The 144,179-nt window shown below is 43.4% G+C and overlaps 1 protein-coding gene across 1 annotated transcript; it reads left to right on the forward strand.

The window, feature by feature from the left end:
* The first annotated feature begins 25,767 nt into the window (after window positions 1-25,767).
* On the forward strand, window positions 25,768-68,623 carry TNFSF11 (TNF superfamily member 11). The gene is made up of 5 exons (XM_069601249.1): window positions 25,768-26,141; window positions 33,282-33,449; window positions 59,799-59,844; window positions 59,925-60,023; window positions 67,076-68,623. The coding sequence occupies exons 1-5, from the start codon at window positions 25,926-25,928 to the stop codon at window positions 67,495-67,497; spliced, it is 951 nt and encodes a 316-aa protein (XP_069457350.1). The 5' UTR covers window positions 25,768-25,925; the 3' UTR covers window positions 67,498-68,623.
* Window positions 68,624-144,179: the final 75,556 nt, after the last annotated feature.

Here is a 144,179-nt window from a genome sequence, read left to right on the forward strand (position 1 = left end):
ACCCAGCACAGCCAAAAAGAAATAAAATTATTTAAGAAAAGAAAGGAAGTGAGACAAAGACAGATAAGATAGGAAATCACTTATATGTGGAATCTAACGATACAAAGGAGCTTGTTTACAAAACAGAAATGGACTCAGACATAGAAAATGAACTGATGGTCACCAAAGGGGAAAGTGGGAAGCCAAATTAGAAGTTTGCAATTATACTCACTACTATATATAAACAACAAGGACTTACTACATAACACACAGGACTACTCTCGATATCTTACATTAACCTATAAGGAAAAAGAGTCTGAAATAGATACATGTGTGCATGCGTGTGTGTGTGTAACTTAATCATGCTCCTGTGCACCTAAAATGAACACGACATTGTAAATCAACTATCAGCTCAGTTCAATCGCTCAGTCATGTCCAACTCTTTGTGACCCCATGAATCGCAGCATGCCAGGCCTCCCTGTCCATCACCAACTCCGGGAGTCAACCCAAACTCATGTCCATCGAGTCGGTGATGCCATCCAGCCATCTCATCCTCTGTCATCCCTTTCTCCTCCTGCCCTAAATCCCTCCCAGCATCAGAGTCTTTTCCAATGAGTCAACTCTTCGCATCAGGTGGCCAAAGTATTGGAGTTTCAGCTTCAGCATCAGTCCTTCCAATGAACACCCAGGACTGATCTCCTTCAGAATGGACTGGTTGGATCTCCTTGCAGTCCAAGGGACTCTCGAGTCTTCTCCAACACCGCAGTTCAAAAGCATCAACTATAGCTTAATGGAAAAAAAGAGAAGGAAGGTGTTTGAAAAAAAAAAGAAGGAAGCAACTAACTGGATGCCCAGGATATAAAGAATTGTAAACGTATAGTTCCATTGTGGAGCTGAAGTGTGGACATGAAGTTAAGTACCTAGTTGGGAACAGGATATTTGCATAATAACAATGTTGAGGCTTGTACTTTCTGCCTACTCAGAGTCTTGCTGATGGTCTCTGCCACTTAAGCTTCTTATTTCTGTCACTTACATTGCTTCAGCTTCCTTCTCTTTTCTAGTTCCCAGTCTACATCAAGGCACTGAAGACACAGACTCCCTCTCACACAAGAAATTCCATGGCTATTCTTTTAAGATCTCACATTTTTTATTGCATGACCTAGTGGTAGTTATTACACTATTTTTGAGTCTGAATCACTCATTGTGAATTTGCAGGGTGATATCATTTAGATCATTAATCTCTCTGTGTTCATTTTTTCACATTTGCACCTTGAGAAAGTTATTATTTACCCCATAGTATGGGTCTAGAAGGTTTCCCTGGTGGCTCAGATGGTAAAGAAACTGCCTGCAGTGCAGGAGACCAGGGTTTGATTCCTGGGTTTGGAAGATCTCCTGGATAATGGCTACCCACTCCAGTATTCTTGCCTGGAGAATCCCATGGACAGAGGAGCCTGTGGGCTACAGTCCATGGGGTCACAAAGGGTTGGACAGGACTGAGCAACTAGGCACACACATGTAGGTCTAGAGGAAGAAATACAAGGAGATATAAAGAGGATGAAGCAAATCTGAAGCAAGTCATGTTTCTATTCCCAAAGGAAATCCAAATAACTTTTCAATCGCTACCATATTTCTTTGAATCTGCTTCCCTTAATTTTTAGCTGAGCAGTATTTCTGTATCATTAAGAAAAAAGAGGGCTTCCCTGCTAGCTCAGCTGGTAAAGAATTCACCTGCAATGCAGGAGACTCTGATTCGATTCCTGAGGGAAGATCCCCTGGAGAAGGGATAGGCTACCCACTCCAGTATTCTTGGGCTTCCCTGGTGGATCAGATGGTAAAGAATCTGCCTGCAATACGGGAGACCTGGATTCGATCCCTGGGTTGGGAAGGTCCCCTGGAGGCGGGCATGGCAACCCACTCAGTATTCTTATGTGAAGAAGCCCCATGGAGAGAGGAGCCTGGTGGGCTACAGTCCAGGGGTCATAAAGAGTCAGACAGTACTGAGCAACTAAGCACAGCACAGAAAGAAAGAGCAAGAAATGTTGTCAATTGAACTATGACACATGTTTTCTTAAAAGGTCAATTTTAAGATATGTAACAATGTTGGAGATGTTAAAGTGTGAAAAAAATTGACAAAACATGCATGTTCGGCTTATACCATTAGAGCCAGTGGTATGCCATGACCAACCCAAGCTACATTTCAAAGATTATAAGGTAGGCGCTATCGACTACGTCTGTTTTTATTTTAGAAGCCTTTTTCTTTTTTTTACTACAATTATTGTCATATGAATCCTGAAAGAACTGAAAGCACAGAAATTCTGAGAGCTGTTTTCATGGGCAGTGGATGGACACTGTCTAATGCTCAGTATTTGACTTACATTACAGTTTTATTCAGCTTCTATGACCCATTTATTTATTTTAAATCCAACATTCTTTCTCTGAGAATCTCTTTTAAAATAATAGCCACTCTTTGGTGCCTCCCACAAATAACCATCCTTGCACGCTTGCTGCTGACTCGGCACTGGCAGCTAAACACAGTCTGTTTCCCAGGGCTGTGTCGGCTCTCCCATCCAGCAGGGGGACGCTGAGACAGCCTGGGCCACAGCACTGTGACTCCACTTGGCCTCGGTGCTACAAGCTCATCAATCAGACTGCTGCATGGAAAAAGTATTGGGAGGTTTGTACTTTCCAAGAGAAAAATCTAAATGTATCACCTCATACTTTTTTCATTTTATAATACCAATCTTTGCTCAGTGAAGAATATACATATTCAAAGCGCGAAAGGTGACGAGCCATTGTGACCATCTTCATAGTGAACTGTGATACAATTTTGATGGTCTGCTTACATGTCAATCAGTCCAATGTTTCTTTGAAAGCAAGGCAAGAGTAACCAAGACAGATGGGAGGGGTTAGAGAACATTCTATATTCCTTTGTTAACATGTGCAACACTAGCTATGATTTTCTAAGTTCTTACTATGTGCCAAGCACTGCTGAAAGGAAATTAATAAGCTCTGGTGACTTATTTCTTGTAACATGTATAAGAGGTAGGTGATTCTATAAGGGACATCTCACAAAGAAAGAAACTGAATGTTGTATATCGATTTGCATCCCTTCAAAATTCATATGTTGAAGTCCAGACCCACAGTAGGACCATATTTAGAGACAGTCTTTAAAGAGGTACAGTACAGTGCATGCATTCCAATCCCAAATTCCAACCCCAAAGAAAGGTAAGGCTAAAAAATATTTAAACTACCACACAATTGCACTCATCTCACACGTTAGGAAAGTAATGCTCAAAATTCTCCAAGCCAGGCTTCAACATTTTGTGAACTGTGAACTTCCAGATGTTCAAGCTGGATTTAGAAAAGGCAGAGGAACCAGAGATCAAATTGCCAACATCTGCTGGATCATGGAAAAAGCAAGAGAGTTCAGAAAAAAATCTACTTCTGCTCTATAGACTATGCCAAAGCCTTTGACTGTGTGGATGACAATAAACTGGAAAATTCTGAAAGAGATGAGAATACCAGACCACCTGACCTGCCTCTTGAGAAACCTGCATGCAGGTCAGGAAGCAACAGTTAGAACTGGACATGGAACAACAGACTGGTTCCAAATAGGAAAAGGAGTACATCAAGGCTGTATATTGTCACCTTGCTTATTTAACTTCTATGCAGAGTACATCATGAGAAACGCTGAACTGGAAGAAACACAAGCTGGAATCAAGATTGCCAGGAGAAATATCAATAACCTCAGATATGCAGATGGCACCACCTTTATGGCAGAAAGTGAAGAAGACCCAAAGAGCCTCTTGATGAAAGTGAAAGAGGAGAGTGAAAAAGTTGGCTTAAAACTCAACATTCAGAAAACTAAGATCATGGCATCCGGTCCCATCAATTCATGGGAAATAGATGTGGAAACAGTGGCTGACTTTATTTTTCTGGGCTCCAAAATCACTGCAGATGGTGACTGCAGCCATGAAATTAAAAGACACTTACTCCTTGGAAGGAAAGTTATAACCAACATAGACAGCATACTGAAAAGCAGAGACATTACTTTGTCACCAAAGGTCCCTCTGGTCAATGCTATAGTTTTTCCAGTTGTCATGTGTGGATGTGACAGTTCGACTATAAAGAAAGCTGAGCACCGAAGAACTGATGCTTTTGAACTGTGGTGTTGGAGAAGACTCTTGAGAGTCTCTTGGACTGCAAGGAGATCTAACCAGTCCATTCTGAAGGAGATCAGTCCTGGGTGTTCATTGAAAGGACTGATGCTGAAGCTGAAACTCCAATACTTTGGCCACCTGATGTGAAGAACTGACTCATTGGAAAAGACCCTGATGATGGGAAAGATTGAAGGTGGGAGGGGAAAGGGACGACAGAGGATGAGATGGCTGGGTGGCATCACTGATTTGATAGACATGAGTTTGAGCAAGCTCTGGGAGTTGGTGATAGACAGGGAAGCCTGGTGTGCTGCAGTCTATGGGGTTGCAGAGTCGGATACGACTGAGTGACTCAACTGAACTGAACACAATAGGGCATGCATGTCCAACTTTTCAACCCCGTGGGCTGTAGCCGGCCAGGTTCTTCTGTCTGTTGGATTTCTCAAGCAAGAATACTGGAGTGGGTTGCCATTTCCTTCTCCAGGGAATTTTCCAAACCCAGGGATGAAACCCATGTCTTCTGCATTGCAGGCAGATTCTTGACCAACTGTTTCATCTGGGAAGAGGTAATCAAGTTAAAATGGGACCTCTAAGGGTGATGCCTAGTCCAATAAACTGGTGTCCTCATGAGAAGGAAATTCGGGCTCAGAGACAGGCATGAAGGGAGAGCCCCAACTTGAAGACAGCCATGTACAAGCCAGGGAGAGAGGCCTGAAATAGACCCTTCACTCACAACCCTCAGAAGGAACCAACCCTGCAGACACCTTGATTCCAGAGTTTCAGCCTTTCAAACCATGAAACAATACATTTCTGTTGTTTAAGCCACATTCGTGATACTTTGTTATGGCAGCCCTAGCAAACTAGTCAAACCAAACTAATGGAGGTAATGCAATTTGCCAAAGATGGCCCAGAGAATGGAGTCTGTAGCTCACACTTACATTTCTGTTCCCGAGTCCTGGGCTCCCCTTAACACCACTCCCTCCAGCCTCTACTGGGGAGAGTGGACTCTCTTCCCTGGGCTTCATGCTCTGCAAAAACGGATGAGCCCATCGGTGAGAGGCTGGTGGTTCCTGTAAAACGTTTCATGTCACACAGCCATTATTGACCTGCCATGCCATACTACTGGTGAAATACTGGTTACATTATTACTCCCCAGGGAAAAATGAGAGCCAAACTGATCCCATCCATCTGTCCTACAGTCTGACAGTTGGCCCCAAAACACTCTTCAGGGACACTCTTGTCCAAGTCATCTCCTGAGTCTGATAGTTAGGGTCTGCAACTCAGGGACACTGCCTGAAGATATACCAAATCTCAAAGTTCTGATCGGGTCATTCAACTGGATGAAACCCAGATGACCATCTACTGCCAGGCTGTGTGGAATAAAATCGCTAATCTTCCAGCTCATATAGGCATTACCCTGGCCTATGTTTCCAGACCTCATTAGAGCACTGACCCCCTTCCTCCCTACATGTAGGCATGTGAAGGTGTGTGTACACACAGAGAGACACATCTGGGCCCACAGTCGCGCTGGCCCAGCCCCTTCATCCAGGACCATCCATGCAGACTGTCACACCTGGGCTCTCAATCCAGGTACCTCCTTGATCTGAAATTTCCTTCTTTTCCTTTGTTCATCTGTTGACACTCTGCTCATGACTTGCAAAGTCCAGTTCAAACCTCACATTTGCCAAAGACATTTCTTCTATCCCTTCAAACACAATTATTTCCCCTCTAATTCAAAGTCCCAGGCCTATTTCCCAGTCTGTCTTCAAATGGGGATAATTATGAGTCTGTAATCCCATGAAATCTTAGGGGAGAGAGACTTTGTTGTTGTTGTTTTTTTCTGTGTCCACAATACCTAGAAAGGACGTCTTTACACAGTAGGTTCTCAATTAGTTTTTGCTGGATTTACTGTAGTCTCCTAGGTTATCTCCATAAGACTTCTAAACTAGCTCCAAAAACTTCACCAACCTTCAGGAACAAAAAGCAAAACCCTGGAGTCTTGCCCTTGGCTTTCATTTTAAACAGAGCCAGCTCACAAGGGTAGAGAAACTCTTTCTCGTGTTTTTCCTGGAAGACAAAGTATGGGCCTGTGATCACTAAGTATGCCTTGCGGTCTCAAGTTCATTGTCTACCAACTCACAACATTTTCTTTTGTTCCTAGACTTAACTACTTCGAACTCCAGGAGTTGGTAGTACAATGCACCCAACGATTCCTTCCATTTAAGTCAGGTGACAAAATGACAACTCAGGTAATGTGGTGGCCCCAAACAGAAATGACATCCAGTGTCAGAGTGGGGGCTGCATATGGTCAAAGGCTATGTCATTTCTCTAGGTCGCTTTCTTCTTAAGAAATGAGAAGAGAGCACAAAATAAATCTCTTTCCCAGCTCACAGGCCTCATTGAGGCTGACTGTCCAGTTCAAAATCACACCAATTACAACTGCAACAATTTCATGAGCAGCGTGACCAAAAACGAAGGCTCTTTTTCCTGCAACATGTTGCTTTTGAACTTGACGGCAAGTATTCAGTTCTCAATGGCGCTTGTGCGTGCTCAGTTGCTCAGTCGTGTTGGACTCTTGGTGACGCCATTGACTGTAGCCCACCAGGCTCCTCTGTCCATAGGGATTCTCCAGGCAAGAATACCGAAGTGGGTTGCCGTGCCCTCCTCCAGGGGATCTTCTTGACCCAGGGATCGAACCTAAGTCTCCTGTGTCTTCTGCTTCGGCAGGCTGATTCTTCACCACTGCACCACCTGGGAAGCTCTCAGCGGTAGCTGGGTATAATTGTTAATTGCATGGGAACAAATCCTGGTGGTAGCGCTAACTAAATCTTAGGGATCTTTGACTTTCTGGGCCTCAGTTTCATTATCTGTAAAGTGGAGGCAGAGGACTGTTTTAAAGGAAAGTATGACGGCCTATTAACTGAGTCAATAAAGAGAAAGTACACTGACTAGTAGCCAGAACATAGTCAGTGTTGGGTTTAATGGTCACTGTTATGATTTCAAAATGTTCCCTTCACCAGAGACAGGAAGCAGCAGAGAATATTACTGGCTTCTGTTATGGATGCCATCTCAAACTTCTTTCCTTCTGCTTTTTTTTTTTTTTTTCCCTTTCCAGAATATCTTGGAAATTGTAAGCAAGTGATGCATGTGTATTTAGTTTCACATACAACCTCATTGTTACTTCCTGGCGTGCTCCCAAGGTATCTTACAAGTTATCAGTCTCACCAGGACAGAGTGTGTTTTCTGACCACTTCCCCTTTGCAATTAAGGACTCTGACCACTCGCTTACGCAGACGGAGACCAGCATCCGTAACCCCAAAGGAGGTCAGAAACCCCCAGCTCTTGCCACCGAGGGGGCTAGCTGAGAACCCGACATTGTGTGTTTCAGGGCTGTGGCCACGACCGTGACCGTAGGAACTGGGAACACCCACCAACACCCTGCTTTCCCCAGCCCCACTTCCTTCGCTCCAGTGCCATTAAGTATGGTTGCAGGGCCTCCGTGAATGTTTTGAGTGGAGTTAGGTTTCTGGTGTTTATTATTGAATTGCTAAAGATTTGGAGAGAAGACAAACAGACAGACGAACCAGCAAAGCAAGAGACAGAAGACACCCTTGACGGACACGCACTAAGTGCCTATCTGGGGTCCGTGACGGTCTGGGCTCTCACCAGAGCTCCAGGGTTTTGTCGGTGGCTCTGCAAATAAAACCTGCCCTAGATACACGCAGAGGAGGCTCTATTTGCCTAGGAAACCTGCCGCTCTGGCCCTGCAGATAGCAGGTCATAGTCTGAGAGGTGGTGAGTTTTCCTGTTTACCTTCCACCTTCACAGAAGTATTGAATGCAGGGCCTGGGGAAGGTCTGGGAGGGCCAGCTCTCCTCTTTTCCAGACTGGGGTTTCGATTAAATCCCAGCCGTTGCCTCTTTGCTCTCTGTATCGCCTCTACTCAACAGCATGTTGAACACAGAGAAGTTAAACTCACAGAGAATTCTCTTCTCAGGATGTGGGAGGGCTTGAGAGTCGGGCTGGTCAGGCTGGCAGCTGAAAGGCCAGGCTGCACTGTGTCGTCCACAGGCTCTCCCAGCTGAGCAGGAAGGCTTCCCCATCTGACTTCTTGGCGCCTCTTACACAAACTCCCTCAGCCACAGAAACTAAATCCACGTAGGTGGAGGCTGTGTCTATGCTCTTTGCCATTTGCAATCCCAGTGTCTACCACATATATGCCTGATGCATATCAGATTCTTTGTGCATGCTTGTTGAATAATAAATGAATGTCTATTTTTTAACTTTTTATTTCATATTGGAATATAGTTGATTGACAATGTGGTGATAGTTTCAGGTGTCCAGCAAAGTGATTCAGTTATACATGTACATGTATCTATTCTTTTTCAAAATCTTTTCCTGTTTAGGTTGTCACATAATATTGAGCCGAGTTCCCTGTGCTATACACTAAGTCCTTGTTGGTTATCCACTTTAAATATGGAGGTGTGTACATGTCAATCCCCAATTCTCTAACTGTCCCTTCCCCTCTGGTAAGCATAAGTTCTTCTCTAAGTCTGTGAGTCTCTTTCTGTAAATTCATTTGTATCATTTATTTTTAGATTCTACTTAAAAGTGATATTGAATGCAATATCATGCAATATTTCTCTCTGTCTGACTTACTTCACTCAGTATGACAATATCTAGGTCCATTCATGTTGAATAAATGTCTACTAATAGACACAATTGGCCATCTGCTGTGAAGAACTGACTCATTGGAAAAGACCCTGATGCTGGAAAAGATTGAGGGCAGGAGGAGAAGGGGACGACAGAGGATGAGATGGTTGGATGGCATTACCTACTCAATGGACATGAGTTTGGGTAAACTCTGGGAGTTGGTGATGGACAGAGAGGCCTGGCGTGCTGCGGTTCATAGGGTTGCAAAGAGTTGGACACGACTGAGTGACTGAACTGAACTGAACTGAATAGACACAAACACACCAATCGATATAGTCTAGACTTAAAATATCCAGTCCCGCTGTCTTCATTTGTACATTTATATACAATCATGCTAGATTTTTCATTTAGTCGGTATAGTCAGGGTGTCTATTTTATCTTTTTTATTGTTGAAATGGGGATGGCAAACTTCCAAGGGCTGGGGAGAGAATATGTTTGAGAGAATCTCATGATTTCTTGGGAGAATGGACTCCAAAGGCTTTCCAACATAGTTGAAAAGTCTTGAAGTGTGCAGGCTTCTGCGTCTAAGAGAGACTATATATTCCTTGGGAGTCTAGAATCTTATCACTTCTTTGAGAGGGGATTAATGTTTAAAGAAACTGAAGTCACTGGATCTGGTGGGGGGAAGCTGAATGGCACACTGTAAGATTATGAAAGATCATGCTCTTTGAAAATAATGTTGGCTGCAAGAGTATAAATTATAGCCTAGAGAGTCTTAAAATTTTATCTTTTCATCTAAGAATTCTCTAGGAATATAGCCTAAAGATATAATATGGAAATCAGCAAAAGATCCATACCTAGTAAAGTTCATGACATCATGACATATGAGAGCCAAAAGCTGGAAACAATTTTAAAGTCCAGCAAGGGGCAATGGCTATGTAAATTACAGGGTGTAATCATTAAAGTGGATGATAGAGCACTTCTTTGTGGTCATGGATAATTTCTGTCCCTAAAGAACAAACTACTCAATTCATAATTTAAAAAAAAAAAAAGGAAAGTGATATACTTAACACGTATTCCATCTCTGGAACACTGCTTCTTCCTACTCTGACCCTAACCCCAGGACTTTAGGGATTAGGTGGATTTTAGACATAGGATGAGTCTGTTTGATGCACAAATAATCTGTAATTTAAAATCAAAAGCTTAAGGATTTATTTTTGGTGTCACCAAATAGCTGTGGATGTTAAACATGACAGCCAAAAAGAACAGGGTCCAACTTTTACTTATCATAGTAACATTTATTTATGAAGAGTATTTATTTGGGCTTCCCAAGTATCCCAAGGGCTTCCCTGGTAGCTCAGATAGTAAAGAATCGGCCTGAAATGCCGGAGACCTGGGTTTGATCCCTGGGTTGAGAAGATCCCCTGGGGAAGGAAATGGCAACCCATTCCAGTATTCTTGTCCGGAAAATTCCTTGGACGGATGAGCCTGGCGGGCTACAGTTCATGGAGTCTCAAAGAGTGGGACACAACTTAGAAACTAACACTTTCACTTTCAAGAGGCTCAGTGGTAAAGAATCTGCCTGCCAACACAGGAGACGCAGAAGACATGGGTTCAAATCCCTGCATTAGGAAGGTCAGCTGGAAAAGGAAATGGCAACCCACTCCAGTATTCTTGCCTGGGAAATCCCATGGACAGAGGAGCCTGGTGGGTTACAGTCAGTCCATGGGGTTGTAGAGTTGGATATGATTAAGCAATCAAGCATGCATGTATTTATTTGTGAAAAGGAATACTTAAAATAATATCAAGACAAAACAAGACACACATATGCACATACAATGCAGTCTAAATAATATAAACATATTGATATGAATATACAGATAGTCACACGCCAAATTATTTACATGAGTTTCACCAGTGAGATATGATGAGTGATTACTTTCTCCTTAATATTTTAATATATTTTTTCATATAGGGGCATATACCTTTTTAAATTAAAAATTTATAATGAAAGTATTAAAATGACAGTGTGCTGGATTGGGATAACTACCAAGGAGAACATATTGATGGAAAATGCTTTTAAATACTTGAAATGAGATCCTTGGGTAAAATGCGTGGCTACTTGCCCCCGAAAGTTATGGAAAAAGGATGCCTACTTTTCTCCCTGAAAGTTTAGTGAATCTGAAGTGTGGGCAGTCTAGGTCACTGATACCTCTTGTGTCTTAAATATCTGTTAAATTTAAGCATGCAATGATCATGTTTTTTCTCTTGACCACAGTTTTTCTGGCAAGTGCTTTACTACTGACATGGCTTGAAAATTTATCCCAAGGACATAGCTGTTTGTAAGTTCTCTGTTGTTTACCACTTCTCTCCATTCAAGTCCCCTTTCAGTATAAAGCCCTGTTAGCCGAAGCATTGATGCTTTTGAACTGTGGTGTTGGAGAAGACTCTTGAGAGTCCCTTGGACTGCAAGGAGATCCAACCAGTCCATTCTAAAGGAGATCAGTCCTGGGTGTTCTTTGGAAGGACTGATGCTAAAGCTGAAACTCCAGTACTTTGGCCACCTCATTCATTGGAAAAGACTCTGATGCTGGGAGGGATTTCGGGTAGGAGGAGAAGGGGACGACAGAGGATGAGATGGCTGGATGGCATCACTGACTCGATGGACATGAGTTTGGGTGAACTCCGGGAGTTGGTGATGGACAGGGAGGCCTGGCGTGCTGCAGTTCATGGGGTTGCAAAGAGCTGGACACGACTGAGCGACTGAACTGAACTGAACTGATAGATGGTGGAACCCTTGAAGGCTGAGTTCATCTACTTCTTCCAAGGCTTCCTATGCATTGTGCAGTGCGAGGTGCTAATGGATTAGATGACAGCTTAGATAACAAAGCCAGAAACTGCTTAAGCTGAATGGTTCTTTTTACCTTGCAATTGGCTATGATCTCTACTCTCAAACCCTGAGGTCCAGCTTTCTCAGGGATATAGACCCAGACTAGGATAGGTAGGCATCAGAAGAGGACCGGAGAATCTCCTAAGGTTTTCAGTTGCCTTTGAGGTTCTCAAAATATGGCCAGCTCTCTTTGTGACCCTGTGGACTGTAACCCACCAAGCTCCTCTGTCCATGGGATTCTCCAGGCAAGAATACTGGAGTGGGTAGCCATGCCCTCCTCCAGGGGGTCTTCCTGGCCAGGGATGGAACCTGGGTCTCCCACACTGCAGGCAGATTCTTTACCATCTGAACCACCAGGGAAGTCCAATATGGCATCACTAAATAACAAATGGAATCACAAACTTGGGCAAGAAAATGCATATTTCCTGAATAAAGTTAAAGGCAATATCATTCATTTCATTAATACTTTCGATTATTTGGAGGCAGGACATGGAAGAGGGTGTGTTATGGAGCAGGAGTTTTATTCCCATGGATCCTGACAAAATACCACTTGGACCGGAAGCAGCCCGTCTCAGTCTTCATTTTCCTAAAGCCAACTTTGGGAGAATTGGCCTGGATGCTGGGGACCCCTCAGAGCTTCCCTGGCCTCTCCGGGGACAGTCTGGATCCTGAAGATGCTTCCTAATTTATTCCAGGCAATGGGAAAAGAGGGAGCCAAGGGAGAGAAGAAGCAAATGAATTGTTGTCACTGATTTGCGACATTTTGGGTAAAGGTTTCCAGGGGAGGAAAAACAGCTCCCATCTTGGGCAGAGGAGTGCCTTTGTGTTTTTTCTGGCTGTGTGTTCATGGTAGTAAAAGGAAGATGGCGGTAAAGAGGTCATATCCCTCCCAAGAAGTCTACGGCCCTATACAGAGATGGAGCTAGAAGACGTCTGTGATCATTTACTGGGGCTGCGTAGCAAGGTACCATGGACTAGGGGCTTAACCAACAGAAATCCATTTTCTCACAGTTACAGAGGCTAGAAGTCTGAGATCAAGGTGTCAGGAGGGTTGGTTCCTCCCGAGGGCAGTGAGGGAAGGATCTGTTTCAGGCCTCCGGCTTTGGCTTCACACCATCTGCCCCTTGTATGTATTTGTATCCAAATTGCCTCATTTTATAAGGACCCCAGTTACATTAGATTAGGGCCCACCCTAATAATTTCATTTTAACTTAATTACCTCTCTTCAGACCTGATCTCTAAACATGAGCACATTTTGAAGTACTGGGGCTTAGAGCTTCAAAAAATACGAATTTTAATTTGGTTTCTGTGGCATTCTCTTCCATTCTAAGTAAGGTGCTTTTATGTATAAGAGACTCTTGGAAAATACCCTGATTCTGGGAAAGATTGAGGGCAGGAGGAGAAGGGGGCGACAGAGGATGAGATGGTTGTATGGCATCACCGACTTGATGGACATGAGTTTGAACAAATTCCAAGAGGTGGTGAAGGACAGGGAGGTCTGGTATACTACAATCTATGGGGTCGCAAAGAGTGGGACACAACTCAGAGTGACTGAACAACAACTTGTAAATTTGCTAGGGTAGATGCACAGTGCCCTAGAAATATTGATTTCTTTTTTTAATGAAAACATCTTTATTTATCCCAAGACATAAGAGTTGTCCAAATTGAATAAAATTACTGCTCTAATCTCAAAAAAATATAAATTTGGGAGGATATACAATTCGAGCCATAACAAAGCCTGTTCATTTCCGGCTGTGGTAGACTCTGGCTGAGGAGTATTTCCCAGTCTTTAGAGTCTATAGGTCTGGGGTTCTCCACTCTTTATACTAGTGGGAGAGGGGTGGAGAAAACCAACCAGCAAGCACATTGCATGCAAAACTTCACTCTTACAACAGGGCACTGCGTGAACCACCCACTCAACCCCAGCCTAGACGGGGACCTGCTCTCCTTCTAAATGGAGCAGTTGCAGAAAAAGCAAAGTTCTATGGTGAATCCAAAATAGTCTGAAACTATGAAGCTGGGCAGTTTGGCTGTGTGGTGGAGCCCATTAATTATAGAGTGTCCTGATCCTGTTTATTTGTCTAAACTCTTCTCGGTGTGGCAGAACCGCCCCACTTAGGCGTTAAGCAACAAGAAAGTGAGAGCCCGTGTAGCGATAGTCGTCCGCCTGTGGCTGCAGGTCTTGGAGGGGAGGAGTGGGAAGGCACGCCACATCTCACTGGGCTGGGGCCCTGGGTGACAGAAGTGCAAGGGTCCCCTGGAGAGAGACGTTCCTGAGGGCCGTGGTGGGTTGCCCGGAGTGGTCGCCAAGACCAGCTGCCATCTTGTTTATCATCAGTCAAATGCTTTGTGAGCAAAAGCGATGGGTTCTGAGCCAGGGGGTTGGGTGACGAGGTGAAAGGAACACAAATCCTTTCCTAAAATGCCTTTTGTCCCTGTCCCAGACTGCGGTAAAAGAGAGCAAGGACCAGCTGGCCAGACTTGTTTGTTTAAGCTGTTGACTAATCTCTGAGTTCATGGGCTGAGTTGGTTCATGAAGTTCTTGAACTTTTATTATCCTTGGACTTTTGGTGCAGTAAAAATGAAATAAGAAACTGGTGCTTTTGTTTAAAAGAAACGTATGGGATGGAGTGAATGAGATGCTTGAATTCAGAGACTCAAGGGAGTCAAAGAAAATTTGCGTGATGTTTTTTGACAGCTACCCTGTGTCAGGCACTGTGCTAGCCTATGGAACTGGAGTCAAGTTGAATTTTCTTCTCAACTCCATCAAGAACTCTACTCATGTGGGCTGGCTCTAGAGTTATTTGGTCATAGTGATCCTGAGTTTCTGTGAAATGATGTTTTAAATGCAAAATACTAAGAAGCATTTCTAAGTCAGTGTTAAAGAAAAGTGAATATAGACCTGTACTTTCCAATATGGTAGCCACCTATCTCAGTGGCTGCTGAGGGCTGAGGAAACTAATTTCCTCAGTTGCACTAGCCACACTTCAAATGCTCCCTAGCTATGCTTGCCTAATGGCTACCGGATTGGATGACACAAATCAAGAAATTTGCATCCTGGTAGAATGCTCTGTTGGGCAGCACTGGTGTAGACAATAAAGAAATACAGATTCATATGGAATATTTATCACTTCAAAACATTTTGCCAACTGCAGCCTATGACATCTGGAAAGGCCAGGTAAGATTTTACATTTATATCTCAAGACTGGAAACAACTTTAAAGGTGACCTAGATCATCTGCCTAGCTGATGATGAACCCATTCTGCAACAATCCTCTGTCTATTTTGGGCTTGAAAATTCTGAGAATAGACAGTTGCTTTACAAGGCATTGGATTTTGTTCTGTGAATTTCCCCTAGTCCAAAATGGCTGGTATAATTCAGTACAAGGCCCTTAGCAATGTTATTTTTTTTCTTTGAAAGTATTAAGTCCATATTCGTCTTAATATCTTTTATAGATGCCTCACACAATTTCATTACAGTAGTGTACAGGAAGAAAAAATGTCAAATGCAAATACAAATGCCAATAATAAAATGAGATTATGCATCAACAAGGACCTACTATATAGCACATGGAAATATGTTCAATGTTATGTGGCAGCCTGGATGGGAGGGGAGTTTGGGGGAGAATGGATACATGTGTATGCATGGCTGATCCTTTCCCTGTTCACCTGACACTATGACAACATTATTTGTTAATTGGCTATTCTCCTATAAAAAGTTTTTTTTTTTTTTTAATGAGGTTATGCAGTCATCTGCTCTGTGTCCTATGGTATGCTTACAACAACTTAAAATTAGGTTTGGACATACTAACGTGAACGACCAAACAGATGACTTACTACTAATACTGATCTTACACATTTCTCAATGATTTTCTTTCTCAAAAATATTTCACCATTGAAAAATGAAGGAATTTTCCAGATAAAAAGTTAATAAGTTGTCTTTTTACAGCTCCCACATCATCAGAATGAAAAACTCAAGCTTGATGGAAATATTTCCATAGAATGTCTAAGCTTAATTAAGCAAGGCATACTGACACAGCCAGCTTTCCATGAGGGTCTTGCCCTCAGCCCTGGAGTTCTGGCCCTGGCCCTCACACCCCCGAAGCTCACTGGCTGTGCAGCTCCGCAGCCACTCTGCTGTGCAATCCTCACTTGTTCAGTCATTCTTCCAACTCTTCCCCAGCTCTCACCAATCATTTCTAACTGCGGTGGGCTGTCCTGTGCTACAGGCAGATTTTCTTGTTTCAATGCTTCTGTTTCTTTTCACATGCACAGAATTTATGTTTGAAGATAAGAACCTGAAACAACGATTCTTCTAAATTTCCTAATTACCGCCGCTAAATACAGGGCATAGGCTTTGGGACAGCTTTTTCTTCATGCCTGTCCTCTTACTTCCAGTCCTGACTGATGATGACAGACCATCTCCCTGGCTGATAAATGATGCTGCAAAGCACTCACAGGAATAATATCAAAAGGAGAAGAGGAGGGGGAGGGCAGGAGGGATGATGGGGAGGGCAGGAGGAAAGAAGAAGAAGAAGAATGAGAAAAACAGCAACAGGCATGGCACCACTCACTTGCAGGAGGCAGAAACCTCTGGATATCTTTGACTTGGTCCCTATTCCCCACTGTCCACAGCCAGCCAGGCACCAAATCCAATGCATTCCATTTCCTAAATGGCTCGGGAACCCATCACTTCTCTCTACTGCTTTTGCCGTCACCTGTGTACCAGGTGGGCGATCAGAGGGGAGCCCATCGGAAGATGGTATTAAATGGACTCCATCCACGCAGATATAGAGAACACACTTATGGACAAAGGCAGGGGAGAGGAGAGAAAGGGTGAGGTGAATGGAGAGAGCAGCATGGATGCATCTGCACCACCGTATGTAAACAGCCAGCCAGTGGGAATTTGCTGCATGACTCAGGGAACTCACACTGGAGCCTGTAACAACCTAGAGGGGTGGGAATGAATGGGAGGTGGGAGGGAGACTCAAGAGGGAGAGGACATATGTACACCTATGGTTAATTCATGTTGATGTATGACAGAAATCAAACTGATATTATAAAACCCTCATCAATCAATTAAAAATAAATAAATATCTTTTAAAAGTAAAGTTAAAAAATAGCATTAAAACATTAAATAAATAAAAGGACTCTATCTGAAAAAGGGCTTTTAGCCAGAGACAGACTGTGGTCAGAAGACAACGGGATGTACTCATTAGTTGTAGAAACTGAGGGGGAGAATTATAAATATTTAGCCAGAGGAGGGGGAACAACGGAGGCAGTGAAAGGGGGATAATGCACTTTTTTTTTTCTTTTTGCATTTATTAGGTTTCTGTTCTTTCAATGCAACTGTGACACCTGTCTTAGAATGTAAGCTCTATGGGGACAACATCATACCTCCTATGCCCACCACAGTGCCAGACTCATCGCTGGTGTTCAGTAAGCGCTTGTTGCAAGAATAATTATCAGCATGAACAAAAAATGCAGGGGTTTGAAATACATAGCACAGTGTATAGGGAAATTATAACTTATCCTTTATGTTCTAAAACTAGAACTTTAGGTACAAGGCAGAGAGTGATGGGAGATGAGGCTAAAGGTACAAGTGGGAAAAAGATGAAGGCGTTTGTAAAGAGCTCGGATTTTATCTGAAGTGATCATAGGCCACTGACCAGTTTCAGATGGGAGAATGACACAGGCAGCTGCACATGGTGATTAGATTCTTCTGGAAACAGGCTTAAGGAGCAGCAGGTTGGTGGCAAAGGGACAGCAGGGAAGCCAGTTTAGTACGAGAGGCAAGAAATGACGAAAGGCTGATTCAGAGACAAATAATTTTGGGAAGATGGCAGCATCAGCAAATACCTTTGTCACCCTCTGACCCTCAAGGAAACAGATAATATGCAGGAGGTTTACCTGAAATTTCACAACCCGAGGACTCAGTAGAGAAGCAGAAAAGCATGGGCTAATTTCTGGACGAAATTACTTATGGCAATGTGTAGATCTAAGAATTAATAGATTCTATAAAATCTTAAAAAAAGAATCCCATAGCTCACTGAGAGACACTGGCCAGGTGATACCCATGCATCCTGAAACACTAGGAATTACTTGAATCTCATCAGCCTTTCCTAAGTCAGCCTCCTGGTGAGAAAACACCTTAAAAAAAAAAAAAAAAAACTGGGCCATAATTGCTTGCCAATGTTGTGTTGGTTTCTGCTGTACAACAAAGGGAATCAGCCGTATGTATACAGATATCCCCTCCCCCTTGAACCTCCCTTCCGACCTGGCCCGTTTCAGCCCTTCAGGTCAGCACAGAGCACCGAGCTGAGCTCCCTGAGCTGTACAGCTGCCCTTTCATCCCCGCTTCCTGTGCCTGTCCACCATTGCCTAAGACGCCTCCAATAACCGATACACACGGGCCTCAGAAACTGAGAGAGAAGCCAGCCCAAGTAAACAAAAGAACTGCCTTGCAGAGTAGAGATGAATGTAAAAATGGTTGTAAGGAGAATTCTTAAAGAGACACAGGAAAGTGTTGCAAAAGATCAATCGGAGACGGAGAAAAGACGTCTTAAAATAAAATTTGATTCTGAATTTAAAAATCCAACAAATGACCTGAAGAATAGAATTGAAACAGCTGAAAAATGAAAACAAAGACCTAGACGATCAAATGAAAGTACATATTCATGATGAGAAGTAAAAATAAAACAAAAGAATATTACAAGTTAAATTATCATGAGATCATTACAAGCGATCATGAGAGATTCACCTGAGAGACCCAATATAGTGAAAACAGGATTTCCAAAGGGGAGGAAAGGAGAAAAAATAATTACTTTCTGAGCAAAACTGAAGAGGGGAAAGATTCAGAAAACATTTAGGAGATAAATACAGTAAGGTTCTTCACTATCATTAATCCCATTTGATGATGTTTTCAGAAACAGCTACAATCCCTTTGATTAATTCTCGTATTTCCCAAAACTTTAGTTAAGAAGTCTAATACTTCAGATGATTTCATCTTAAGAATAAGTCTGAGATGATGTTAATTAGTTAAAAACCTATCAAACACAAACGACAAGTTCCCATTGCACAGCACAGGGAAATGTATTCAATATCCTGTGAGAAATCTTAATGGAAAAGAATATGAAAAAGAACAGATAGATAGATAGATAGATAGATCTCAGTCACTTTGTTATAGAGAAGAAAGTAACACATTATAAATCAACTATACTTCAACAAAAACTTGTTTTAAAAAGCCCTATCAAACACTTGCTTCCTAAAGAGCTGGAGGTAAAATTTCTATAGATAGTTCCAGCATTGTGCATCAAGCTGACACACCGCTGCAGGCAGGTATACTTCCTTCGTACACGGTCAAGATTTTTTTTCACCTCCACTTTACCATTCAAGATTCTCTAGAGTCTCATAATTTACCATTAGAAATGTACTCGTGGACTTTCCTGGTGGCGCAGCGCATGGGAATTCACCTGCCGATGCAGGGGACACGGGTTTGATCCCTGGTCGGGGAAGATTCCACCTGCTGAGAGAAAACTAAGCCAAGTCAGCCATAACTACTGAACGCTGCACACTCGAGAGCCGGTGCTCAGCAGACAAGAGGAGCCACTGCAATGAGAACCCTGTGCACCGCAAGCAGAGAGTAGGGCCGCTCCTCGCAGTTAGAGAAAGCCCACGCACAGCAGCGAGAGACCCAGTGCAGCCAAAAAAAAAAAAAAAAGAAAAGAAAAAAAGAAAAGAAATGCACTCCTTTAGGGATATAGCAGTAAGTTTCATGACTGAATGCAAACATTAGAGCTTAATTCAACCGCCTTTCTACACATATCAATGTTAACTTGTTACAGTTTATTAGTTCATTTGTTATCACAAGGGAACGTGATGCGAACAGATTGCTTATAAAGGGTAATGGAAATGATAGGTTAGATTTTTAGGGAGGTCAGACCCAGACAGGGGATTTCAATGGGTCCTCAGAGAACCATTGAAACAGCTTGGACCTGAGATCAGAAGAGTCAGGGATGCTCAGGGGAGAAGAAGAGCTCGTCCAAAATAAAACTCACCATTTCTTTTTGCCCCAATCAACCTAACACCTAATTTTTCTCTTGTGTTCTCTTTCTTTAAGATTCACAGTGACTTGGGAATTCCCTGGTGACCCAGCAGTTACGATTCTGGACTTTTACTGCCTTGGCCCAGGTTCAATCCCTGGTCTGCACATTACAACAAAAAAAAAGAGAAAAGATTCACAATGTTTGACTTCATCACTAAAACTTTTTATATGCTTTATATTCTGGGTTTAGGGCACATCCACCCTGCTACCCCAGCCAATACTCCTGCAAGCCACCTTCCATGTTCAGTCATCAAGTTCTATTTTCTGTCTTACATATTTAAAAAATGTCTCCATGACCTTTGATCAAGTGTTTGCCATATCTAACAGAACTAGGCTGTACTGTGTACAAAGTGCCAAGGTGTGCCTCCATCCAACAGATTAGTGGTTCTCTAAGTGTCCTCAGATTAGTGGTCCTCAGATTTCTGAGGTCTCCGAGACCTTTTGAAGGGCTCCTCAAGATCTAAGCTATCTTTATAGTATTGCTAAGATCATAATTTGCTTTTCTACTCGGTAGGCATTTGCATTGATGGGTAAGATGATGGTACCATAGCATAAATCAGTACAGTTGATGTGAAAGTGGCTTAGCAATCATGTGTTCTTCACTGCTACACACTTCAGAGTTGTTGTTGTTGTTTTTTTTTTGACTTAAGTTTCACTTAAGAATATCCTTGATGGAGTAAAAACTATTATTTTTACTGTCCTAATACTTGAATACATACCCTTTTTATATTACATGGAACAAAATGGGATGTATGCCGTTAAGCACTTCTGCTACATAACTAAGTATGACTGTCGTGAGAAAAAGCACTCAAGTGATTGGTTCGAGTTGCCAGATGAATTAATGGCAAACATTATGCTTTTCAGACTTGGGTATCTGGCAGATATTGTCTGAAAAATGAATAAAGTGAGCCTGTCAATCTAAGAAAAGCAATTGGCAGTATTTTTTGCCAAGATAATGCAAGCTTTCAAGGACAAATTAGAATTTCAAAAAACTCCTATTTGCCTCTCTGAACTTAACAGCTTCCCAATACTAAAGACTTTTCTGATAAAATCAGTGGTGATATTAGTGAATGCAGGTTTTTTTATATTGTATAATGAAATAGGTCAATAATTAGAAAATCTGTGGAACTCAGTGAATGAATATTTTCCAAATGACCAATGCCTGATGTTACAAAGTCATTCCTGGGTAAAAGATTTATTCAAATAAAAATAGAAATAAAGATAGCCTTGAAACAGAGGAGGAAAATTTCACTGGTTTTAGTTTCCATAGTACAGATAATGGCCAAGAAGTGACCAGTTGTTGAGTTTGGTGGTAGTAGAAAAGGAAAACACCTTGTATAATTGTATCAGGAAAAGCAACTAAAATCTTCCTCTTTTTTTGAACCATATGTTTGTATGAGGCTGTATTTTCTTCATACACGTTGAGGAAAAAAACATGCCACATCAGAGTATAGAAGCACTTAAGAAAATACAGTTGTCTTCTATTAAAGAGATTTGCAAGCTAAACAATCCTATTTACCTTTATTTTTATTTTGAAAGTAATACATATTTCATAAATAATGCTATATATTGTTACCACAAATAAGTAGACACTTCTCTGAATTTTTAATATGGTGAATATTGACAGCTACAGCCCACAATAAAAAAAAAATGCTTTTAGAAGTTTCCATTGTAAGAAAGTAAACAAATTCTGAGACCAAAATGTTTGAAAGCTGCTACAGTATAGATAATTACATAAAACTGAAAGTCAACCAAGTTCAAATTTTCTTAAGTTCTACAAGCTTGATATTAAAATTTTACAAAATCAGCATTACAATTTCTATATGTATGCCTCCTTATTGTCCAGGTATGATAGACCCTTACATTTGCTGTGTGTTTCCCCAGTTAAATTAGGTTTTCTGTATAGAGAGTGATGTTATTTGGGCAGTTTCCTGTTTAACACTTAGTGTTCTCCCTAGCTCAGCCCTCCGTTATAGGAATGTCAGAAACATATTATATTCTTTTATTTATTCATTCATTCCACAAACCTTCATGAAGCACTGTGGGAAGGCAGAAGGAATACAAAGGTCGTGACTTCCCTCAGGCAGCCTGCAGTCTAGTGGGTGAGACAGAGACAGAGAAGAAAACGTAAGATCATAAAAAGAAGTTTCACAACTATGATGAACATATTCACATTGTGTCATAAAGAATCAGAAGTAGCGCTCAGCCTGGGGGTGGGGGGCTAGCAGGAAAAGCTTCATAAGGACAAGGGACCTTAACTGAACACTTGAAAATAAGGCAATAATCAGGCGAAAAAGTCAGGGCAGATCAATCCTGGCAGATGACTTTGAAAGAGTGAAAGGTATAAAGGTATGAGGGGCTTTCCACGTGGCTCAGTGGTACAGAATTCGCCTGCCAGCGCAGGAGATGCAGGTTGGATCCCTGGGTCGGGAAGATCCCCTGGAGGAGGAAATGGCAACCCATTCCAGTATTCTTGCCTGGAGAATCCCAAGGTCAGAGGAGCCTGGCGGGCTGCAGTCCATGGGGTTGCAAAGAGTCAGGCTTGACTGAGGGACTGAGCACGCATAAAGGCAAGAACATGCGAGGGTGCAAGCAGTCCTGTGTTGCTGGGGCATAAAATGTGAGGCCGGAGGGGAAAACATGCAGCAGGAAGGAAGCAGGAACCAGAAGATGATCTGAGACACGGTAAGCAGCCTGAGAGTTCACTGATGGGCCAGTGGGGTTTAAGGGCGCTCCAAGAGGCCCCGGCAAGAACAGGAAACTGCAGGTCTGTGGCAATAACTTGGACAGCCAGCACGATGCTTTAAGAAGGATTTGTACTGTACAGCGCAAAGAACTCTGCTTGATACCCTGCAATAACCTAAGTGGGAAAGGAATTTGAAAAAGAACAGAGACATGTGGATGTATAACTGAATCATTTTGCTGTACACCTAAAACTAACACAGCATTGTCAATCAACTATACTCCAATATAGACTTAATAAAAATAAATGGATCTGGATGCTTTTCTCCAGTTTGACACAATCTTTAGTATCCTCCGTGGTCTTGTTCAGGTCCCTCCTGTTCCTTTAGTCCCTCTCAGTTCCCCTGCTACTGACTATTTTACTGACACTCAGGCCATTTTTGTTTCCTGTCCTATAGATGCTTCTCATCTTTTTTTTTTTTTTTTTTAACCCAGCTTTGTTTCTTAAACCCTTGGTATGTGAAGCCTCCCTCCCCCTGGAAAAAAGATGAGAACTCTTTGGAAAACAGAGAATTCCAAATCCCTTTGTTGGAGATTTTTACAAAATGCATGTGTACATTAATGTCACCGATAAGATCTGTGTTAAACAAAAAGCAACTACTGTAATTTTGTTTAATGCAGAATTTTCCAAACGAAGTCAACCATGGGACCACCCCATTTATTAGGCGAATGTCAAATAATTAGGGAGTGGAATGTTGCCAAATGAACAAATAAATGAATAGGTCAGAAAGTTTCATTACCACTGAAGAAGCAACACGTGGACTGACGGTGGGGTTTCCAATCCAGCCTGTGGATGTGGGAACACTGTGGGATGGCATCTTTGGGATAAGAAAGGAAAATAACTGCCATGCAGGTAAGAGTGGCACGTGAAGAATTCCGTAGGAATGTAATTTACGGGCCTGTGCATGAAGCTACTGGGTCAAGCATTTGTTGCTTTTTAGTCGCTCGATCATGTCCAACTCTTTTGTGACCCCATGGACTGTAGCCCTCCAGACTCCTCTCTCCATGGGATTTCCCATGCAAGATTACCAGAGTGGGTTGCCATTTCCTCCTCCAGGGGATCTTGCCAACCCAGGGACTGAACCCGAGTCTCCTGCATTGGTAGGCAAATTCCTTACCGCTGAGCCACCAGGGAAGTTTGGGCCAAACGCGATTCAGAGAGTTGAGGGAACTCCTTGTAATCTGAAGAGTAAGATGCCAAGGAATAAAAGACTTGTATAAAGCATTGAAAAATGGGACTTCCCTGGTGCTCCAGTGGTTAAGAATCTGCCTTCCACTGCAGTGGACACAGGTTCCATCCCCGGCCCGGAACCTAAGATCCCACACGCCCAGGGCATCTAAGCCTGCACACCGTAACGACTGAGCCAGCACGGCAATGAAAAATCTCACATGCCCCAACTAACAGACCTGAGGCAGCCAAAAAGGAAGAAAGAAATATTTTAAAAAGCACTGAAAAAGAATGGATAGGGCTATATATGAAAATCACCGTGGGCTTAGTAGTTGTCATACATTTAAAAAATCTTTGAACTCAATAAAGATTTGTAAAAAGGATGAAATATAGAATTGTCTCCCCAAAGAAGAAAAATAATGAAGAGGAAGAGAGGGAAAACAACCCTGATTTCCCAAAGTGAACAAACAAAAAGTGGGAAGAAAGCCAGGACCTCAAGAAGGAGGCCTATGTTTGCTGTTTCTCTACTGGAGTTTGAAAGCTCTTCTCCCGTTTCCCCCATCAAACTTGAGATGCATACACGTATACATGCTAAACGCAATTTTAAAAATTTACTTATTTTTAATTGGAGGACAATTACTTTACAATATTGTGTTGGTCTCTGCCATACATCAACATGAATGAGCCATGGGTATACATACGTCCCCTCCCTCTTGAACCTCCCTCCCACCTCCCCCCCATCCCAACCCTCTAGGTTGTCACAGAGCCCTGGGTTTGATCTGAATCGGAACAGATCATTTCATTTGTTTGGGTCCTTTTTAACCCATCCTGGTTGCTCTTCTTCAAAGCATGATGAGCTCTAAGTGTTCAACCGAGAACACAAACTTCGACGACTCAGAGATGTGCCATTGTGAAAACTCTCCCCTCTTGGAAGCATCCTTTCGAGAACTATGCAGAAAGAGGACACACACTGAAAACATACGGACACAAAGCGAAAACATCCGAACTTCTTAGCTGTGTTTTCATTGGCCGGCACCTCCATCCTCTCCTACTGAAACAGTATCAAATTCTGTGAGCAATGTTCCTATTTTCATTTTCTCGCCAAGGGTACAATTCTGAAGAGAGACTTTTGAAAAGCCCTAGAAAGTTTTCCTTAGCAAGGAAACCCAACATTTAAGGCCACCTCAGCTTTGTGTAGCATTCTCCTTTCCTGATTGGCAGCAGGATGGGCCCTCCTGGGTGGCCCACCTCCCAGTGTATACTCTTATTTTTAGGACAGAAAATAACTGCCAAGCGGTAGCAATGCCATATGACCCAACTCTTTTAACATCTATGGTCCTGTATGTGACCTTACTGGATCCTCTGTCTGTACCATTTCTGTCTTCTTTCTTTCTTTCTTTTTTTTAAAGTCTGACTTGGTTTCTATAAGCTTCCTGCTGCCACATTCAAAATCTGCCTCATTTAAAGCCACTTTGAGGGTGCAGAAACCAGGGTTTGGGGAAGAGGGTTCTGGTTTTCTAAGCTTGCCAAAATACATAATCAGAATCTATATTTGGAACCTGTATGCTAGAGGCTGCACCCTCAGTATTCCTGAGGATGCTTCCTGCAGAAAAAAATGGGGGGGGGGGGGGTCGTGGGAGGGAAGAGGAGGTGAGACACACAAGAAGGGCCTTCAGACATCACCAAGTCTGACTTTTTAAATCCTGTAGGGGAAACTGAGGCTCAGGGATGCCGACTGACTCAGGAACGCCTGTAACGTCACCTTCATCCTTGACCAAGGCATTGCCTCACCTCTCCCCCTACCCAGCTCTTGGACTTTCAGAAAGCCCATCTCCTCGAGCTTCAGATGGCGGGCAAGTGGTGTCTGGGAACCGCTGGGCCAACCCACAGCCTCCACCCCCGAGGGCCCCGACGGGGAGGGAGGAGGCCTTTGAGTGAGAGAGGCAGGGAGGGAGGGCGAAAGGAAGGGGAGCCCGGGGTGGGAGTGGAAGAGGCAGTTTCGCCCGGGGCGGGTTGGCTCGCGGGGCCAGCCCTCCCGAGGCGGTTTATAAGAGTTGGGGCGGCCGGGAGCCCTCCCCGCTGGTCCGCGCGCCCCCGGAGCAGCGCCGGGTTCTGAGCGCCCCGCGTCGAGGCCCGCCTGGCCGCGCGCCGGCTCCGCGCCGCCTTCGGACTTGAGGGCGCGGCCGCCCAGCCCGGGAGGGAGGCGAGCGCCCGAGCCAGGGGGCCGAGCGCCATGCGCCGCGCCAGCCGAGACTACACCAAGTACCTGCGCGGCTCCGAGGAGATGGGCGGCGCGGGCGCCCCGCACGAGGGCCCGCTGCACGCCCCGCCGCCGCCCGCAGCCCCCGCGGCCGCCGCCGCCTCCCGCTCCACGTTCGTGGCTCTCCTGGGGCTGGGGCTGGGCCAGGTCGTGTGCAGCGTCGCCCTGTTCCTCTACTTCCGAGCGCAGGTGAGTGCTCGCCCCACAGGCGCGTGCGGGTGGGGCGCGCCCACCTCGACCCGCCAGCACTTGGCAGGCGGTGGCAGCACTTGGCAGCGGTAGGAATGTTTGGTGCCCACAAGCCGGGCTTCCCCGGAGCTTGCATATTCCGGAGGGGAAAGCGACTCAAAAGAGAGCGCGTGACTGCGGGGCGGCCGGGCGCGGGGCCCGGAGCGCTGGCCTCGGTCCCCGCGCGCGCAGCCCGGCCCGGCTGATGCGCTGAGGCTGGGCTCGCCCGGCGTGGTGCGTTTGAATTTCCCCCGGCGAGACCGCATTGGTCGCTCGCCTCTTTTGGAAACGATTACGCCCTTTTCTCCCCTTCTGTATCCTCCTTGGAGCAAAGAATGAACTTATTGATGTTCACTTAGGAACAAAATGGAGCGTCTCCAGTTAGGCGTCACCGACCGTTTCCCTTCCCACCCACCCCCCGGAGATTGTGGGGTCCTGGGGCTGGTTGCTTTGCACGGTGCCAAGGTGCGCGCGGAGCCGAAGGTCGCAGTGCGTGCGCTGCCCGCAGCCTCTGGAGCATCGGGTGGCGATGCCCAAGGCACCAGACGGACCAAAAGACGCAGCGCGGCCAGGGACGCCTAGTCTTAGAAGCCGGGCTCCTCTCGCTCGGGGTGAAAGAAGAGAGAAGGGCCCACGTGCCTGCCCATGAAGGTGGGCGGAGGAAGGAAGCGAGACGGGTGGAGGTGGTGAAGTTCTCTGCCCTGGCACAGCCTGGCGACGATCTAGCAAATAACCAAGCTTTTCAAAGATAGGGAAACCGGCTAGGGACTGGGGAGAGATAGTAGAGAGGAAGGGGTAAATTCGTAACATTATGCTTTCTGGTGGTTTGTGTTTTCTTGGAAATTGCTGTGCAGTTGCTTGGGTTCATTCAAATATTCCTGTCTGGTGCTGTAAACTCTTTCTCAAAGGAAGTGGGGGGCTGACTGTGCACTTTTTTTTTTTTAATGGGAAAAAAGAGTTGGGTTTGGACTTCATTGGTTTTCAGATTCAAAGGTGATTACTAAACTAAATTGGATGCATGAGACATGGCAATGCCTGGGTTGTACAGGTTTTTGACATGTGCCAGAGTCCTGAACTTGTCATCACAGACTTTTTGCTAAGTATTCAGTATCCACTAATTTGCGTTTTGTAGAACTAGTTTGTGAACTGAGACAGAAGTAGATATACTATGCACAGTATTTTATATTTGTATTTGTGTGTTAATAAAAATATTTTCCTATTGAGAAAGTTTTTCAGAAACTACGACTTTCAAGTAGTTTGGTGTTCAGTCTCTCAGTCCTGTCCCACTCTTTGCGACCCCATGGACTGCAGCAGGCCAGGCTTCCCTGTCCTTCACTGTCTCCCTCCCAGAGTTAGCTCACACTCATGTCCATCGAGTCAGTGATGCCATCCAACCATCTCATTCTCTGTCACACTCCGCCCCTCTTCTCCTCATGCCCTCAATCTTTCCCAGCATCAGGGTCTCTTAGATTACATAAATCTATATGAAAGTGATGAAACATGTTTCTTTCATTGGACTGTGCTGCAGCCAAGAATGACTGATTTATCCATTTTCTCATCCGGTATATGGTCCTGCCCCCTCCCCCATTTAATACTTATATACTGAGTGCCTGCACTGCACATGGCACCATTCAATGGTGTGGAATACGAGTTAAGAATCATTTAGTCAACATACAGTGCCCACCTACTGAACTGCATGCATGGTGCCAGGTAATGATGGGGACTATAACAAAAGACTCTAAATTCCTAGTCAAATAAGAGAGAAGCATCGAGAAAAGAGGCAGGAGATGCAGTCGTTCCCTCTTTTCAAATTTAACTAATTAATTGATTAATTTTTACTTCTCGGTCCTGGGGCCTGTGAGTTCTTAGTTCCCTCACCAGGAATCAAACCCACCTCCCCTGCACTGGAAGGGCGGTGTCTTAACCACTAGGCCACCAGGAAAGCCCCAGTACTTCTTCCTCTTTTATCTCTTCTAACACCTTAGCATTATGGCATTTTCATAGCAGGAATTGTGAAGTGAGTATTCAGCACCGAAAGAGCTAGGGGATGAATGGATTGTAGGGACCAGGAACAGCTTACATTGACAGGAACCATGGAAATGTGACCATTTCAAAAAGAATGACTTGCTGGGCTGTTGAAGAAATTGTTTGACTTCTTTGTAGGGAGTCCCAGTATTAATGATCTGGTGGGCTGAGAAGTCTAGCCTTCTCATGATCGTTTAGCAGTCTTGACGTCACATGGATAACAGTGAAAACTTTCAACTATTTTTTCCAAAGTCCACATGTAAGTTAGTAAGCCTGACTAGAAAAATTTCATCTGGAGAATTTAATGTCATCGAATTTCTGCGTACATTTTTCCTAGATGTCATGAAGATTGGGATTCTCCAAAATTTATGCAAAATGTATTAGTCATTATGCTGAACCCAGCTTTGGGCTGCATTTTTTTTTTTAAGTGGCCTTCGTCAGTAAAGAAGCAATATTTGGAGCAATGTTTTCATAGGAATACCCCACTAGATGTGGTTAGGTTTTGCTGAGGATGATATCTAAAGGAGATACATTCAGAAGAAGTTCCAGATGAAATAGAATGTTTGGAATTTGTTTCAAAATAATAACATGGATGCTTTTAGATGAAACCAGATGCACCGGTAACTGTTGAAACCCCGTGGTCAGTACCTGTAGGTTCAGTTTACAGTTCTTTACACTTTTGCATTTGCTGGAAGCCTTCTTTGAAAGTTCTAGCTGAGAGAATAGACCCAGTTTGACCTGACACCAGTTGAACATTTTCACTTACATCAGTTCCTTTGGATGAGAACTTGGTACCAAGTAAGAGATAGATTTTTGATTTCCACTCAGTTTGTGGGTCACTTACTTGGAATTCCTGAATGCATTTGAGTTAGAATGAAATCATCTAATACCAGGTAACATATTTGCAGTTTATAGTAAAAAAGAAAAGAAAACGGAGCCAGTTTTATTGTTTTTGTTTAAAAGCGAGAGAGGGAAGTCTTGAAAATCCTCAAGAATCACAACATTGTTAATTGGCTATACCCCGTTAAAAAAGTTAAGGAAAAAAAAAAAGTTCAATTTAGTTTTAAATGCATTTAGAAAAATATCCCCAAATAATGTAAAAAAAAAAAAATTATACTGACTTAAAACAAGTTTCCCTTTCTTAACTCATGTTTGAATAGTTAAAAATGAATCTGCCTCCCGAATGTTTGCAGATTGCTTGTGCCTAAATTAAGAAAAAAACAAAGAAAGAAAGTACTAGATCCAGCGTAGATTGGCTTTCCCCCCACCAACCTTGCCAAAGGAAAAACAGCATGTGGTTTATGCTATATATTTACTACATAGCATTCATACTTTGGTTTACAAAGAAAAAAATCCCTTCCAAAAAGTTGCTTTTAAATATTGGTGTGTATTTAAACACACATACACACAACATCCATATAACCATATTCAAGTTTAGAACTTAGCAGTAAGATAAGTGTTTCAGAAAACTCAGTCTCTCTTCCCTTTTAACTTTTCCCCAAACCCCCAGCATGCACACCAACCTCCCTGGGCTGTTCTTTACCCAAGAAGGAGAGCTGTCACTACCAAAAGTCTGATGTGGAGGTGTGTGGGCTGTCGGCAGATGGCAAGCATCCTGCCTCATTTAACCCTACAAGCGATGAAGTTTCAAGGAAGCTTTCAGACTGAGTTACTTTCATGTGAACCGCACCATCTGATAAATGTGTTTTTGAAGTCCAGTTTAAATCAGATATTCAAGATTCACTTAATATTTTCAGTCATTTCTAGGTACAGTGAATTCATCTGTAAGTCAGTTTACTGTGATTTGGGGGTTCCCTGGTGGCTCAGACAGTGAAGCATCTGTAGGCTGTGCAGGAGACCTTGGTTCAATCCCTGGGTGGGCAAGACCCCCTGGAGAAGGGCATGACAACTCACTTCAGTATACTTGCGTGGAGAATGCTGTGGAGAGGGGAGCCTGGTGGACCACTATCCATGGGGTGCAGAGAGTCAGACATGACTGAAGCAACTTGGCATGCACGCACGTGGCTGGCCCTGCACCCCTGCACCTCTGCTCTGCCCTTTCTCCTGGTCTGCATTTGCAGGCACGGAGAGTTGCAAGGGCAGCGGACTAACAAAGACATTTGGTTGTAGATGAAAAATAAGTTCCTAAGACACTTGCACCACTGTGTTCACAGCGGCATGTTCACATCAGCCGAGACAGGGAAACACATGTCCACTGACAGATGACTAGATTAAGAAGATAGGGTACACATAGATAACGGAATAGTACCCAGCCATAAAAAGAACGAAACGATGGCATTTACAGCAACATGGATGGATCATTCTAACTGAAGTAAATAAGATAAAGACAAATATTGTATGGTATCACCTATATGTGGAATCTAAAATAGGACACAAAGGAACTTCTATGGAACAGAAATAGACTCAGACATAGAGAACAGACTTAAGACAGAAGGCGTAGGAGGGACAGATGGGGAGTTTGAGATTAGCAGATGCAAACTGCTATACACACACACACATGCACACACACATATATATATATAACTGAATCACTTTCCTCTACATTAGAAAATAATACAACATTGCAAATTCATTCAATAAAATAAAATTTAAAAATAAATTTCTAATGCTTGACCCTCAAGTAAACAAAATAAGTGAGTACGATATCAGACTTAATGATGTCACACTTTCATTTGGGAAAACAATCGGTAACATTTATACATGTTTAGCTCTAAATGTGCTTTCCAGATGACTCAGTGGTAAAGAATCCACCAGCCAATCCAGGAGACGTGGGTTTGATCCTTGGGTTGGGAAGATCTGCTGGAGAAGAAAATGGCAACCCACTCCAGCATTCTTGCCTGGAGAATCCCATGGACAGTAGACGGTGGGCTACAGTCCATGGGGCTGCAAAGAGTCAGATATGACTTAACGACTAAACAAGAAAAAAGCCCTAACATGAGCATCTGAAGCAGTGGCTCTCACTTACACATTAGATACACTCGGGGAGAGAGATTCAGTTGACCTCAACTCTTAGGGATATTGAATAAATTGGCCCAGGGTGGGACCTGGGCAGGGCTGTTTTTTAAGAGAGAAGAGAATAAAATCTTTGCATCATATTTCTCTTCATTAAACCTTTAGTCATCATTGACCATATCAGTATTTTTGTGCTGGCTGGTATTACTTGTGAGAAAACTTTAAAAGTGGGTGTCCAAGGAAATTTGGAGACATTTTAATAGTAGACAATTGATGTTTGTACCTTTGGTATTTGAAAGCATCACTTCTCAAACCTGAACGTGCATGAGAATCGCCTTGAATCTGAGTTAGAATGCAGATTCTTAGGCATTGCCCAGGGTGGGGCCTGGGCATCTGCATTTCTAACAAAATCTGGCTGAGCTTGTAACCCTGAAGATGACAGGACTATACTTCCCATAGCAAGAGTCATGGGGACTAATGTTTCTGTTGATGGCGCTCAGCTTGTCAGCGGGGTTGGAGCTTAACCAATGTTAGGGTCCCCAGGCGTTTCCCCACTAATACCACACTGTCCCTTCAGCTCAGCGGCTCTCTGGTGGTGAGCCAACTGAGGCCTTCGCAGGAATCTTCTTTCTTGAGGTCTAAACCCAGTGACCCTTCATATCAGTTGCCCAAGCCTCTCTGGTTTTGTGGGAAACTTACTGGTGTAAGTGAGCTTTTTAACAGAACTGTGGCATGAAAAGCTTGCCTTATATGAAATCTCAGATATTATGATTCGTGCTCATTGTCTTAAAGACATAAAAGATAAATACAGGTTGCAAGTAGTTTTGAGTCCTGAGTGACACCTCTCCCGTGATTATAGATGTTACCAATCCTTTAATTTACGAGTGGAATGATAAAATTTGCATTGGTGGGTGCACATTTGTTGAAAGGCTATCATTTTGAGAGTTTTGGATATGGGTAGGGTACTGAGTTTACTTCTAACAGCTGGTTAATAAATCTGCACATCTTCCGCTGACTTTTAGAAAGATAATTAAACCAGGGATTGAGAGACCTGGTATTGATTGACTGTGCTTTAGTTATGGCAGACTTACGTAATTCCCCCCTCCTCCTTTTTTTTTTTTTAATCTAGCCTGTACCTAAAAAGCAAATGCACATGAAGTACCTTGAAGTTTTCGAAAGAGGAGAATGATAAATTAAGCCATTATTATTAAAGCAATTAGATAGCTAATTACTTCTCCTCTTTACTTGGCAGTTGAAACCACTACAAAGACTCGTCAGAGCCCCAGGAGGAGCTGGCAGCCAATTTTAAGAGTAATACAGAAAGAAGTGCTTGTGCTGGTACCTGTTGTAACTAGGCAACCAGCTGATAACTCTGTGGGGATATTTTGGGTGGGACTATCCCACGCACTTCAAGAATTTTAGCATTCCCTCAGCATGAGTATGTATAGGTTGCTCATGTATAGGTTGCCCCCTTCACCCCAGCTGATATCAGGCATCACCAAACATATTTTCAGTCACCTTCTGACAGATGTAGCTCTCCCGTCTAAGAAAACTGGTGAGAGGTTCGACAAAAAGGGAAACTGCTTCTGGCTGCAGGTTTTCTTTGGGGCTAGGAAATGGATTTCTTTGGCTGATTAAAACACACTTTGATTAAGGGAAAAGGCTAGGCAAACAAGGCAGCTGAACATGATGTTAATTTCACCTGATTTATGTAGGTTTCATGCTTTGAATATCCAAGTGGGCTTCATAATCCCACCTGGCGTGCTCCTTAGAACTTAAAAGGCCTGTTCTTCCTGTACTGAACACCGGTAATTTCATTGATGCCCTTCCCCTCAGTGAGGACTTGGATAACGTCAGACAATTCTGATAATTTCCCCATGAATTACATGTGTACACGTGTGTTGTGGATGATAGATACTCATAAAAACAAATTAGAAGTCAATGTTTGCACCAACTGGAGGGTAATTGTATTAACTGTTAGTTATTGGGGACCTGCATTCATTCTTCCAAGAATGAATTCTGTTGTCTTAATCACACTTGACTCAACAGCAGAGTGATCGGTGATAACCACCCTTACGTCCTCACACTTTTTTCCCCTCTCAGATGGATCCTAACAGAATATCAGAAGATGACACTCATTGCATTAATAGAATTTTCAAGCTCCATGAAAACACGGATTTGCAAGACACAACCCTGGAGAGTCAAGACTCCAAATTAATACCTGATTCGTGTAAGAGAATTAAACAGGCTTTTCAAGCAGCTGTGCAGAAGGTGAGTCCACATTGAGATGATAAGTCAAGGGCCCTCACTGACTCTACTAATGCTGAAAATTAAAATTGGCTAAGTGCTATTGACTTTGTTCTTTTTTATTTTAATAATTTGTAAGAGAGCTAAAGAGATTTTTTTTTTTGAGGGATTAGCAGAATCCTTTTGAAGTTGGTAGTGGTTAATTGGGCTTCCCTGGTGGCTCAGATGTTAAAGAATCTTTCTATAATGCAGGAGACCTGGATTCCATCCCTGGGTCAGGCAGATCCTCTGGAGAAGGGAATGGCAACCCACTCTAGTATTCTTGCCTGGAGACTCCCACAGACAGAGGAGCCTGGAGGGCTACAGTCCATGGGGTTGCCAAGAATCGGACATGACCGTGTGGTTAATTATAGTGACCAGTGGTGTTCATGCAAATATTCTTTCCTTTCTCTCTTTCTCTCCCTTCCTCTCTCTCTTTCTCTTGTTTTGGAGGAGGCATTTAAATTCACTCTGGAAAGAAAGACAGGGATGGTTTGTGGTAGTCAGGGAGTCAGTGTGCTAGTTTGAAATCCCTGCCTTAGAAACCATTCTCTCTGCTCAAGGATTCTCCACTGGCTACTTCCTTTAAGTTGGGTTTTGGGATGGGAAGACCCCCAATCCCCATCTGTGTGTGGATCCAGGGTTCTGTGGAGAATAAGTATTAGCTGGTCCTCTGTTGTCAGCTGACTTGCGGGGGGAAGTGATGTAGAGCAGGAGTTGATGTTGGGGGAGAGGAAATTCTCTGGTCCTTTTCTGATTTTCTAGGAGGGCTGAGTGAAAAGGGAGGGGATGGGGACACAGAAGACAAATGACTTCTCTACACTGACAGCCTCCGTGGAGAAATGCTGGAATAAGTGCCTGTTGTCTTTTCCTGGATACGGTCCCTTGAGAATTCTGTAGCCTTGGCATTATTTTACTTACTGACTCCAGCAAGAACTGGGTAGAGCCCCCTGACTCCAGGGCGTGCGCATGCGTCCATATTGCTGCCTCACATAACACATCTGATGGGTTCTTGCATCTGCTCGGGCATCCCAACCTCTAGTTTGCAGCTCCCCGGGCTATCTCTGATCATCTCACAGTAACTTCTAAATTTCTCAAATATCTCAAACCTAAGTTGAAATTTGAGTTTCTTTTTAAAAAATTCACAAGTAGTAATTGCATGTTTTAAAAAGAGGATATGTATTAGATATAGAGGTAGGGAGAGATAAAACTGTTTTGTATCACCCTTCAGGCTGGTATTTGCTATATTTCAGCAAATTTAAGATACCACGAATTTTCAGCTTACGTTATTATTTCATGCATCACAAAGAGAAAAAAAATGACTAAAGAATTAAACATAATCATTATAGATTCTAGTTGCATCCAGTTCAGAGATTCTGAAATATAAAAAAATGTATATCGTAGAATCAAGGAAGTATATATCAGTCTAATATCTATAAGCATGTTGTTTAAAAAGATTGCATTTTCATCATATTTGGGTGTAGGTGGTTAGCTTTATGCAGTAGATGCCTATTTTAAAATGTAGGTTTAAATTTGATCTTTTGATCTTCTATTGTAATTTTTGAGCTATTTAGTAACAGTAATTCCATTAGTCTAATTCATTTTTAAATGTTCTATAGCATTTTTCTTTTTCTGCTTTTGCAAAAAATTAAACTACTGAAAACAGGAGAAAAATGAATAACTTCTGATTTTTCACTATTGGAAGCAATGGGAAATTACATGGCTACTATGTGGTATTTACCTCATCTGAGGTTAGGTGGCACAGCGATAGAGAATCCACCCGCTGATGCAGGAGACGTGGTTCAATCCATGGGATGCAAAGATCCCCTGGAGAAGGAAATGGCTGCCTACGCTGGTATTCTTGCCTGGAGAATTTCATGGACAGAGGAGCCTGGAGGGCTACAGTCCATGGGTTCACAAGAGTCAGACATGACTGAGCAACCAACATTTTCACTCTCACTTTTAGGTCTTTCCAAGTAGTGCTAGTGGTAAAGAACCCGCCTGCCAATGCAGGGAATGTGAGAGAGATGGGTTCGATCCCTGGGTCAGAAAGATTCCCCTGGAGGAGGGCACGGCAACCCACTCCAGCATTCTTGCCTGGAGAATCCCATGGACAGAGGAGCCTGGTGGGCTACAGACTATAAGGTTGCAAAGTGTCAGACACGACTGAAGCAACTTAGCATGCTCTCTTATCTTTTTAATCATGTATATTTGTGGGAGAAATTGTAGCATGTGAAGTAAGACATGTGAAATTGTAGCATGTGAAGTCAGACTTATGTTTGAATAAATGTGATCTTGGGAAAGTACTTTATATTTCTTCACTCTGGCTTCCTCATCTTTAAAACCTAGAGTTCACAATCCCTCTGTAAGAGGATTGTGGTTGATTTGAATAAAAGATGTAAAGGACCTAAGCACAGTCCTGGAAATAGAGGACATTTAATGCATTCATTAAATGTTTATATATTACTTTACCACCATTGTTACTAATTCATTGTTATTGATGATTTAATCAGACATATTTTTTAATGCTCTATCTTAGAGCACATTTGATCAGTTTTTCTAAAATTGCATTAAAACGATGCAAACACTGAAGCAGGTTGCAGAAATCCACTGTGATGTTTTTATTACTAGCAACATGAAATGTGTTAAGTACATATTATCCTTAGGAAACTTCCAGGTCTATTTAAGACTTAGACTTGAGTTAAATAATGCAGTAATTTAGAATATAGAGAGCCTGTTCTTAAGACATTTATAAGCTGTGTTGTGAAGGACAGTATATTAGGGGAGGAAAGAAATAACATTTGCGAGACCCTTAATTTAAAATTATCTTCAAGCTGTGGTACATATACACAATGGAGTATTACTCAGCCATTAAAAAGAATTCATTTGAATCAGTTCTGATGAGATGGATGAAACTGGAGCCGATTATACAGAGTGAAGTAAGCCAGAAAGAAAAACACCAATACAGTATACTAACACATATATATGGAATTTAGAAAGATGGCAATGACGACCCTGTATGCAAGACAGGAAAAAAGACACAGATGTGTATAACGGGCTTTTGGACTCAGAGGGAGAGGGAGAGGGTGGGATGATTTGGGAGAATGGCATTCTAACATGTATACTATCATGTAAGAATTGAATCGCCAGTCTATGTCTGACGCAGGATACAGCATGCTTGGGGCTGGTGCGTGGGGATGACCCACAGAGATGTTATGGGGAGGGAAGTGGGAGGGGGGTTCATGTTTGGGAACGCATGTAAGAATTAAAGATTTTAAAATGAAAGAAATAAAAAACTAAAAAAAAAAAATTATCTTCAAAAATTCTGATCCACACTGGGAAAAGGGGACTTACTGAGCTGTACACTGTGAAATCTAACACTCAGTTTGCTGTTGTTGATTTAGAATATGATGTTAGTTTTGGATATACAGTGATGTGGTTTAGTTTTCCCACGTTGTAGCCCATTACAGATTATTACAAGATGTTCAATATAATTCCCTGTGCTGTTTCATGTATAGTAGTTTGCATCTGTTAATCCGGTACTCCTAATTTGCTCCTCCTTTCTTTTATCCCTTTGGTAACTATGAGTTTATTTTCTGTCTGTGAGTTTATTTATGTTTGTTTATAGATTTATTTGTATTATTTTCTAGATTCCATGTATAAGTGATATAATATTAAGAGAGAAATGAAATACTGCCATTTGTAGCAAGATGGATGGGCCTAGAGAATATATATAGTGAAGTAAGTCAGACAGAGAAAGACAAATTCTAATTCATTCTTATTATTTTGTTCTGTTTCATTTTTGTTAGTCTGCTTTTAATCCTGCCTCTGAGATATTGAGTAACCTATCTATAAACAACAATTACATGTACTAGAGGTAATGTATTAGTTCAAAACTGAACCCCTAATTCAGGTAGTTCTGGTTATGTAAGTGATTGCTTCCTAATTTTCTGTTTAGATCAACATATATTGAACCTCCTTACAATGGAAAGAAGAGACTTTTAATTTCATTGGTACCCTGGTCCTTAAAAATATACTTTGGGTTTCTTCTGGGAAAATGAGTATGCAAAATCAGCCAAGATAATTTAGAAAATAAGTAATATTAAGAACAGATACCATTAATGTTTACTTATGGGAATGCAAGGATGATTCATTTTAACAGGTCAAAGAAGAAAAACATTATCATTTGCTAGATACTGAGAAGTGAGTGACACAATTTTGCAGATATTTCTGATGTTTAAAATCCATTAGAAAGTAGAACTAGTTGGATTCTTGATGTTATCCTAAATAGCTCAAACTAAAAGGTAGCTAATGATGAAAAATAGGAGCATTTCTCTCACTATCAGGAACACAACAAAGATATCCACTGTCCCCATGTTATTTAACATTGTTCAGAATGTGCTAGCAAACGCAGTTACATATAGGAATGAAATAAAATATAGAGAAGGTAGAATTTGAATGTGATGTGCGTGTACACTTGGGAAAATTCAAAGGAACTGAGAGGCTACAAGAAAAATAAATCAGTTTACAAAAGTAATAGGTAATAATCACTAGCTGTCCCCATTTCAAACAATAATTAGAAAACATGAATGAAAGATCTCATTCAGAATTTTTAAAAAGCCCTAAAAATTCATTTAACAAGGAATATACAAAGCTTATGAAAATAAAACTAGAAAACCCTACAGAGACATTTAAAATAGGATTGGATAATGTAAAGATGGAACTCTGCAAAGTCATAATCCATAAAAGAGAACAAATGCCTTAAAGTAGACGTCATTGCGTGTGTGTGAATATGATTGTGTATATATATATATAATTTAATATAATATAAATTATTTTGTATAGTGGGTATAGTTTAGGTTATTAAAAAATGGAATTAGGACAGTTTGTTTCCTATTTTTAGAAAGTGATCGTGTTACCTCATGGCTTGCATGCACGCTAAGTCACTTCAGTGATGCTCAACTCTTTGTGACCCCATGGACTGTAACCCACCAGGCTCCTCTGTTCATGGGATTCTCCAGGCAAGAATACTGGAGTGGTTGCCATTCCCATCTCCAGGGCATCTTCCCAACTCAGTGCTCAAGCCCAGGTCTCCTGCACTGCAGGCGGATTCTTTACCATTTGAGCCACCGGGGAGGCCTGCAGGATGAGTAGAACTTTTTATTAATTTCACATTTATTTTTGTTGTGCTATAGTATTTTACATGTTATTCATGGGTAACAATGTTACACACAGGTAATCCTTTTTAAAGAATAAGAAGCTATCATAATATACCATTGTGTGTTTGAAAACAAAAGATGCCATTTTTTTCCCCGACAAGAGACTCTTCAGGCAAAAGGTGCGTGCTGTTCATATCTTATCATTAGAGCCCAGCAGTGTTCATGAAGGGTGCTGCTGTGCTAGGCACTTTGCTATAACTTCTCCAACAGCAAGGATTTACCTTTCCCTTGAAGTGAAGCGGAAGTTGCTCAGTCATGCCCTACTCTTTGCGACCCTATGGACTCAGTCCATGGAATTCTCTAGGCCAGAATACTGGAGTGGGTAGCCTTTCCCTTCTCCAGGGGATCTTCCCAACCCGGGGATGGAACCCAGGTCTCCCGTAATGCAGGCAGATTCTTTACCAGCTGAGCCACATTACCTTGGCCAAATAGTGATTTGCCAAATGTGTTATCCTATAATAAGGATTATTGGTTAATGTGATAGCCTGCACATCTTGCCAGAATAATCAGACTTCTCATTGCTCTGGCTGATGCTAAAAATAGAACAGCAGGCATGCATAGGTAGGCGTGACTCTTAGTTTCAGTTCTAATGTAGATATTGGGTGAAACCGTGAGACAAAATGACATTGGCGGCTGCAGTCATTACTGAGAGCTCACCCCATCCAGTGGTAACAAATGCTAGACATAAGCACAGTATCACATTCTATGTGTGCAAAAACTGGTGTTTACCCAGCCCGTCTTTGGTCAGACTAGTAATGCTGTTTTTCTCCCTTTTTTTTGTTCGTGGCTGGGTTTTCTTGGCTTTTTTTCCCCTTTAGCACAGAACTCTGAAAGCCTCTTAGTGATCCAGCTCTACCAACCACAATTTACGAAGTCTGTCATAACAGTCTATGGCAATAAAGAAAACACTAGCACAAATACGGTGTCCAATTTATAAAGCAGTTCTTGTTCCGGCTTTGGTGGCCTCTCTGGCCTCTGCCAGGCTGAAGAGCGATGTGGGCGCTCAGGCCTGAGCAGGGGTGCATGGCCCTCAGACCTCCCGGCCAGGCTCAGTTTATACACTATTTATACATCCTGAGACCTGGGGAGGTAACTCTACTTGATGTTACTGTTAAGTTTAAGTGTTAGTCGCTCAGTCGTGTCTGACTCTTTTCGACCCAATAGACTGTAGCCCCCCAGACTCCTCTGTCCGTGGGATTCTTCAGGCAAGAATACTGGAGTGGGTTGCCATGCCCTCCTCCAGGGGGTCTTCCTGACCCAGGGATTGAACTCATGTCTGTTACGACTCCTACATTGACAGGCTGGTTCTTTACCACTAGCGCCACCTGGGAAGCTCTGATGTTTCTATGGTTGCTTGCTAATTTCACGTTGGGTACCTGTTTGTGAAAAACTTCCGGAAACTTATTTTGAAGTGTATCTGAAAGGGTGATACGGGGCAGAGAATCCATATACAAATTATATCAGTCACCTTGTTCTCCAGTGTGAAGGGCTCAGTGCATTCAAGGTGACCCTCTAGGATGTGGGAAGGAAGGATGGTGACTTACATGTATGCGTGCGTGCATGCTAAGTGGCTTTGGTGGTGTCCAGCTCTTTGTGACCCTGTGGACTGCAGCCCGCCAGGCTCCTCTGTCCATGGGATTCTCTGGCAAGAATACTGGAGTGGGGTGCCATGCCCTTCTCCAGGGGATCTTCCTGACCCAGGGATTGAACTGGCATCTCCTATATCTACCTGCATTGGTAGGCGGGTTCTTTACCACTAGCTCCACCTGGGAAGCTCTTACATGTATATGTATTTTTTAATATTAGCTTTAGAATATTTTTGTGAATATTTTATAATGTATCTAATATTCAACAATGTTTTAATATTTAAGTAAAAAATACGTAAATTTGGGAGCATTGAATTCTTTCCTTCTCTCAAGAAACTGCACAATCAGAAATGTTTAGAGGTCTTGGAACAAAACTGCAGCTCCATCAGGACAAGAGCTGTAGTCTTTTGCTCACATTTGAATATATCACATCTGACTTAGACTCAAGATGGAAGGCAAAAAAGGACTGATGACTTCTTAAATTCCGTAAACTAATTTTTAATTAAACACGGGTCGTTGATCAATTCATGAAGCCATTCAAAAAGTTATGAGCCTGATTTTCATTTATTGGTTGTCTTACCAATGGTATGGTTGGTAATTGTTACTATTATAGCCTGAAGCAATAATGCCTCCGTGGTTGCCGTTGTTCAGTTGCTAAGTCCAGCTCTTTGCGACCCCATGAACTGCAGCACACCAGGCTTCCCTGTCTTCCACTATCTCCCGGACTGTGCTCAGATACATGTCCATTGAGTTGATGATGCTATCTAACTGTCTCATCTTCTGCCGCCCTCTCTTTCTTTTGCCTCTATGCAATCATATTTTGTTGAAGGTTATCTTCAGCTGAACTTCTTGCTTTCATCATGGTTTTGGCCCCTTCATGGCTTGTAACCTATATAAAGGCAGGGCTATGATGGGAACTGAAAACATGGCTCTGGCTTCTTATATGCTCTTACAAAACTCTCTATTTCACCCCAGAGTATAAAAGCCAATGGTGATGACTACCAATAAATTATGTTGTTAGCACATTCCTACCTAACCATTTCATGGAGTCAGTAGGTCACTGAGCCTCAAAAGATTTACCAAAAATGGGGAGTCAGACCAAAGTCATAATCACTGAACAATTGATTCTTACCTAGAATTCTTATTTTCTTCCCCAGAAATCAGCACGTTAGTTGATCTTCAGGGTTCACAATGTGAAACTGTCTCCTGATACTGAGAATGATGTAGCCAGAGGTTTGCCATCTTTTGATCCTTGGTCGTACGTTCACTGTTCTTTAGTACAGTCTGTGCTGCTGTAACAGAGACCCATCACTCAGTGGAAGAAACAAGATAGAAGTTTTTTCCTCTTATGTGCAGAAATCTAAAGGTGCAAGTTCAGGGCTGGCAGGAAGGCACCTCCATCCTCAACAGGTACTTTCATCTCTGGGTCCAAGTTGTTGTCTCCATACATTGTCATTCCCAGAAAGTGGAAAGGGAGAAAGAAAGGGTCGAGGCGGTACTTGGAAGCTGAGACATCATCATTTCTAGTAGTGTCTTGTCTGGAACTTACTCATAAGCAGACACTTGGATGCGAGGTGGGCTGCACGTTGTCGTTTCTGGTTTAGCAGCTGTTGGCACCAAAGCTGGATAGAAGAGGGTTGCCTGTCACTAGTTGCAAAGAGGAAAGGACGGATTCTAAGAGGACAATGACTAGTCTCCGATATTCACCAAATCCTATTTAGGCAGGAAAGTGGGCTCACTATGTGAACAAGAGTTAACTCTATGTATATGCTGCTGCTGCTGCTGCTAAGTTGCTTCAGTCGTGTCCAACTCTGTGTGACCCCAGAGACAGCAGCCCACCAGGCTCCCCCGTCCCTGGGATTCTTCAGGCAAGAACACTGGAGTGAGTTGCCATTTCCTTCTCCAATGCATGAAAGGGAAAAGTGAAAGTGAAGACGCTCAGTCGTGTCCGACCCCATGGACTGCAGCCCACCAGGCTCCTCCGTCCATGGGATTTGCCAGGCAAGAATACTAAGTATATTCAAATATACAAAAAATTGGAACAGTCAAGATTTTATTTGGTAAAAGTTAAAGTACTTTAGGATTACTTAGATTCCAAAAGAGAGAGAAATTTGAAAGTAGATTTAACAGCGTGCATCTTTCTGAGGAACTTTCAAAGGTTTGTTTAAACTTATGCATCTGAGATCTTTGAATAAATTTTGATTCTCACTTTCCCAGTTTTTGGTAGGTTTACCAGAAAGTTCATCAGACTGAGTGGTTATTTTTTCCATCTGTAAAGCCGATTCCTTAGAATTCCAATGTCAATTATTACAGGAAACATATTTCTACTTTTAAAACTAAAGTCCATTAAAAAAAAGCAAGTAAAACTGAGTAGATCCTAACTACTTATGAAATTATAAGCATTGCAGTTGTTGTATAGACATTCTTTTTCATTTGCTTTTTAGTTAAATTCACATGACAAAAACAAGGGGAAAAATTAAACCCCATTCATTATCTCTTTGCCTTTGTATATAAGAGTATGTGTCCCAAGAAAGTTTCTTGTAAACCCACAAGGCAGCTTGGGGTTTGGGGGCACTGACGTTCCCAAGTCAAGATGTTAGTCATGTAGTGGTTTTCCAATGGGATTTCATCTCTGCCATAACAGTTTTGGGAACTGCAATTCAATCAACCCCAGTCATATCTAGCATTTATAAAAGCTGCCTTTATGGGAAAGCCAAAGCATGACCCACAGAATTTTCCTACAAAACCAAGCCATCTACTGGTTTTTGTCCAAAAACGACCCATTAGCTGTGATGGGCTCAGTCACAGGGGAGACCCAGGGCAAAAGGTAGGAGGGTTTGCGAAAGGGAAATAGCCAGGGAGTGGTGTTGTAGGAGTTGGGCTTATCTTCATGCTAGAACTACTCCAGGGTAGAAGAAAAGATATTCTGGCTTGACCTTAGAAAAGAAAACGGAAGACCAAAGGCATGCCTAGAAGAGGAGCATCTCATTGTGTGACACAGGCTCCTGGGCTGCAAGTCCAGAAGTCAGTAAGACTGAGGGTCCTCAGTGGGAGGGAACCTGGTGAAGGAGGCTTGGATTGCTCCACCAGGAGTGACTCATCCTAGGAGAGGGCCAGCCTGTGGAGCTGGAGAGAATGATGTGCCCTTGAGCAGCATTTCCCAAACCTGACTTGATCTTAAAAATCACTTGGGGAGCTTGTTTAAAACAGAAATGAAAAGTTCCCAGATCTGCTACAAAGATTCTGATTTGGTAGTTCAGGAGTAGACTCTATGATTTGAGAAATCTTTCTTAGACGGGCTGGTCTGTTTTCAGGAAGGCTTCAGGGTAAATACTGACCAAAGAGGTGTTCTAAGCCTCTTATGGAGAAGGACACGGCAACCCACTCCAGTATTCTTGCCTGGAGAATCCCATGGAGAGGAGCCTGGCGGGCTGCAGTTCGTGGGGTCTCAAGAGCTGGGCATGACTTAGTGACTAAACTACCACCAGGTGTCTTAGGAACAGGTGAGAGCTGCTAGGGGACAGGTAAGCCACTGGTGAATGACAGGACTATATTTGAGAAGCAGGGTTAAGCCTGTGTGGTACGGAGAAGACGGGTCTTGGAAGTCGCACACAACTCTCTATGTCTGGCTCAGTCCTGTCCGATTCTTTGCGACCCCATGGACTGTAGCCCGCCAGGCTCCTCTGTCCACGGGGTTTTTCAGGGTTCTCATAACCTCCTCCGGTGATCTTCCCGACCCAGGGATCAAACCCCGGTCTCCTGAGGCTCCTGCATTGGCAGGTAGACCCTTGACCACTGCACTCCCTGGGAAGCCCATATCTGAGATGACCAGGCAGCAAATATTTGCTTGAACTTTTCAAGATTTAAGGTCTGAGAGGTCCATCGTCACATAGCCTCCTTATCCCTAGGGTGCTCCCTCAGTTCTCAGGTTTAGCTCTTTGAGAGCGCTGGGTGGTGGTGGTGGTGGTGGTGATGGTGGTGGTATTGTAGCCGAAGCAGCAGTAAAAATAATCATGATAGTTATAAACCATAACGCTCATATTCATCAGAAACTTGATGAACTCAGAACCTTTTCTCCTCCACGCATATAGCTGCTTCTCATCTGATCGACCCTTTGGTGATGAAGGACAGAGCCGTCATCTCCACCACTCCAAACCAGAAGCCAGAAGATGGTCTTACAGGCTTCCTCTAACTTTCTTTCCTCACCCTCACCTTGTGGGTTCTACCTCCTTCCTAAACTTTCAAGCACTTTTCTCTGCACTGTGTTACGACCGTTGGCCCCTCAGTATAGGCATCACCATCCCCATCATCACTGTTCACCTGGACCACTGCCAGGCGGCCGCCCTGCCCTATCACACTGCCTCTAGCCCACCCTCTCTACAACTCAGCAATTTCTCAGATGCCAGTTGGAACGTGTCACTTGCTTTCCCACTTACGAAAATCCTTCAGTGGACCCTTGTAGTCCTCAGGATAAAGTCTGAGCTGCTGAAGATGGAATACCAAGTCTTCTGTGTTCTGAGACCCTCCTTCCGACCTCCGCCTCTCCAGCCTCATTATCCTCTGGCTCCATCTCCTCACCCTCCTCGGCTGTGCTCAGCAGCCCCACCTCAGTAAAGGGTTAGAGTTCCCTAACCTGGCTGTGCCCGTCCCCATCCGCCGCTTCCTACCTCCTTGCTGTGACTGTAAGCACAGTGAGGGCAGAGAGGATGTTGGTTCTGGATGCACAGCGTCTTGGCCTCCTGCAGGATGCCTGGCCCTTGCAGCCATCAGCGAGCCCCGCGGAGTGGACGGCTGGGTGGATGGATGAAGTATAGGTCTTTGTGCGTGTTCCGTATGTGCCATTCCAGGCTTCTCTTTGTGTACAGTTTTCATTTGTCTTTCAAATTTAGCTCAGCCATTTCTTCACACACAAAAAGGTGAAAGTGTTCATTGCTCAGTTGTGGCCAACTCTTTGTGATTCCATGGACTGTAACCCACCAGGCTCCTCTGTCTATGGGATTCTCCAGACAAGAATACTGGAATGGGTTGCCATTTCCTTCTCCGGGGGATCTTCCCCATCCAGGAATCGAACCTGGGTCTTCTGCATTGACAGGCAGATTCTTTACCACCTGAGCCACCAGGGAAGCCCCCAGTGATGCCTGCCTGCCCACCTTTGGGGTAGGAACCCCTGAGATGCACACCTGGGGCTTCTTGTATTCACCCCAGCATAGCATCGACGCCAGGGGCCTGGTGCTGGCCTGACACACCCAAATGCAAGCTTTCCAAGGGCAGAGCCTCTGTGATGTTTTGTTTCTCTACCCAGTGGCAGGTACGCAGTTGGTGCTCAAGGAATGTTTAAAGAACCAGCTTAATGAATTTATGAGTGATCTGTGCTCAGCCCTGCTCTTGATGTCATCAAGCAGATGATGGTTTAATATTGCCAGAAGCTGGCCACATTATCAGTGCCTGGAAGATTCTCCTTAATGGCTGGAGGGCATTCCCAAGCGTGGTTCTTTAAGGCATGAGCATGACAGGGACTGTGAGGCTGGAGAACCCTCACGGCCAACCTCTCCCCTCCCTCCCTGGCCTCACGGGTCCACAGTGGCTGGCCTGGTACCTCTGTCCCACTTCGAGCTCTGTTCCTAGCAGTCAGAGATACTGTGGGGAGACTATGCAAATAACCTTCTTGGGGGGCTGGGGGGAGTGGGGATGAGTCTTTGTGGATGTCAGAAACTCTGCCAGTGTGAGGTGGCATGATTATGTTGAAAAGTGGCAAAAGAGGACTTCTCTGGCAGTCTGGTGCTTGAGAACCCACCTGCCGATGCAAGGGACACAGGTTCGATCCCTGGTCCTGGAAGATTCCGCAAGGCATGGGGCAACTAAGCCACGCGCCGCAGCTGTTGAACCTGTGCTCTAGGGCCCAGGAGGCGGCTCCTGGAGCCTGTGTGCAGTAGAGCCCATGCTCTGCGACAAGAGAAGCCACCACAGCGAGAAGCCCTCACACCACAGTGAAGAGCAGCCCCTGCTCGCTGCAGCCGGAGAGGAGTCAGCACAGCAACAAAGGCCCAGGCTGGCCAGAAGGAAACAATGCCTTAATTAACCAAAAAAGTAAAAGTGGCAAAAGAGAGCAGAGATGCAGTGAATAGCGCAGTTAGCCCAAGACGCTCCACTGCAGTTAGTCGGCTAAGCCCTTAGATGAAACTTTGTAACAAGTACCCGAGAGCAAGACATTTTAAAATGGAGCTCTTTATGAAGACTAATATTGCTGTCATAAGGCTACTTTATGAAAACTCGAGGGGACCTTTAACTGCAGCAGAAACTTCCTCATTTAAACCATGAAGGTTAAACAATAAAAACTAATTTTCTATTCCCAGTATAGCCATCGTCCGGCCAGGAAGGCATCACTCTGCTTTAGGAAAACAAGGGCACTGTATTCTTCAGCCCTTTGGTGGGTAGAGTCCATTATCTGTGTGCAAAGACATGTCTTTTCCAATCAGCAGCCTCTTCTGGGAGAAATGAGCCCCCGCTCGCCAGCTGTACTTAGTGGAGGAGGAGGAGACTGGTCCACATCTTGGTAAAGCTCTTCCCTGAGAGTTTCCAGGGATGGTCATGGCTGAGGTGGGTGATTCAGTGAGGAGACAGAGATGAGGAGATTCAGAATGGGGTGCGTGAGGGCGGAGAGGTAGAACCCTTGTTTGGCTTTGAGGGATTTTTTTTTTTTTTAATTGGAGGATAGTTGCTTTATAGTTGGAAGGACTGATGCTGAGGCTGAAACTCCAGTATTTTGGTCATCTTATGTCAACAGACAACTCATTGGAAAAGCCCCTGATGCTGGGAAAGATTGAGGGCAGAAAAAGAGGGTGTCAGAGGACGAGATGGCTGGATGGCATCACTGATGCAAGGGACATGAACTTGGGCAAGCTTCAGGAGATGGTGTGCGACAGGGAGGCCTGGCGTGCTGCAGTCCATGGGGTCTCAGAGTTGGACACGGCTGGGCAACTGAACAACAACAATTGCTTTATGAAGTCATGTTAGTTTCTGCTGTATTGCAAAGTGAATCAGTTATATCTGTACGTAACATCCCTTCCCTGTTGAGCCTCCCTCCCACCCTTCACCCTAACCGTCTAGGAGAGAGAATTTTGTTTAAGCAATAGTGTTTGGTTAAAAATAAAGAATTTTAGGGAACAAAGGGTAATATTACAAATTCAGGTCTGAGATGGCTCTTACCTTCAGGGTTAGTGGGGCGTCTGTGGTATCTCCTGCCCCCTCCCCCACCCAGACACTCGCCAGGCTCTGGACCCCTCCCCCCTCCCATCCCCCCACCCCCACCCCAGGCGGATGGGTGGAGCTGCCCCACCCATTTCCCAGTGCTCCTGCCCTCTCTGTCCTGGTACCCAGTACCCCCAGGGCCTCTGGGCCTGAATAACCGATGTCTAGGTGGTGTGCCGTTACCCAAGTTGTGTCTGGCTCTTTGTGACCCCATGGAGGGCAGCACGCCAGGCCTTGCGGTCCTTCACCATCTCCCAGAGTTTGCTCAAATTCATGTCTGCTGAGTCGCATCCTCTGCCGCCCTCTTCTTTTGCCTTCAATCTTTTCCAGCATCAGGGAACCCCTTAATGGCTCCTGCCCTTAAAGTTCTTTGCCTTGAGGCGTTTTCAGAGTGTTAACCATTGACTCTTCACAACAAGCCAGGAGGTCTCCGGCTCCATCCAGGTGCATACGAAGTGTCCCCCGACATCCTGTGGATTAGAAATTCCAAGCGAGCATTAGCGGAGGGACAAAGAGGGGCTGAGACATCGACTCTAGATCAACCCTAACCTTGTCACTTGGGCTTCCCTGGCAGTCCGGTGGTTAAGACTCTGCACTGTCAGTGTAGGGGGTGTGGGTTCTCATCAGGGAACTAGAGCCCGCACGCCGGGTGAACTGAAGTCGCTCAGTCGTGTCTGACTCTTTGTGACCCCATGGAGTGTAGCCTGGCAGGCTCCTCCGTCCATGGGATTTTCCATGCAAGAATACTGCAGTGGGGTGCCACTTCCTTCTCCAGGAGATTTTCCTAACCCAGGGATTGAACCCGGGTCTCCTGCATTGTAGGCAGATGCTTTACCATCTGAGCCACCACATGCCAGGTAGCTCGGCCTTAAAAAAACCAATCCTGTCTCTTTTGTTGTTCCATAGCATCTGGTGGTTATTCTTTCTGTGCTTTGTGAGCCAAGAATGCCATGGAAATAAAATCTTTGCAACGACAGATGAGCTCTTGATAAGACAGTAAGATCTCTCTCCAGGGGAGGAGCTGTGTGCCAAGTCTGCATGGCTGGAAGCACAGGAGACCTGCCGGAGATGACTCTGCAGTGGCGCCCTGTGGCTTGAACGCCCAGAGGTTCTCAGGGGTGATGGGCTTTGGGTGTGCAGGGGAAGAATGGCAGGAGAGCCTGGGGTGGTAACCAGCCCAGTCATGTGCGGCCTTATCAGCCCAGGTTAAGAATTAGACTTGTTCCTGAAGTCTGCAGGCAGCCCCTGGAGGGTTTTCAGAAGAGAAGGGACTTCACCAATAGAGGAACAGATGAAGATGTGGGGCATATACGCAGCGGAATATTACTTTGGCCATAAATATTAATATTTATATTAATTGTCCATATATATATTTGTATATAATTGGGCAATGGCACCCCACTCCAGTACTCTTGCCTGGAAAATCCCATGGATGGAGGAACCTGGTAGGCTGCAGTCCACGGGGTTGCTAGGAGTTGGACATGACTGAGCGACTTCACTTTCACTTTTCACTCTCATGCATTGGAGAAGGAAAAGGCAACCCACTCCAGCGTTCTTGCCTGGAGAATCCCAGGGATGGGGGAGCCTGGTGGGCTGCCATCTATGGGGTCGCACAGAGTCGGACACGACTGAAGCGACTTAGCGGCAGAGGCGGGCAATATACATAATGTGGCCATAATATTAACTGGCCATAAAAAGAATGAAATAATGCCATTTGCAGCAACATGGATAGATAGACCCAGAGATTATCATACTAAATGAAATGTCAGACAGAGGAAGACAAATACCATATGATATTGCTTATATGTGGAATCTTAAAAAAATATACAAATGAATTTATTTGCCAAACAGAAATAGACTCACAGACATAGGAAACTAACTTATGGTTACTGTCGTGGTCCAGGCGCGGGTTGGTAAAGAATTTCCAGACATGAGGCAGAATGAGAGGGAAATAAAGTTTATTAGAGCAGGAGACGCTGTTAGAACAGCGGGCCGGCTCAAGGGAGAGCCGATGTTGAACAGGGCTCCTTAGTCCGCTTTTATACCCGGGATACAGGGAATAAGGTAGGGCTCTTGCGGGTCATTTGCTACGGATGAGGAGAAGGCAATGGCACCCTACTCCAGTACTCTTGCCTGGAAAATCCCATGGATGGAGGAGCCTGGACGGAGGAGCTTGATGGGCTGCCGTCTGTGGGGTTGCACAGAGTCGGACACGACTGAAGCGACTTAGCAGCAGCAGCAGCAGAGGCGTGTATACTGGGTTGGGGGAAGAGTAAGGCAAATACCTCCTCCCTATGGGTAGGAGGGGAGACAGGTTATACCACCCAAGAGGACCTGAAATCCATTAATAGTTATAACACAAGGGAGGGAAGGATGATAAGGGTCCAGCTTATCCGTTCCTGCATTCCAAGACCCTCCTTAGTTTTATCTGCTCTTTTGTCCTTGGGTCACCACAGTTACCAACCGGGAAAGAAGAGGGAGGGATAAGTTAGGAGTTTGGGATTAACATATACACACTACTATATATAAAATAGATGACCCGCAAGGACCTACTGTGTAGCATAGGGAACGTTACTCAGTATCTTGTAATAACCTATAATGGAAAAGAATCTGAAAAAGTTTATCCACACCTGATGCAAAGAGCCAACTCATTGGAAAAGACCCTGATGCTGGGAAAGGTTGAAGGCAAGAGGAGAAGGGGGCAGCAGAGGATGAGATGGTTGGATAGCATCAGTGACTCAATGGACATGAGTGTGAGCAAGCTCCGGGAGATAGTGGAGGACAGGGAAGCCTGGGGTCGCAAAGTGTAGGATAGGACTTAGCGACTAAACACACACACATATATCTATGTATAGATATATAGTATCTGAATAGTTTTGCTGCACACCTGAAACTAATACAACATTGTAAATAAACTGTATTTCAATAAAATTAAAAAAAATTTTTAAGAAAATAGAAGATAAGGGCCTTGCTCACTTTTGGACTTTCTGACGCGTGCTCTAGCAGCGTTGGGCTGGTTTGAGGAAAGCAGGAGCCCAGAAGAGGGGGTAGGAGGCTATTATTGTAACTCTGGAGAAGGCAATGGCACCCCACTCCAGTACTTTTGCCTGGTAGGCTGCAGTCCATGGGGTCTCGAAGAGTCCCACGACTGAACGACTTCACTTTCACTTTTCCCTTTCATGCATTGGAGAAGGAAATGGCAACCCACTCCAGTGTTCTTGCCTGGAGAATCCCAGGGACAGCGGAGCCTGGTGGGCTTGCCGTCTATGGGGTCACACAGAGGCGGACACGGCTGACACGACTTAGCAGCAGCAGCAGCAATGAGAAATGATGACAGCTTGAAGGAAGGCAGTGGTCCTCTGGCTGGAGGGATGAGGATGGATTTCTGAGCTCTTTACAAGGTGGAAGTCTGCAGGATTTCTCTGCAGGAATAGGAAACTGGCTATTCATTTTCAGAAACAACCCTCGTGTGGCATTCATGTGCTAACTCGGCTGATGAATACACTATTCTCGTAACTAGGTTGGAGAAGAATTACAGGAAGGGTATCATTAAGATGTTAAAATGAATGCATTACATATGTTAACAAGTGTATGAACCCTGTATTATATCTGGCAAACGGGGTGTTAAATCCTTGTTCAACCAGCCAGATGTCCCTGCAGCTGCCTTTGGGATTGCAGAGGGAGGCAGCCACCTGAGCCCCCAGCTAGGAGCTGGTGCCAGTGGCTCCCGGAAGCATCTGGCTAGACAAATTGCTCCTCTTGCGCTCTGACTGACAGGTACCTCATGGATGGCACAAGTCACATCACAATGCACCGGTGGGCTCTTTAGTCTGATGAGACCAGACTCCAGCGACTTGACTTTTCTCAGGGTTATCTTTACACTTGGGAGTATCCTCAGTGAAGATCTGTATCTGTTTATCCATATGATTTTATAAGACCAAATTAATAACGTTCACTTTTGAATTGGAAGGCTCTCGAAGTCTTGTTGGGGGAGGTTATCCAGCTGAGTTTGCAGAGGCTGGGTTAAGCGTTTTCTGTCAATGTTTAAATAACCTGGAGCAAAATTCCCATGACTGCTTAAAAGGAGCTGAAAATGCTGACAGGTGTTTATATTTATTCTTATGGAGTATGATCTCTCCTAAGTGGCTCTGATAAATCAAGATTGAGCCAGTCCTGGGATGTCTCTCCCCTACTTCTCTTTGGCAAAATGATCGGAAAATATTGGAAGATGTTCAGGGGCACCTAGCACAACAGTCTCCCCATCACACTCCCGGGAATCATACTTAGATGTTGAGTTAAGGCGGAAGTTGAAGAGAAGCCATCCTAGAGACCACAGTTACACAATCCTATGGATCTCTTGTGTACTCTCTTTCTTGAAGGAGAAATTGTGAAATCCCAACATTTTTGTATGACTGAAATAAAAAGTGGAAATTAAAGAAAAAGGAAAAATCATACCGGTTGTTTTCCTGTCTGTTCAAATGTACTGTGACGGCAAAGATGAAAAAGTCAGTGCAGTCTAAATAGGAAAATACCACAAGGAGAAGATTTTCAAAATATTTTGTAATTTCCTCCTCATCTCTTGTTTTTAGAACTTCGTGGAGTTGGGCAGAAGGCAGTTTCAAACCTGAAGTCTGGCTTGTCAATGTTAGACAGTGTCCACTAGGGGGCAGCATGTCAGAGGATTTCTTTTATCCTTGAATTGGCAGTGATTTCTTTGGCTGTCTACCAGTAGTTCGGTTTTTCTTTTTTGTCCTGTTTTGAAGGGTTAAATGAAGCTCTCACAATTTAGACGCAAATTATGCTTATTTAAAAATGCATAAATTAGCTGAAAAGCCTGCTTGTTATAGTGTGACCATAAATAAGTTCATTCATGCATGGGATTTTCCTAGGAACTTACAGGTAACGATCCTACTGGTCCTGAGTAGATTTTGGAAGCCAGTGGGTAGTTCTCTTTGTCCTTGAATGTGACAGACGCTAAGCATGCTCTCTTCTGAGAAGGCAGATCGCCAGTGTTCCTGGGGAACAGGACGCTGGGTTCTCTTTAGGAGTTCTCGGCCAACAGAAGATAGCAGAGGGCTATCTGCCCAGCTTTCTCACCCTGGAGACTGTTTCTGGCTTCTGCTGGAGGCTGTTTGCTGGGAGGCGTGTCAAAACTCTCTATACTTCTTTATGCAGAGCTGTGGGCATTCTGGATGACAGGAGGGAGACAACATATGATTATATTGTGTGTGTCAACTTAAAAACTATTCACAACCTAGAAGTTGAGAGTTATGTTTTATTCAGTGGGAATTTTTAGGACCTCAGGCCTGGAGACAGCATCTCACATGACCCTGAGAGAACTGCCCTGAGGAGGCGAAGGGAGGAGCCAGGTTACACAGAAGTTTTGTGACAAAGGGCAGGGAGTCTGAACGTCAAAAAATCAATGCTAATTAAAGGAGACGGATAACTGAAGCTAAGGCATTTAGCGGTTTCCCGTGTATGAGAAGATGCGAGAGTCTCCGCTCACTCAAATCATTCTCTTGATATGCCCTTCAGCTATGGGGTTTCCCTGGTGGCTCAGATGCTAAAGAATCTGCCTGCAGTGCAGGAGAATCAGTTTCAACCTCTAGGTCCGGAAGATTCCCTGGAGAAGAGAATGGTATGCAGTCCAGGATTCTTGCCTGGAGAATGCCATGGACAGAGGAGCCTGGTGGGCTACCGTCCATGGGGTCGCCAAGAGTGGGACACGATTGAGAGGCTCACGCTTTCACCTTTCACCCTGTCAGCTGTCTGGGGCCGCGCTCCTGTTTTCCCCGCCCCGAGTTTCTCACCACAGGGCGTGGCTGCCGCCTGGTGGCTGCCAGACGGCAGGCAGGTATTCTTTCCTTCCTGAGCTCCCTCGGGGCTCATCTGCTCACCAGCGGCGGTGGCTGCGATCGCCCGTGACTGTGAACATCCTTGTTTACTGAGCCAGCAGGAAATATTCCATTTCTCACTGTGTATCCAGGGAGTTAACTTTAAAAAAAAATTTACAGCTGGATTTAAAATAAGATAAAACCCATATAACATTCTTTAAAAGATCTCTTTCATGTGAATAATTTGTTCAGAGGAAAGGAGTTTGGATGTGCTTTGTAGTGTCTTCCCCAAATTAGACAGATCAGATCTTTCTGAATTCAAAGAAACCAGAAGCGGTGTGGGAATGATAAGATTTAGGACTAAAGAACTCTGCGAATTTTAAAACACATTAATTAATGTGACAAAAGGAGGGGACGACTGTGGATGAAAATAAATGTAAATGCAAAGCGTGGGAGATAAATAGAATTATACTCCTTCAGAAGAGTCCCCTATAATCTCGAAAATTAAGAATATTAGGAGGCCATTCTAGAGAGAACTGCATGGTATGCACATAGTCAAGTGTCTGAGCTTTGAGAAAAGGCACCAGGCTGGCCCTGGTGTGTGGCGGGGCCTGCCTGGCTGAGTCTGGGGGCTCCTCCACCGAACAGGCAAGCTCTGAACTCGTCGGGTAGGTTCTGAGCCTGCTGTTCTCTGAAGACTCCCTTCCTCCACCCCAGGAATTCTGAGTCCGTATTTCCTGATGTTGAGTTTCCTTTTTGTCAGATTCCCTGGTCCAGGTGGGCCTCCTTTCAGAATGACTACTTCAGGGAGGGAACCACCCTCTAAAGATTTCCTGACAGATGGAAAGAGGGGGAAAAAAACCTTTTCCCCTCTCCCCACTTAGGTTCACCAGTGGGGGTCCTATAAATTAGATTGACAAAAGATAAATTAATAAGAGAAGCCATCCCAATTTACTTAATGTAAGTTTTATGCGACACAGGAGCCTTCATAAGGAAATGAAGACCCACAGGAATAGTTAAGCTGAGTGGGTTTTATACTCAGTTTGATGAAGAGTGGAAAGGTGTAGGAAAAAAATGGGACAGGACAGGGTCTGAGTGAAGGATGGTACACTGGGGAAAACTCAGCAAGGCCTGTTCCTTCATGGTTTTTTTCTTTCCGTATTTAAGCTAGATCTTGCAGCAATCACTTTTTCCCCCAAATAGAAAAAAAATAGGATAATGTTTTATTAATCAACTTCGGACACAGCTCTGTAATATGATTTTTCCAATATTTGTTACCCACATAGTCTTTGTTCCTCTATCCGAAAATTGCATAACCTTTTTTTTTCTTTGAACTTTTTATTTTATATTGGCATATAGTTGTTGATTAGTGAGGAGGGCATGGCAACCCACTCCAGTGTTCTTGCCTGTAGAATCCCCTGGACAAAGGAGTCTGGTGGGCCACAGTCCATGGGGTTGCAAAAAGTCAGACCTGACCAAAGCAACGTAGCAGGCACGCACACATAGCCGACTGACAATGTTGTGATGGTTTCAGATCACCCGCAAAGTGACTCGACCATACATACACGTGTCCATTCCCCTTCAGTTTCCTCTGAGTGTCGTCCCATCTTAAGAGATGAAGAGCCTCCTTTCTTCCAGATAGGGAAGTTACCTCTCACCTGAGGATCTATGACCTGCTTCAGGGGAGAAAAGGGAGGCCAGGTAGGTCTTCCTGCATCTGCCATTTCTCAAAATCATATGGTTTAAAATATTCCATTTGCTAAATCACTATATTTGGGGGCAGCGTGTCCAGAACTCCATCACAGGCCACTGATGCTTTCCTGCCAGCCTCCTAGAGTATAGTCGTCTAAAGAGGAGCATGTGTGGGCTCAGTCACTCTTTGTGACTCCACGGACTGTAGCCCAGCAGGCTCCTCTGTCTGTGAGATTTCCCAGATAAATTGTGAGAATATAATAAATACCTAAATAGAGCTCTCACCAAACCACCATTCACGGAAATGCTCAAATAGTAATGTTTCCCTGGAAAATCCCATGGGCGGAGGAGCCTGGTGGGCTGCAGTCCATGGATTCGCTAGGAGTCAGACACGACTGAGCGACTTCACTTTCACTTTTCACTTTCATGCACTGGAGAAGGAAATGGCAACCCCCTCCAGTGTTCTTGCCTGAAGAATCCCGGAGACCGGGGAGCCTCATGGGCTTCCATCTATGGGGTCGCACAGAGTCGGACACGATTGAAGCGACTTAGCAGCAGCAGCTACATATTAGAATCACCTGGGGGGAGATTATTGTTAAAAAAAAAAACAAAACAAAACTAGCAAGTCAATATCAGACTAACTGAGTTAGACTGGCTGGAGTTGGGCCAGGGCACCCCAAAGCTATAGCCTTTTTGTTATGTTCATGATTAATATGTGTACACATAAATAAGAATGATCTTAGAGTTCAAAAGATTGGAGGTGGGCTGAGAATATAAGAACAGACATTGAGTCTACATTTTTTGTCCTTTGCTTTTCATGTGGATGGTTTTCAAGAAGAAACTGCAATTCTTGGATACCCAAAATCGTAGAACATGAAAGCAGCGTTACCTCATGGGTCTTTTGCTTGAGTTTTAGTTCATCCTGGGTCATGACGCTTTTTTTTTTTTTAAGCAGCCATTGAAAGTGCTTCTGAATGGCTCTGGTTATTGCATTTTCTTGTAATAAAGAGATTCTATGACAGCACTGACCTCGCAGCTGCTGATTAAATGGACAGAAGTTCATTCCCAGGTGGGAGAGAACAAACTTTCCCTGCCCACTTAATCAGTGACTTCTGTCTGCTGCTTCTCTGGCCTGGTCTCAAGCTTTGAGAAACTCTCAGAGGTGCGCATCTCTGAAATTTTGGGGGATGGGAGTGGGGTTGCTCTTCTCAAATGGAGGCCCCAGGTCAGCCACGCCAGCTCACCTGCGAGAAATGCACATTCTCAGACGCCACCCCTGGGAAGTCAGGCTTCACAGTCAAGGCTGAGAACCACGTTCAAGGCTGAGAACCACGTTCAAGGCTGAGAACCGCGGAGCTAGCACCACCACGGTTCTCTCTTTGTTTTGCTCAAGAACAAATGTGCTCTTCTCGGTAGGAAAGCGGGCAGCAGGCGTCCTCAGGCCTGTGTCACGCTGGGCGTTGCCTCCTTCTTCCTTCCCCCACCGCCTTCTCAACAGCTGGCTGTGATTCGGGGGCTCCGGCAAGAGATGAGTGCGCGCCCCTCTACTCCGCCGTCTTGAACCCCGTTCCCACCTCTTCCTCCTGATGAGGTCGATCAGGGCTAGAGGGAGAAAGAGAGGCAGCTTGAAGTCTCTGAACTCCTGTCATCCAGGTTCTGACTCTTGTTCCATCTTCTCAGAGGTTGTAATCAGATGAAGATATGTTATAGACACCTATATAAATAGATAAGGAGATGCACAATATATAAAGATATACTTAATCATAAATATATAAAGCTATATACAGTTTATAGTAAACATTTCATATATTGGGTTGACCAAAATGTTTATCCATAAGATGGTAGAGAAAAATCTGAACAAACCTTTAGGCCCACCCAATATGTATCTTCATTTTATATGTATAAATATATATAATGAATCAAGATACATTATGTATGCGATATATTACACATTTGTAAGAGATGTATATGATGTATCATTGTGTATATATAAATGCATAAATACACACGCACTGTAAAATAGGTAGGTTGTGCATATATAAATCTTTGTTGAGATTGCAGGGAAGGCTAAGAAATTCCAGAAATCACGGTCCCATTGGGAACCCAGAGATCATGAGAAGAGAGTCAAGGGATGGGCAGTCAACAGGGGAGAGAAATAAATCTTGGATGAAGTGGGGAGAGGGAAAGGGCCTGGTGAGGACCACTGCACAACCCCAAAGGACCAGCCACTATTTGCCCCAGAAGTGTGCAGGGCAGTGCCCTGAGCAATAAGGGCAGCAGGTAGTCCTGGATGAGGCTGAAAAGTTTCCACTAAAAGAGAACAAATCTGTGGATACCAAAGGGGAAAGGGGAAGATGGGAGGAATTGGGAGACTGGAACTGACGTATATACACTATCAGTACTGTGTATAAAATAACTAATGAGAACCCACTGCACAGCGCAGGAGACTCTACTTAATGCTCTGCGGTGACCTGAAAGGGAGGATGTTCCAAAGGGAGGGGATGTATGGATATGTGTTCATTTTGCCGTACAGGAGAAATTAACACAGCAGCGTAAAGCAGCTATACGCCAATAAAATGTTTAAAAACGATCCCAATGTGCAAAAAAAGAAAGTTAGTCACACTGTGTGTAACTTCTTTAGGCCATTAGAACAGGTCATTGAAGACAGCTCTGCTGTGTCCTCCAAGGGCCTTTAAAAATAAGATTCTCCATGTCTCCATTGCTGCCCTGCAAATAGGTTTATGAGTACCGTCTTTCTAGATTCCACATGCATGCGTTAATATGTGATATTCGTCTTTCTTTTGGGGGGGCGGGCAGTGGGAAAAGGGAGTGGGGCGGATTGAGAGAATAGCACGGAAACAGATAGATGACCACATGTAAAATAGATCGCAAGCGGCAATGTGCTGGGTGATACAGGGAGCTCCACCCAGACACATGCTCTGCGATGACCTAGAGGGGTGCGGTGGGGAGGGAGGCGGGAGGGGTGTTCAGGAGGGAGGGCACCTGTGTATGCCTGTGGCTGATTCATGTTAAGGTGTGGCAGAGGGCAACACACTATTGTAAAGCAATTATCCTCCAGTTTAAAAAAAAAATTAGAAAAAAAAAATGTAGCATAAAGTCTCTTCTCTCTTGGGGGTCCTGAAGGCAGACAGAAGAATCAGTGTGATTTTATCACTTCTAACTATTAGCAGTTGAAACTGTGTTTCTGCCTTTATCTACCCACCCATCATCTGTCTCAAAGCCCTTGTCTCCAGACACTCAAAGAACTTGAGCTATCTGGCTCATCTTTTAAACATTGTGGAGGGTGGGGTAGTTAGCGTGGATCACCACCCCAATAATGCAGAAATTCAGACTCTCTCCAGAGTGTTTCTAGTGTTGATATTACTAATTATTTTTTGGAAAATATCTATTTATTTGTTTGTCTGCATAGGGTCTTAGTCATCGTGTCATGTGGGATCTTTCCTTGTGGCAACAGACTGCATAGTTGTGGCACAAGGCCTTAGTTGCCTCTCAGCATGTGGGATCTTACTTCCCTGACTAGGGATCGAACCCATATCCCCTGCATTGCAAGGCAGATTCTTAACCACCCAACCACCAGGCAAGTCCCTCTAGTAGTATTTACATGTATGCCTTTACCAGACCCTTTGCTAAGTGCCTACATGTATGAGCTCATTGAATCTTCACAACCAGCTATGCTAGAGGCTCCCTGTGATCGGGGTACTGTTAATATGTATGTTAGTACATCCAGGGGACTGGGAAGGGACTTGACCTGAAGTCAAAGCCTGAAGTTTCATCCGCATCACTTTACTATTTAACAGGAGCTAAGGTCTTGATATAGGTGGGCCTGCAGTTACCTGTTGGACCTTTCACTGTTAGGGCTCAAATAGAGATAAGTAATTACCTATACTCTTTCTGTGGGGTTTCCCCAGTAGCCAGCGGTAAAGAATCTGCCTGCCAGTGTAGGAGACGTGAGTTCGATCCCTGGGTTGAGAAGATCCCCTGGAGAAGGGAATTGGCAACCCACTCTGCATTCTTGTCTGAGAAATCCCATGTTCAGACGAGCCTGGCAGGCTACAGTCCATGGCATTGCCAGGAGTCAGACACGACTTAGCGACTGAAAGACAATGCTTTTTATGTATTTGAGCTCTTTTTGTTTCTGCCTTGAGCTTCTACACCTCGATTTGCGGCAATATTTTCAGTTAATTACTGGTAATCTAAAAGCTCCTGGACATCCACGTAGTACTTTAAATACACTGTGACTTTTTAAAATAAAAAATTAACCACTGGGAGCCAGGCATCTTTCTCTTTCTTATGGGCTGAGCTTCGACGTTATAACAGGAATTCACTAATGAAATAGACATAAAAAGAGCCTCCCTAAAGATTTAAGAGGGTCATATGTTCTGTGGTAATTGTTATTTTCCTAGTTAACTTCATCTTCGTTTGTGTACCTGCTACAAATGTTTAATTATGTTTGGTGATTCCATGTTTTATAATTTACACTGTCTTTTATTTCCTCTTACTGTCCAAAGTATTTTGTTGGATAGTATGTGTGTAATCTACTTTTTAAGCACATCCGATAATTCTTTGGAGATGAACTTCCCTGATGGCTACTTCAAGAAATTTTATTACTTATGTATTTTTGGCATATTTTGAGGGAAAGAGGATTAATTTATTGTGTGTCTAACAGTCCTGAATTCTTAACTGCCTTATCAAAAGAGTGAGTGTATAAACAAGATTTTTTTCTTTTTATTGCAGGAAATGCAACATATTGTTAAATCACAGCACATTAGAGCAGAAAAAGGTAAGCGTGGACCTGTACAAATATTTGAAAACCGCTAGGGTGACTCCTCCTTGGGCTAACGTGGCTTCTCTTATCTCCAGCCATGGTGGAAGGTTCATGGTTAGATCTGGCCAGAAGGAACAAGCCTGAGATTCAGCCCTTTGCCCATCTCACGATTAACGCCACTGACATCCCATCAGGTAAGTTCCATTTGCATCCAGCTTGAACAATATTTCAAGAGTCATTTGTTAGCCCAAATGAATACTCAGACCTATTGTTAGCCTGTTACCAAAATTTTGAGAGCCTGTGACTTCTAGACCAGAAGAAAAGTCAGTCCGGTCTTCAGTTCGTCATCCACACCATGGAAACAGGGATTCTCAATCATGCAGGAATGCACATCATCACTGTATTCAATTTCAGACCATCAAAGTGACTTTATGTTAAACAACTGCCAGGTGAGGTGGCATAGCTGAGAAGAATGGCCTCTTGGTATACTCATCTCTGTATATCCAGGCCAAAGTTGACAAGTCCCCATGGCTGGCCTGTGAGGTGCATGAATTCCTCCAGGTAGTCATATACTCGGGGCTTCCCAGGTGGCTCAGTGGGTAAAGAATCCACCTGTAACGCAGGAGAAGTAGGAGATGTGAGTTTGATCCCTGGGTCGGGGTGATCCCCTGGAGCAGAGCATGGCAACCCACTCCAGTATTCTTGCCTGGAGAATCCCATGACAGAGGAGCCTGGTGGGCTGCAGTCCACAGGGTCACAGAGAGCCGAACACGACTGAACTGACTGAGCACACACACAGTCATATATTCAGCCGTCTCCTGCGGAGTGCCCGGTAGAAGCTTAGCAGAGTGATATTTCAGAGGCAGGAGCCCTCTAGAAAATGAGACACACTCCTTCTCCAGGGGGTTATCACTTTTTTTCAGGCTAGGTATATAGCTCAGTGGACTGGAGACCTGATTTTCTTTTGGAAAGGAGACTCAGAGCTCCGCATCTACATTTGCCCAATGTAGTCCATCATATAATCCCCAATGGGTCCTTCACATCAGGCTAGGTGAGCGTAAAAAAGATTACAGAGAACCTTATGACAGTTTCGGCTCCATATTGGTGCTTGCCATCTGCCTCTACAAGGATTAGAGCATGTGCTGTTACAGTTGTTGGCCTCCAACACCCCCTGAAGGGAGTTCAGGGTGGAGATCAGGAATGAGGCGCTCTGTGCTCTGGGGAAACTGGCGGAACAGGTCTTTAGATAGATAGATATTTTCAGGATCTGATTTTATGAGGTCAATCCTTGTATCTTCTCATATCTAGGAAAGCACTAAATCCCTTCATGGTGACCTCAGCTCCTCATGACTAACAGAAAACTTTTGCAAAGATACGTGCTTGATTACACTGAACTCCCCCTTCACCAAAGTCGTATGTGTTGACCTTCCCCCTACCTCTTTGGAGCGGTTTTTCAGAGCTGTCTGAGGTGCTGTCTCCCAGGTTGCAGTCCTCATTTTGCCCCAAATAAAGCTTAACTTGCATGAAACTTAACTTGGAACTCGCACAATTGTGAAACTTTTTAAGTCAACAGTAGAGTTAACAAGGAACATTACTATCGTTATACTATTTATTGAATACACACTATGTGTCAAGCATTTTGCTTTGTGTTCATTATCTTTACTGCTGCTGCTGCTGTCGCTTCAGTCGTGTCCGACTCTGTGCGACCCCATAGACGGCAGCCCACCAGGCTCCACTGTCAATGGGACTCTCCAGGCAAGAACACTGGAGTGGGTTGCCATTGCCTTCTCCAATGCGTGAAAGTGGAAAGTGAAGTCACTCAGTCGTGTCCAACTCTTAGCGACTCCATGGACTGCAGCCCACCAGGCTCCTCCATCCATGGGATTTTCCAGGCAAGAGTACTGGAATGGGGTGCCATTGCCTTCTCCTAATTATCTCTAATTCTACAACCCTACAAAATAGCGATTATCATTCAGATTTTGCAAATAGGGAAACCAAGATGCACCTAGTATAAGCTACCTGATCCAGGCTACAACATGGCAGGCTTAGAGACTGAATTCCACTCTAGTTAATTCCCAAGTCTGTGCTTTTCACTCTGTAGATTATCACATAAGTACCTTGTGGCCAGTTGGCTTTGTCAGAGGGAAATACATTCAGTGTTCTTATGTTCCTCTCTTCCTGTAAGAAGTAGATGAATGCAGTTTTAATAGCAGCTGTCTCAGGGCTGACTGCCTGGGTTTGAGGCCCCACTGCCCTACTTCCTGATTGGGTGACCTTGTGTATATCATCGAAATCCTTTGTGTGTCAGCTTCTTCATGGGGATGGTAATAGTATCCACTTCCTGCAGCAGCCATGAAGATTTAAGCAGCTCACGTACTAACATGCTTATGTGGAAATGAGCATAGAGTAAGCACTCAGTGCATGTAATTTGTTACTTAATTAAATAATTATACATATTCTTTTTTTCCAAAAAAATTATTCAAGGCAGATTTTTCTTGTGCTGTGCTGTGCTCAGTCACTTCAATCGTGTCCAACTCTTTGTGACCCCATGGACTGTAGCCTGCCAGGCTCCTCTGTCCATGGGATTCTCCAGGCAAGAATACAGGAGTGGGTAGCTATTCCCTTCTTCAGAGCATCTTCCCAACCCGGGGATTAAACCTGAGTCTCCTGCATTGCAGGCAGATTCTTTACCCACTGAGCCACCTGGGAAGCAGGCGGTAACCTTCCCAAAAGCTTACCACTCCCATACCAGGAGTTGAGCCTGGGCCACCTGGATGAAAACCAGGAATCAAGACCACGTGGGAAGTGCTAAATTTTTAAAAAATCCAAGTTTTAATAAGCAGTTTTGAAGCCACTATTACGTTTAATAGTATGGACCACAAAGGAATTTTGCCTGACTGCAGACATAGAAAGTGAGCAACCAACTGTTTGATTTTCAGAAGATTTTCCTCAACTAACTCTCCTGTCCCAGATATTTGCTTCATAAACAAATTTACTCTGTCTCTCTCTCTCTGTGTATATGTGCCTTATGGAACTGTTCTAATTTTCTGAGTGGAAAACTATTTTGCATGTTAGCAGAGGCAATCAAATTAATACTGATCTATCATCCGTGTGTGCTGTGAATGCACTCTGCATTTATCTTTTCAGTTCATTTTAAATGGCATATGATAAACATTGCATTAGACTGTGTGCCAAAGTCTATTTGGCAATAACAAGCATGTTTTAGTTATAAAGCTCTCCCTCCAGGCACCTAGCATCAAATCATTGCCAAAAACAAGGCAAAACTCCCGGACATTTTCTGATGGCTATTGAGCTTGAGACGGAGTGAAATGAACTAGTGTATGCTTCTGTTTAAGAAAATAGAATTTGATCTTCTGGCTTGGTCAGTGACTCCTTGAGTTCGTTTATCTCCTAGTTTGGACCAGGATTGGATACTCTGGAGAAAGATGGCTTTACGTTTGCATGTTCATCTGGGGTCTCTTTTTCATACTTGTGATTAGTTGTTCAGTCGTGTCCTGCTCTTTGCAACCCCATGGACTGTAGCCCGCCAGGGTCCTCTGTCCATGGGGATTCTCCAGCAAGAATTCTGTAGTGGGGTGCCATTTCTTTTTCCAGCGATCTTCCCAACCCAGAAATCAAGTCCTGGTTTCCCACCCTGCAGGTGGGTTCTTTACCATCTGAGCCATGGGCTTCCCTGGTGGCTCAGATGGTAAAGAATCTGCCTATACTGCAGGAGGCCTGGAGAATTCTGTGGATAGAGGCGCCGTTTCATACTTATTTGTACTTATTTACATATATGAAAGGAATCAGAATCGGCCTTATACTGATATATTTCAAAGCTTCTTGAATTTTCATTGGGGAGCATTTTGTGAGGTCAGGATTCATGGCTTTCTTAAGGGGAGCTGAGGCTAAATATCTGGAGAGGCTTCTCTAACAGCTAATAGCAGTGACTCTAGGGGTTGGGGAGGCTGCGAAAGCTGAAGGTCCTCTAGAGATAGAAACTTAGGCTTGCATGTGAGGTCCTCCAACCTGACGGGGGCGCTCTTCTTGTCTTTTCTCCCACTGGCATCTACTCATGAACCCTCCAGTTCACACCGATGGTTTTTCTCCTTTCTCCTCTGAATACTGTGTGCGTTCCATTCTTTGCTTGAACAGTTTCTCTCGCTCACTATACTCTGCGTCTTCTCAGACCATCCACATTTGATCCAAGTTCTCCCTGTCCTCTGTCACTGGGCTGAACTCACCTGATCGCCATTAATTTCTGCAGCTTCCGCTTGCCAGTTGCTTTAACTGAAGTTCAACCATGTGTTATGTGACACGCAGAGATGACAATGTTACATTTTTCATTTTGCGTGCCCGTTTCTTATTTTCTTCACTTCTAAGTTGCAAGCGCCTCGTGGGTATTCTGCTTGATATAATTCTTAATTATGGGTAGAATGAATGCCGATAGGAAGCACTAATCAAATATTTACTGAATGACTGAATCGATCAGGGAATGGATAAAAGTAAGTCTGTAAAGCAGGAAATTAGGATACTCCTTCCACTGGAGGTAACAGTGAGAGTGGCAGGCGCTCAAGGTTTCTACCTTCTTCCCTGCCTTCCCAGACCAGTCTCCCAGCCCTTGGTCTAAGGCTGCCTGATCCATCCCATTGAGAGGATAGACCTCACCTTAGACATTCCTTTGCTCTCTGTTAGGAAATGGCAATCCACTCCAGTACTGTTGCCTGGAAAATCCCATGGACAGAGGAGCCTGGTAGGCTACAGTCCATGGGCTCCCAAGAGTTGGACACGACTGAGCGACTTCACTTTATTTACTTTCTTTCTTAAGGACCATCGTGGAAGGAAGATGAAGTATAAGGCCAACAATTGATTGGATAAAGGATTGAATACACGAGTAGGGGAAGAAGGAGGTAGCCATGTGTTGATCTGAGATAGAAAACACCTTTGAGTTTTATTAGCTTTGTCAATGGACTAGGTGGCTGTTTACGAGCCCGGAGAAGTAACTTTGCTAGTGTTTATGAGGATGTGATGAGTAGAGTCTGAGAGTCTCATTTCTGACTCAGTTGGGACCATGGAATGATACTTATATTTGGGGTGCTTTCATCTGGGATGATCTGAAGTAGGACATTGGATGAAAAAGGGAGAGTGCTCTGCTGGTTCTGGAGGCCACGGTGCCTGGGATGGCTTCTCAGACTCACTCTAGCGCCCTCCTGTGGATAAGATGTGCAGTTCAGGAAGTCTGCCCTATTTCTGAACAGAGGGATAGCATTGACTTCTTTGCCTTTGAGGCCTAAGAATGAGTGGCCCTACTGTAGCTTGGATCCTCCTGCATTGTTTTTCTTCCTGGTGGAGGAAGAGCCTGGTGTTGAGATCCCCAGACTATATTCCAGCTGCCCAGTGGCCCTCTGGAGGTGTTCTAGAAAAAGATGATGTAGGTGTTCAAGTTTCCCCAGGATTCAGGCCAGTCTTGAAAGGTAGCTAGTGTGGGTTTCTGATTCTACAGGGTTCACCCGGGACCCACTCTAACCAAAGGGCTGTCAGCTCTGATGGATCCATGGAATTTACTTTGAGTGTAAATTCCATGGACTGATTTCTCTTGGCTGGCAGGCAGCAAAGAACTTCTCCCTGGCTGCAGAAACTACTCCTAACCCCATTCTGAGACTCCTCGGCTCTGTTTTGCCTTGTTGGAATTCTAGCATAAGTATTTACAAAATCCTCTGGAGGAAAACTTTGGATTTTCCACAATATAACAGCTTTTTTCTCCGCTAGATGAGACCTTTTCCAGTTGGGTAATGGGTACCCACATAAATATAAATATTTAATTAATGGGGTTTATCATGGATTTATCTTGTCACAATTTTTAAAGGAGGGCTTCCCTGGTGGCTCAGTGGCAAAAAAAATCAGTCTGCCAATGCAGGAGACATGGGTTTGATCCCTGCGTTTGGAAGATCCCATGGAGAAGAAAATATCAACCCACTCTAGTATTCTTGCCTGGGAAATTCCATGGACAGGAACTTGGTGGGCTACAGTTCATGGGGCCATAAAGCAGTTGAACACGACTTAGCAATTAAACAGCAACAACAACAATTTCTAAAGACCTGGTAAAATACACTAAAAGACCTGAAATATTCAAAGCATTGGACACATTTAGATGACTTCTAGAAACTTCCACTACTCCAAAAACAGTGGCATGAAGATCAGTTGTCACATTTCAAGTGTGAGAAGAGGCTACAGGAGAATTCCGGTTTCTCAGAAGACATTTTAACCATCCTTTGGTCTTCACAAAAGATTGCATGAAATTGTGAACCCGGGGAGGGCAATACCAAGGATGTTTTCTCTGTGAACTTCTCTAGGGGAAGCTTTTCATTCGTGTGAACTTGGGAGGCATTTGGGCTGTTGGAGGAGGGGAGAATCAATGGTGATAAGAATATAGTTTAAGAGTTTGACTTTTTAGTCAAAGTTGCTGTGACCCAGATTTTCAGCTCCTTCTATATACCTCTCTCAGTGAATTAAAAGAGAAGATGGGGCTATGTGAAGTCTGGATATTCTCTTCCTATACTTGTTTTCTGCTTTCTTGATTCAGCCACCTTTGGCTGATTATCTTCCTTCGACCTTTATGCTCTGTAGGCTGAATCCTATTCCTTCTTTAGGTTATTAGGCTCAGTAGCTGGTGGCTCAGTGGTAAAGAATCTGTCTGCAATGCAGGAGGCTCGGGTTCGATCTGTGGGTTAGGAAGATCCCCCAGAGGAGGAAATGGCAACCCACTCCAGTATTCTTGCCAGGAAAATCCCATGGACAGAGGAGCCTGGAGGGCTACAGTCCATGGGGTTGCAAAAAGTTGGACTCGACTGAAGCGTCCGAGCACACAAGCCCAGCAAAACCATTCTTGATCCTTCTGGAAGGAAGTAATCTCTTTCCTTTGAATTCCCTTTGCAAATCTGCACCTTTCTTATCAGGGCCCGTGCCTTGCTTCCTGTCTGAACATATACTATGCTTATCCTTTGTGTGCTGTAGGCTCCTTGAAAAAGTGAGATTGTGTCTTTGACCCCTCTCAGGTGCCCAGCAGACAACACAGGGACATATTAATGTACTTGTACTTTCCTTTTAGAAAATAAATTTTGAGAGGTCGTTCTCCCATTGGAACAATGGCTGTCTCAGTACGTCTTTCTGCAACCTCACAGAATTGTGAAGATATGCTTCTCATTGCAGGAGTAAGTTTTAAATCACTTGCCTCTCCTTTCCTCAGGTTCCCACAAAGTGACTCTGTCCTGCTGGTACCATGACCGAGGTTGGGCCAAGATCTCCAACATGACCTTCAGCAATGGGAAACTGATAGTTAACCAAGACGGCTTCTACTACCTGTACGCCAACATCTGCTTTCGACATCATGAGACTTCCGGAAACCTCAGTGCGAATTATCTTCAGCTGATGGTATATGTCACCAAAACCAGCATCAAAATCCCCAGCTCTCACACTCTGATGAAAGGAGGAAGCACCAAGTACTGGCTGGGGAATTCTGAATTCCATTTTTACTCCATAAACGTGGGAGGATTTTTTAAACTACGGTCTGGTGAGAAAATAAGCATTGAGGTCTCCAACCCTTCACTACTGGATCCAGATCAAGATGCAACGTACTTTGGGGCTTTTAAAGTTCGAGATATAGATTGAGCCCCATGTCGGGGAGAGTTTTCCTGTGTTTCCTAGGATGTATAGAAAATGTCCAAAACAAGCCAAGAAAGATGTATATAGGTATATGAAACTACTCAGAGCTATGACCCACAGGGTACGAGAAGACCCTACCCATGCCTTTGACTCTGTAGGGAGCAAATATATTTACAGCCAACAGGAGATGTTGGACTTAAGGTGTATAAAAATCTAAGGGTTTTCTTACATAATGGTTTATAAATTTTGCAATGAATTCCTAGAATTAAAGTAGATTGGAGCAGTTATGGCTGCCTTTATGAAAAACAGCCTTTGGGCAATGGGAGGGGTTAATTCCCTAGCTCTATAATCTGTTGGTTATATACCACCATGTAGCTGAAGTGGAGAGGGTGTCTTCTAATTGCAAACTGATGACCGTCTGAAGGGTTAAATTCTTTTGAATTGTTACATCTTGCTGGAACCTGCAAATAAATACTTTTTCTAATGAGGAGAGAAGAATATATGTATTTTTATATAATATCTAAAGTTATATTTCAGATGTAATGTTTCCTGTGCAAAGTATTGTAAATTATATTTGTGCTATAGTATTTGATTCAAAATATTTAAAACTGTCTTGCTGTTGACATATTTAAAGTTTTAAATGTACAGACATATTTAACTGGTGCACTTTTTAAATCCCCTGGGGGAAAACTTGCAGCTAAGGGGACGAAATGTTGTTTGCTAATATCAACTGTATTATATTTCTCCATTCTTTTTAACTTAATAGATTTTTCAGACTTGTCAAGTCTGTGCAAAAAAATTAAAGTGGATCCCTTGAATAATAAGCAGAATGTTGGCCACCAGGTGCCTTTCAAATTTAGAAGCTAATTGACTTTAGAAAGCTGACATTGCCAAAAAGACACATAATGGGCTACTGGGCTCTGTCAAGAGTATTTATATAATTATTAAACAGGTGTTTTTTTTCCTACAAGTGCTGCAAAGTGTAAATTTTTTTAATGAAAAAGTTATCAGTGGCTTATGGCAAAGAAATTCCATTTTTAATTTAGTGGAAGTTATTTTATACTATACAATAAAAACATTGCCTTTGAATGTTATTTTTTTGGTATGAAAATAAATTTATAGGAAAACCTGCCTTGTGATTTTGTGCTTCTCTTTTATGTCTGTCTTGCTCTGTGATCCTTTCTCTCCAGTATGGTAAATGTGGCTTCTATCTTTCCAAAAGTTATTTCTCCCACTAGGGAGAAATGCAGATTTAATGAAAACTAGGAACAGATTCAGTTAAATTAATGAACCTCAGAATTTGAAAAATAATTTACAAGGGATCTGTATGCAAGACTGTAGCCAGAACATAGAGACTTTACCACTCAGAAAAGAAAAAAACAATTGTTATGCTTGTATTGTGAGAAAAAAATAGTGCTTTGCACAGGTTCATAAGGCCCCACAGAACAATCATTTGACCTGGAGGAGCCCCTGAACTAGGAAGGATACACTAACAGTCAAATGTAGAAGAAGCACTAACGGCGCTTGTTAGCCCTGTGAGCAGGACAGGATGTTAAACTAACAGGACAGATGCTTGTCCTCATGGAAATTTATGTGAGGGAGCCATCAATTCCGTGTTGATTACTCCGCATGAGACAGAAGAAAATGAACGCTTGGGAAGACAAGGGAAGCTATCATTCAAGGCACTTGCCATTTGTGGATAAATGTGTCTTGATAGTTATAACAGGATAGAAGGAGAAAAGAAATATTAATAGCAGAGGGTGCAAAGAAAAAAACTGTAATTTGTTTTTGATGGTGGGACATTGATAGTGGGACTTAACCATTGACCAAAATACATCTGTTTTTTCTAACTGTCAGTAAGTCTGAGGTAGATTGGTGCAGTCCCTTGGCCTGCAAGGAGATCAGTCAGTCCTAAAGGAAATCAATTCCTGAATATTCATTGGAAGGACTGATGCTGGAGCTGAAGCTCCACCACCTGCTGGAGCTTGGCCACCTGATGCAAAGAGCTGACTCACTAGAAAAGACCCTCAGCTGGGAAAGAGTGAAGGCAGGAGGAGAAGGGGACGACAGAGAATGAGATGGTTGCATGGCATCACCAAATCAATGGACATGAGTTTGAGCAAGCTCCAGGAGATGGTGAAGAACAGGGAAGCCTGGCGTGCTGCAGTCCATAGGGTCACAAAGAGCTGGACACAACAGAACAACAACAAGACTGGTACAAAATGCCACTTCAGTGTTACATATCCCAATTGCTGGTCCTAATTATTCTTCATTCAATAAAATATTAACTTTGAGGGGCAGTTGGAGAATTTCTTTTTTCTCCACTGACACAAAATCTTGTCATGTGAGAGCTTTATTACCTCCCTGGCTTCTAGAATATGATTCTATCTTTTCCAAAGATGAATAACATTCATTCAATTGTTTGCAGCCCCAACTATGTGCCAGGAATTTTACCAAGCACTGCGGGTACCATGGGCTTCCCAGGTGGCGCTAGTGCTAAAGAACCTGCCTGCCAACGCAGGAGATGTAGGAGACACAGGTTCTATCCCTGGATTGGGAAGGTCCCCTGGAGAAGGGCATGGCACTCCACTCCAGTATTCTTCCCTGGAGAATCACATGGACAGAAGAGCCTGGTGGGCTACAGTCCATACGGTTGCACAAAGCTGGACACGACTGAAGTGACTTAGCATGCATGCATGATCTTGGATATTCTTCTTGCCCTCAAGGAATCTTCATCCTAGTAAGAGTGTAGTGAGTTCCAGGGCTTGGATATCTACAGAATGCTGTAGGAATAGCAAGGAGGCCATTGGACCCAATCTTAGGGATCACAGAAGTTCTAGAAAGGAAATCAAACTGGATGGGAGGGGGGCTGCATGACTCCAGAAGTGGATATAGAGTATCCATCCCCACTTTTAACTTAGAGGCAAGTAACTTGCAGTCTCTAAAAGGTGAATCTGGTAAGAAGATAGATGGTCGCACCTGCCAGACTGGAGAATTAACGTGGTGGTTGATATGCAACTCTAAGAGAGTCAAGAGATCCTCTGGAGAAGACCTTGGAAATTGAGCCGAACCATAATGTGAATTTCATGTATGTTCACAACCCGATAGGTCAGAGATTTTTAGAGCTTCACTGGAGTAAATCTGTGACAATGAAATGTTGGTTTATTCCCTGAAGGAGGCAACTGATATGCTGGAAGCAAGTGGATATGCTAGGAGGTCAGGAAAAGGCTTGTTCTCTTCTCTAGTGATGCTCAAGGCTTTTCGGGATCTCAATGTGAAGTGAAAAGTGAAGGTTAGTCTCAATTGTGTCTGACTCTTTCTGACCCGAAGGACTGTAGCCCACCAGGCTCCTCTGTCCATGGAACACTCCAGGCAAGAATATTGGAGTGGGTTGCCATTCCCTTCTGCAGGGGATCTTCCCATCCCAGGGATTGAACCTGGGTCTCCCACATTGCAGGCAGATTCTTTACCATCCGAGCCACCAGGGAAGCCCCAGTTTTCCCGCTCACATGCTATGCCTTTTCTTCTCATTCACCCCCTTTTCCTCTTCCACTCTTAGCGTGTTAATCCTTTCCTTTCTTCTTGCCCCCTGATCCCTGGCTCTGGCCTCAGAGGACCATTTAATTCTCCCAGGGCCCTTGGGGAACTGAAGGCTGCTGCACTGGTTTGCGATGGACCATGTGGGCACTCAGCACCGCGCAGTGAATGTTGAGGAGTCACGGTATGTCAGGAAAGCAACACACACTGGATGCTATGGAACCACTTGCTCATTTTAACTACTCAATTTCAATTTTCTTCCCAACACCTGCCAAATGTGAAGCAAGGGAAGCACGCCAAATTTGAAGTCATCTGTCTTCTTGAGTCAGTTTTCACAGCTATCCCAGGTCCATGCATCCTTGCGTCTTCCCCAAAACACTGTAGGTGCAGCCATTCTTATCTAGCAAATTTTCTTTCCTCCTGCTTCCTTTTGTCTCATTCATCTCCATCAGGCCATGCTAGAGAACTTTCCAGGGAAGCTCCATTTCCCCAGGGACTCGGGGAGGTTGGTGGGGCAGGAAGGGGAGAAACCTAAGCCCCTCATGCTTCATCTCTCTGTGTGTTTAACTATTGATGTGACTAGAGACGGTGCATGCGTGCTCAGTCGTGTCTGACTCTTTGCACCCTGTGGGCTGTAGCCCACAAGGCTTCCCTGTCCGTGGGATTCTCCAAGCAAGAATACCAGAGTGGGTTGCCATTTCCTCCTTCAGAGGCTCTTTCCTGACCCAAGGATCGAACCTGAGTATCCTGCATTGGCAGGCAGATTCTTTACCACTGAGCCACCTGGGAAGCCCGGCTGGAGATAGTGGCCTGGGGTTATACGTACACATTTCAGGGACTCAACTTTGACTCAACCTGCAGTTCCACGTTTGCCTGTGGAGTCACTGGGGGCTCTCCAAGAATGTGCTGATTTCCTATTTGGCTTTGTTGATAGATTCTCTAGCTTCCTTGCAATGAAATTGAAATATGTTACCTAGTAGTTTCATTTATAAATGCTAATTAGTTATTGATTCACATTATTATGATTTAACCATGTGTCACTTTGTACAATAAAAAATTTGTACACAGTGAGTATTAGATGTTAACTATAAAACAGAAATCTATCCTTTTGATTAATAATACTTTTATGATACTGCTAGTCTCCAAGTCTTATAATTTAAAAATTCTATTTCCTAATCATTTACCCTTACCTTCCTTCACCTTTGATGACCAATTTTTTTCCCTGTTCTTACTGTACCTTGACCAGCTCTCTGGCTATTTGCAGTGACAAGCACTTTGATATGATCAGATGTGGACCATTTACATCATTATTCGTGTGCTACTGGCTTTCCATATCTATAGAAAAATCCTGTGGAATCTTCTGTTTTGAAACTTCAAAGAGGTCTCCCTTGCTGCTGGCAAAGGAACAAGCTGCTGCTGCTGCTAAGTCGCTTGAGTCGTGTCTGACTCTGTGCGACCCCATAGACGGCAGCCCACCAGGCTCCGCTGTCAATGGGACTCTCCAGGCAAGAACACTGAAGTGGGTTGCCATTTCCCTCTCCAATGCATGAAAGTGAAGTCATTCAGTCATGTCCGACTCTTTGCGACCCCATGGGCTGCAGCCTACCAGGCTCCTCCACCCATGGGATTTTCCAGGCAAGAGTACTGGAGTGGGGTGCCATTGCCTTCTCCAAGGAACAAGCTAGAAGTTACTTACTCCACTGGTAGCACCCAGAGCTAAGATATTGGGAATCATAACCGATTTCAGAGACAATAAGTTCTCCTGATATAAAATAATACATACTTCCGTCTCCCTTCTCAGGGTCTTAAAATCATGAGATGTCATTCTGTTGGGCAAAATCCATTTTCTTCCTTTTCCTATGGATTCTGAAGAAGCTTCATATCCTCAGAAGACCGATCTCAACAATCCCAAGTTGGAATGAAAGCACCTCGCAAGACCTGAAGATATTTTGGAAGAAGAATCGCAGATGTGGGCATCAGCCAGACTCAGGTTTGGAATCTGAGCTCTGTTGCCTAGAGGCTAGCTCTGGACAGGCTGGCACAATTTGAATTTCAGTTTCCTTCCTTGTAAAGCAGGAATCTCCCTGTGTTGAAGAGCTGTCAGGATTAGCAATGCACACTGCTGTGTGCTCAGCTGCTTAGTCATGTCTGACTCTCTGCAACCCCACTGTCAACCACCAGGCTCCTCTATCTGTGGAATTTTCCAGATAAGAATACTGGAGTGGGCTGCCATTTCCTACTCTAGGAGCAAGGGAGGAGCTCAGGTAGGAGCCACCACTTTTATCCTCTCATCCCCCTTACTATATCTTGAGTCCCAGGTCAGGACACAGTCGTCTTTCTCTCTAGCTGCCCAGGCACGGCCTGTCTTGAGCAAAGCACTGTGCTCTGCACCCTGGGAGACAGCAGGGGAGAGCTGGTGTTAATCTCCAGGGCAGCAGGGTGGTCACGTGGCTGATGGCAGGAAGGGCAGGAAGGGTGAGAGCTGGGAACCATACCCTGTGGTCACCCGTGAATCTCTGGTAAGTTTCCAGCATCCTCAAGAGTTCGTTTTATTGCATTTCTGGTGGGAACCAGTGGAAGGGCAGCGTTTGCCTGAACACTGTGAGATACAGAACGGAGCAGCCTGCGGAAGGAGGAGAGGCGGGGAATGCGGGCCACAGCCGGAACCGTGGGGTGGAAGTGCTGGTACTTTGAGGCAGGGCCCTTGAACCTTCTCCGGGTGGGGAAACCTGTCCTGAGGACATCTGATCAGGTTGAAGAAAGAGTATTCAGATTTAGAAGGAAAGCATCCTGACCCTAATAGGTAAAAGGAGAAAAGTTCACACACAACTCTAGAGGAAGCCCGAACACTAAATAAATGCGTCTTACCAAAAATGTCCGAATGAGACAGTACATCATGAAATAGGCAAGGGACATCTAGAGGGGTTTACTCAAATCCCAGGGCTTCCCAGGGGGCGCAGTGGTAAAGAATCTGCCTGCCAATGCGGGAGAAGCAGGAGACCTGAGCTTGATCCCTGGGTCAGGAAGACCCCCCTGGAGGAGGAAATAGCAACCCACTCCAGTATTCTCGTCTGGGAAATCCCATGGACAGAGGAGCCTGGTGGGCTACAGTCCAGGGGGTCACAAAGAGTCCGGCAAGCACCGAGCATGTACATATTCAACCTACTAAATATTTCAAATCCCCGATCCCAACCATCAACTGGACCAGACGCTCTGGTATCCTCCCTTCAAGGACAATGGCGTCCGGGGCGGGACTGGGGAGACTGTGACTATAGGAGTGATCCAAATCCCCCAGATCTGTGACTTGCACGGAGGCAGATCCCCGAGGGGACAGGCAAACATGAGACTGTTGCTGTATTACGAAGATGGGGTTATGGATGTTTTCGTCTTTTCAAAACTTCTCTGACTGTTCTTACACTACACTGAGTCAAATAATAAAGAGCGTTGAAGCTGATCTTTTCAATAGAGAAACAACACGGAAGCTTTTGGCACTAAATGAGTCTAGAGCCCCATGATGTAGCCCTGTGTGCTCTTTTGGTTTTTTAATTGAAGAATAGTTAATTTGCAATGTTGCGTTAGTTTCAAGTGTACAGCAAAGTACATTCATTACTTTTCAGCTTCTTTTCTGTTATAGGTCGTTACAAGATATTAAGTATATACAGTAGGTATACTGTACTATACAGTAGGCCCTTGTTGTTTACCTATTTTATATAAAACAGTATGTATATGTTAATCCCAAACTCTTAATTTATACCGCCTTCACCCTGCTCTCTCCTTTGGAAACTGTAGGTTTGTTTGCTATGTCTGTGAGTATGTTTCTTTTTGTAAATAAGCTCATTTGTATCACTTTTTAAGATTCTATGTATAAGTGATATGATATGATACTTATCTATTTCTGCCTGATTTAGTTCACTTCATATGATCGTCTCTAGGTCCATGGGCTGTGATTTTGAAATGGAATAGCCTAGAAACTTGGGGAACTGTTTTAGAATGAGAAGAAGTGACTTCTTCATAGTGTGTTGTCTCTGTTTACAGCCTTCCACTCAGGCTGTGTTTGAAATTAGGGGCCAACATGCCCTGCAGGAACCAGGCTTAGCATCCAACATTCATTCCCTCCTGACACTCGACTTTTAACCATCATCCTGATTTTAGAAGACAAGATGAGGGAGCAGGACAGTTTAAGGAAGAATGCTTCCCTAAAGGTGTTAAACCCAAGAGGCTTGAGTTAATTTTTTAAAGATGACTTGACAGCTCATTCATCTTGTTTTCTGCCCTCAACAAGGGCCTAAGCTTGACAGACAGGGACACGTTAATTGTAATGTTCCCTTAGTAGGCAAGCTCCTTGGGGAAAGATGGAAAGATGACATCCTTGTAGCATGGCTGTTTAATAAAGTGTGTGGTTTTTTTTTGTGTGTGTTTTTTTTAAATTAGATTGTTAAGAGGAACTCAACAAGTCAGCTGAACACTTTTGTTCATGATATAATAAGGACTGATGACAACGGCTTTTGTTATAAACAGAAACTTCAGGGATTTTCCCAGCAGTCCAGGGGTTAAGACTCTGTGTTCCCAATGCAAGGGGGTGCAAAGGTGATTCCTGGCCAGAGAAGTGTGATCCCGCATGCTGCATGGTGTGGCACGGCCAACAAATGAACACCAGAAACTTCAATGTTTTAAAATCTAGGAATTTTTATTTAAATCTGAAAAATTGGCCATAAGTCCAACCCTGCGACCTGTAGTGTCTATAGAACCTCTACTGGCCTGAGAAGAGGGTTAAGCTTCTAACCCAAGCACAGTGAATGAGTGAGTGAAATTCTTTAGTTGTGTCTGACTCTTTGTGACCCCATGATCTGCAGCCTTTTGTCTCCTGTGTCCATGGAATTCTCCAGGCAAGAATACTGGGGTGGGTTGCATTCCCTTCTCCAGGAGATCTTCCCAATCCCTGGATCAAACCCAGATCTCCTGTATTGCAGGCAGATTTTTTACCATCTGAGCCACCAGCGAAACTCTCTGACCCAAAACCATTGCAAAATTTCTGCTTTTTCTATCAGTAAAAGCTGGCTAACAGGAGGAAAACAGGCATACAAGGTAGAAAATCTTTCTTATCTGTGCTTTATTGGGCTTCCTTGGAAGCTCAGATGGTAAAGAATCCACCTGCAGTGCAGGAGACCTGGGATTCAATCCCTGGGTTGAAAAGTTCCTCTGGAAAAGGGAATGGTTACCCTCTCTAGTATTTTGCCTGGAGAATTCCATGGACAAAGGAGGCTAGCAGGCTATATAGTCCATGGGGTCACAAAGAGACACGACTGAGCAACTCTCTTTTTAGGTTTTTGAGAGCCTCCTATATATTGAACATTCAGTTCAGTTCAGTCACTCAGTTGTGTCCGACTTTTTGTGACTTCATGAACCGCAGCATGCCAGGACGCCCTGTCCATCACCAACTCCCAGAATCCACCCAAACCCATGTCCATAGAGTCGGTGTTGCCATCCAACCATCTCATCGTCTGTTGTCCCCTTCTCCTCCTGCCCCCAGTCCCGCCCAGCATCAGAGTCTTTTCCAATGAGTCAACTCTTCGCATGAGGTGGCCAAAGTACTGGAGTTTCAGCTTCAACATCAGTCCTTCCGATGAACACCCAGGACTGATCTCCTTTAGGATGGACTGGTTGGATCTCCTTGCAGTCCAAGGGACTCTCAAGAGTCTCCTCCAACACCACAGTTCAAAACCATTAATTCTTCATGCTCAGCTTTCTTCACAGTCCAACTCTTGCATCCATACATGACCACTGGAAAAACCATAGCCTTGACTAGATGGACCTTTGTTGGCAAAGTAATAGCTCTGCTTTTCAATATGCTGTCTAGGTCAGTCATAACTTTTCTTCCAAAGAGTAAGCGTCTTTTAATTTCATTGCTGCAATCACCATCTGCAGTGATTTTGGAGCCCCAAAATATAAAGTCTGACACTGTTTCCTCATCTATTTCCCGTGAAGTGATGGGACCGGATGCCATGATCTTCGTTTTCTGAATGTTGAGCTTTAAGCCAACTTTTTCATTCTCCTCTTTCACTTTCATCAAGAGGCTCTTTAGTTCTTGTTCACTTTCTGCCATAAGGGTGGTGTCATCTGCATATCTGAGGTTATAGACATTTCTCCTGGCAATCTTGATTCCAGCTTGTGCTTCATCCAGTCCAGTGTTTCTCATGTACTCTGCATATAAGTTAAATAAGCAGGGTGACAATATACAGCCTTGATGTATTCCTTTTCCTGTTTGGAATCAGTCTGTTGTTCCATGCCCAGTTCTAACTGTTGCTTCCTGACCTGCATACAAGTTTCTCAAGAGGCAGGTCAGGTGGTCTGCTATCCCCATCTCTTTCAGAATTTTCTACAGTTTCTTGTGTCAAAGTTTCTACAGTCAAAGGCTTTGGCATAGTCAATAAAGCAGAAATAGATGTTTTTCTGGAACTCTCTCACTTTTTCGATGATCCAGCAGATGATGGTAATTTGATCTCTAGTTCCTCTGCCTTTTCTAAAACCAGCTTGAACATCTGGAAGTTCACAGTTCATGTATTGCTGAAGCCTGGCTTGGAGAATTTTAAGCATTACTTTACTAGTGTGTGAGATGAGTGCAGTTGTGCGGTAGTTTGAGCATTCTTTGGCATTGCCTTTCTTTGAGATTGGAATGAAAACTGACCTTTTCCAGTCCTGTGGCCACTGCTGAGTTTTCCAAATTTGCTGGCATATTGAGTGCAAGCACTTTCACAGCATCATCTTTCAGGATTTGAAACAGCTCACCTGGAATTCCATCATCTTCACTAGCTTTGTTTGTAGTGATGTTTCCTAAAGCTCACTTGACTTCACATTCCAGAATGTCCGGCTCTAGGTAAGTGACCACACCATCATGATTATCTTGGCCATGAAGATTTTTTCTGAACAGTTCTTCTATGTATTGTTGCCACCTCTCCTTAATATCTTCTGCTTCTGTTAGGACCCTACCATTTCTGTCCTGTATTGAGCCCATCTTTGCATGAAATGTTCCCTTGGTATCTAATTTTCTTGAAGAGATCTCTAGTCTTTCCCATTCTATTGTTTTCCTCTAATTCTTTGCATTATGCTAGCGCTATTTTTACATAATCTATTTTAATCCTCACTGCAGTTCTATGTAGTGACACTTATGATCCCAATTTAGAGATTCATAAATAATAAATGATGTGTGTGTGTGTGTGTGTGTGTGTGTGTGTGTCTGCCTGGCGGTGTGTGTGTGATTGGGATTTGAGTATAACAATGTACAGGCTTTCTTCAGCACTCCTGCAGTCATAGACACTGACGTCAGTCTTTCTACCTGAAGTGGCCCCTCCCTTTTTCCCTGGCCACATTTTCACCACCCTTCAGATCGTTGTGTGAGCCCCACTGCCCCCATGGACCCACCAGTCATCTTTCCCTTGAGAATTGAATTTCCATTGTTTGTTGTGGTTGTGTGTGTGTGTGTGTGTGTGCATGTGTCTATCCTAGTGATTCCTCTTCTCTCCTTTAACCTTGACTGATATATACTGTCCAAGTCAACTAACGTGAGGATTCAGTCTAATAATTCATTCGCTTAACCAAGAATCATTCAGCACTGCTCTTTTTGTGTTTCAGCCAAATCTAAGCGTCAGGCCTCTCTTGTCTCATCACCTTTAAAATGCACATGTCTTGGCTCCTCTGGGTCTCTGTTGTTTGGGGCAGGCTTTCTCTGGTTGCAGAGACTGGAGGCTACTCTCCAGTTGTGCAGTGTGGCTCTAGTTCACGTGGGCTCAGTAGCTGATAGAGGCATGTGGAATCTTCCCAGATGAAGGATTGAACCCATGTCCTCTGCTTTGGCAGGCAGATTCTTAACCACTGGACCACCGGGGAAGTCCTCTTATCAACTCTTGATTGTCTCCTAAGTTTTGGTCTTGCCTTCCAAAAGGGCTGTGAGCTGCTTCACTACAGGAGAGTCATTCTCTGTGCCTCTCTTGTAATCCCAAACATGTGGAGCAGAGAATGGGGGAAGGGTGAAAAGAATTCTATATAGGATTGTGGAGTAAGTGATTGATGACGTCGCTTGGGTCCTTGGTCAATCGTGAGCAGCCACAGCCCAACTTGTGCATGTGGTTCTTTAAAGCTCTCTGAATTTTGGCCCCAACTTCTTACTGAGGCTCCGCAGGGTTGGGTGAGTGGTGGGAAGGGGAATGAAATCAATGGGGCCATGTCCACATTAGGAGCTTGTCCAGGTGTAATGCCTTCACTTCAAATCCCATGGCAGGGGGGAGATAGGACTGAACGGAAAGGAGAACAAATTTGTTGTTTCGAGATCAGAGAGACAAGTCTTGCCTCTGCAATAACTGTCTCAAACTTTGGATCAGACACTTAACCTTTCTATAGCTCCCCTACTGTTTTCACAAAGTTACAATAGTAATTCCACTTCACCTCCCTTGTATGTTTGAGAGTTCAAGTCAAATGAATGCACAAACCTGTCAGAGGGAATAAATTGTACTATGGTGTGAAATGTGTCATAATTCTTGAAGGCAGTTAGACCAGTTACACACTGGACCTGATGGGCATCTAGCATCTGTCCTGAAGGCCAGCTCATTCTCACCCTCTTTAGCACCATCTCCCGACTAGGAATCACTTCCGGGGAAGATTTTAGGGGTTTGTGTGATCAGTTCCTGTGTTGGTCTCTGTGTTGACTCAGATCTTCAAAGGAGTTCTACCTCTGTTTGATACTTGAAGTGGTTTTTCTCTTGTTGAGCTCTGGTTTCATATCTCAGAGACTGAGCTCATTTCTTCCCAACTTTCCCTTTTTAAAGTGGAAGAGAAAGGAGGCAAGGCAGAAAGAGAGTGTATTTTCACCACAGTGGCAATGGATCACTTTCTTTATCCTGCAGGCAAAGTAAAAATGTCCTCGAGGTAGCAGTGAATTAGAGTCTCAGGACCAAATCCATCTCCTTCTCCGCTCCCTCCAAGCCCATCTTTACTTCCTTCTCTCAGCCTGGGGGAGCTGATCAGCCTTCTGGTAAAAATGAGGGGAGTCCATGGAGATGACAGCCGAGATAATTCTTCTTCATTAAAAAAAAAATGTGTCTTTAAAAACCATCCCCATCTAAAATCCTCGTAAGCTTACAGTGCCTAGCATTTCATAAGGACTCAATAAAATATTGAACAAAATTTAAAACAATTTTTAGAGAAATATAAAGTCTTAGGATTCCTGGAGATATGTGTATTACAGTAGAAAGAAAATTCCCCAATAAAAAGAATAGCTCATAAAGATAAGCATTTTAGAAAGCAAAAGTTGGTTAGAAAAGAAGTATTTTGTGTTGTGTTGCTGTGTATTTGGGAGGTATAACTCAGGATGCTTATATCTGCAAGTAACAAAAGACCCCCAACTCAAAGACCCCCTCAATGTGACTTAAACATTGAGGGGACCAGGAAATTTGCTTTTTTTGCGTTGTATGACTTCCAACAGATGATCACGCTACAGGTACAGTATGTCAAGGCTCCGGATTTGCTTCTTACTGTTCCCTCTGATCCGTTCTCCTTCCTGTGTTGGCATCGAAGGAAATGGCAACCCACTCCAGTGTTCTTGCCTGGAGAATCCCAGGGCTGGCGGAGCCTGGTGGGCTGCCGTCTCTGGGGTCGCACAGAGTTGCACACGACTGAAGTGACTTAACAGCAGCAGCAGCTAGGTATCAGAAGATACAGTCATTCTGGGCATCCAGTCCAGATACAACAATGTTCAGAAGGAAAAATAATAAGCACGACTGGCCCAGGTTCGGCCAGTGCCCATGAGGGGCTCCCAGTGTGAAGGGAGTAAGTTTTGCAGGTCCCACAAATGGGCTTCTACTCAGAAGCCAGATGAGAGCAGAGGGAGCTCTATGCCTAGTTTCTGGAAAACCATATTTATAAGGGTTATGTATGCCACTGTTGTGTACAGAAGGCAAACTGGAAGATTTCTCTGCAGCAAAGCCCTGTAGAGCACTCATCCACCCACAGCTGTGTGGCCTTCACCTGAACCTTTCCCTCCCTGCTTACTTGGCTTAAAAGTAATGCTTAGGGGCCGGATTTGCAGCCTGCACACATTTTTCTGAAATCTGAAATTCTTCAATTTTCCGCTCTAGCCAATACATTTGAGGCTCTGGTACAAAAACTTCCTGTTCTTTGAATAGGCACCCTTGCTGGCTTGCCAGAAGCTTGTTCTTCCAAACCTGTTTGGCTGCTCAGAATGCGAACCCAGTAGTCATTTCAATGCTGAGATGACTTAGCAATTGCTTTGGATCAACTGCGCGACTAGCCCAAAGGACTGCAAAAATCGGTCATTTAGATGATGGAGGAGAAACATGCTTCAGCTGACTACCAGTCGGATTCATGTCAGTGAGTTGATGTGGCCAAACCCCCATCTGTTCTTCCCTTCCCAGCCCCCACCTCTGCCGCCTTCCAATCCCCCTTCACATCCTCAGGGGACAGGACAATTTTCTAAAACACGGTCACAGTCGTGTCACTCACTGGAGCCATACCTCATTTCTCAGCGACAGCGGATACAGTGCAAAACAGCTCCTGGCGCCAGCCTCTTCTTCTGCAAGCCTTTCTCCTGAACTCTGTGTCCTCTGGCCTGTACAGGCTATGCTCCCATCACCCCAAAATGCCGCCCGTGGGGAATTCCCTGAAGGTTCAGTGGTGAGGACTCTGCATCCTGCTTGGGGAACTAAAATCCCATAAGCCATGCTGCTTGGCCAAAAAAAAAAAAAAAAAAAAAAAAACCACCTTCACGCTTCTACACTTGTGCCGGCTACCCTGGGGGAACTTCCCCTTCACCATCTCATATCTGCCCCTCATCCTCAGACATGCAGCTCCAACATCACCTTCTGCATGAAGCCTTCTTTATTCTCATGACCAGTGGCCAGCTGGCCCCTCCTATGGGCCCCTGGGGCACTTTGCTTTAATGCTCAGAAGTTAAACTGTATTCCTGTTTGTTCTCGCTAGAGCAAGGACTGTTTTTTATCCACCTTTGTGGCCCTGGTACCCAGCCTGGTGACCAGCAACTAGGGGCTATCCAAGGAATATTTAATGAGAGAGGGAAGGAAGGAAGGAGGGAGGGAAGGAAGATGGAAGGAAGCTGGCCAACTGCTGCTGCTGCTGCGAAGTTGCTTCAGTCGTGTCCCACTCTCTGCGACCCCATAGATGGCAGCCCACCAGGCTCCTCCGTCCCTGGGATTCTCCAGGCAAGAACACTGGAGTGGGTTGCCATTTCCTTCTCTAGTCCTAAATGCCAGCTCTCCTCATCTCCCTCTCGAGTCTTATCTCTAGCCAAGAGTATAATGAAGACTGTGGGTAATGCAAAGATCTGAACGGTAGCATCTGGAGGGTGTCTACCTGCCCCAGGCAGCTCTTTAATAGCCAGCCTAAACAGCCCATGCCACAGCCTTCTCTCTGTAGAACAGATGCTTCTCCCTTGCAAATGTTACACCGAGAATCTTTTCTGTGCTAAGCATGTGCCAAGTACCGTTAAGAAAAAAAAGAAGAATTAGACATGGCCTTTGGTGGCCTGTTTCAATTTAGTTAGCTCAGTCTTCTCTTCTGGATTCTTCAGATTCCATCCGCTTTTCTCACATCATAAACTTCCCCTTCTCTTTAGTTCTGTGTCATTTCTGAACCCTGGATGTCACAACACAAAGTCCAGAAAAATGCCCCTATTTTCACATCTCACAGCCTGAATGCAGAAGTCTGAGGGTCCGGCTCTTTTTTTTTGCTTCTCTTGGCTCTCCTTCCCAAATCGGCTTTTCACAGTATTCTCTCTCTCCTCTATTCATAGGACTCCAATTACACGTACATTAGGCCGTTTACTATTTCCATGTGTATCCCACACTCCCTTCTGCATTTTCCATCATTTTTGATCTCCATGCTCCACTCTGGGTATTTTCTACTGATCTCTTTTCCAGCTGTCTCACCCTAGCTGGCGCTGTGTCTTACTGCTGCTAACCTCTTTCGAGGAGTAAATTTCAGTTATGGTGCTTTTTAGTTCTAGAATTTCAGTTTGATTTTTTTCATAAATAGTTTTCTGATGAGCTTCTCTCCCTTGTAATCTATTTTTGAACTGATTAATCTGTGTTTCATATGTTCAGTACCTTCAATATTTGTGTCACAGCTCTGACTATTATTGCTACACACACACACAACCCACCCCAAAACTTCACTGTGGAAAGCAACCATTTAGCTGGAATCATTTGGAGATGTCTTCACTCATGGCTGGCCATTGATGCTGTTGGCTTGAGGGGCTTTCTGATAGCATGGCTGCCTCAAGGTGGCTGAATTTCCTACATGGTGTCACTTTAGAAGCTAAATGGAGATTATGGGGACCAGAGGGTTGGAAAGTAAGAGTGTGGGGAGAACAGTCAGATGGTTCTGGCTGCAGGGTCAGATTTCAGCATCCAAAATACTGATGTTCAAATAGTAAGTAGTAAGGGCACATGAGCACATATCTCATCCCCCACCCCAACCTTATGCCAAGCTGCAAGAAAGTGAGAGATTGCATTGTAACAATAATTTATATACTATTACATAAAGACAATTAACATTTACCAAGTGATTACCAGGTACCATTAAGCCTAACATCCTTGCAAAATAATTGCTATTATTATCCTCACTTTAAAGATTTGGAAACTGAGGCAAGAGAGTCAGAAACTTGGCTAAGGGCACACAGTAAGCGGCAGAGCCTGATTTCAAATCCAGGCAATTGTAGTCCAGAGGTTGCTAGGCAACACAGTATTAGATACAATACGATGGGCCAAGTATACACTGTCTTCCATTTTCTATCCACATTCTGTCTAACACCAGGCAGCAGGAGTTACTGGGAGCTAAATGCAGGCATTACCTTTAGGCAGGAGAGGTCAGACTTCACCATCCCTTATGGTTACCTAATCAAGGCCCCCAGTGACTCCCAGGGGGGAAGGCTGGATTTGGAATCTGGATTTAGTCACAAGACCTGGCTCAAGTCTGTGCTCTGGCATTTGCTAGTTCTGTGACCCTGAACAAGCCATGTAAAATGAAGATACTAATCCTGTAAATGATAACTGGGGCTTCCCAGGTGGCCCTAGTGGTAAAGAACCCGCCTGCCAATGCAGGAGACGCAAGAGGCGCAGGTTTGATTCCTGGGTCGGGAAGGTCCCCTGGAGGAGGGCATGGCAGCCCACTCCAGTATTCCTGCCTGGAGAATCCCATGGACAGAGGAGTCTGGCGGGCTACAGTCCATAGGGTCACAAAGGGTTGGACACACAAGCAACTTAGCACGCATGCATCTTCATGACTATGGAATTGTAGGGGAGAGAAAGAGTTAACAGGCTCACCCCCCCACCTCCGCCACAGCTGGGACAGGCAGGGAGAGGGGCAGCCACCAGCCAGAGGAGGACAGCATTCAGATAGAGATCCCTCTGACCACACAGCCATGAAGCAGTAAATGATGTGGTGAAGTGTGTTAAGAAGACGGTGCATAGGAACTTCTTGCATAAAATGAAAATGAGGAAGTTGAAATCTTCTCTCTCCCCTGCCTATGCCTGCTAGGGGCAGAGGTCAAGGGCCGAAGGTGGGCTTCTCCTCCCTCCCAATCCCCCCACAACCCCGTCACCATCAGGGTGTGTGTGTGGCGGGGAGGAGGAGGTGTACAGTGTCTCCCGGGAGGATGGGGCAGGGATGGGGGAGGCAGCGGCAGGTGGGACCGCGGGCGAGCTGACACTCCAAGCTCCCAGCTCACATTCCACTGTCCTATCAAATATTAGTTGTAAAGCAAAGCAATCCAAATATAAAATTACTAAGAAGGGTAAGCCGATGCCTGCAAAGCCTTAAAACCCTCAGTGGCAGGACCACACAGACCTGACCTGGCTTAGGCCCTGGGCATCTGTGGTTGGCTGGGAGACTCTGCAGCAAAGCCCGGCGGGCCTGGTGGAGGACATGGGGCTGCATATCTGTCTGGAAGTCTTCCAAAGGCAACATTATAGATTGAAAACACAAAGGACTGTTTTATTAGGTTCCCTGCCTTGGATCTACAGGTTCAGCCACCTCTGCCCTCTCCTGACCAAGAATGGTCTTTGTATTAGCTTTTGCTGACCACTCTTTGTTGGGAAGGGGGCTTCCCTGGTACCTCAGTGATAAGGAATTTGCCTGCCAGCACAGGATCCACAGGTTCAATTCCTGATCCAGGAAGATCCCCTAGAGAAAGAAATGGCAACCCACTCCAGTATGCTTGCCTGGAGAATCCCATAGACAGAGGAGCCTGGCAGGCAATAGTCATGGGGTCACAAAGAGTCGGACATGACTGAGCGACTAAATAACAACCACCTATTTTGAGGAGGTTTGGATACTGATGTTCTAGCACTGAAGTGTTTATGCTAAGTGAAAATAAACATTAATAAATCCTGCCTTCCACACCGGGGTCACATGTTGGCTATAGGGAGGCATTTACATCCCTCTATGTTTTGCACCGAGGCTTACAGCAGAGAAGCAACACTATTCCCATGTCAGTGTTTGACATGCATGTTATTAGACGAAGGACCGCTGAAAGACGCCACCCTCCGGTCAGTTTTAACTCTTCTGCTGCCATACAATTGTTGCTAGTGTCACCTTCAGGGAGCGCCTTGTCTAGACAGGGCCACTTTTTGTTTTTTTGGATCTGATTCATTTTTTAAAAATGGCTCCTCAAAATAAATTGCTATAGAAATGGGTTCCAGATATATTCCAGATATAAGGATCAACTTTAATCTGACTATAAGATGCAGTCAGTGATATATAATATAAAAACATAGATATATTGCATCTGGAATAAAATCCCGTGGCTGTCTGTAATAGAGTATTCCTCAGACAGTTTAAATTTTATCAACATTGCCTAAGAATGTCTAGTCAAGGCTATGGTTTTTCCAGTGGTCATGTATGGATGTGAGAGTTGGACTGTGATGAAAGCTGGGTGCCGAATAGTTGATGCTTTTGAACTGTGGTGTTGGAGAAGACTCTTGAGAGTCCCTTGGACTGCAAGGAGGTCCAACCACTCCATTCTGAAGGAGATCATTCTTGGATGTTCATTGGAAAGATTGATGCTAAAGCTGAAACTCCAATACTTTGGCCACCTCATGCAAAGAGTTAACTCACTGGAAAAGACCCTGATGCTGGGAGGGATTGGGCGCAGGAGGAGAAGGGGACGACAGAGGATGAGATGGCTGGATGGCATCACCAACTCAATGAATGTGAGTCTGAGTGAACTCCGGGAGATGGTGATGGACAGGGAGGCCTGGCATGCTGCGATTCATGGGGTCGCTAAGAGTCAGACATGACTGAGCGACTGAACTGAACTGACTGAAGAATGCCTTCCTTATGAATTGTATATCTTACTAAAATTGTAATATTGGCTCTGGGACATGTTAAATTCTTAATTAATTATTAGAATTGGAAGGGGCTGAATTTCATTTTTTCCAGCTTTATTGAGATATTGACATAACATATGTAAGCTCAAAGTATACAAGATGATGATTTCATACCTGTATACATTGCAAAATTATTACTAGAATTTAAAAAATTAATATTATTCTTTGGATGATTCATATTCTTTAAAAACGTGCAGTCAAAATGTATCAAGTTCCCTAAAAAGTCAGCATCTTTCAACAGAGAAATTCTATCATAGAAGTATGAGAGAGAAACATATATGTAAAAAGATGTTTACCAAAGAATCATTAGTTAACAACTGCAAAATACAGAAAAGTACTTAGTTATCCAACAAAGAGTTGGGTTTCAAGCTCAGACACCTCCAGTCATCTTTGGCTGCCTCCAAAGTTCATCCTTAATCTTGAGACTACACTGTTTTCCTAATACCATCACTTATGTAATTATTCCTTTGTTGGATATATGTAAGATATGTAAGGATCTTCCTACTCTGCTACCTTAATCGTGCACCTCTGGGGGAAGATTTTAAATATAAAAATATTAAGTATTGGAGACTGATAATATGGGAAGGCAGATTTACATACTTAAACTGAAGTTACAACCCACCACACTCTTTCCATAAGGCAAGTAGTCAATTCTTTAAAGTGTTTGTATGTGGCATTCTCTTTCCAAGTATACCTCTCTTAAGTAAGTCAGCCAGAGATGTACATAAAAACCATTAAATAAAGAAGATCAGGAAAGTATTACATATTACAGCCTGCAGATCAGTAAAGTATTACATATTATAGCCCACAATGGGAAGCAGTGATTCGTTGGTGTGGAAGAGCTCTATTTGCAAGCTTGTATACATCTTGTGTTGAGTATCAGACTCCCACCCCCACCAAGTTTTAACAGGACACAGTAGTCTCCCACTAGCCTCACCGTGGAGTAGTGAATAGAAATGATGTGAGTGACTTGAAAGTCACACCCGTAAAAGGAAAGGAATCACTTCCCTCCACTAGCCCTGAGCTGGGGTGCAGGCATAGTGCTCATGAGCGAACAGACCATTTGTCTACAGCAGGAGTCTAGCAGGCGAAGGAACAAAAACCAGAAGAGACCTGGGTCCCTGGATGATGTCATGAGCAGAGACGCTTTCATGTCCAGACTCCATATTTTATGAGAGAAAATTTCAATCTATTTTGCAATATTGCATTTTGGGGTCTTCTGTAACTGTAGCTTAGTCTTGAATCATTAAAAAAAAAAAAATTGGGACCAGAAATACTATCCTGCAGGGGTAAAAAAAAAGCACACTATATCACTTTAACAATTGTGTGATCCTTTAACAATTGTGTTAAGATGGGTCCTTTAATGATTGTGGGACAGGCAGTGAGGAGATGATATCATGGGCAGAAAGGCTGATGACCTTTGGCAAACCATAGCAAAACACTGGTCAGACTGGTTCCTGTGATGACCTGGAAGATAGGTTACATGCTTACCACTTCTGCTGCTCTGGGGTAAACAGTGAGACAAAACTAGAATGCTGGTTTCTGGCGGCTGATTCTTGCTGCTTTTAGCAGAGGGCGACACAGTTTGGCAAGAATTTGTCAGTTTCCAGCTGAGACAGGAGGAAATACAACCCCGGTAGGGATGTCCCCTGTGCTTGGGGCTGCCATCTGAATTGACTAGAAGTCTTGTAATTTAGGCCTCATGGAGCTGGAAAATTGAACTGCTTCAGAACCATAAACAGAAAGAGATAAACTGTGTCTCGGAGCCTTTCTCCAGGGCCTGTTGTTAATGGAACCAGAGGAGCCAATATGATGGCAAATATAGAATTAAGCGTGTTGTTGTCTCACCCTAGCCTATTATTTTCCATGACCTCAAAGTTGCTACTGAATTAGAGACAGAATGGTCCAAGTTTAGAGATGAGTAAACAAATGCATTCATAAACTTAAGACCGATGCAGACGAGATCGTGGGCTATCCTTACATGTTCATGGAAATGACTGGGAGCAGACAGTCTAGGAAACTGCTAAGAACTTTGAAAGAATTATGGGATCAAAGAAACCACAAACCTGGCCTGCTGAAGCTGTAATTTTCTGGTCCCTAAAGCAACCCCCGGGAGAGTTGTGTGTCCCCAAGTAAGGCATGCTCCCCCACACTCACTGTAGCTGTGGCCACAGAAGTTAATGGACAAGCAGAGTCTCTGAGAGGTCAGTGGACAGAGGGCTGTCTCCCAGAGAAGAGAGGCAGTGTCTACAGACCAAGGAATTTTCTTCCTTGGCCGTGGTGGAGACTTGTCGTAGCTCCTTCCCAGTAAGATTTCATCACTCTTAAGAACCATAATGATTTTTTTTTTCTCCCATTTACCCTTTTTCCATTTGGTTTTGTTTTTAAGTTGCAGCTATCTTGCTTGACTCCCCTGTTGAACACTTAAGTATGGGGAAGATGCCAGAAAACATGTCCATGAATCTAAAAGTTCCCAGATCTGGGAACCTCCAGCCTGATGGAGAGGACTTAAAGCCACCCAGAAATCTTGGACTATGAGTTGGATACAGTAGTTGAATGGTTTTTGAGGCTGTCCCCTCGGTGAAGGAGTGAGTCTCTTCTATGTGTGGTTAGCGGGACACAGACGAGTGATCGGAGACTTGCGAGCCGGGCTGGCAATTGCTCCTAGTATCCACTTTCTCCTTACATTTAGTAACAAGCAATGCCGTACTGGGGTTTTACAAGATACATGGTGGGGCAATGGGGCGCTAGCCTTTCCCAGCCTCCCTTAGAACTAAATGTAACTGTGTGGTTGAATTTTGGCAAATGGCAGTGGGCAGAATTAAGAAAAGAACAAAATCACTGCCAAAGCACATCTTTAAAAGAGGAAGCTGCTTGCTTTCCTCTTCTGTATCTCTTTCCTTTTGGTTGCAACACGATGTGATGCTGTTGGGTCTGCTTCAGCCATGTGGACCAGAGCAATGCCTCAGGGATGTGGGCACAGACCCGGGTCCCTGGGCAACCACAGGCACAGAGCTGCCTAAGCCCCCTGGAAGCCCTGTCTACCGCACACCTATCTATGAAAAACAAAAACGCAGGTATCATGATGGAACCCCTGCATTTGGGGGTTTCGTGGTAATAGTAGTCTAGCTACCCTGAAATCTCAGGATACAAAAGAAATCTCAAACCAAAATGTGACTGATGACCTCACATTAAATATATACATTATCATGTGTAAGATAGAAAGCTGGTGAGCAGTTGCTGTATAACACAGGGAATCAAGTTTGGTGCTTTGCAATGACCTAGAAGAGAGGGATAGGAGAAGGGGAGGGAGGCTCAAGAGAGAGGAGATGTATGTATAGTTATGGCTGATTCGCATTGTTGTTGTATGCCAGAAGGCGACTTAACATGTAAAGCAATTTTCCTCCAATTAAAATATAAATTTAAAAAAATGTATGCAGGCATAGAAAGAACCTGAAAAGTTAAGTGTCAAAACATGTATTTTTGGATACTGATAGTATGAATAATTACAGTTTCTTCTTTGCATTTTTCCATATTTTCCTGCTTTCACTTTGCATAAATATTATTTTTATAATCAAGCAGGCACCTATTGGCTATTTTTTTCAAGATATATAACCACAATCACACGTTTCTCTCCCTCACTCTTCGGTACTCATATTTTCTCCAATGGCCAAAGCTTTTTCAGAGCTGGAAGCATTAGACCAAAAAAATGCCCCAGGGAAAATCTAAGTGCTTTCCCTTATCTTTTAATGCCATGAGACCTGCTCAACGCTTGGCTGACATCTATCAGAAGACTTCAAATTTCATAGGAAAACTAGAAGGATCACCACCAGCCGATTGCCAGAGCTTAAAAACAGCCCTCAGACAGCTGCTAAGGCACCCCCAGACTAACAAAGCGGGCAGTTACAGGGAAGACAAATGGCCTATTGAGAACTGGCCCACATTTTCTTTCTCTCCAGGGCCTATTTGGCAAACGTGCCTCTCCTGCTTTATACATGGCTGTCACGACTGTTCTCAGGAAGTATTTTCATGATCTGCTTAAAACCCTTTCTCTCTTCATACGTCCAGTCATTCACTAGAAGGACTGCGGTTAAATCACCTCTTTAGCCCACCCACTCTCTGTGTCCTGACCATAGGTATTTCGCGGCAGTGACGCCAGCGACGACTAGCTTCCCTGCTTCCTGTCTCGCCTCTTTTTGGTGCAGTCTCTACACTGCAATCAGAGCTGTCCTTTTAAGAGACATATCTGATTCCATCACTGCTCTACTTAATGGTTTCTATTGCTTTTAGTTCAGTTCAGTTCAGTTCAGTCGCTCAGTCATGTCTGACTCTTAGCGACCCCATGAATCGCAGCATGCCAGGCCTCCCTGTCCATCACCATCTCCCGGAGTTCACTCAGACTCACATCCATTGAGTCCATGATGCCATCCAGCCATCTCATCCTCCGTCGTCCCCTTCTTCTCCTGCCCCCAATCTCTCCCAGCATCAGAGTCTTTTCCAATGAGTCAACTCTTCGCATGAGGTGGCCAAAGTACTGGAGTTTCAGCTTTAGCATCATTCCTTCCAAAGAAATCCCAGGGCTGATCTCCTTCAGAATGGAGTGGTTGGACCTCCTTGCAGTCCAAGGGACTCTCAAGAGTCTTCTCCAACACCACAGTTTAAAAGCATCAATTCTTTGGCTCTCAGCCTTCTTCCCAGTCCAACTCTCACATCCATACATGACCACAGGAAAAACCATAGCCTTGACTAGACGGACCTTAGTCGGCAAAGTAATGTCTCTGCTTTTCAATATACTATCTAGGTTGCTCATAACTTTTCTTCCAGGGAGTAAGCGTCTTTTAATTTCATGGCTGCAATCACCATTTGCAGTGATTTTGGAGCCCCCCAAAATAAAGTCTGACACTGTTTCCACTGTTTCCCCATCTATTTCCCATGAAGTGATGGGACCAGATGCCATGATCTTCGTTTTCTGAATGTTGAGCTTTAAGCCAACTTTTTCACTCTCCTCTTTCACTTTCATCAAGAGGCTTTTTAGTTCCTCTTCACTTTCTGCCATAAGGGTGGTGTCATCTGCATATCTGAGGTTATTGATATTTCTCCTGGCAATCTTGATTCCAGCTTGTGTTTCTTCCAGTTCAGCGTTTCTCATGATGTACTCTGCATAGAAGTTAAATAAGCAGGGTGACAATATACAGCCTTGACGGACTCCTTTTCCTATTCGGAACCAGTCTGTTGTTCCATGTCCAGTTCTAACTGTGGCTTCCTGACCTACATACAGATTTCTCAAGAGGCAGGTTAAGTGGTCTGCTATGCCCATCTCTTTCAGAATTTTCCACAGTTTATTGTGATCCACACAGTCAAAGGCTTTGGCATAGTCAATAAAGCAGAAATAGATGTTTTTCTGGAGCTCTCTTGCTTTTTCGATGATCCAGCAGATGTTAGCAATTTGATCTCTGGTTCCTCTGCCTTTTCTAAAACCAGCTTGAACATCAGGGAGTTCACAGTTCACGTATTGCTGAAGCCTGGCTTGGAGAATTTTGAGCATTTCTTTACTAGCATGTGAGATGAGTGCAATTGTGTGGTAGTTTGAGCATTCTTTTGCATTTCCTTTCTTTGAAATTGGAATGAAAACTGACCTTTTCCAGTCCTGTGACCACTGCTGAGTTTTCCAAATTTGCTGGCATATTGAGTGCAGCAGTTTCACAGCATCATCTTTCAGAATTTGAAATAGCTCCACTGGAATTCCATCACCTCCAGTGATGCTTTGTTTGCAGTGGTGCTTTCTAAGGCCCACTTGACTTCACTTTCCAAGATGTCTGGCTCTAGATTAGTGATCACATTATCATGATTATCTGGGTAGTGAAGATCTTTTGTGTACAGTTCTTCTGTGTATTCTTGCCACCTCTTCTTAATATCTTCTACTTCTGTTAGGTCCATACCATTTCTGTCCTTTATCAAGCCTGTCTTTGCATGAAATGTTCCCTTGGTATCTCTGATTTTCTTGAAGAGATCTCTAGTCTTTCCCATTCTGTTGTTTTCCTCTATTTCTTTGCACTGATTGCTGAAGAAGGCTTTCTTATCTCTTCTTGCTATTCTTTGGAACTCTTCATTCAGATGCTTATATCTTTCTTTTTCTCCTTTGCTTTTCACCTCTCTTCTTTTCACAGCTATTTGTAAGGCCTCCCCAAACAGCCATTTTGTTTTTTTTGCATTTCTTTTCCATGGGGACGGTCTTGATCCCTGTCTCCTGTACAATGTAACGAACCTCTGTCCATAGTTCATCAGGCACTCTATCTATCAGATCTAGGCCCTTGAATCTATTTCTCACTTCCACTGTATAATCATAAGGGATTTGATTTAGGTCATACCTGAATGGTCTAGTGGGTTTCCCTACTTTCTTCAATTTAAATCTGAATTTGGTAATAAGGAGTTCATGATCTGAGCCACAGTCAGCTCCTGGTCTTGTTTTTGTTGACTGTATAGAGCTTCTGCATCTTTGGCTGCATAGAATATAATCAATATAATTACTTTTAAGGTCAAGTCTAATGACTTACAGATCCTTCATGATCCAAGCTGTGCCTACATCTACAGTCTCCTCTCCAAACACAATTTCTTAATCACTCTGCCCCAGCAAACACACCCTAATATTCAATGATTGGGATAATAATTCTCTGTCATTTATAATATATTGTGCATGCTCATTTGCTAAATTGTGTCTGACTCTTTTGTGACCCCATGGGCTGTAGCCCACCAGGCTCTTCTGTGCATGGAATTCCCCAGGCAAGAATACTGGAGTGAGTTGCCATGCCCTCCTCCAGGGAATCTTCCAGAGCCATGGATTGAACCCGTGTCTCTTGCATAATGGTGACAGTTTGGATGCCAAAGAGAAGCCATAAAGTTCTTCCTTTAAGTAAAAAGATGAACGTTTTCGACTTAATAAGGAAAGAAAGAAAACTATACTGAGATTACTAAGATCTATGGTAAGAATGGATCTTCTATCCACAAAATTGTAAAGAAGGAAAAAGATATTTGCACCAGTTTTCCTGTTGCACCTCAAACTGCAAAAGATATGGCCACAGGGCACAATAAGGGCTTAGTTAAGATGAAAAAGACATTAAATTTGCACCATAAGATATTTGGAGAGAGACCACATTCACATAACTTTACCAGAGTCTATTGCTACAATTAGTCTATTATTTTTATTTTATTTTATTTTATTTTAAAGTATATAGTTCAAAGTTTTATTTTTTACTCACAAAGTTGTGCAACTGTCACATCAAACTAATCTTAGAACATTTCCATTACTCCCCAGAAAAACCCCACACCCATACCTCACTCCCTGTCCCCTCTTCCCTTACCAGCCTCCGGCAACCAATAATCGACTTTTTATCTCTACAGATTTGCCTGTTCTATATACTCTGTGTAAATGGTAGCATATAGTAAGAGGTCTTTGGTGTTTAGCTTCTTGTGCTTAGTACGTTCAAAGTTCATCCATCTTGTAGCATTATAGACCATTGTATGAGTATATTGCACATCATTTTTCATACATTCAGTAGTTAATGGACATCTGGATTATATTGTTAATCCATTACTGTGCCTGTTTCATAAATTAAACTTTATCACAGGTATGTATGTGTAGGATGAAGAAGTATTCTTGTATTCTTGCCTGGGAAATCCATGGGTAGAGGAGCCTGGTGGGCTACAGTCCATGGGGTCACAAAGAGTTGGACACAACTTAGTGACTAAACAACAATGTGTAGAAAAAAAAACAAAACCATGGTATACAGGGTATAGAACTATCCGTGGCATCAGCATCCACTGGGGGACTTAGATCATATCACTCATGGAAAAGATGGGGTGGCTATAATCCACTCTGCCCAGGTACATTCCTGGAGAGCCAGGGAAACAGCACAGGACTTTGTTTCTGAAAGAAGAAAAGAAGAATCCTGAGATTTTCAGCGATGTGCTTGAACTCACCTAGTTGGAAGAGATGGTAACAGAGAACAGCCTAATGCGCAAGAGTTGTGCCTGATATAGCCCATCAGCCTGTGTACCCTCCATTACTTGCTTAGTAATCAGTAGCTTTGGAGAACTATCCCACAGACATTCATCACTCTCGATTCCAGCTCTCAAACCATCCTACCAGACATTGTTTTCTCTTTTCTTTAAAGCGATAATTGCAAACCTAGAGGCATTAAATAACTTCAATGTCACAAAACCACCAGGCTGGAAGTATCCCAAGGTCCTGTAATTTAAAGGGCTGTACAGGCATAGCCAGGTGATGTTGCCGACTCAGTTCCAAACCACTGCAATAGAGTGCACGTTGCAATAAGGTGGGTCACATGAATTTGTTGGTTCCCAGTACAGATACACATAAATAATGTATACATAGTTAGGTCTACACTGTGCTATAGTTTACTAAGTGTGCAATAGCATTATGTTTATAAAAACAATGCACACACCTTAATTTTTAAAATGTTTTCTTGCTCAAAAAATGCTAACCATCATTTCCGCCTTCAGTGAGCTGACATCTTTTTGCAATAGTAACATTAATGACTGTTGATCACAGATCACCATAACAACTATAATAAGAACGAAAAAGGGCGAAACATTGCGAGAATTACCAAAATGTAACTTTGACACAGAGACTTGAAGGGAGCAAATGGGGTTGGAAAAATGGCCCTCATAGACTTGCTCAGTGCAGGGTTGCCACAGATCTTCAATTTGTAAAAATGCAGTATCTGTGAAGCACAATAAAGCAATGTGCAATGCAGTGACGTACGCCTGCCTTGTCTTTAAACCCTCACCATCCCTCTGCGCTGTGCTGCCTTAAAAGACCGTATGCAAACAGTGACACAGTGAAGCCAGTAGGGATCACTGAATTCTAAACCATAGCCTAGATGAGAGGTAGAAGAAGAATGCCAAATATATGACCTCTCTTACCTCTTCATGAGTTGATAAGATGATTTTATAGATAGAAGTGACATGTGAAAAAAACACTAGAATACATGTCAGCATGGTGTATGGATAGCATGACCACAGCCACATATACCTATGTGTAAACTTATCTATACATGGAGAGGGGATATAAATCATACATAAATATGGCTCTGCTCTCCCCTAAGCAAATTCAGATACTGACCTTGTGTTTTGCACTTCTTTGGGTCAGACCATTACCTTGATGAGGGCCATTCTTATATGAGAGAAGTCGGACATTTCACCGATTTGTTTGCACTATGAACCAAGGAATAGGGTTCAGATATTCCATTTCTAATCAGACCAGCGGTTCTTATTTGTCTGCACTGGCAAACCAAAACATTCTTCAGTAGGCTGCCAAATTCCATCAATGCATAAGACTCATTGGGTTGTGATTAAATCTATGTCCTGTTGGACTCCCTGGTGGTCCAGTGGTCAAGAATCTACCTACCAGTGCAGGGAACATGGGTTTGATCACCAGTTCAGAAAGATTCCACATGCCAAGGGGCAACTAAGCCTGTGCATCACAACCACTACCCATACCCTAGAGCCTGTGAGACACGACTACTGAGGCTGTGAGCTGCAGAGCCCGTGCTCGGCCACAAGAGGAGCCACGGCAATGCGAAGCCTGTGCACCAGGACTAGAGAAAACCCACAGAGAGCAGTGAAGACCCAGCGCAGCCCAAAACTAAATAAATAAATAAACAAACAGTAACAAGTATATATGCATCCTGTAGCAACGACTATCCGTAGGAACACTGCTGTAACAGCCTCGCTATGTGCTGTGCAGGGCACGATTTCTCTAAGTCGGAGATACACGGTACAGAAGAACATCAAGGAAGTCCCAGCGCTTCTAGGAATGTAGGTGAATTTCTTCCCTTGGTTTGGGCAACAGCAGTTCTGTTTGAACAGAGACCCAAGGCCCAAGGGATACCAGGGAATAGGATGGACACTGTGAGAGTCTTATTGGAATCTGTGCCACAGTGAGACGATCTAGTATTGATAACACCTAAACGAGTGCTGACCTCATGAGGGCCATTTTGTTCTGTTCTTAATTAATTTTTATTGGAGTATAGCTGATTTACAATGTTGTGTTAGTTTCTGCTGTACAGAAAAGTGAATCAGCTATACACACTCATATTTCCGCTCCTTTTAAAGTCCTTTTCCCATAGAGGCTGTTACAGAGTACTGGGTTCCCTGTGCTATACTGTAGGTCTGTATTAGTTATCTATTTCATAGACGGCAGTGTATATATGTTAATCCCAGCCTCCCAGTTTATCTCTCCCTCCTCTTTCCCCTTGGTAAACATACGTTTGTTTTCTACGTCTGTGACTCTGTTTCTGTTTTGTGAATAAGCTCATTTGTACTGTTGTTTTGGGTTCCACATATAAGTGGTCTCATATGATATTTGTCTTTCTCTGCCTGACTTACTTTACTCAGTATGACAAACTCTGGGGCCAACCCTGTCACTGCAAATGGTATTATAATGAGTGCCAGTTTGAATCTTAAAATTCCTTGAAGTCATCTCAAAACATCTTGTTATTTGAGAAGATATCTCACAAATACAGAAGAAGCTGAAAATTACCATTTCAGTCTGACTAAAAGGCAATCTTTATGCTGGTTTAGAGTGAGGATTTTGGAGTCAAGCTACTCATTATACACTGAGAGTTGATTTTTATCTCACCTCATCCCTTTATGTCATTGTGAGGATTAAATGATACAATGTGTAGAAAGCATTTGGTACCACATCCGGGCACATAGTGAATGGTAGATCTCAAAAAGTGTTGATTACTGAGCAAGCGGGTGAGGGAATAAAATGGATGGGGTCATGCCAAAGCTCAGACTTACTGGGAAGTTCTCTTTAGGCCTTGAAAACTCTGTGGCCTAGTTTGTTACCATCTCTTTCTAACTAGACAAGTTTAAATGAATCGCTGAAAACTTTAGGAATTTTTCTTTTCTTCATTTTGACAAGGACCATGCCATTTCTGTGGCTTTCCAGGAATCTTCACAAGTGGGGTAACTTACTAGCACCATGTACAGGGTTCATGGGAAGGTACTTTATAGCAACGGAAATGTCTGCAAGATTTCCTTGTAGGGTCAGGAAAGAAAAACTGAGAATTCTTCCTACTGCACTCCCCATGGCTTCCCAGAGTAGATTGTGTTTTAGAATAGAGAAAACCGCAGGGTGTAAATGTTCTCTGGGAACCACTTGCACGCACGTCTAGAAAGCACACCAAAAGAATAAACTTCTCATATGCGGCCTTCAGTCCTTTCATCAGTAATTCTAGCTTCAGCCCTGTCAGACTCAATTGGTCTGGCTGTAAGTATAGCTTTGCAGGCAAGCTAGTTCTGGTTCAGGCAGCAATAAATCACTGATAAGCACAAGAGAACTCGGTTTTCTTCCCAGAAACTATTCTCAAATCCTCTCTTAGCACATGCCCTGAAACTGGCATATTTTAGCTGACTGCCAAAAAAAAAGAAGAATATATCAGCAAGCCAACTGGCCTCTGACCTGCACCTAGTGATGAAATCTCTGCCTGTAATGACTTTCATCTGAAGCTTGGAGAAAAACATAAATGTGAACAGAAAATGCAGTGACATAAAGATTGGCCATGCGAGAGAAGTCCTTCTCAACTGTCTTCAGTAGTTCAGTTATCCTTGGGCGCAAGCCCGCTGTTCAGAGCAGGAAGACCATAGATTGCAACTTCTTCAGGTCCAGGGCTTCGGGCTTCTTACCTCGTGTTTACTGGGGCAGTAGGGAATTCAGGAGACTGAGCAGCTGTGTCTGTTAGGCAAAGGCTTATGCAGACTCTATCAGGGTCCTGCGTGTCTATACAGACTAGATCAGGGTCCTGCGTGTTGTGGGTTATCACTGGCAGATTCCAAACCCCAGAAAGTCCTCCTCCCGCTCTTCACCTGCCTCCTTGCTTCCCATTAACAGTAACAACCTTAAAGAAAAAAAGAGACTGCTTCTCATATAACTAAATCACATTAGGAAAATATGCCTTTGAGACAGATGTGCTAAAATTATAAGACAGTTCAAATTGTAGACGAGATCCAGGTAGCAATTATCTTTCCTAATAACCTCATTTCCACGATTAGTTGTCACTGTGATTGACAGCTGGCCGTGAAACGCCTGTGTAAGTCAGAAAGCTGGGGAAATGCTGAGGCCAGATGCCTGTGAGCTTGCTAGGGACAGTAGGAGCTGAAGAAGAACCCTTGATGACAGCCTCTCACGTCACAAAAACTGTCAATTTCAAAACATGATAACTGTGTGTAGAACAGAGGCTGCTTGTCTGACAAGCCTGCTGCCCATTCTTGCTCATCCTAGCCCTCTGCCAGTCAGATCATGACCCTGTCTTGAATACAAGCCCCACATCTGTCCACTGAATCCTCTGACCTAGAGGTTGGCTGAACCATAAACAAGCCTTAATGTGGTGTTAAACTGGGATTTGGGTCTGGTTTCTGTTACTCCCTATCTGGGTGACTAAAGTAATCTAGTCTGTGAGATGGGGACAAAATGGGGATAGTCTTTGCTCTGCCCAGTTTATGAGGTTGCGAGAGGCAAGTGAGCACATGGCTTTTATGTGTTTTGTGGATGAGAAGAGATGTAGGATGAAAGAGGTGATGGGGATGCTGAGTTACAGAGAGTGTTTGCATCAACAGTTTTCAGTACCAGTCAGACCGTGGGTGTGGGACACTGTTGTGGCCCCTGTCTATTCATTTCAACAATGCAGAATGACTAGTCTTTCATCTGTACTGGCTTCCCTTGTGACTCGGGTGGTAAAGAATCTGCCCGTAATGCAGGAGACCCGGGTTTGGTCCCTGGGTCAGGAAGTTCCCCTGGAGAAGGAAGTGGCAACCCACACCAGTACTCTTGACTGGAGAATTCTATGGACAGAGGAGCCCGGCAGGCTACAGTCCTTGGGGTCGCAAAGAATCAGACACGACAGCAACTAACACAGTCTTTCATCAGATTGTTTTCCTTTTTCTCCTGGTTGCACAGCTAGACTGAATTTCCCATCCTCCTTCACTCTTCGATATAGCTACCTAGTAAACTCCTGCCAGTGGAGTGTGGATGATAAACTCCTGCCAGCAGAGTGTGGATGGAATAACCACAGCTATTACTGGGATGTGTATGTCATTTGGGCACTGCATAACTTAAACCTGGGGAATCTGACTGGACACAGCCACTCTCATTTCCTGTTGTGCATTGATTTCCACCTGGAAACCGCTTTTTCTAGCAACAGTGGCTGAAAATCTAGCTTCAAAAAGACATGGCATTATCAGTGATACCAGCATCACACTGGTGTAAAGTGTTCCTTTTTTTATCCTCTCTTTCTGATAGCAAAATAGACATCCATTCATGAACAAAATCACCTTTGTGGGTATTATGGGATCTAACGTCATAAGCCCCAGGACCTGAGAGGGATCCTGCCCACCCGTGCACCCAGTAATAGGCAGACAGACCTTGGTATGGGCTGTGGAATGAGGGAAGCCAGAAAACCTGCCCTAACCCCTCTTGCTGCAATCAGGAAAAAAAAAAAAAAAAATATATATATATATATATATATATATATATATATATATATAATCTCTCTCCCTCTCTCAGAAGAGTGCTGACTCAGCAAATACATAAGCCAGAGACAGATTTCCAGAGGCTCAACCACCTGGGAAGGAGATTCCAGCAAAACATTGGAGCAAAAAAAAAAAAATATATATATATATATATATATATATATGTGTGTGTGTGTGTATATATATACTCATGTATGGATGTGAGAGTTGGACCGTAAAGAAGGCTGAGTGCCAAAGAATTGATGCTTTTGAACTATGGTGTTGAAGAAGACTCTTGAGAGTCCTTGGACTGCAAGATCAAACCAGTCAATTCAAAATGAAATCAATTCTGAATATTCACTGGAAGGACTGATGCTGGAGCTGAAGCTCCAATACTTTGGCCACCTGATGTGAAGAGCCAACTAACTAATGCTGGGAAAGATAGGAGGCAGGAGGAGAAAGGGGCAACAGAGGATGAGATGGTTGGATGGCATCACCAACTCAATGGACATGAGTTTGAGCAAGGTCCAGGAGATGGTGAAGGACAGGGAAGCCTGGCCTGCTTTGAGTCCATCGGTCTCAAAGAGTTGGACACGACTGAACGACTGATCAACAACAAATATAAATATAAATATAAATATAAATATAAATATATATATATATACACACACATCCATGCTAAGTCACTTCATCTGGGACCCTGTAGGACCCCATGGACTGTAGCCTGCCAGACTCATCTGTCCAAAGGGATTCTCTAGGCAAGAACCCTGGAGTGGGTTGCCATGACCTTCTCCATGGGATCTTCCTGACCCAGGGATCGGAACCACGTCTATTATATCTTCTGCATAGGCAAGTGGGTTCTTTACCACTAGTGCCCCCTGGGAAGCCATATATATATATATGACTTTATCATAGTGGAGGTGGTGGTAAAATAAACTTTCCCAGAAACTTCTACCAAGGAACACTGCACAGAGTTTGATGCATATGGTGGTGGCAACCTCTCCCTCAAGAGAAAAGGATAGCATCGAGTGAGTGCCTGGCAACCCCAGCTGTGCTGGTCATGGCTGGAGAAACCCATTTCTTTCCAGCAGCACCCAGAGTGCTGAGTCAGAAACTCCATGACTAGGGGGCGGGGGAGATTGGGAAAGAGGCAGAAAAGGGACAAGGTTCCTACTGACTGTGGTTGTCGGGAAGTCCACCCAGGACCCTCTGGGATACCATACTCGGGAGTCTCCCCAGGCCTGTGGGCACCCCCAGTAACCAAGTGCTAAACCTGTGCCTCCTCCGGTTCCGTGGCTGACTCCTTGCGCATGCAGCCACGTGTGGTGATGAGAGCTCTGGTAGGCAGGGAGCATGCTCAGAAAAGAGGGCATAGGCTGTGGGCAAGAGAGAAACCACATACTTGAGCCATAGCACCACCTTCTGGAAAACAAAAAGAAGACTCCAGTAGCCAGCCTGGGTGACTTGAAAGAACCAGAGAAAATGTGAAAGCTTAAGAATCCAGCCACAAGAGGGAACAAGAAGAAGGGAACAAGAACCCATACAAAGACAGATAAACCCGCAGATAATATCACCAAACATGATACCCGTTCTGAAAGCGTCAGTCACTCAGTTGCGTCTGACTCTTTACAACCCCATGGACTGTAGCCCGCCAAGCTCCTCTGTCCATGGAATTCTCCAGGCAAGAATACAGGAATGGGTTGCCATTTCCTTCTTCAGAGGATCTTCCCGACCCAGGGACTGAACCTGGGTCTCCTGCATTGCAGGCAGATTCTTTACCATCTGAGCCACTAGGGAAGCCCGCCCATTCTGAAGGCAACAAGCCAAGAGGAGTTGGGCTTCCCAGGTGGCACTAGTGGTAAAAAAACAAAACAAAACAAACAAAAAAAAACATCTGCCAGTGCAGGCAATGCAAGAGACGCAGGTTCGCTCTAAGCTCTTGGAATACCTGCCCGTGTTAAGACAGAGAAATAATGGGAAGTTGCTATGTAAAACACAGGGAGCTCAATATGGTACTCTGTGATAACCTAGATGGGGGCACATTCTAGAGGGAGGGGATATATGTATACTTATGCTGATTCACGTTGTTGTATGGCAGGAACCAATGCAATATTATAAAGCAATTATCCTCCAATAAAAAATAAATTTTTTAAAAAGTGAAAAAAAATTGCTTTCAGCTAAAAAAAAAAAAAAAGAGAGAGAGAGAAAGAGATGCAGGTTCAATCCCTGGGTTGGGAAGATCCCCTGGAGGAGGGCATGGCAACCCACTTCAGTATTCTTGCTAGAGAATTCCATGGACAGAGCATGGTGGGCCACAGTCCACGGGGTCACAAAGAGTTGAAATGCATGACTGTTTCTTCAAATGCAAAAGCAGCAATGCAAAGCTCCAAGGAATGCAAAAGATCAAGAAAACATGCCATTGCAAAAATAAAAATAATGATTCTTCAATTATCATATCACTATTATCATAACTGAGCTCAAAGTTTATGTGATGTGGTGATAAAGAATTCAAAATATATGTTTTGAAGAAACTCAATAAGCTACAAAAAACTGAGAAAGATAATTCAATGAAATCTCAAGAAAAAAATACATGATCAAAATGAGATTTTTTTCCCCCAAACGTATAGATATTATTAAAAAAAAAAAAAGAGGTCTGGAGCTGAAGAACTTGAAGAATGAAAATTTTTAAAAAGTGCAATAAAGACCATCTGCAGCACCATAGAATGAATAGAAGACAGAATCAGAGGATTAGAGGAGAGAAAATTTGAAATAGCCCAGTTAGAGGAGAACAAAGGACAAAGAATGAAGAATGCCTACATGATCTATGGGATTCCATCAAAAAACACGTAGCTGAATATTCAGTATTACAGAAGGAGAAGAGAGCAAATCATTTATTTAAAGAAACAGTAGCTGAGAAGTGTCCAAATCTGAAAAGAGAATCAGACATCAAATTTCACAAAGCTAATAGATCACTCTATTTTATCAAAGATCTTCTCCAAGACACATTATAATTGTGTTCAGTTACTCAGTCGTGACTCTTTGTGACTCCATGGACTGCAGCATGCCAGGCTTCCCTGTCCTTCACCATCTACCGGAGCTTGCTCAAACTCATCTCCATTGAGTTGGTGATGCCATCTAATCATCTCATCCTCTTTCGTCCCCTTCTCCTGCCTTCAATCTTTCCAGAATCAGGGTCTTTTCCAATGAGTCAGTTCTTCACAGGTGGCCAAAGTATTGGAGCTTCAGTATCAGTCCACCCAGTGAATATTTAGTGTTGATTTCCTTTAGGATTGACTGGCTTGATCAATTATAATATAATTGTCAAAAGTTTAAGATAAAGAAAGAATTCTAAATGCAGTCAGGGGAAAGAAAGACATTACAACCTACAAAGGAACTTCCATTAGCCCATCTATAGATTTTTAGCAGAAATCCTACAGACCAGGAGAAAGTAAAATGACATAATCAAAGTGTTGAAAGAAAAAACTGCCAGTCAAGGATACTCTATCCAGGAAAGTTATCATTCAGATATGAAAAGAAAAAAAAAAAAAAAGATGTTCCTGAAAAAAAACAAAAGCTGAGGCATTTTACCATACTATTCCAATTTTGCAAGAAATGCTGAAAGGAGTTCTCAAGCTGAAATGAAAAGACATGAAGACATACAAAAGTATACCGTACACTGGCAAAGATAAATATAAATCGTAGAAAACTTAAAACCTGTAAGAGGATAATGTGTTAACCACTGAACTATAGTATAAATATCAAAGAAAAAGACTATTAAAAATTATAGCTAGTGTACTGGGTAAAAGAATACATAATATAAAAAAGTAAATAAATAAAATTATTAAAGGAGCAGAGTGAAAGGAAAAGATTTTGAGGATGATTGAGTGAAATGTCCTATCAGCTTAAAACAGACTATTTTATCTATGAGATGTCTTCTGTAAGCCTCAAGGCAAAGTAAAAAATATAAAATACTTAGGAATAAATTTAACCAAGGAAGTGATAGTCTTTTTCCATCAAAGGAGCCAGGATGCTCTTCAGTTCAGAGACTGAACCAATATAGAAAAAAATCCTAAAATTTGTGTGAAATCATAGAAGACTCCTAACAGCTAAAGTATTCATGAGAAAAAATAAAGCTGGAGGCATTGCACCTTCAGATTTCAAGCAAAACTATAGTAATTTTAATAAAATAGACTGGTACTGGTAAATAGATATACACACTAGTGATACAGAAATGAGAGCGAAGAAATAAACTCCTGCGTATATGGTCAACTAATATTTGACAAGGAAACCAAGTCTCCTGCGTTGTCAGACAGGTTCTTTACCACTAGTGCTGCCTGAGAACCCCTTGGCAAGGAAACCAAGAACATTCAACAAGGAAAGGATAGTCTCTTCAGTAAGCTGTATTGGGAAATTTAGATAGCCACATGCGGAAAAATAAAATTTAATCCTTATATTACACCACTCATAAAAATTAACTGGAAGTGGATTAAAGGCTTAAACATAAGACTTGATACCTTAAAACTCCTAGAAGAAAATATAGAAAAGCAATTCCTTGACATTAATTTCTTAAGCATGATAACAAAAGCAAAAGTAACCAGTGCAAAAGTCAGTAACTGGAATTATATAACACTTCTGCAGAGCCAAAGAAATGAAAATGAAAAGGCAACCTACAGGATGAGAAAAAAAATATTTGCAAGCCATATATCAGATAGAGGGTTAATATAATTATATAATTCAATGAGGAAATACAGAACAATACAATTAAAAAATGGCCAGAGAAATTAAATGGAGCTTTTTCCAAAGGAGACATTTAAATGACCAACAAGTACATGAAAAGATGGTCAACATCACTAATTATTAGGAAATGCAAATCAAAACCATGAGATGTCACCTCACACAGGTCAGAATGGTTATCATCAAGAAGACAAGAGGTAACAAGTGTTGGTAAGGATGTGAAGATAAAGGAATCCTTGTACACTGTTGGCAGGAACATACGTTGGTGTAGCAACTATGGAAAACAGCATGAAGTTTTTCTAAAAGATTAAAAATAGAACCATCATATGGTTCAGCAGTTCCAATCCTGGGTATCTATCCAAAGGAAATGAAAACAGGAGTTCAAAGAGATGTAAGTATTCCCATGTTGACTGCAGCGTTATTCACGACAGGCAAGCTATGGAAAGAACGTAAGTGACCATCGATGAATAAATGGATAAAGAAATGTAAGCCTCACTCACACACACACACACACACACACACACACAGGAATACTATTCAGCCACAAGAAAGAAGGAAATCCTGCCATTTGTGACAACATGGATAAACCTTGAGGGCATTATGCTAAGTGAGATAAATCAGATAAGGAAAGAGAAGTACTGTATGATATCACTTATACATAGAAGCGAAAAAAGCTGAACTTGTAGAATCAGAGAGTAGAATGATGGTTACCCAGGGCTGGGTTGAGGGTGTGTAGAGGAAGTGTGGAGATGTTGTTTAAACATATAAACTGGGAACTAGTAAATAATTCCTGGAGAGCTAATGCACAGCATAGTGGTGACAGTCAACAATACTGGATTATAAACTTCAAAGTTCCTAAGAGACTAGATCTTAAAAAAACACACAAAAAATGATGTGATAGAGGTGCTAGCTAATGTTATAGTAGTAATTTATACTGTAATATAAATATGTGGCATGTCAGTACATCATATAAATTAACCTCACACAATGTTATATGCCGATTGTATTTCAATAAAAATAATAGAGGACTTTAGAAATGAGTAATGGTTTGATGATGAAACTGGAATTACCTTAAGCTAGCAGTTTTTGCAGTGTTCAACAAAGGCATTGCATAGCTGTGTTTCCTTAAAATGTTTAACATAGCTTGTGGCACCCCTGTGAATTCACTGCAGCACACGGCATGGCCTGCACACTTTGGAAACCATGACTCTTGTTTTTCTCCAACTACCAGTTGGATGGAAAGAATTTGAGGGCTTAGAGACTGGAACAAGATGGAGACTGGACCCCTGTGTCTTCATGGAAGGAGAGGCATTCCAGAAAAACACTTAAAAAAGGAACTCCTGCTTTAGCCTGGAGCGAGAATGAGATAGAATTGTTTTTGACATGCTGCTGCTGTTTGAGGGTTATTTGTAACAGCAGTTGCAAATGCTGACTCTTAAAATTTCCAAGTTGATTAAACATCTGTAGGCCTAGTTTTGTAAACCCAGGCTTTGCTTCACATTGGATGGTTCATTCCTACAGGGAATGAATGTTAGATTACTTAGTCTCCAGCCTTGGCGCCTTGGTTTATCTATAATGTCTTGGGAAAGCACTGAAGAAGAGGGTCTTTCTCTAGAGACAGGTATTCTCTGAGTCAACATAATATTCGCAAAGTAAGCAAGAGTATTCCTCAGTGACCACATTAGCAACCAAAATGCAAATGTTCTTGGGGCCTTTGGGGATGCTTGTTTTCCAAAAGAAGAAAGTATTGTTCAAAAAAAAAAAAATTCAAGCAGGAGAGTTGGTTTGGCCTTCATCCGTGAGCAAGGACATGTGCTCTGGCTGATGAGATGTAAACACAGCATCACAGGAAGTGACAATGGAGCAAACTGACGGTCTAGCTCACTCATACAGCATCAGCATTGGAAGCTGGTGTTCACGGCTCAGTGCTGGGGACTTAGGGGCTCTTTCCTCTGAAGTAGGTCACGCTTTCAATTTAGGTCTACCTAGGGAAGACTGTAGTTCAAAAGCAGGTAAATGTTTCCAGGAAAGTTTCCATTTGATTTCAACATTATTAGTTACAGCGCTGAGAATCCCTCCCAATTATCCTGGAGAAGCATAGAGCCAAAAGGATGACATTCTTCACATTCTTGTAAAGAATTAAATGTCACTATGCTTCTAGAAAGCTCATGGCATACATACATCTACAACGTCTTGATGGTTTTAAGCAAAATACTGACGCTCTTTGATTTCACATGTTTAGCCCAGATCTTCCCCCCTTTCACCTGTTTATTGACTTACTTCATGCCCAGACTTCTGAACAGAGGTCATTCACTGCTGGCCGTGGGTGGAAAAATCTGGAATGGACCTCCTTGGCCCCATGACTTTTAGAAAATATTACAGAGAACATGTGGTTCTTTGCACGTGTTTTCATGAAGATGATTTGAGAGTCTGTTTGCCTTAGACCCATTCACACCACTGAATCCTGCTTCCATGGTGTCTCCCAGAAGAGAAAATATGTGTAGTACCTTTTGATTGCTTTCATCTTTATTAAGGTATAATTGACAAATAAAATTGTAATATATTTAAAGTCTACATCATGGTAGTTTTGATGTCTGCTTTTTAATGTTGTAAAATAAAATTTAAAAATAGCTGAATTTTTAAATCTTTCTTTTAATGGATGAGTATGTTATTGTTTATCTGTGGCTAATTCCATTCTATTAGTTATCTATTTTGGCATGATAAGTTACCAGAAAATTTAGCTTAAAATCACACCTCTGTGAAACAAATACAGACTCACAGACTTAGAGAATGGTTGCTTGGGGGGAAGGGTAGGGGGAAAGGATAGTCACAGAGTTTGGGATGGACATGTACACACTACTATATTTTAGATGGATAACCAACAAGGACCTACTGTACAGCACATGGAACTCTGCTCAATGTTATGTGCCAGCCTGGATGGAAGGAGAGTCTAGGGGAGAATGGATACATGACATGTATATGTATGGCTGAATCCCTTTGCTGTCCACCTGAAACTACCACAACTAGTTAATGAGCTATACTCCAGTATAAAATAAAAAGATTTTTTCCAGGCTCACATCTCTGTGTTCTGAGCTGTGCTCAGGTTTTCAGGAATCTGGTACAGCTGGAGGGTGGGATAAAGGGAAGAGGTGGGGAAGAGGGCAGAGGCTGCTGGGCACTGTTGAGAGCCTGGTAACTGGGGGTGGAGCTGGAGGTAGGGGAACATATTACTTTGACTTTGGTTGGCATTGCCTGGGATTGAGCCTCCCCAGACCAGCATCACATGCCTTGGGTTCTGGCTCACATCTGCCCACAGTTACAGTGATTCCAGCAAGTCTCGGGGAGCCATCTTCCCCAACAGAAGCCACAGGGCAGGAAGCTTCTGGGGAGACACAATGGAGAAAGAGATGCTTCTCTCCCCAGTCATCTGCACCAGCCTCTCCATCATGTACCCAAAGTGCCATGGTGGTCTCTACAGCAAGCACTGAATTTTTAAAAAAATATTTTCTGAGTTTTATTTCTCTTGCCGTTTAGTCAAATTAAAAGATGCAGGTCAGAAAGCAGGAGGCTGATGCTGAGTCTGGAAATTTGACTGAGTAGGATCTAGAGTGCTTGATATGGAGATCACTCATCTATCAGAACTGAATAAAGGACATGGGTTATTGTGGCTCTGTTCCTGGACATTTAGATGACCATAGCTACTTCTCGCCATTTTCCATTTCCCCATTTGTAATAGATTAAGTGGAAGCACTCACCCTGTTATTCCGCAGGACATGTCATGTGCTCAGCAGACTTTCTGCCTCCATGACTTCTACCATCTGGTGTTCTATGCGTGAATGTGCTCTGTTACATGGCAAAAGGGACTCTGCAGATGTAATTAAGTTACTAATCAACTGACTTTAAGGCAGAAAATGGCCCTGAGTTACCTAGTTAAGTCTGATACAATTACATGAGCCCTTGAAAGCAGAGCTTTCTCCCAGCTCTGGGGAAAAGAATTCCAAAGAGAGTTGAAACACAAGGATTCGATGTGTTGTTGTTGGCTTGAAGATGGAGGGGCCCATATGGAAAGTGTGAGAAAGGACTGAATTCTGCCATCAATCAGTGGCCTTAGAAAAGGACCCTGAGCCCCAGATATGGACTGCAGCCCCAGCCAACACCTTGATTTCAGCCTTATGAGACCACGAGCAGAGAACGTCTGACCTACAGACACAGAGGTAAAACATTTGTGTAGTTTTAAAGCACTAAGTCTGGGGTAATTTGTTACATCAGCAAGAGGAAGCTAATACACATCATGAAGTTCTTTGGATCAGAGATTACAACCATGTGTTCAAGGGGAGGGTTGCCTCTCAGCTTGTTGAGGACCTTCATGAATGTAGAGATGGACAGAGGTAAGAACAAATAGATTCTTTCTACTTTTCTATCTCACCACTAAGTTCCACTTGTCATTTATTTATCACTTGCTATGTACCTTACACCAAATGTTTCTCATGCTTTGTTTTGTTTAATAGTCATGATTACCCTGTAAGTAATAATTTACCTTTTACTTAAGAAATGGAGATTCTGAGAATCTAGATAATCTGTTCAAGTTTCCACCCGTAGCATTTGTGAAATTTGAGCCCAGAGAGCGTTACCGTACTGAGCTAATTTCCTGAATCTGTGGGGGTGACTTATATATTAGTTGACAATCAAGAAGATAAATAGAAATTTGCAAAAAAGGAGCTATGGCATCCTTATGTTAGTTAAAACTATGGACTTTATGTTAAAGTCCATCTTTATGAACTATGGTAAATGCACTAGATTAAAAACTTTGAGATTCTTCAGCATGTTTGAATATTTGGCTCTTTGTTAGTTGCCAGAAGCTAAGGAAAACCCAGAATTCTTATTTCTCAGTTGCTGGCTTCCAACAGTTATTTCCATGGGAACGTGTCAGAGCTGCAAAAGCAAGTTAAGTGCCTTAATATCATCACTACCTAATGGCTAGAACTTCCCATGTTTCAGTCTAGCTAGTATCTATTTCTAAGGGGGAAAGGGAGGAGAAATGGAATCATGGACTTTAAAGGAAATGAACTTATTTCATCTCTGAGGTCTCTTGCTGGCCAAGAATAGAATCTTTGCTTTCTAATTGGCATTTGTGTGCCTGCACAGTCACTCAGCTGTGTCTGACTCTTTGCAGCCCCATGGAATGTAGCCCACCAGTCTCCTCTGTCCATGGGATTCTCCAGGCAAGAATACTGGAGTAGGTTGCCATTTCCTCCTCCAAGGGAGCTTCCCCACTCTGGGATTGAAACTGCATCTCCTGTGGCTTCTGCATTGGCAGGTGAAATTTTTACCACTGAGCCACTTGGAAAGCCCTCTAATTGCCATTTTAGGTAAAGAATAAGAAGAAAAGATGTCTGTGAACTCTGCCTCAGGGGATAATTATCAGGAAAATTCCACTTCTTTGTATCATCCGTCATTGTTACTGACTGACATTATTTGTTTATTGCTATGTTGATGAAAAATTAATCAGCTGATCTAAGAAAAATGGAAAATTTTACCAGAACCAAATTTTAACATTATAAGCTGGGAATAGCATCTCAGAAAGCTCTGAGAACTGTTCTGCCCCTTCTAAGTCAAGGCAGTTATATAAGGTTTTGGAGACAGAGGGCTGTAGACAGTTTACACAATCCAGATCTAGGAATCATCATGGCCTCTTACGAGATCAAGAGGGAATGTTATGTTCTCAGGATTTGTCTTGTTTATCCTAAGAAAATGTTGCTTGTTGTCTTTGAGCAGGTATTTCTGCCCGTGGGAGAGGTTTGGATGTTACATAATGCAGATACACAGCACACACTAAGGAAGAGAGAGGAGTCAAAGGGCAGAAAATAATTTTATGTATACATTTTTCTTGTCGCGCCACAAAATATGAATTTTATTTCTCAGCTATAAATGTCAAAGATCAGTTTATGCAAATATCAAATTAATGCAGACATTAGACACTATAAAGGTATTTTAAACATAGAATGATTACCATTGGTCAAGTGAGTGAAGGAGGTTTCCAGGAGTAAGGGAATCAGAGGTTTCTCTGTAATAGTCTTATGGATGTCACCAAAGACACGTATAAAGGAGGCTCCATATCCTCTGTCGTTTCTCCTTTTCTATAGAGGGTTAGATCACTCTCAAGCCACCATAGGAGGGTTAATCAGACAGTAAGTCTCGAAAGCTTTAGATGCTCACAAATTGACTTTCTCTTAAGAAGGCTTGTAAACAAATACTGTGTCATTATAAGACCATTACAACATCTTGGGTGGGCTTTGGCTTTCTGCCCAGAGTTTGGAAGAAGAGATAATCAGCAAGTGTGATCAAACCACTCTGTGGCCTGTGGGATCCTGAGGCTGTTGAAGCTCTCATTGCATCCATCAGCCAGTGACAACTCTGGGGCGCCCACTGTGTGCAGAGCACTCAGCGCTATGGGAAGCATTCGAGCTGAGAGAAGATGGTTCTTCTGCTCTAGAAGGGTTTTTACTTTTCCGGGGCAGTGAGGAGCACACACGTGAAAATAAGTAAGAAGATAAAAGAGAAACAACCATTTTGCCACACCAAAAATCGCCAAACCACATTTTCCTGACATAGTTATCTGTCATCAGCTTGATTCAAGTGATTGCGCGGTCAGAGTTGGATGGAGTTAAAATGGGAGGTAGATGGAAATGTGGAGATTTGGGGAGGGTACAGGGAAGAAGGAAGAGAAGAAGCGGCAGCACCATTCACAGAAGGAGTAGAGGTTAGTGTAGGCTCTCAGAGGTGAGAATGAGAGGTGAGAATGGAGGAGGTTAACGAAGGTTGCTTGGGCTTCGCCGGTGGTTCAGCGATAAAGAAACCACTGGCCAATGCAGGAGATGCAGGTTCGATTCCTGGGTCGAGAAGATCCCCTGGAGAAGGAAATGGCAACCCGCTCTAGTATTCTTGCCTGGGGAATCCCATGAACAGAGGGGCCTGGTGGGATACATTCCATGAGTCACAAGAGTCAGACACGACTTAGCAACTAACCAACCAGCAAAGGTTGCTTAGATTAGTACCATGAAATCAACACTGGGAGTGAGGACAGCTCAACCTCATGGGGATGGTCAGTTATGGAACCCAACATCTTGAAGTTCAAGATCAAGAATTTTCTTTTGCTTTGAGGAAATGAGGTATTTCTACAGGTTTCTGAGAAAGAGCCAGGCTTCACAGAACAGAGCCAAGACTGGAAGCAGAACAAGAAGAGATGCCATCTTCTGGATCACCCAGTGGATATAATTTGGGTCCCAGATCTTCTGTAAACCTGTCATGCCTCATCTTTTCTCTGAACATTTATCATGTTTAGAGGTTATACTACATAATCTATCACTTGATCATTCTCTTGTTTAGCTTATTCATATAACATGAAATCAGTGTTAGAACTGTGGCTAACACAGTGTTATGCACTTTAATAATTGTTACCATCAAGGAAGTGTCTTCTATAGGAAATAAAGGGCTATGCAATGATTTTTGAGGTTAGGCTTGCTTGTGGGTGAGCACAATTTGCTTCTGATTACAGTGTGAACTTCAGACCTCCCAGGTGGTGCTAGTGATAAAGAACCTGCCTGCAATGCAGGAGGCAGAAGAGACGCGGGTTTGATCCCCAGGTCAGGAAGATCCCCTGGAGGAGGGAATGACAACCGACTCCAATATTCTTGCCAGGAGAATCACACGGAGAGAGGAGCCTGGCAGGGCTACAGTCCGTAGGGGTCACACAGAGCGGGACACGACTGAAGCAATTTACCATGCACGCACAGACTATAAATATCACAGGACTCAGGCCATTCATTAACTTGCATACTGGAGCAAAATCACGCTACTGGTGTTTTGTCGTCCGTTTTGCTTATCACTGATATTTTAAACATTAGCGATGACTCTCATTTTCTTCTCCTTCTGCTCTCAATTGCCATGCTCGCTGAGAAGAGTGAGGGGCCTGGGCCCGGGTTCCTTTGTCCTGTCAACTTGAGGCTCTCTTATGACGATGATTGTTGATTTAACCAGAAGAAGACCTTGGTTAAAACAAATGATCGTAGGGAAGGGAGTGGTACTCTATAAGCCTGGATTGGGCCCTGGGGAGAAAGGGAAGGATGGAGGAGAGCAGGGGTTGGGGGGCAGGGTAGCTGGGCAGATGGTAACACTCAGAAGATCTGTGGGACAGCCTCAGATCTCGTCTCCCTCCTTCTGCAGGTAGATTAGGACTCCAAGCTCTTTGGTTTGAAATACAAATAATCCATGCAAATGTGGAACAGTGCTTAACCACACCAAGGACACAGTGCTTATTTAATTTCCAATAAGTGGAAATTAAAAACATTGGGTTATTTTTGAAAGGTTTTTGAATGGGAGGGATTTGGTGAGAACACTTTCTAGATGACAGCAGCTTGGTTGGATTTGAAATTTTAATTCAGTGTTGAACTCTCTAGGTACAGCTTGCAATCCAGATTTCTAACATGTTACAAACATTATCAGTATATACTTCTGCACTGATATCACTCTAATGGCAGAAAGTGAACTAAAGAGCATCTTGATGAAGGTGAAAGAGGAGACTGAAAAAGCTGGCTTAAAACTCAACATTCAAAAAATGAAGATGATGGCATCTGGTCCCACGACTTCAAGGCAAATAGATGGGGAAGCAATGGAAACAGTGACAGATTTTACTTTCTCAGACTCCAAAATCACTGTGGATGGTGACTGCAGCCAGGAACTTAAAAATACTTGCTCCTTGGAAGGAAAGCTATGACAAACCTACACAGTTTATTAAAAAGCAGAGACATCATTTTGTGACAAAGGTCCATATAGTCAAAGCTATGGTTTTTTCAGTAGTCACATATGGATGCGAGAGTTGACCATAAAGAAGGCTGAGTGCTGAAGAATTGATGCTTTTGAATTGCGGTGCTGAAGAAGACTCTTGAGAGTCTTTGAACTGTAAAGAGATCAAACCAGTCAATCCTAAAGGAGATCAACCCTGAATATTCATTAGAAGGTGAATCCACTGGAAGGAATACTCATTCAGGTGAAGCTGAAGCTGCAATACCTTAGTCACCTACTGTGAAGAGCTGACTCACTGGAAAAGACCCTGATGCGGCTCCATTGGCAGGAGGAGAAGGGGATGGCAGAGGATGAGATGGTTAGGCAGCATCACTGGCTCAATGGACATGAGTCTGAGCAAATTCCAGGAGAGAGTGAAGGACAGGAAAGCCTGTCCTGCTACAGTCCATGGGATTGCAAAGATTTGGACAGGACTTGGCAACTGAACAATAACAACTGAAAAATGGCACGAAAGACCAGCGTACCAAAATCTGATCGCAATGACTGTTTCTGCAGATTCAGCTGAAGTCAAGGACACCTAATTCATGTTCCTACTGTCCATGATAAAAACAGCCAACACTCATCCTGTGCCAAACACTATACCATGTCTTAACAGGTTATTATCTCATTTGATTTTCATCATGATCCTGAAATGTGGCTTCTTTTACTTTGTCTCTTTTCCCAGAGGAGGAAAGCAAAAATTTTGAGAAATTAAAGATGAACCATATGAAATTGCTAATATTCAACTGGTTTGGAACTTCAGATATGGCAGTCTCATATGGTTCAACCTGATTAATGTGTCCAAGGTCACATGATGGACAAATGGTGAAAATTAGCCAAAGCAACTCACTCTCAAGCCCCTGGGGCCTTATCCACTAGACAATACTGACTACATGTAGCTGAAAGGTGAAGGTGAGTGAGCCAGGGGTCAAGATTATAAGATAAGCCTTTGAAGGCAAATCATTTCAGGGCAGTTCAGAAAGAAGCTATCTGTGTAAAGTCTACGGAAGCAACATGAGTCAGTTTGTGTTAGCAACAGGGTTGGAGTAAGCAGAATTCTGACCACTCAGCTTTCTATTTGCCACCAAATTGCTGGAAGTGACTTCCTTTTTAAATCTCATATTGTTCTGTTAATGGATATGATACCAATGGTCCTCTTGAGGGATGCTTTCAATGGGGTACCTAAGCTGAATGGACCAGGAGACAGGAGCCACTCAACATTTCCAGCAAAGAAAGTTCAAGTCCTAAGGATGCTTCCCAAGAGGTCAGCCTCACTGAGCGGGAGGGAGCCCTGGGCCAGGCTTCTCTTAGTATTCAGGAGGATGGATGAGCAACCATTTTCCCTTTCTAGACTGTTCACTCCTTCAGAGCTGGAAATCTACAATGATTCAAGAGTTCTGACTCATTTTGATGAGCCTGCTTGTGATGAGCACAAACCAGATGAAGCTGAAAGCCCGTCTCAACATCACAAGGTCAAACACAGGCTGCTGTCACTGGAAAAACTCCCCCAGGTGCTTGCTTTCACAAGCGTTGTTATGAGGAAGAGGTTCAAAGAAACGCTACGCAAAAGAATGTTGGTACTTCTCCTGGTGTATGCAGCTAGGCTGCAGATGAAAATGATAGCAATTTATTTTGAAATTTGCTCTTTAATTCTGATGGATTTTCTAAGCAAATGATTTTGAATCCAACAGCTGCTGGGTGAGCAGAACGTGCTAGAATAAATCAATCTCCTGCTACCTCCAGAGTGGTGAATAATATGTCTTGGTTAGTGCAGTAAAGATTCCGACATTCAAAATACAGAGCACCAGGCGCAACTTGCATGTGATTGCAAATATTCAAATGACATGTACGGATCCTGCAAATTCTGAGTAATAAATCATACAGCAGCCAGACGCCTTCCCATTTGCATGGATTTCTATTGACTTGAAAGAAAAAGGAAACAAATGAGGACAAGCATAATCAAAAGCCAACTCTGGGTGTCTATTACTGTTTTTGACCTGGTCTTACAAATGTGGGACCTAGCCTAGTCTTAGAAAACTTTAAATACAGAGTAATGCAGTCTCTGCCAGGGGAATAGCTTATTGAGAAGCAGGTCCTAGAACACTCCCAAGCCCACTCCCACCAGGGTTCATCCTACAGACTCTGGGCAAGGAGAACATGCCCCTAACGCATCTCCAAATGGAAAGGGATATGATGTCCTGCTCTCCTCCAAAACAGAATCTTGGAGTGGAGGGGGTGATGGGGGGCGGGGCGAATGTGCTTAATGTAAGGAGGAGAAAATAAACAATGGTCAATGGGAAAAGAGGAAAAATCAAGGAACCAGGACAAGGAGGGGGATTTTTAATAGTAAGATACCCAAGTTTTCACAATGCAAATGCTCATAAGACTAAATAAAGCATGACATAATAAAGCACTTATTTATTTACCTTTGAAATCCCTCTAGATTTAATATATATAGGATTTTATTTGTTTTTTCATTTGGTGCATTGGGTCTCAGTTGCAGTATGCAGGATCTTTGCTCTGTCATATGAAGTTTTTCAAGGCCCTGCACAGACTCTCTCTAGTTGTAGCTCGAGGGCTCAATTGCTCTGCACCATGTGGGATCTTAGTTCTCCAATCAGGCATCCATCCAACATGCATCCCTTGTGTCAAAATGTGGATTCTTTACCCCGGGGCCACCAGGGAAGTCACAATATTTAGGATTTTAAAATACTATATCTAGCTATTCCTAGAAGGCCCACTGCCTAGGAATAAAAGAATATTCTATTTTAGAAAGTCAGATGCCTTTACCCTTCCTCTGCCTGATCCCCTGTTATTTACCAGAAATCAGAAGGATGAGCTGAAGAATCTGGGTATCTTGATTTTGATACAAAAGGAAAAAAAGTGTAAGACTATGGAAAATAAATGACAAAAGGAATCATTGTATGTATTTTGAGCCTTTGGATATTTCTACAAGATTAATCCAGGTGGTTGTAAACTTGCAAAATACAGAATATGTCTGTGTGTAGAAGCTAAACATGACACCTTTCTTTTGGAAACCTATTATTCCAGGACCTGGGTGTTTAAAGTGCTCCACGCAGTTTGGGTAGATTGCTTTCCAGGCTCTTTCTTCTCAGTGACTGGGCAATCATGAATGCATCCTTGTATGGGAGGTAAGGCAGTTTTGTTGTGGCATCAATGGAAAGACTTGAAAAGGCTTCTACATAAACCAAGAAACCATAATTCCCCATCTTACATTTCATGTCACTTCAATCAGATTGCTTTAGGCCTCCAGGTTCAAAAGTTAGATTGAGCAGCTGGTGTTCCCTCTCCATTCATCATAAATATAGAATCAAAACACAGATCCATCACATCTGTTAACAGATAAATAATATAAAACATACCCTGAGTAATTGGAAAGTTAGTGCCACCTTTGTCCATTCAACTGTCAGACTGTGCTCAGGACCTGGTTTTGCTAAAGAATATTCAAGCATGTCTGTACACATTGAAGAGATTGTGATGGAAAATCATAGATACCATGTATTGATCTATTGAGTTGGCAAAAATGTTTCCTTCAGTTCTTAAGGAAAAATAAAAGACACATTTTTCGTTTTCACAAAGAACTTTATTGAACAATGTATTCACCATTTTGTTCCACTATTTTCTGCCATTTTTTCAAGCAACTTCATAATTCCATCTCCCCAAAACTTTTTATTTTTTATGCAAAGAACTGTTCTTGGTACCTTGTACAGTCTTCCAGGGAATTGAGTTTTTTCCTTTAAAATAATCTTTGAAATTCTGAAGGTGCAATGTCTGGTCAATACGGTGGATGAATTAGAACTTTCCAGCCAAGCTGTAACAGTTGTTGCCTGATCATCAAAGAAACATGCAGTATTACATTATCCTGATGGAAGATAATGCATTTTCTGTTGACTACTTCTGGATACTTTTCATCAAGTGCTGTTTCAGTTGGTCTAACTGGGAGCAGTACTTGTTGGGATTAATCATTTGGTTTTCCGGAAGGAGCTCATAATAGAGGACTCCCTTCCAATCCCACCATATATACAACACCACCTTCTTTGGATGAAGACCAGTCTTTGGTGTGGGTGGTGGTGGTTCACTACATTTGCCCCCTAGTCGCTTCCATTCCACATCATTATACAGTATCCGTTTTTTATCACTCATCACAATTGGTTTTAAAAAACAGAATATTTTCATTGTGTTTCAGTAGAGAATCGCATGAAGAAATATGGTCAAGTTGTTTTTAGCTTAACTTATGTGGAACCCAAACAGCAAAGCGATTAACATAACTAAGCTGGTGCAAATGATTTTCAGTGCTTGACTTGAATATTTTGAGTATGCTGGCTATCTCCTGTGTGGTGTAATACTGATTGTTTTCAATTAATGTCTCAATTTGACCTCTATCAACTTCAACTGGTCTACCCGACTATGGATCATTGTCCAGTGAGAAATCTCCAGCATGAAACTTTGCAAACCACTTTTAACATGTTTGATCAGTCACAGCACCTGCTCCATACATCATACAAATCTTTTTGTGTTTCAGTTGCGTTGTAACTTTTTTTGAAATAATAAAGCAAAATATGCCAAAAATGTTGCTTTTTCTCCTTCCATCTTCAGTATTGAAGTGGCTACACAAAAATTCACTAATTTTGATAAGTATTTTTAAAATGCGTGCTGATGTGACAGCTGTCACAATACAATCTAACAAAACTGTTTCGAATAAAGTTAAAGACAGTAAATGCTCCTACAGCCATCTTAGGGAAAACACCAAACTTTTTTGCTAACCCCAAAGATTTGGTCTACATTTGCATGCTGCTAGCTCACCCAGAGATTCCAGCTGTAATTCTGCTGGATGTTTTAGCTTCGACGTCTTACTACTTATAGCCTTGGGGAAATCACTCACTGAGTCTTAGTTCCCACGTGTATAAAAGAAAAAGCTTGGATTTCCAGACTTTAGACCTCATGCTAATGAGTCAGATGGTGCAGTGGCAAAGAATCTGCCTGCTAATGCAGGAGATGCAAGAGATGTGAGTTCAATCCCTGGGTTGGGAAGATCCTCTGGAGAAGAAAATGGCAACCCACTCCAGTATTCTTACCTGGAAAATTCCATGGACAGAGGAGTCTGGCGGGTTACAGTCTATGGGACTGCAAAGAGTCAAACACAACTACACAACTGAGCACAACAATGAGTTTATGGCAAACCTCTATACTGATTCAAAGTTCTTCGGCTAATTGGGATTACTGTTCAGAAATAGTAACTTCACAATGACCCTGTCTGCTGCCTGGCCCAGGTATAATCTATAGGAAAGGCTCACAAATCCTTTGCTCCTAAAACTCCTGGTATTATAGACCCACAGCAGTGCAGTCATCACTCTCCACCACTGTCACGGGCAACTGGAATTTTCCCAGAAGGGTGTCAGCACTGGTCCTCAGGGTGTATACTTTCTAAGAAGTTTCCAGAAAGTCTTCTTCATTAGGCTTGAGGTGAGAGAACTAGCAACCTTCCTCTTGGAGGAATTAGGAGGGAGGAGTGTTGAAGAATTAGCATAGCAATAGTTATCAAGTGGAATTGCTTCAAAAGGTTCTCTTGCTCTTATATCCTTTCAGAGTCAAAGGGGGTTCCAAGAATATTGAAATACTACAAGCAGGGAGGCTCTGCCTCATAGTTTGGTATCTGAACTAGGAAGAAACTGATTTTAACCTTCTGAAAAATACGTAAATCATTTCAGTTTACATTGAAATCACTTCTTCAGCTACTCAAAGAGATGCTCATTTACACTCAAAACATCTCCTTAGCAAAAAGTCTTCTAATACCAGGCTCCAGGAGACTGGGGGTGGCAGAGGGTGAGATGGTTGGCTAGCATCACCAACTCAATGGACATGAATTTGAGCAAACTCCAGGAGATAGTAGGGCATAGAGCAGCCTAGCTGCTACAGTCCATGGGGTTGGGACATGACTTAGTGACTGAACAACAACAACCACAACAACCCGTCTCAAGATAATTATTATACTTTTTTTCAGAGACTTCAAAAAACATGACCGATTCAACTAAGAACCATGCTTTCATTCCCATTTGAAATAACACCCATCAATTCAGGAAGCACGCAGACGATCCACAAACAAGACGATCCACATTCAGAAAGGCCTCAGGTGCTTCTGTATTTGTGCAAGGATGTATATTGTGTGCATGTGCTTAGGATTTCTTAACTGGTCTTGCTGTCATTCCTCAAGTTCTCCAAAAGTGTGACATTCAGCCATTTAAAGGGGTACAGAAACAGGCACAAGATCAATATGAATGATGCTGGTGATTATTGCAGAGACGTGAACTGAGGACAAAGCCTCCCTATTCTGTATTCAAATTAAACAATCTTCACAAGAGGAGGAGAGTGTAATTCCTTCCAGCAGAGGGGTGCAATGAAATAAACTGATGTGGCAGATGGCCACACCATAATCCACCCTAATTACCATTCATTAGGATACCAGGTTACATCTTGCTCAGGACTGAACGCAAAGCGCGTGCAGAAACAGCATTTCCATTAACCCATCCAGAAAAGATGCACTTCTTCACCTTGGTTGGGGAACTTGGTAGGAAACTGAAGCCATGATGATCCCTGCTGAATCCAGTTCCAAGAGCAGACAGGGTTTAAGTTCAGGCTGAGCCCACCCAGAGAAGGGCAACTTCTCCAAAGAGAAACTGAGGCGGTGTAGGACATAGAATGGTGAACCTGAGGGGACCTGAAGACTCTTATATGGGACAAGGTCTACAAGGGGAAGGTATTGCTTTCATCTTTGTACTTGAAGAAAGGCCATTTCCTGATAAGAGGACAAATCTCCTTGTTTGTGTATCATTTCAGTGCATCTATAATGTCTCTGCTGTTAGTGTGAAAAGCCTTTTAGCTTGAGTTGAAAAGAAACCAGTGGAGAGAGAGAGAAAAAAAATAGAAGGAAAATGAGTGTACACGACCACCTGCTTTCCTGGGTAGATAGAAAGCGTCAAAAGAAAATACATGTGAGGTGCTTGGGGGCATAATAAATATATGGCATTTTTTTTAGTGCTGTCCTTCAGGATGTTGAAAAAACGCTTTCATCTCCTAGGGCTGTGTGATCATCAATTTAAGGGAAATTGCTTCCACCAGCAGATGACGCCCAAATCCACATCTCTAATTTCAGACCCCTCTTTAGAGCTTGGTGCCCATATATCTAGGGTTTTATAGGACACTCATTCATATAGGCATCCAACAAGCATTTCGTAGGGTGTGCCATGTGGCAGGAAGGGTGTAGTGAGGAATCCACATGGTTCATCACTTAGTGTGGGAGACAAAGTTAAAAAAAAAAATTAAAACTTATAAAGCTGGGGAGCAGAGACAACAGGAGCAATGAGCAGGAGCCTGACCTGCCTGGGGTCGTGGAAACCATGGAGGAAATGACATTGAAGCCAAGACCTGAGATCTGAGGAGGGATTATTCAGGGAAAGCTCAGGAAGCAGAGGCCACGAAGATGGAGGAACAGGGAAGGGACACAGTCTTTGCAAAAGCCTAGAAGGAATAGGGATGGTGGGATATTGGGGAAAAAAATAACAGGGCAGCTTGGTGTAGTGGGGACATCAATCATGCTTCAGGTCTGGCCCTCCTTCTGCATCTCTCTTCTTGTGAATGACATGACCATCTTCCCAGTCACCCAGGGCGTCTTCCTGTTTGCCTCCTGCAGTCCAATAAATCACCACCTTTTTTCTGAGAGCCTTGCAAATGGGCTTCCTCCTCCCCAAGCCCACCGTCTCTCCCCGAGCTGGCAGCGACCGTCTCTGCTCATCCTCCTGCGTTATCTTGTCTTTCTTCCGGCGGTGACTTACATCATTGACACAGGGCTCGCTCTAGAAGGTGGACGGCACCATCTCTTTTCCCACCAGCGAATACTCATGGCCCTCTAGATTAACACCTGCTCCATCGTGGGCCAGAGGGAGGTCTGGTGTGATTTGCCCTCTGCACAACCTTTCAGATCCCACTCTATGGAGCTGCTTGAGAAGTGTGAAAGTGTTAGTTGCTCAGTTGTGTCCGACTCTTTGCGATCAGACAAGAACACTGGAGTGGACAGCCTTTCCCTTCTCCAGGGGATCTCTCTGGCCCAGGGATCGAGCCTGAGTCTCTGGCATTGCAGACAGATTCCTTACTGTCTGAGTCACCAGGGAAGCCCCGACCAAGGAGCTGCTTCACGTGAAGGTTGATTTTATGTGTTAACGTGAGCAGGTCACAGGTAAGCCCAGATATTAAGCTATACATTATTTCTGGCATGTCTGTGAGGGCACTGGGATGAACTTTGCATGAAAGTCAGTGGACTCAGTAAAGGTGTGCCCTCTCCAAGGTGCGTGGAATTGTCCAATCCATTGAGGCCCTGAATAGAACACTAAGGCAGAGGGAGGAAGAATTCCAGCCCTTCCTGCCTCACTAGGGGATGAATTCTCCTGCATTCTCATTTCTCAGGCCTTCAGACTAGGACTGAATGGTACCACTGTCTTTCCTGGGTCCCCAGCTTCCAGATGGCAGACCACAGTGCTTCTCAGCCTCTAAGTACAGAGCTGATTCTTTAGTTTCCATCTACTTATATAAATAGACTAGGTCTGACTCTGTGTGGCCCCATGGAATGTAGCCCACCAGGCTCCTCTGTCCATGGGATTTCCCAGGCAAGAATCCTGGAGTGGGCAGCCATTCCCTTCCCCAGGGAATCTTCCCAACCCAGGGATCAAACCCAGGTCTCCTGCATTGCAGGCAGATTCTTTACCATCTGAGTCACCAACGAAGCCTTAGATACCCTGGGAAATAATAAGCACGAAATGTGAAACTTGAGAGTCTGGCAAGACCTGGTAACTGAAATGTATTAGTCAAGGTTTTCTAGAGAAACAGAATGAATATTTTATATACATAGCTCTCAAGTTTCATGGGTCCTGCTTTTTCTTTCCAAGATGTCCCTGCATTTCCTGTCTAGCTAACTCTATTAATCCTGCAGTTCTCAGTAAAAACATTGCCATCTCTGAACAGCCCTCTTTGGTACATCCATTCCCCGTCTGAGTGCGGGGCCCTGTGTCCTTCTGGGCCGCCTGTGTTTGCTTCTCCACAGCGTAAGTCACAGCATATCTCTTTACTGAGTCTGTCTGCCTTCCTCACTGGGTTCCAGGTGCTTTGCAGGTAGGTATACATTATTTAATCTCATATTAACTTGAGCACAGCATGGTGCCCCCAGGCATTCTCTAATTCTATCCTGCTCTCCTGATCGTCCCAAGACGTGTTTCTATGTATTATCTGCTCCACTATGAGGCAGGCTTTGTGACACCAGGGAGTTTGTCTGTTTTGTTCAATCTTCAGCTTTCACAATGATACCTGGCACAGAATAGGTGTTCAAATCGTGGATTTATTGAATGGATGAATGAAGTCAACATTCAAGCCCATATCTTGGCTTTGGCTCATTATTTTTTCAACATGGCAAACACTTTTTTCCCCCAGTTTTCTTTAACATGAGATTTTCTAGTAACTTAGGACAATCCTTTCTCTGGTTCAGTATTGCCATCTGTGACATCATGATTTTTTTTAATTTAAGTTTTATCTGTCTGTCTTGCAGGGGTGGGGATGTGTTTCCCATCTTTGCATCCCTAGCCATGATGCTTGATAAATATTTATTGAGTGAATGAATGAATGATGGAGGTGTGGCGTCATGCTTATAAAACAATCTCCTTCATTAAATTTTCATGGGCATTAAATGAATTTCTAGATGTACAACATTTAAACAGTGTCTGGCACATGGTAAATAGTTGATAACTGTTAGCTACCTTTTCCTCATCAAAATTATTTCCATTCTCACTTTATATTCCCTAATCCTTTCAAATCACACCTCTGAAAGTTTTTTCCTATCACAAGGCCTTCAAATAACAGCTATCTCAGTAATTTTAAGGGCCATAGGACTGTCTCGCGCATAGCTCCTAGCACAATGCTTTGTAGTTGTTCAGTCGCCCAGTTCTGTCTGACTTTCTGCGATCCATGGACTGCAGCACGCCAGGCTTCCCTGTGCCCCACCATCTCCCAGACCGTGCCCAAATTCATGCCCAGTGCTAGGTGGTTGTTAAATGCTTCAGCAGAACAGTTTGGAATCCCTCTTTTAAAATACTTGCATCTCGAGACAGCAAAAGAGACACAGATGTATAGAACGGACTTTTGGACTCTGTGGGAGAGGGAGAGGGTGGGATGATTTGGGACAATGGCATTGAAACACGTATACTATCATGTAAGAAACGAATTGCCAGTCTATGTTCAATGCAGGATACAGGATGCTTGGGGCTGGTGCACGGAGAAGATCCAGAGAGATGATATGGGGTGGGTGGTGGGAGGGGGGTTCAGGATTGGGAACTCATGTACACCCGTGGCTGATTCATGTCAATGTATGGCAAAACCAATACAGTATTGTAAAGCAAAATAAAGTAAAAATAAAAATTAAAAAAAAATACTTGCATCTTTATACACAGGTCATCTCTTTAGATGGCCCACTACTGAACCGATCTGTGCTTTTCAGTAGAAAGCGAGTTTTTTGTATCTGTTCCTCCCACTTTCGTTATAAATAACAGTTGTGAGCAGGATAACAACAGCATTTCTATTTTTATACATGACATTCATCCATCTGCTTTTCCAAACCTGGCACCTGAGCAAGATGCATTTCACCCTAGATTTAGAAAGGAGCTGAAATTGGGGGAAAAAAAAAAAAAGCATCCTCAGGTGCTCCAAGGAGCAATAAACACAAGGCTGGACTGTAGCAACCATTTCCACAGAGATGTTAAAAGGCCAATCTGAGTGTGCAATTCCAGGTACTTTGGAGAGATGCAAGTCACACTATTTTTAGAGCTGGTGGTTTGCAATCCCATGGTGCCAATAAAAGTTTTCATACCCTGGAAATGTACTACTAATAAAAATGAGATCTTTCTGGTGTCTGTGATGAATGCTGGTGGGTATTGAGTAGGTTGTCTGATGCTGGTTTGTGCGACTGTCTATAAGCATAAAGTTTAAGCATCATCCAAAAGATGGCACTGTTTATTTGTGTTTTTATCATACTTAATTACAAATGTATCATGCAGGCACATTAATGAACTAAATGAAGATGGAACAGAGATATCATCCGCCACACAAATCAAACTGTCATTTTACTATGGGTCTTTTCTAACTCTTCATCTTGTTCCTTGGCAAATGAATATGCCCAAGCTGTTAAATGTAGTAACTGCAGTGTCAGCAAAACTTTTACTTATTAAATACTTTTTTTTTTTCCTGCCTAAAGGAAATTCTGGAATCCACTTTTGAAATCACTACAGATGCATTATAGAAGAGGGGTAATCAAGACATATTTAACATTTTAATCCTGAAAAGCTTGATTTTCAAATGTGAGTTCTCTAGTGATCACAGGGAAACCAGAACTGATAGTTGTGGGTCACTGCCTATTAGAAAGCATTGTTCTCTTTTTTCCCCTAGATTCCACATATATGCTTTAACATACTGTATTTGTTTTCTCTTTCTGACTTACTTCACTCTGTATGACAGACTCTAGGTTCATTCACATCACTAAAAATGACCCAATTTCCTTCCTTTCACAGGTACTGATGAACCTATTTGCAAGGCAAGAATGGAGACGCAGTTGTTGAGAACGGACTTGTGGGCACAGGGTGAGAAGGAGTGACTGGCATGTATTGAAAGAGTCACACTGACATTTGCACACCATCGAGTGTAAAACAGATAGCTAGTGGGAAGCTGCTGTGCAGCACAGGCGCTCAGAGCCGCGCTCTGTGCTGAACGCGAGGGGTGGGATGGGCGGCGGTGATGAGAGGGAGCCCCAGGAGAGAGAGAAATGTATACTTATGGCTGATTCACTTTGGTTTACAGCAGAAACTAACATAATATTGCAAAGCGACTATAGTCCAATTTTTAAAAAATAAAAAGAGAGCATTGTTCTTTGAAATTACTTGTGAACAAAAGGTAAAAGCTTCAAAATAACTTTTTAGAACAAATAGGCGATTAGGCATGATGACATTGATTAAATCCCAAGATATACTGGGGGATATTTCCTTGTAGGAGTGTGGCACATGGGTTTTTTAGGAGCATTTCTGACATTATGACATCAGTTCAGTTCAGTTCAGTCGTTCAGTCGTGTCTGACTCTTTGCGACCCCATGAATCACAGCACGCCAGGCCTCCCTGTCCATCACCAACTCCCGGAGTTCACCCAAACTCTTGTCCACTGAGTCAGTGATGCCATCCAGCCATCTCATCCTCTGTCGTCCCCTTCTCCTCCTGCCCCCAATCCCTCCCAGCATCAGAGTCTTTTCCAATGAGTCAACTCTTCGCATGAGGTGGCTAAAGTACTGGAGTTTTAGCTTTAGCATCATTTCTTCCAAAGAACACCCAGGACTGATCTCCTTTAGAATGGACTGGTTGGATCTCCTTGCAGTCCAAGGGACTCTCAGGAGTCTTCTCCAACACCACAGTTCAAAAGTATCAATTCTTTGGCGCTCAGCCTTCTTCACGGTCCAACTCTCACATCCATACATGACCACTGGAATAACCATAGCCTTGACTAGACAGACCTTTGTTGGCAAAGTAATGTCTCTGCTTTTGAATATGCTGTCTAGGTTGGTCATAACTTTCCTTCCAAAGAGTAAGTGTCTTTTAATTTCATGGCTGCAGTCACCATCTGCAGTGATTTTGGAGCCCCCCAAAATAAAGTCTGACACTGTTTCTCCACTGTTTCCCCACCTATTTCCCATGAATTGATGGGACCGGATGCCATGATTTTAGTTTTCTGAATGTTGAGCTTTAAGCCAACATTTTCACTCCATCTTTCACTTTCATCAAGAGGCTTTTAAGTTCCTCTTCACTTTCTGCCATAAGGGTGGTGTCATCTGCATATCTGAGGTTATTGGTATTTCTCCTGGCAATCTTGATTCCAGCTTGTGTTTCTTCCAGCCCAGCCTTTCTCATGATGTACTCTTCATAGAAGTTAAATAAGCAGGGTGACAATATACAGCCTTGACGTACTCCTTTTCCCATTTGGAACCAGTCTGTTGTTCCATGTCCAGTTCTAACTGTTGCTTCCTGACCTGCACACAGGTTTCTCAAGAGGCGTGTCAGGTGGTCTGGTATGCCCATCTCTTTCAGAATTTTCCACAGTTTCTTGTGATCCACACAGTCAAAGGCTTTGGCATAGTCAATGAAGCAGAAATAGATGTTTTTCTGGAATTCTCTTGCTTTTTCGATGATCCAGCGGGTGTTGGCAATGTGATCTCTGGTTCCTCTGCCTTTTCTAAAACCAGCTTGAAATACATATATATGTTAATAAATAAATAAATATATTTATTTATTTTTCTGGCCTAGCATTTCTTTAGAAAATCACCTTCCCCATTCCTGAATTGCTTCTATTTATTTTCAGTTTATTGGTTAAGGCAAGTCAAATGACAACCTTACATTTAATCGGGGTAGACAGATTCAGAGCGGCTGTGACCCTGAGGGGAGGAAAACAGAATGTTTTGATAATGAGTAATATTACCTAAAATTTGAGGGGGATCTTCACAAGGCTTGGAAGCAGAAGCCAGTGAGTGGTTTCACTAAGCTGGTGCGGGGTGGGGGGGGCGGGGGGGTGCGGGGTGGGGGGGGCGGGGGGTTGCGGGGGGGAATGGATCATCATGTGAGGAAATGAATAAAATTCCTGATAAAAACTGTTTTTTGAATGAGCACAGAATCATAGCAGGAAGGTACACTGAGTGTTCATTAATGCACATAATAGGGTGGGTAGGAATGGTTTTTACTCCAGTGCCTTCAAAGCCACTTGTCACCGGGGCTAGATCAGACCTTTATAGAGTAGAAAACATGTCCCCTGTACACAAAAGAAAACATTCAGGAAACTAGTCTCCTTTCTGATACTAGCAGAAAGCAAACAGCATTCATATGTATTTATTATGGTAGGTAGTACTTGAAATACATCAATTATTCCCAGAACTGCAAGAGAACAGGCAGGTGGTAAACTGCGGGGATGGGTAGCAATTAAGAATTTCCAAGAACTAACAAGGATTCCTCTTATGTACACTTAATAACAGCTGAAATTTTATAGGAGAAAGTGCCAGAAATTTTAATTGTGTCTATTTTTCTTTATCTTTTACTTCCTATTGCATCCTTCCATATTTGTGATACTGCATAATATGTTCTCAGTGGTTTCCATATAATAACACATGTCTGTGTTAGCTGCTCAGTTGTGTCTGACTCTCTGCAACCCCATGGCCTGTAGCCTGCCAGGCTCCTCTGTCCATGGGGATTCTCCAGGCAGGAATACTGGAGCAGGTTGCTATGCCCTCCTCCAGGGGATCTTCCCAACCCAGGGATTGAACCCAGGTCTCCCGCATTGCAGGCAGATTCTTTATCATCTGAGCCACCAGGGAAGCCCAAGAATACTGGAGTGGATAGTCATCCCCTTCTCCAGGGGCTCTTCCTGACCCAGCAACCAAACTAGGGTCTCCTGCATTGCAGGCGGATTCTTTACCAGATGAGCTACCAGGGAAGCCCCATAATAACAGGTACTGAAGTTATCTAAGAGCTAAAGATAGGACTCAGTGACATAGGGAAACTGCTTAGATGCAGATGAAGCACTGAAAAAAAAATACCTAACAGACTAACTGGGACAGGTTTGTTTTCTGTTTCTAGGCATATATGCAATAATGTTGCTGAGCATTTGGTTTCCCTTGATAGTACACATCAAATGAGAACTGTTTGATACCTTTTATAATGTACTTTAGGTGAGCATCAAAAAGTGAATTTGGTCATAATGTTCACCAGCTTCCAGCTACTTAACGAATATGCCTATGTACTCAGTCGTATCCAACTCTTTGTGACCCCATGGACCTGGGCCCACCGGGATCCTCTACCGATGAGCTTCTCCAGGCAAAAATACTGGAGTAGGTTGCCATGCCCTCCTCCAGGGAATCTTCCCAACCCAGGGATGGAACCTGCATCTCCTGTGTCTCCTGCGTTGGCGGGCAGACTCCTTACCACTGAGTCACATGGAAAGCCCACAATGAATAGAGGTGCATAATAAATCTTACTATATCTAAATATAGTAAAGATGTTAAGTTGTAGGTTTCAGAGTCAGACATAGCTCAATCTGAATCTTAGCTGCTGTTCACTTTCTGCAGGACCTTGCCCGCTTTACTTCGCCTCTCTGAGCTCTTGTTGCCACATCTATAAAATCTATCAATCTCAAAACTGTCTCGAGAATTAAATAATAGGATTTATGTAAAGAACTTGGCATAACATCAAGTTAAAATTTTTTCCAAAATTGTACATACCTTATCTGCTTAAACCTCATGATAAGTAAGCAGAAGAAATACTATAGGCCTCACCTAAGAAAACAGAGGTTCAGAAAGTTTGACGTATACTTAGGGAGGTGGTGCAAAGCCTAGGTCTACTGATGTCCAGCTCAGTGAAATTTCCCTGGCCATTACTGTGCACATGACTAAGAAGGACTCTTATTTTTATCGAGTGGTAAGGTTAACTTTTCATAAAAAGCATTTTATTTACTGAATTATTTATTTTAACACCAAAAACATTTGGTATTGGGGTATAGCCATTTAGCAATGTTGTGGTAGTTTCAGATAAACAGCAGAGAGACTCAGTCATACATATACATGTATCCGTTCTCCCCCAAACACCCCTCCCATCCAGGCTGGCACATAGCAGAGCAGAGTTTCCTGTGCTATATGTAGGCCTTTCTTGGTTATCCATTTTAAATACAGCAGTGCATACATGATCTTCCTAACTATCCCTTAAGAAGGACTCCTGTTTATATGTATTTGATGTCTAGTTTTATATGTATAAATAGCTAGGGTTTGTATAGTACCTACTTTTTAAATCAAACATGAATCTAGGTATTGTAGCGAAGGTATTTTGTAGATGTGGCTAGCATCTAAAGTTAATTGAATTTGAGGAAAGGAAATAGCCCTTATTAATGTGGTGGACTTTGTTTAACCAGCTGAAGGTCTTAAAAACAAAACTGAGATTTCCTGAAGAAGAAATTCTACTTCCAGATTGTAGCATTAAGATCTGTCTGACAGGAACAGCGACGCAGATGTAGAGAATGGGCTCATGGGCACAGAAGGGGAAGGAGAAGGTGAAACAAATTGAGAGAGTAACATTGATATATACATATATATATACACACTCCCAGCTGTGAAGTAGGTAGCTGGTGGGAAGCTGTTGTCTAATACAGGGAGCTTAGCTTGGGGCTCTGTGGTGACCTCTAGTGGTGGGATGGGGAGGTGGGAGGGAGGTTCAAGGAGGAGGAGATAAACATATATATAAAGCTGATGGAAGTACAGCAGAAACCGACACAACGCAGAAAAGCAATTATCCTTCAGTTAAAAAAAAACAAGCAAACCCATTTTTTGATTGGGTCGTTTATTTTTCTGGAATTGAGCTGCGTGAGTTGCTTGTATATTTTTGAGATTAGTTGTTTGTCAGTTGCTATTATTTTCTCCCATTCCGAAGGCTGTCTTTTCACCTTGCTTATAGTTTACTTCGTTGTGCAGAAGCTTTTAATTTTAATTAGGTCCCATTTGTATATTTTTGCTTTTATTTCCAGTATTCTGGGAGGTGGGTCATAGAGGATCCTGCTATGATTTATGTCGGAGACTGTTTTGCCTATGTTCTCCTCTAGGAGTTGTATAGTTTCTGGTCTTACGTTTAGGTCTTTAATCCATTTTGAGTTTATTTTTGTGTATGGTGTTAGAAAGTGTTCTAGTTTCATTCTTTTACAAGTGGTTGACCAGTTTTCCCAGCACCACTTGTTAAAGAGATTGTCTTTAATCCATTGTATATTCTTGCCTCCTTTGTCGAAGATAAGGTGTTCATTGGTGTGTGAATTTAGGGAGAGGGTGGGATGATTTGGGAGAATGGCATTGAAACATGTATAATATCATATAAGAAACGAATTGCCAGTCTAGGTTTGATACAGGGTGCAGGATGTTTGGGGCTGGTGCACTGGAATGATCCAGAGGGATGGTATGGGGAGGGAGAGGGGAGGGGGGTTCAGGACTGGGAACACGTGTACACCCCTGGTGGATTCATGTTGATGTATGGCAAAACCAATACAATATTGTAAAGTAAAATAATAAAAATAAAATAAAATATGAAAAAAAAGAAGCAAACAAAGAGAGACCTGCCTGAGTTTCCAGCTTGCTGGCCTGCCTTGAAAATCTTGACCTCGCCAATTCCCACAATCACATGAGCTAATTCCTTAAAGTAAATCTCTCTCTGAACCATGAGTTTTAATCTCAAGTCATTTCTAGGTAGCGAAGTTAGGGTTCTCCATAGAAACAGAACCAACAAGATACAAATGTATGTATGTATATACATATAATATGTATATACATATAATATAAATACTGTGTTTATATATATATATATATATATATATATATATATTTATCCTGTGTATAAATATTGGGGCTTCTAGGTGGCTCTGGTGATAAACAACATGCCTTCCAAATGCAGGAGACCTAAGAGACCTGGGTTCTATCCCTGGGTTGGGAAGATCCCCTGGAGGAGGGCATGGCAGCCCACTCCAGTATCCCTGCCTGGAGAATCCCAGGGACAGAGGAGCCTGGTGGGCTACCTTCTCACTTTACCTCTTCCAGTCAGCTGCCCTGCCTCAGACTGCTGTGGAGTTAGGATTTTTGCATCGCTACTTCAGAAGCATGGTCCATGATGTTAGATGGGTGGACTCTGGCGGGTGAGAATACTTAAATGACAACACAGACCCACAGATACGAACATCCCCTGACGCCTCAGATGCGGAAGCGGCTTCTTGACTTTGGACATGAACCTCGCATGGTGAGATGATCTCCACAACCGCATGATCTCCGAGCCGCATGGCGCTCTTCTCAATCCCATCTCCTGCAGCTGTACGATAAAGGCTCAGGAAATGAAAACTCTTTCTTTGCAATTTTCTTCCAAGCCAAGAGGCACAGACATGCCTCTTCCTTCCCCCTTGGGTAAGTTCTTATGATTGCACCCATGAATTTACCTCATGGCATGGATTCCCAGGACAGCACTTGGATTTGGCATTTCACTCCTTCCTGCCCATTCAGGAGCCTCCTTCTGTAACCATCCCCTCCTTCCTCGACAAACTTTACTCATAATGATAAGTGAAAGTGAAAGCATTAGTCAGCCCTCAGTCACGTTTGACTCTTTGCGACCCCATGGGTTGTAGCCCGCCAGGCTCCTCTGTCCATGGGATTCTCTGGGCAAGAATACTGGAGTGGGTTGGCATTTCCTTCAGAGATCAAACTCGGGTCTCCTGCATTGCAGGCAGACTCTTTACCATCTGAGCCACCAGGGAAGAGACAAGGATGGTGGTAATAATAACCTCCATATAGAAACTGTGCCACCAAATCAAGTTGAAGTCTGTGAAGACACTGTATAAATGAGGCAACTGCAGCTTAGAGAAGTGGCGTATGTGCCCACGCTCCGTATGCATTTCTTTCCTAGGAAAAAACCTGCAGTTCAAAATCAAGTCTGTTTGAATCCAAGAGTATTGAGCCATTGCAGCCAATAGTAATCGTAGCACAAAAGGCATGGCGTCTTGGTTTCCTCAGCCTATTTTAGGTATAAAGCTCAGCCTCACAAAAGTACGATTTACAAAGTGATACCACAGGGTCAGGCACATTCTCATGAGTCCCTGGGTCCTGCCCCATCAGGTCTTCAGCCCACGGATCTCTTAGGGTAAGCTGGCACGGTTATGGGAGGAGGTGTCCTCTCCCATGACAACCTCCTCCTCTTTAAAAGCCGAAGGCAGATACTATGTGATCTCACTTATATGTGAAAGCTATAAAGGAATGGTGCAAATGAACCTATTTACAAAACAGAGATGAACCCGGACCTCCTAGAAAGCAAACTTACGGTTCCCAAAGGGGACAGAAGGCCTGGAGGGGGGAGATAAATTAGGAGTCTGGGATCAACAGATACACCCTACTTAAAAAACAAACAAACAAACAACAAATAGTTACTGTATAGCACAGGGAACTATACACAATATCTTGTAATAAACCATAATGCAAACACATCTGGAAAAGAATATATATATATATATATATGTATAACTGAATCACTTTGCTGTACACTTGAAACTAACACAACATTGTAAATTAACTGACTTCAATTTTTTTTAAAGTCAAAGCAACTATACTCCAATAAAAATTAATTTAAAAAATCTATTTTATAAAAAATATATTTTTAAAGCAGTTTGCTAAACTTTTTAACATTCTAAGGAAAGTTTAAAATTTGTTTTAATAGAGACAGCAAAAGAGACACAGATGTATAGAACAGACTTTTAGACTCTGAGGGAGCGGGAGAGGGTGTGATGATTTGGGAGAATGGCATTGAAACATGTATACTATCATGTAAGAAACAAAGTGCCAGTCTATGTTCAATACAGGATACAGGATGCTTGGGGCTGGTGCATGGGGATGATCCAGAGAGATGATATGGGGTGGGAGGTGGGAGGGGGATTCAGGATTGGGAGCTTGTATACACACGTGGTGGAGTCATGTCAATGTATGGCAAAACCAATACAGTATTGTAAAGTAAAATAAAGTTAAAAAAAATTGTTTTAATAAAGAATAAAGAAATACATATTTGAAAGAATCAATGGTTGACTCTTACAGGTCTGCTCTTGCCTATAGAGTAGAAAACTCATGCTTGGGAGTGGGGCTGCTTGCAACCTGGGTTTTCCTGGGCTTTGTAACTATGTTAGTGTGGAACACCTGCTCCACGGGTGGCAGTCTCCACATTTCTCCACAGTGGGTTCCCATCACAGACTCCTCCCACCCCTGCCATAGTTTTGTCCTGTCTCATGCTTGGGACGTTCATGAGTGGTGAACCTTAAGAGACTCAAACTGAAAGTGAAAAGCACAGGCATTAGAGCCAGACAAACTTGAGCTGGAATGTCTGCTTCCCATCCGCTCAGCGCGTGACAGGCGATGAGCTGCGTAACCTGTCTGTGCTCCGTTCTCCCACGGGAAATGCAGCTCCTCACTGCCCCACGGGTTGGTGTGAGGAATGTAGTGGACTATGTATGTAGAGAAGTGTAGTGTGCGGAGCTCCACACGTGGCAGGTGGTAAGCCCTCACTACAGGTGCTGATTTTCATTCCTGGTGGATCCAGATGTTTGCACCCATTGTATGTAAATTACCTCCCCACTGTATATAGTCGTATAGTTTCTGTTTATTGTCTCATGGACCAAACTGCATGCTCCTTACAATCAGGAGAGTGATGTTCACCTTCAGCATTGATCATACAATTGCTCCATAAATATGTATCATGTTGACTGACTGAACTCCTACTGTATGTGGTACATAAAATTAAGTACTGGACCCCAGATGTACCTATCTTGGAGGAATTTGTGGTTTAACAAAGAATTTTTAAAGAGATAGTCTTTTTTTTTTTTTCTCCTCTACAGTTCAAATTTACTCGCTGCTAGAAATGAACTATGACTGGAAAGTTAAGCACATGTGTGCTTCTGTGTGTCTTTGGTTAACTTGGACAGGCCTAGTGAATAGTAGAACCGTGACCTGAAATGAAGTCTGGAGAACCTATTTTCTGTGCTGTGAGTGACCGTCTCCCTGGCTGCCCCTCCGAATCTTGGTACCAATGAGATGATGAGGTACATTAGGTAGATCTACCAATGAGGTCAATGTCATCTGTTAAGTACTGGGGTGTGCTGCCCACTTTGAGCCTCACAGGTCTCTCACCTGTAAAATGGGGTGATCATCCTGCCCAAGTGAGGATTAAATTAGGCTGCGTTAAAGCGTCTGGCAAGTGACATCTATTAGGCACTCAGTGGGTAGCAGCTAACATTCTTCAGCTTCATCTTGCAGCTCAGTCACAGGGTCCTCTATAGATGGAGCTGCCCTCCTCCATGGATTGACTTATTGGCTCCCGCTCCTCTCCTTGGCAGGGGCTTCCCCGGTGGTTCAGTGGTAAAGAATCTACTTGCAATGCAGAAGACAACCCAGGATTGATCCCAGGGACGGGAAGAGGCCCTGGAGAAGGAAATGGCACTCCATTCCAGTATTTTGGCCTGGGAAATCCCATGGACAGAGGAGCCTTGTGGGCTACAGTCCATGGGGTTGCAAACACAACTTAGTGACTAAATAACAACTCCCTTTGGTAGGATGGCTCCTGTCTTGCTCACTGCTGTCTCTCCAGCACCTTCCAGTGACTGGCACATGAATGGAGCTTTATATTTCAGTGTTTGACAAATGAAGATTCTATTACAGATGCAGGAACCGCATGGCTTCTTCTTATAGGAATTTTCTCCATTCATGATATGGAAGGTGCCCAACCTGCCGTAAAGGGCTTCTATAAAACACCGATGAGATTTTCTACTCTTTAAATATATTTATATCTATAATTTTTATCCTCAAAATTAAAATATAAAATTATCATATGATCCTACAATTCCACTTCTGAAAGCTGTGGTACATATACACAAAGGTGTGTTACTCAGCCATTAAAAAGAATACATTTGAATCAGTTCTAATGAGGTGGATGAAACTGGAGCTGATTATAGAGAGTGAAGTAAGCCAGAAAGAAAAACTCCAATACAGTATACTAACACATATATATGGAATTTAGAAAGATGGTAATGATGACCCTGTATGCAAGACAGCAAAAGAGACACAGATATAAAGAACAGACTTTTGGACTCTGAGGGAGAGGGAGAGGGTGGGATGATTTGGGAGAATAGCATTGAAACATGTATACTATCATGTAAGAAAGAAATCGCTAGTCTAGGTTCGATACAGGATGCTTGGGGCTGGTGCACTGGGATGACCCAGAGAGATGATATGGGGAAGGTGATGGGAGGGGGGTTCAGGGTTGGGAACTCATGTACACCTGTGGTGGATTCATGTCAATGTATGGCAAAACCAATACAGTATTGTAAAGTAAAACAATAAAATTAAAAAAAAAAAGAATTGAAAGCAGGGAATTAAACAGATATTTGCACATCCATGTTCATAGCAACATTATTCACAATATCCAAAGGGTGTAAATGACCTAAATGTCAGTTTGGGATAAGCAAAATGTGGTATATATACACACAACAAAATATCATTCAGCTTTAAAAAAAAAGAAAGAAAGGAGCACAAAGGGAGCTCCCTGATGATCCAGTGTCTGGGAGTCCATGTTTTCACTGCATGGGGCCCAGGTTTGATCCCTGGTCAGGGAACTAAGATCCTGCATGACACACAGACCAGTCAAAACGAAAACCTAAAAATAAATATCATGTCAGTGTGCTTTCTTAACAACAACAAAAAAGGAACACAATTCCAGTACACGCTACATACTATGGACGAACCTTGAAAACATTATGTTACGTGAAATGTCAGACACAAAAAGACAAATGCTGTGATTCCTTTCACGTGAAGTATCTAGAATAAGCAAATTCCTAGAGACAGAAAGGAGAGCAGAGGTTACCAGGAAGGGAAGGCAGACGAGAGAGTTATTCTACAATGGAGAGTTTTTGTTTGAGATGGAAAATGGGTGGAGATGGATGGGGATAGAGGATTTCACAACAATGGGAGTCTATTTAATGCCTCTGAATTGCCCTTACAAATAGCTAAAACGGGACGCTTCATGTTATGTATATTTGCCACAATACAAACAACCTTACGTAGGATAGTTGACACCAGTAGGAGAGTCTGCTCTGCTCAGTGGGAGCAGGGGCAGGGAAGAGGCCACCCCGTGGAAACTCCAGCTCGGTCAATGCTTCCAGCGCTGCTGGTCATTCTAATTACCACTGGCACTCGACTGTTCCTCACGGTCTCAACTGGGGGCTGTGTCGCTTGGCCCCTGTCGGATCCTGATTGCCCCGCAGAGCTGCCTTCCCCGCTGTAATTGTCTTTTCCGATCACCCGGTAGAAGGAGAGCAATCATTTGCTTGAACCTGATTGCGTCCTCAACATGACACTGGCTGCTGGGCATAACAGCATGCACGGAATTCAGCTGATTTGAAATGTTTTCCCCAACTGGCTTTCTCTCCACCCCACAACCCAAGCCTATCTTCTCCACTTCATTGGCTTAACTGCGTCTCCCACTCTTCTCAGTACGGTCCAACTGTCAGGGTAGAAATGGTATCCATGCCCCTCTGAATTTCCCATTGATATCAGAAATCCATATCAGAGTAAGCCTGTCTATACTGCATATCAGAAATGATTTTTTTTTCCTCCTTAGCTGCCAGAACCATTCCCATCACTGAGAATCAAATCTATTCCACAAGCTCATATATCATCATTACCTACAATACAGATTCTGAAATCCAAGCGGACCTGGCAATTTTATTGATGCTCAGAGCGGAACAGAGCCCAGGTCACCCTGAATCCGTTGCGCTGGCTTTGCCTTGCTGACAACAACAAACATGTCACCGACAAAATTACTGGAACAAAGATAACTTGGTAAGTTCAGCGCAGAATGCAACTTGTCAGTGACAGAGGTGGGATATTTTTATCCTTCTAACTCAATGCTAATGAAGTTGGTGGGAATAACTCCTGCCTGAAAAGGTGCACCTCAGGAACAGGGAGACGCAGAAAAGCACTAGAGTCGGCTTGTTCTCAGAGTCATTTTTCTCGATAGAGCTATGATTTAATCAGGGGATCTTAAAAAGAGCTAAGAAGTTGGGGACCCAGAGCAATAACCAATAAGGTCGGATTTGTCACCCATAAGTATGGCCCCGGATCAGCTCTGGGAGGCTGAGCTAATCCGTCACACCTGGGTCTCAATGTTCCCATTTGTGCAGTGGAAGTCATACTGTGTGGCCCTTTGCTCTTTTGAGGATTACACGCTATTTATTAAGTGACTGGAGATCTAAGGTGAGAAAGACCACACGATCATTTTAACAAGGGCTGAAGTGGGGAAAGAAAAATGCTTGCTCCATCATGAGAGGTTACTGTCTGGCTCTATAAGGGGATGCGAAGGGGGAAGGGAGGGAGGGCGATCAGAAAGGGGAAAGATGTCAGTTGATTGGAGGAAGATGAAGGAAAGAAGAAAGAATAAAGACCTGTCAGAACTCCCCAAACTATCCTCAGGTGTGACAATTCACCAAAAGGACTCACAGGACCCCAGAAACATGCCATAGCCATGGTTATGTCTGTTACGGCAAAAGAATGCAGATTAAAGTCAGCAAAGGAAAAAGGTGCTGCAGAGACTAGGCACAGGGCTCCCAGCTGCCTTCTCCTGGTGGAGTTTCATAGACAGCACCCAATTCTCCCAGGAGTGATGTGTGACAACACATTAATTAAGTGCTGCCAGTCTTGGTGTGCAGAGTTTTCTTGGAGATCAGTCAATCGCACAGTCGTGGAGCACCCATATGAGTGCCCTTGACTCCTCAGTCTCCAGCCTCCTTTGGAGGTCAAAGTTTCAGGAACACAAAAATACAGAAGCCATAATATTAGCATAAACGATCTATTGTGGCTTAAGGTCCAGGTAGACAATGACATGGCTATCAGGTATGATATTTCATGGGCCCAGAGGTGATGTCTCTGGAGCCAGTTAAGAACCAGTCCTTTCTCGGATGTGCTGTATGTTCAGGCACCCCTGTCTGGCAAGTTAAGCCTTTACTGCACAGACTGGAAAGAAATAGAGCCTGAATCCCTACTGCTAATCCATCTTAAGTGTTGTTCTTGTTTAGTTGCTCAGTTGTGTCCGACTCTTTGGACCTCATGTACTGTAGCCTGCCAGGCTCTTCTGTCCATGGGATTTTCCAGGCAAGAATACTGGAGTGGGTTGCCATTTTCTTCTCCACGGGATCTTCCCAACCCAGGGATTGAATCCATGTCTCCTGCATTAGCAGGTGGATTCTTTACTGCTGAACCACCAGGGAGGGCCATCTTAAGAGTAGGACCCTGCTAAGTAAGCTTAACTCATGCACATATGTACTAGCACATTACTAACATTACAGTTACTGCAAACACAAAATTCATCCATTACCACTTCTTTCTTTCAAACGTTTCTCAACTGATTTTATTTTCAGGATAGGACAATGTTTTACCTTCTCTTGCCACCTTCTCATGTGTTTCTTTTAATAGTCAAAGACAGCATAACCCAGCATCTTTCCCTTTTCCTTGACTGCCTGTATGTTCAGGGTTAAGTTTTCTGCTCATTGTAGTGACTTTCTCAGCCTGTTTTCTGGCATAATTGCTGTCTTCTCTTTCCCTTTCCAGTATGACAGAGTAGAAAAAACAGGACTTTGGAACAAAGGTATGGACTCAAATACTGGCTACTCAACATGCTGGCTGTGTGGCTTCAGATAAGCACTCAGCCCATTCAAACATGCTCTCTTGGTAAAAGGACTTCACAAAGTTGTTGTAAGGATTAGAGATAAGGATATAAAATGCCTCCTGTTTGATGGGTGCTAAATAGAGGGTGAAAGTGAAGTGAAAGTCATTCAGTCATGTTCGACTCTTTGTGACCCCATGGACTGTAGAGTCCATGGAATTCTCCAGGCCAGAATACTAGAGTGGGTTTCATTCAGTTCAGTCACTCAGTCGTGTCTGACTCTCTGTGACCCCATAGACTGCAGCACAGCAGGCCTCCCTGTCTATCACCAACTCCCGGAGTTTACTCAAGCTCATGCCCATTGAGTTGGTGATGCCATCCAACCATCTCATCCTCTGTTGTCCCCTTCTCCTCCCGCTTTCAATCTTTCCCAGCATCAGGATCTTTTCCAATGAGTCAGCTCTTTGCATCGGTGGCCAAAGTACTGGAGTTTCAGCTTTAACATCAGTCCTTCCAATGAATATTCAGGACTGATTTCCTTTAGGATGGACTGGTTGGATCTCCTTGCAGTCCAAGGAACGCTCAAGAATCTTCAACACCACAGTTCAAAAACATCAATTCTTTTGCATTCAGCCTTGTATAGTCCAACTCTCACATCCATACATGAATGAACAACCATAGCCTTGACTAGATGGACTTTTGTTAGCAAAGTAATGTCTCTGCTTTTTAATATGTTGTCTAGGTTGGTCATAACTTTCCTTCAAAGGAGTAAGCGTCTTTTAATTTCATGGCTGCAGTCACCATCTGCAGTGATTTTGGAGCCCCCCCAAAAATAAAGTCTGACACTGTTTCCACTGTTTCCCCATCTATTTCCCATGAAGTAATGGGACCAGATGCCATGATTTTAGTTTTCTGAATGCTGAACTTTAAGCCAACTTTTTCACTCTCCTCTTTCACTTTCATCAAGAGGCTCTTTAGTTCCTCTTCACTTTCTGCCGTAAGGGTGGTGTCATCTGCATATCTGAGGTTATTGATATATCTCCTGGCAATCTTGATTCCAGCTTGTGCTTCTTCCAGTCCAGCGTTTCTCATGATGTACTCTGCATAGAAGTTAAATAAGCAGGGTGACAACATACAGCCTTGGCGTACTCCTTTTCCTGTGTGGAACCAGTCTGTTGTTCCATGTTCAGTTCTAACTGTTGCTTCCTGACCTGCATACAGATTTCTCAAGAGGCAGGTCACATGGTCTGGTACTCCCATCTCTTTCAGAATTTTCCACAGTTTGTGGTGATCCACACAGTCAAAGTCTTTGGCATAGTCAGTAAAACAGAAATAGATGTTTTTCTGGAATGCTTGCTTTTTTAATGATCCAACATATGTTGGCAATTTGATCTCTGCTTCCTCTGCCTTTTCTATTCAAAATCCAACTTGAACATCTGGAAGTTCACGGTTCACATATTGCTGAAGCCTGGCTTGGAGAATTTTGAGCAGTAATTTACTAACGTGTGAGATGAATGCAGTTGTGCGGTAGTTTGAGCATTCTTTGGCATTGCCTTTCTTTGGGACTGGAATCAAAACTGACCTTTTCCAGTCCTGTGCCCACTGCTGAGTTTTCCAAATGTGCTGGCATATTGAGTGCAGCACTTACACAGCATCATCTTTTAGGACTTGAAATAGCTCAACTCGAATTCCATCACCTCCACTAGCTTTGTTCATAGTGAGTGGGTAACCTTTCCCTTTTTCAGGGGATCTTCCCAGCCCAGGGATCGAACTCAGGTCTCCCACATTGCAGGCAGATTCTTTACCAGCTGAGCCACCAGGGAAGCCCCCCAAAAGGGTAGCTATTCTTATTACCCTGTCTTTTCCCTCTGCTGATTATTTTTACCTCTCTGCCTGAGGGTTTTGGGGGAGTTAAATTAAATTTCCTTAAATCTCAATTGGTAGTTGACAGGATGTAAACATATAAACAGCTTGTGAGAGTCTGGGTTAGTCACTTTATGTCATGGATGCAAGAATTGGCCTCCCGGGTCTCTGGTTGCAGGGAGTATACTCTACTGATGGCCCCCTGCTTTTCTGCACCTGAGCTGAGGCCACCTTCTTATGGGCTGCTCCTTGATAAATGCCACAGGAATAGTAAGGCAGCCCATTCTCAGGAAATGACATATCCCTCTGACAAACAACTTTGCCCCAGTGGCCTTCCTGACCTTTCCTTAGAGCTAACAGCACTGCATCCAAGGTACTTCCACTGGACCGCCAGTCCTTCCCCCATCCTGTCTCTTTCACTCAATTCAGAGCTGTATATGGAGTGACGTCTTTTCCAGCTTTTCCTGGAGCCCACCTTATTTTTCTCTCGTAGATGTTTTCCATCATAAGTTTCTTGCATATTTAATCTCACCCTGACACCTGCTTCTTGGAGCCTCCATTCTTGCCCTAGACTGTTGACCTAGAGTGTGGTGGTTGACAGAGTGGGCTATTCCTTATAGGAATAAGCTTTACCTGTCACAGACCCAATATGGTACCGGTGGTTTCCTTACACTGTACTGACCCAAGTACTGGTTCTGCAAAAACTTACAAGTGCAATAACCAGAGACACTCCCTTGGGTTACTTGGTTGCACTTTGAAAGGAAGGGATGGTCCACACAGCTTCCCTCTGGGTCATGAGACTGTCCCAGACAAAAGCTAACATCAGAAAGAGCACGCCTGGTCCTCAGGGGGTGGATTGGGCTGTTTGAAAGTTCTGATCTGCGTGTTTTTAGGCAGTATTTCCCTTCCTTAAGCTAAACACCTCCCACCCAGGAGCATTCATTCCTCCTCAACTGACTAAATTACACTTGAGCACAGATTCTCAGCTGTTTACCTTCTCACCTCAATCAATAAGGATGTGAGAGCAAATAGCTTGATATCTATTAGTTGAAGCGGCATGCACACGTTGTTGAGGTTGCTGTTGTGCTCCAAGTCTGTTCAGGGAACTGAAATCGATTGACACTACTCTGAGAGTCTGAATTTGGGACAGTTTGAATGCTGCCTAATCTCTGCCGGGACACTTCTTCTTTTGAATGTGTCTGTAATGCTGGAACATTCCTTGCCATGTATTTGCACTCAGCTGGCACAGTTTACCTGTTTCTAGATACAAGCCTCAGTCACAACCATGGGTCTGGTGAGGAAAGCCTCTGCTAGCACTGAAGCCCAGAGGCCTGACCAAGGGGAGAGGGGTTGCAGTGAGTATGTCAAGGATGGTCCCTGTAGCCAGAGGCAGGCAGTTGACAACAGGTGTGCAATCAGCCAAGATCTCCACCTGCGGATGGAAGCTTTGGATGGGGGCAGGGGATGTCAGGTAGCTGGAAATAGGCAGAACTCCAAGCACAGTGGTGGTCAAACCCAGGAAGATTTGTCAGGAGGGAATGTGGGTTCCATTCCCTGAGAAGGAAGGATCCTGGGAAGGAAAGCATACAGCCTCTGTATGCTGAGGCTGAGGCAGAAAAATCAGGAAGCCAGTTATTAGCAGGAGACTGGTGGGAAAAATAATGCAGGAGCCCAAGTGCTGGAATGCATGGCCAGAGTGGGGACTGTGACAAGGCTGACAGTGCTCCATGGAAAAGCTACTCGGGATTATCATGACCAAGGGGAAGATCTGCGTCTGATTATGGTCTGGGAGGAGGATGAGTTTCCTACAGGTCTATGGGGAGGGGCTGGGGAGACAGGAAAGGAATAAGAAAGAAAGGATTTAAGTCAAGAAAGTTCCAACCAGAATTGAAAGAGACACATGTACCCCAGTGTTCATCACAGCACTGTTTACAATAGCCAGGACATGGTACATATACACAATGGAGTATTACTCAGCCATTAAAAAGAATACATTTGAATCAGTTCTAATGAGGTGGATGAAACTGAAGCCGATTATACAGAGTGAAGTAAGTCAGAAAGAAAAACACCAATACAGTATACTAACGCATAACCCTTATGGCAGAAAGTGAAAAAGAACTAAAGAGCCTCTTGATGAAAGTGAAAGAGGAGAGTGAAAAAGTTGGCTTAAAGCTCAACATTCAGAAAACTAAGATCATGGCATCCGGTCCCATTACTTCATGGCAGATACATGGGGAAACAGTGGAAACAGTGGCTGACTTTATTTTTCTGGGCTCCAAAATCACTGCAAATGGCGACTGCAGCAATGAAATTAAAAGACACTTACTCCTTGGAAGGAAAGTTATGACGAATCCAGACAGCATATTAAAAAGCAGAGACATTACGTTGCCAACAAAGGTCTGTCTAGACAAGGCTATGGTTTCTCCAGTGGTCATGTATAGATGTGAGAGTTGGACTATAAAGAAAGCTGAGCGCCAAAGAATTGATGCTTTTGCACTGTGGTGTTGGAGAAGACTCTTGACAGTCCCTTGGACTGCAAGGAAATCCAATCAGTCCATTCGAAAGGAGATCAGTCCTGGGTGTTCATTGGAAGTACTGATGTTGAGACTGAAACTCCAATACTTTGGCCACCTCATGTAAAGAGCTGACTCATTGGAAAAGACCCTGATGGTGGGAAAGATTGAGGGCAGGAGGAGAAGGAGACAACAGAGGATGAGATGGTTGGATGGCATCATTGACTCGATGGACATGGGTTTGGGTGAACTCCAGGAATTGGTGATGGACAGGGAGGCCTGGCATGCTGTGGTTCATGGGGTCACAAAGAGTCGGACACGACTGAGCAACTGAACTGAACTTATATATATAGAATTTAGAAAAATGGTAACAATGACCTATATGAGAGACAGCAAGAGACACAAATGTAAAGAACAGTCTTTTGGACTCTGTGGGAGAGGGCAAGGGTGGGATGGTTTGGAAGAATACCACTGAAACATGTATATTATCATATGTGAAACAGATTGCCAGTCCAGGTTCAATGCATGAGACAGGGTGCTCAGGGCTGGTGCACTAGGATGACCCTGAGGAATGGGATGAGGAGGGAGGTGGGAGGGGGTTCAGGATGGGGAATACATGTACACCCATGGCTGATTTATGTCAATGAATGGCAAAAACCACTACAATATTGTTTAGTAATTAGCCTCCAATTAAATAAATTAATTTTTTTTTAAGTTAAGAAAGTTCTAGAGATTGGAATACAAGCAAAAGAGTATAACAAGAAGCACCAAAGATCAAGATTTAGGTAGAAGGACCCTCCCTGCCTCTATGGTCCTACTAACACTTCATTGTCAAAAACGTCACAAAAGCTATAGGTTTCCTTGCTCTCTCAGCCTGTGCATGGTTCCTAAGTGGGGTAGGTGCCCTCTTGGCT

This window comes from Ovis canadensis, chromosome 10 (genome assembly GCF_042477335.2).
Source record: "Ovis canadensis isolate MfBH-ARS-UI-01 breed Bighorn chromosome 10, ARS-UI_OviCan_v2, whole genome shotgun sequence".
Classification (NCBI taxonomy): Eukaryota; Metazoa; Chordata; class Mammalia; order Artiodactyla; family Bovidae; genus Ovis; species Ovis canadensis.

What these genes read in the sequence shown, in the direction of transcription:
- TNFSF11 (XM_069601249.1), top strand. Translation starts at nt 25,926, where the DNA reads ATGCGCCGCGCCAGCCGAGACTACACCAAGTACCTGCGCGGCTCCGAG. An exon ending in TCCTCTACTTCCGAGCGCAG is followed by an intron (nt 26,142 to 33,281) that starts GTGAGTGCTCGC and finishes TTCCCCTCTCAG; the next exon opens with ATGGATCCTAACAGAATATC. An exon ending in CGCCACTGACATCCCATCAG is followed by an intron (nt 60,024 to 67,075) that starts GTAAGTTCCATT and finishes TCCTTTCCTCAG; the next exon opens with GTTCCCACAAAGTGACTCTG.